The 132,613-nt window shown below is 31.7% G+C and overlaps 5 protein-coding genes and 2 long non-coding RNA genes across 8 annotated transcripts; 4 read left to right on the forward strand and 3 right to left on the reverse strand.

Moving 5' to 3' along the window:
* Positions 1 to 6: 6 nt before the first annotated feature.
* Positions 7 to 3,172, reverse strand: LOC111704137 (very long-chain-fatty-acid--CoA ligase bubblegum). The gene is made up of 6 exons (XM_023476277.1): positions 3,056 to 3,172; positions 2,626 to 2,663; positions 1,374 to 1,450; positions 914 to 1,002; positions 388 to 485; positions 7 to 150 (listed from the first exon to the last, which is right to left on the reverse strand). The coding sequence occupies exons 1-6, from the start codon at positions 3,147 to 3,149 to the stop codon at positions 25 to 27; spliced, it is 522 nt and encodes a 173-aa protein (XP_023332045.1). The 5' UTR covers positions 3,150 to 3,172; the 3' UTR covers positions 7 to 24.
* A 9,255-nt stretch (positions 3,173 to 12,427) lies between these two features.
* Positions 12,428 to 20,773, forward strand: LOC111704130 (rust resistance kinase Lr10). The gene is made up of 9 exons (XM_023476272.1): positions 12,428 to 12,538; positions 12,856 to 12,919; positions 15,469 to 15,533; positions 16,253 to 16,318; positions 16,782 to 16,854; positions 17,655 to 17,719; positions 19,245 to 19,293; positions 19,695 to 19,775; positions 20,644 to 20,773. The coding sequence occupies exons 1-9, from the start codon at positions 12,510 to 12,512 to the stop codon at positions 20,770 to 20,772; spliced, it is 621 nt and encodes a 206-aa protein (XP_023332040.1). The 5' UTR covers positions 12,428 to 12,509; the 3' UTR covers position 20,773.
* An 11,792-nt stretch (positions 20,774 to 32,565) lies between these two features.
* LOC111704125 (uncharacterized) lies at positions 32,566 to 60,415 on the reverse strand. Its single transcript, XM_023476261.1, has 15 exons — positions 60,190 to 60,415; positions 50,405 to 50,660; positions 43,938 to 44,063; positions 43,288 to 43,364; positions 42,941 to 43,162; positions 42,517 to 42,700; positions 42,006 to 42,153; positions 41,143 to 41,186; positions 40,715 to 40,864; positions 38,623 to 38,847; positions 37,827 to 38,333; positions 36,736 to 36,842; positions 36,456 to 36,506; positions 36,007 to 36,189; positions 32,566 to 32,624 (listed from the first exon to the last, which is right to left on the reverse strand). The coding sequence occupies exons 2-14, from the start codon at positions 50,504 to 50,506 to the stop codon at positions 36,033 to 36,035; spliced, it is 2,100 nt and encodes a 699-aa protein (XP_023332029.1). The 5' UTR covers positions 50,507 to 50,660; positions 60,190 to 60,415; the 3' UTR covers positions 32,566 to 32,624; positions 36,007 to 36,032.
* Positions 60,416 to 71,728: 11,313 nt separating this feature from the next.
* Positions 71,729 to 80,303, forward strand: LOC111704140 (uncharacterized). Its single transcript, XM_023476281.1, has 9 exons — positions 71,729 to 71,811; positions 73,734 to 73,829; positions 75,946 to 75,993; positions 77,148 to 77,185; positions 77,545 to 77,612; positions 78,456 to 78,506; positions 79,495 to 79,565; positions 79,909 to 79,980; positions 80,219 to 80,303. Exons 1-9 carry the CDS (start codon positions 71,777 to 71,779, stop codon positions 80,235 to 80,237), a joined length of 498 nt encoding a protein of 165 aa, XP_023332049.1. The 5' UTR covers positions 71,729 to 71,776; the 3' UTR covers positions 80,238 to 80,303.
* Positions 74,937 to 75,359, reverse strand: LOC111704141 (uncharacterized). Its single transcript, XR_002765758.1, has 2 exons — positions 75,285 to 75,359; positions 74,937 to 75,061 (listed from the first exon to the last, which is right to left on the reverse strand). It is a non-coding gene; the product is annotated as an uncharacterized LOC111704141 (long non-coding RNA).
* Positions 80,304 to 94,716: 14,413 nt separating the features above from the next.
* LOC111704132 (uncharacterized) lies at positions 94,717 to 97,386 on the forward strand. 2 transcript variants are annotated; one of them, XR_002765754.1, is made up of 5 exons: positions 94,717 to 94,842; positions 95,144 to 95,194; positions 95,454 to 95,540; positions 96,686 to 96,959; positions 97,219 to 97,386. It is a non-coding gene; the product is annotated as an uncharacterized LOC111704132 (long non-coding RNA). The 2 variants fall into 2 exon arrangements; XR_002765753.1 differs by lacking the exon at positions 97,219 to 97,386 and having other exon boundaries at positions 94,733 to 94,842; positions 96,686 to 97,027.
* Positions 97,387 to 104,073: 6,687 nt separating this feature from the next.
* LOC111704138 (uncharacterized) lies at positions 104,074 to 112,696 on the forward strand. The gene is made up of 11 exons (XM_023476278.1): positions 104,074 to 104,151; positions 104,641 to 104,862; positions 105,220 to 105,299; positions 106,052 to 106,106; positions 107,162 to 107,213; positions 107,428 to 107,462; positions 108,077 to 108,125; positions 109,597 to 109,651; positions 110,738 to 110,776; positions 111,410 to 111,495; positions 112,561 to 112,696. Exons 3-11 carry the CDS (start codon positions 105,225 to 105,227, stop codon positions 112,679 to 112,681), a joined length of 567 nt encoding a protein of 188 aa, XP_023332046.1. The 5' UTR covers positions 104,074 to 104,151; positions 104,641 to 104,862; positions 105,220 to 105,224; the 3' UTR covers positions 112,682 to 112,696.
* Positions 112,697 to 132,613: the final 19,917 nt, after the last annotated feature.

A 132,613-nucleotide genomic window follows, 5' to 3' on the forward strand; every position in this document is an offset into this window, starting at 1 on the left:
TTCCAGCTGAGTACTCCTGGATAGCTAGGAGTTCGAGAATATTGAATAGTTAATTCTAACCTTCCAGCTGAGTACTCCTGGATGGCTAGGAGTTCCAGAATATTGAATTATTTTGTTCAAGCTTGAAATCTCATTCCGAAGTTCCCAAACCTAAATAAGATTAAAAATATTTTTATAGATTCTTTAGGTAGACAATTTTTTAGAAATTTTTTTGAGCTGACCCTTTTTATCTAGATAATGAAAAATGGAGCAACGTCTCTTTGTTTAAATGTTTAAGGCTTCAGATGTTTAAAAGTTTGATAGAAATAAGAATGAAGATATAAAGTCGAAAAATAATTTTTTTTAATGAGGATTAAGCCGCGCAATTAGGAAAAGAAAATCTTCAACCTTATCCAGCTGTTTCTGATCTTCTACAACTAAGATGCTACATTTAGAGTTCTCCAGTATGTACTTGCAGGCCTCTTTCCCATTGGTCGGATACACACCTAAAAAGGCTATAGTTAAGGAACCCTCATATTGAACAAGTAAATAGATCGATTCACAATGATCCCCTTAAGCTTTTATTATAGATTAAAAAATATGTGTTTTAAATGAATAATAAGTTTTTTGCCCAAAATGAAATTTTCTAACCATACATAAACCTTTGCAATCTTTCCAAAGAAATTGGGTTTTTTGCCACAAACTCTGATTAAATTATCTAAGTTTGAAATATTAAAGATGTTCACCATTAGATTAGACAGAGATATGAGAATTGATGTTTTTGGTTTAGACTCAATTTCTTTAGATTATTCAATTTAAAGGAATTCATAGTTTGAAATATCTAAAGTCAACGATCATAAATATAAAATTAGGAAATCAAAGTTTGTTGCAAAGGCTCAATTCCTTTGAATTGATTCAATTTCCTTACGCTTACCTACTGATAATCCTCCTGCATGTATTGCTGCTAAGCTAGCTATTGCCCATTCCGGTGCATTGAACCCAAGAATACAGACAGATTCAAACCTTGAGAGAATATTTGTTTTGATATCTCGTCAAGCTACAATAAATTGGATGTAAGATGAAAATTTTACATGCTTTCAATCATAACTCCTTTTATTTGAGAAAAACAACAATGTTTTGAATATCTCTGCAAAATTTTTAAGAAAAACAAATTTGCCCATTTTCATCTCAAAAGCCAATAAATTGTGTACAACTACTTTCTAGGAAAATTATAAATTGTATCTAACCAGCGTTTCCCTTGACCAAATTTTGTTATTAAACAGAATATTTTAACATTATTTTATATTTTTGCATAACATATCTCATTATCATCATTAACAACCACTTCCAATTGCATGATAAGTAATAGATCCAAAATTTGGCTTGTTACGTACCTATCCAGTCCCAGCTTGATAAACGCTTTAGCAATGTTTTTTACTTCTTCCTGATACTGAAACCAGGTCCAAACTCTCTGGAAAAAAACATCCTTATAGAAAAACTGTTTCTTGAAAATTGAAAAAAATTGAAGTTGCGTACACGGGTGCTTCTTTGCAGGTGCATTGATTACAATATGACACATGTAAGTTTAATTTAAAGAGACCCTTCCAGAAAAGATGGCAATGCCCTATTCCCAACGTGCTTTCAAAGCTTCACTGATCAAGTGCGAATTAGATATCAATGTTTATAATTGAGAAAACTGATTATTTCAAATTGTTGTTTCGCTACAAAGGAACTTGCGCATTGGTTCTGAAGGAAAACATCAGAACAAAAAAACTTTAAAACCTTAAAAAAAAAATGTGTTCCAGAAAAATGATCAGATAAAGGTTTCAATGGTGCTGTTGTGAATCGGGCATTGACATCTTTTCAAGTAGGTATCATTCTAAATAACAAAAACTTGAATAATCGTTTCACGAAATTTTCTCATTTTTTTCGAAATTTCGCATCGTTTTCGCATTTACTTTGCTTTATTCATTTTCGCGAAAAAATGCGAAATTTCGCTAAAAATTTTTCGAAATGCAAGCGAAAATTTTCGCATTTTTTAGCGTAATGTTTCGATCGTCGCAAACCCTAGTTTTAGGTAAAGGACATTTTAAACTTCTTAAAATATAAAGAAAGAAAATGAAAAAATACTTTTGAGATAATTTATTTTTGGAGGTAAAAAACGAGTAATTTATTTAAGATATTTTTGTATTTTGTGTTTCACATTTACATTCTCTTTTATTTCTAAATATGAGTTCTGTGTCGAAAAAAACTTAAAATATTTAAGTTTTAAATTTGCAAAATGTATTTTAAAGTTGTGTTGTTTCAATCTAATCTACAGAAAGAGAAGAGAAGTTCTGAATGTCTAAAAGCATACGTTTATAAAATTTTTGAACATTTTAGAATAGTAAGGCCGAGCCAAATCACCTTAAACCGAGTTTTTTTTGTTAAATCGACTTTTGCATAAGAAGTACTAAGTTCAAGTGATATATAATGTAAAAGCTATAATATTTTGTCTAGCTTGCATATTTATGACCTTTTTCTCCAATGTCCAAGAACATTTTTTTTTCAGCAAAACTTTATAGTTTGACGTCATACGATACAGTCACGGATTTGGTTTATGTTTGCCAATGAAAGGTGAGAACGAAAAAAATATAAAATTCACACCTCATCATTGCTGTGCGGGTCCCGAACTCTCATAGCAGCTGCAAAATATAGAAAATATACAATTTTTTTTTATTTGTTCTGTAGTGATATGAAAGCTAAGAATTAAAATTAAAAATCAAAATCTACGGATATTTCTCCGATAGATTTTAAAATATACAGGGTTACCCAAAGAGGATGAGACTCAAAGACGACTTCCAAAGTTATTTTTTCTTGAATAAAGTCTTTGCTCTCTTCCACTTTGCTAAATTTTGACCCTTAAAGAAACGCAACACGACCCAAAAACGTACTGATGGCACATTATAGCTGTAGGTCCCCCTTTACTAGCTGTAGGTCCCCCTGTACTAGCTGTAGGTCCCCCTGCACTAGCTGTAGGTCCCCCTGTACTAGCTGTAGGTCCCCCTGTACTAGCTGTAGGTCCCCCTGTACTTACAAAGGTTTGCCGCTTCATTAACTGATTTAGTTAGTAATCCAGGAACAGAAATAGGAGTGTACCCAGCCTCAACAGAACTAAAATTCATAATCATTTTATTGTACTGTACTGTACTGTACTGTACTGTACTGTACTGTATTGTATTGTATTGTATTGTATTGTATTGTATTGTATTGTATTGTATTGTATTNAACAGAACTAAAATTCATAATTGTTTTATTGTACTGTACTGTACTGTACTGTACTGTAATGTGTACCCAGCCTCAACCGAACTAAAATTCATAATCATTTTATTGTACTGTATTGTACTGTAGTGTGTACCCAGCCTCAACAGAACTAAAATTTATAATCATTTTATTGTACTGTTCTGTACTGTACTGTGTACCCAGCCTCAACAGAACTAAAATTCATAATTGTTTCATTGTACTGTACTGTACTGTACTGTACTGTAATGTGTACCCAGCCTCAACAGAACTAAAATTCATAATTGTTTTATTGTACTGTACTGTACTGTACTGTACTATAATGTGTACCCAGCCTCAACAGAACTAAAATTCATAATTGTTTTATTGTACTGTACTGTACTGTACTGTGTACCCAGCCTCAACAGAACTAAAATTTATAATTGTTTTATTGTACTGTACTGTACTGTACTGTACTGTAATGTGTACCCGGCCTCAACAGAACTAAAATTCATAATCATTTTATTGTACTGTACTGTGCTGTACTGTACTGTAATGTGTACCCAGCCTCATTAGAACTAAAATTCATAATCATTTTATTGTACTGTACTTTACTGTACTGTACTGTGTACCCAGCCTCAAAAGAACTAAAATTCATAATTGTTTTATTGTACTGAACTGTACTGTACTTTGTACCCTTTCTCAACAGAACTAAAATTCTTAATCATTTTTTAGCACTGTACTGTACTGTACTATGTACTCTTTCTCAACAGAACTAAAATTCTTAATCATTTTATAGCACTGTACTGTACTATACTGTGTACCCATTCTCAACAGAACTAAAATTCTGAATAATTTTATTACACTATACTGTACTGTGTACCCTTTCTCAACAGAACTAAAATTCTGAATCATTTTATTACACTGTACTGTACTGTACTGTGTGCCCTTTCTCAACAGAACTAAATTTCATAATCATTTTATTGTTCTGTACTGTACTGTATATTGTGTGGCCTTTCTCAACAGAACTAAAATTCATAATCATTTTATGTTTATTGAGTAATATAAAATTATTAATTTTATATGACTTGAATCTTTTTTCTTAGTGCTTTCTACTATGAGGGAGGGAACCCCCGGACAACATGAGCCTTCGCTATGCAAACACGAGCCTCCCAGATTTGCTAGGCAGACCGAGCCTCCACTATGCAGACCAAGCATCCGCTAGGCAGTGAACGAACCTCAACCATACAGAACAGATTTTTAAAATCTTGGTTTTAATGTGTAATGAAAAAAAATAGCAGAGAATTGGTCTTCATAGTGGAGGCTCGGTCTGTATAGCAGATCTGGGAGGCTCGTGTCTGCATAGCAGAGGCTCATGGTGTCTAGGGGTTCCCTCCCTACTCCTATATATTTACTTTGCTTGTTTTTTGTTTGTAATAAACGTAAAAACGGCTAAACCCATCGGGCCCAAATGTTGTGTGGAACCTCTTATGACCCTTTTACAACAGAACTAAAATTGATTGTGATTTTAATATAATATCATTTTATGTTAATTATTGAGTTTATCCAAAATGTTATTTTTATATGACTTAAACCTTTTTTTCTGAGTGTTTTCTGGAATATACAGGGTGTCCCAGAAAGCATGATAGTAGTAAGACCACTTGACAGTCGTTTTACTAGTTTTAGTTATTTCAAAGAAACTGAGTCTTTGTCATAAACTCTGATATTATGATTCCTATATCTTTCTAATACGATGACGTGATCTTTGATAATTTAAATTAAGAAGTCAGAGATAAAAAGTCTAAATTTGAAATATCATAGGTTTACATCATTAGGTTATAAAGATTGTAGGGATTGGAAAAGGAAAAACTGAGTTTGTGGCGAAACCCCAGTTGCTTTATGAAGCATTAAACTTAACTATTAAGTTATTTTTATTTTGAATGAACCTGCTGTGAAGAAATATTATATTAGTTTTTGGCCTGGTAGCGAAGTTCACAGTGGCTCGGAGCTTGTTTTACGGGGCTCGGAGGTAAATTACCTGGCTTACTGGCAATTTGTTGAGGCTTAAGACGACGTAATACCCCCCTCCCTTGTCCATGGGTCTTATTTTCAACAGGTTTTGGTATTATAAGATATTTATATTGAAGGTATTATATGCTTCATTTATTTTGCCTACGGTTACCAAACAGGAATAAGACAATGCTCGCAAACCATTTTCATAGAAATATAGTTTTAATATAAATAAGAAATAGGTTTTATGAAATTATGTTTATCGAGTAAATAATTAACCAAACCAACCTCATTAGAAATATCCCTATAAAATAAACTCTGTTCAATTATGGAAACATTTTAATTTATTTAATCTAATTTGGGCGCTTCACACATTATATTACATATATACAAAAAAATCCTTTTTCAACTAAAGTAATGAAATGACTACAAAGAAAAACCTTCCAGTGTTATACAGTTTACAGAAAAGTTCCACCTAAAGATTTGATACTTAGCTTTATTTGTTTGCTAATTCTAGTAAACAACAAAGTAGCCTTTTATGTTGAGAGAGTAATAAAAAATAGTTAAATTTGAAGAAAAAATGGTGCGAAGAAATGTTGTTAATTAGTATTTGGGGGGAAAACACCTCTAGGGAAAGCTGATTATATAACCTTTGTCCAAAAATCCAAGGGGGCAGCCCTCCCCACGAGATTCTTTGGGGGAAAGAGGACTATTGCCCCCCTTCGTGTACGCTTATATCTTATATTTTTCAGAGCTATTGGCATATTTGGCATAGAGACTGATAATTGTGACGCACACAGTTAGAGACGTCATCTGGTCGACCAGTGTAAGGAACGGCCTGCAGTGGTTAACATTATGAAAATCTTTGTAAAATAATTTATGACATTTTTTTCTAAAGGAATGTCCAGTGGGTGTGGACAAGGTGTGCCCCTAGCAAAAAGCAAATCCCTTTACAGGGTCCATTACTATACAGACATTTTCTGTATTTTCTTCCATTTTCCTTAATTGTACAGATAAGAGATCCCAACATTAGTATTTCTTAGAATTCTTTATTATATGTGGTTTGGTTTTGAAACTTAATTAAAGGTTAATTTCTATTTCGTTATGGCTAAAATACAGGGTGTCCCACAAAAAATGAAAATTGGTGAATAGTTTTGAATGTCTTCTTCCACATACTGTATTAGATATTAAAGACTTTTTGCAGTTTTTTTTCTTTATAAAAATGTTTAACTCATATATATTTTACTGTAAAATCAATTTTACGATAATATAACTGTCACATACAAATTTTTATTAGTCTCTTAGTATCAAACAACGTATCAAGTTATGGAAAAAGACATTTTAAACTACTCACCAACTGTCATGTTTAGTGGGACACCCTGTAACTGAAGTTTATACGCGGATATATGTATGTGACGCGGGATGTTATACGATGTTCTGTGTTCACTAATCTACGACCACATCGCAACTAAATACGCAACAAACCAACGAAGCAACTGTATATACCTTCAGGCAGGTGGGGTGGATGTTAAGGCCATTTTGTAGATTTTGTTCCAATAATATATTTTTTAAAGGAATGTATTACAAAAGTTGGTTTCAATTTATAACATGACTAAAAATATTCAAAATATTAAGTTTACAATTTTTATTACGCAAGCAAGATTTTAGAATTATTTACAGGTGAGCTAAGATATTTGGGGGGTTTACAAAAACCTTAGTTGAACCAAAGCCGGTTTTTTATCAGAAAACCAGCACACCAACAGAGGCAGTTTTATTTATTCGAGAGTAATATGTATAATAAGATTGATATTTTCTCTAGTTCTTTTTATAAGGCTGTTGTGAAATGTTTAAACCACATTTTTATCAGTCGTCTATTGTATATGTTTTTTGTATTTTGCCCATTACTCCTTAACAAAAGTTAAAAACATGCAAATGTTTGGTCTAGGGCTACAAAAAAGTAAGAGTGAGTTGGAAAGGTAAACCCGAAGGCCAGGGTGTGTAACACTTTAAAGTCGAGGCTGTATACAAATTGATGAATAACTTGCAATATTGTCTAGATTTGTAGTAAACGCCTACTCCATAAAAATTTCTCGAACCAGTATCTATCCAGGTACAGTTCAGTTTTATTTAGAGCTATCAATGTTTAAACCCGGCCCGGGTACAATCTTGTTAGCTATCGATATCAATCAATGAATAATGGGTTTTACGTAGAAGTTTACAAACATAGATAGTTAATAATGTACAACGTACTGCAGGTTTACAGAATATCATGTTTACCCAATATTTATTACAGATTAAGAAGTTACAATTACAATATCCGCAAAAAATCATATCCATATCACAAACAAAAACTAAAATATATCTATTGGTATTTCTCCCTTTGCCCCTCCCCCTGCACTGTTTTGAATATTGAAAAAAATCCTTTTGTAACAAACCATGAAAGTGAATTTGCATGAATGTTTCTTTTTGCTAAATCATTTGTAAATTTTATTTCAAATATTTAATTTGATAAAATCTAATAAATAGCAAAATAAACACGATAATGATCAAAGCCATTCCTTGGATAGAGGATTACTTTTATTTCCTTTTTTAAACTGCAATTTTTCTTTTAAATGGATAATTTCAAGTTGATAATGTATTATTTTCAATTTTTGGTTTTCTACAAAATGGACTTGCGAATTTTTTTCGCACATGTAATGATACAATTACAAATACTTGAGATTTTATCAATAAGTCCAAACTGTCATAGTGCCATTTTTACACGACAGGTCATTTTTGATAGCTCAATTAGTCTTAACTTTAGAACCTATGTTACCCACAAACGTAAGTTTTCGTATTTACTGCTGTGGTTGTAATTTATATCAATATTGATGGAGACTTTATTTTGATTTCTACCAAGCAATTTCAACCAGCAGAAAAAAATTTAAACAAATAGAAGTTGTCAATTATCAACTTCTCTTTGTAAACTTGTAATTTAAAATTGCTTGTTAGGGATCAAAGCATTATTAATAAAAACTCGTCTTTATTGGATTGATATCGCTGACCAATGTATATTAAATGTTTTTTGATGGGCTATATGTATTTAAAATATATTTAACTAGATACAGAGCGTCCCATATCATATTAGATTATATGCAAGATTCAACTCTGAAATACGCAAATATTACTCAAAAAAGCCTGCATGTTTTCTGCGTGCAACGTGCAAATTTTTATGTTGGACTTATACAATGTTTTAAAATGATTTATTCTTTTTAAATCTTCAATTTGGAGCATTAAACGATCCGAAATCTGTAAACAAGGCTACTTGAGTTATTTTGACGTAAATTGAATTATAGTAGAATGATGTGACGGCCAGCTGATGTACTTTGTCGTAAATATGTTAGTTTTTGGTGAGGGGGATGAAAAAAATAATACAGGGTGACCCAAAAAGGATGATTCGGTAAAGACGTTCTGAAACTTTTTAAATGTGACGATTCCAAGTTTAAGTTAAGTCTTCAGTCTTAAATATAAAATGTGATGGCTTAATAAGGCGAAGAAACAAACAAGTTTACAGTTGCAGGAAGATATAAATATGAGGAAACAGACTGAACAAATTATGTACAGTCGTCTCTGAGCCTGGAGTCTTATCCTTTGTGGGTAACCGTGTAACTATAAATTACATTTTTTTCTAAATAACTGAAAAGAGAAGACGATTTTTATAAATGTGTATAAAAAAGTTTTAATTCTTCAAGAAAAATACTTGTGAATCGTCAATTTGATTTCTAACAGTAGACATCAATTGCAATTGAACGTAACAGTAAGAGGTTGTTATCGTAGATATCATAGACTTTTTTGAATGTGGTCTGTCTGTGTTTTTTTTTGAGGGGGAGGGGGGTTGAATGGATGCTGAAAATATTTAGTTGTTTTTTATTTCATCTATCAATTTATATCTAGGAAATTTTTTAAATTTTCCTATTGTCTTAAAGGCAAAACCAGGCAGAAACCAAATTTTGAAATCTCAACACTTTAAATACAGGATGTCCCACGAAACATAACAGTTGGTGAATAGTGTATAATGTCTTCTTCCATATTTTGTTAAGTTTTTTTTATACCAAAGAGAATAATAAAAAATATCACATATCAAATATTATAGAAAAATTTATTTCAAAGTAAAATATATTTGAGTAAAAGATTCTTTTAATGAATTATACTGCGAAAATTCTTTAGTATCTGATACAGTATATGGAAGAAGATATTCAAATTTATTTACCGATTGCTGCAAAGATGGTATTGTCCGATTCATAACTGTACCGTAGTTCGTTAATATTTAGAATTTTGTAAACAGATTAATTTTAATTGGGCTTTCTCTAAAAAAGTGCACATGCTTGCACATTTCTACTGCAGGAAAACATATTGAATTTATCAGAATTAAAAACTTTTACCACTAGAAAAACTGCAATATCTTCCACATTTTTAATCATTAATCAGATAAAGATTGCTGCGGTGCCGTTGTGAATTGGACATTCCTCTTTGCATGAATGATGGTTACCTTGAAATTACGCTTTCAGTCAGTTGATAACTACTGTAACTGTTTTGATAGAGATCATGATAGAGATCATGATAGGGATCATGAGAGGGGTCATTACAGAAAATATGATAGGGATCATGACAGAGATATTGATACGGATCATTATAGGGATCATTGTAGAGAACATAATATGGATCTCAATAGAGGTCATGATATGGTTAATGATAGATCATGATAGGTATCATGATTGGGATAATGATAGGTATCATGATTGGGATAATGATAAGGATCATGATATGGATCATGATAGAGATCATGATAGACATCAGGATAGAGATCATGATAGGGATCATGATAGAGATCATGATAGGGATCATGATAGAGATCTTGATAGGGATAAAGTTAGGAATTATGATACAGATCATGGTAGGGATCATAATAGGATCATGGTAGGGATCATAATAGGGGGTTATAATGGGGATCATGATTGGGATCATGATAAGGATCATGATAGAGATCATGTTAGGGATCATGATAGGGATCATGATATAGGGATCATGTAAAAGATAATGATAAGGCTCATGAAAAAGATCATGATAGTGTTCATGATGGGGATCATGATAAAGATCATGATAAGGATCATGTTAAGGATCATGATATAGATTCAGATAGGGATCATAATTATATTTCTTGATATTTTTGTTAAGAATAAAATCATAACATTTTGAATATTTAATTCATGTAGTTTTCAGTAGGAAAATTCAGGGGAGAATGCCCGTCCATCCCCCCGCCCCCCCCCCTCCTAGTTGCACCTGTTGATTGAAAACAAATTAAAAGTCATGAGAAATAGATCATAACGATTTAAATTTATTAAATTTAAATTAATTAATTTATATTACAAAATTCTCAGTACAGACACACATCATTTTGGATAAAAAGGACATTTCGGGACTAAACATAAAATTTAAATCATTGAACAAATTTGTACAATGCTATAAATAAAATATGCGTTCAGAAAATGTAAGGTTCTTTGAGTATTCTATGTGTATTTTAGCACTATAGTAACGAGGTATTATAATTTGACGCTCTGTATATCTTATAAGAATATATTGCGTATACCGTATATACCCACATTCATTTGGTTGGATGGGGCCCTTGAAACAACCAGTTCTCCGACACCTGTGAACCATCACAGATATCTAGATACAACATCAACTAACTCAACTATAAAAAAAGTTAACTATATTAAAACTAGGCGTTTGCTACGAATGGGATAAAAAAATACTTTTCCAAGTGCGTATTTCCGTAAACTTAAAAAGGATTATACTTTTATCTAACAAAAGATGACGCCACATCGTTACGGTTTACAAACGTAATAGATTATTCACTTACGCGAAATTACATGCAGTTACGCGAAATAATTTTCATTTTGTGTAATTTCGCAGGATTACGCGTGATTGGCGAAAATTCAATTTCTAGAAAGTAATTTCGCGAAATTTTGTAATAATTACGCATTAGCGAAACTTTATACACGCAAAATTACGGCGCAAATGGGAATTATTAAATTCTGCGTGAAAAAAGTAAAAAATTAACAGAGTGAAAAAATATTTAAATTGGGGGAAGCTTTGGTAAAAACTAAAGTTTTTTCCCTTTCGAAATGTGTTTAGCACTCAAAAAATGTTTTTTTGCATTAAATCGGACAATTTGCAAAAATTTTTATTCTGTAATTTTATATGAATTTGGGAAAACATTTTTTTTACATTTTTATCATTACACCCCATTTCACGGAGCAATGGTTTTTGTAAACATTTTATTTATTTATTTAAAAATTCCAAGTAGAATTCAATTTTGCTTTGGTAAAATGTTTGAAAAAATGTCATAAAATTTCACACCCCTAGTATCGTTTGAATTCACTGAAATGTTACTAAAAACCATGGGGTGTTTCAATGCTGAAATCATGATAAACTTAAAAAAGAAAAGTTTCATAGTTTTAAAGACGACACCTTTATTGTAAAAAAATACTTTACTCTATTGATTTTGATTACATAACTTTCAGTTTTCAGTCCATAGTTCACACCCACGCAATCTGAACCATGCAGAGTTCTATAGATGAGAGCGTTCGTTTTTTTCTTTCGTTTGTTCATCATGAATGACCCATTTCGAGTTTGTTTCTTTTTCAATCGTTCAAAAAAAATTGATTTCGTTCGTTTTGAAATTTAGCGTTCATTTTCCATCTATTCCGTTCGTTTTCTGACTAAACAATTGTTTAATACAATTGTTCAATAAAATAGTTTGCTTATAAACAAAAAAATAGTTTTATTGTAATAGTTTGTTTAAAAAATCGTTTTATCAGTAAAAACTCATGTTCAATTTTGATTAAATAATCTTTTTGTTAAGTAAAAAAAATAAAGTTTTTTTAGAAGTTTGTTAATAAAATCTATTAGAGTTAGTTTTTCAAAATCTTTTGGAAAAATCCGTTTATTTATTAAAAAACTATCGTTTCTTCAAATTGCTTCGTAAATCATTTGCTTTTGTTTTATTTTTTTCGTTTTAAAAAATCAATTTTTCTTCATTTCTCTAAACAATCAAAGTGGTTCAATCGACGTTCGTTTTTTTAACGAGACCATCGTTAACAAACAATTCCGTTCATTCTCAAAAATAATTTTCGTTCACAATTCCGTTCAACTCTGCAGAGTGCGCAGCCCTAAAATATCTTTAATCTCACGAATTCAGAACTAAAGAGTTAAAAAGAACAATGGGGGGCGTACAACATTCAAAGCTAATGTAAGTGTTATTTTGTATTATAAAATAGTGTAATGCAGATCCTTAAAATACAGGTTACTCACAAAAGGATGAGACTGTAAAGACGACTTCTGTCTTGAATATAACCTTTTTTATGGCAAGAAGATAAACAAGTTTACAGTTGCTGAGAGGCATACATATTAGCAACAGTAGAAGTTATAAACTCTGTACAGACGGATCTAAAATCACATCCTTTGTTTGTGGTAAACCCTGTATTAAAATTAGGAATATCAAAAAAAAATTAAATCCAATAATGTGGGCCTCAGTTATTTATTTTGTACAAGCATTTTATTGACCAGGGATTCGAGTGCAGTAAGTGGACTATCATTTCTTGAGGAAGGACAATTCTCTAAGGTTTACAAGGTATAAAGTATACAAATCGTTACATCAAGTTAACAGTACAGTGAGAACCAGAAAACTGAAAATAGGAAGACGACATTAAAGTACATTTAATGTTATTACAATGCAAATAGCTTAGCTAGTTAGCTACGTTTATATTGATAAAAGAAAAAGTTTCTATTATTAACAATTGAAATGGAAAGTTACATATTTATTGATATTTACGACGAAGACTATATTAAATCACTTTGTAAGTGAAATAGGCTTGTTTACACTGCACACTTGGTCTGCATTATGTTCATTGGATTATTTAAGTCATAACTTGAGTCTGAAAGTCTAAGTTTTCTGGTTTTCACTGTACAAAACAAAACATCAAGAGCGTCAATTTTTTTAATTGATCTTTTTGTACCAAACTGTCTTCAAAATACTCGTGCAGTTTTAATTTTGTTCCTTGTTAGTTGTTATGGTGTTATGTTTTATTAAATGCTGAATGATCTAACAAAGGTCGAAAGCAAACAGTAAAATTACCAATGCAGGGAAAATAGTTCCAAAACTAACAGTAGTCTAATTTCTAACACTGAGTATTAGAAATGGGCCAAGTCTGCAAAGAGGTATCTTTTCCAAGAGTATTTATTTTTTAAATCCAAGCCGAGTAGAACAAGACTACCCAATACATTTATAAAAAATCACTAAAACTATATATTGAATCTATAAATATCAACTTTAAACTAATGATAAACTGTGAGAATTAGTTTTTGATAATACTTTATTTTATTTTTGAACATATCCCTACTTTAAAACAATTACCGCAAAATGTCGCGTTTTTGGAATATATTCTGGTTTTGAGACAATTAGTCGAATCCATATTAAAGTCAATTTATAAGCATTTACACACTTACGTAACAAAAAAAAGATTTTATTAATAAATTAAAATAGAAACAAATTTTTTTTAAAAAACACTGCTTTTTATAATTTTTAAATCATAATAACATTGAGAAATCTAAATATTATTATTATTTTGTTCTTACAATATAGATTGAACTAGTAATGCGGGAAGTTGTGTATTTATAATGCGGGAAAATTAAATCAACTTAATTCTATTATTTGACAAATAAAATGAGGAAAATAAGATTTTGGAAATTATATAGCAATTATTTTTACTTTCTGTGATATATTATGTAAATTATGAAAGTGAAAGCGGGGTCTACTTAAAAACGGGAAAGTTGGAGTTTGTCTCGAAAACGCGATGATGATTTCAATTCATGATATGTTCAAAAATGGAAAACCTGCAATTTTCTTGAAAACGGTCAAGGGTTTTAATACATAAAAAGAACTCCTTTTAAAATTTTAATTTCAGAAAATAGTTTAGGAATTGTTGTCCTCGTCATGCTTCATAAAATGTTGTTTATAGTTTTTACTATCGACTTTTACACTAAATACATGTACTGGGATCCTAAAAACCCAGTCTATGGTAGCTGAGCCCCCCATGGATCGGTGAAATCTATGATTTCCAGGGGGGGGTTTGGTTTTGAACCACAACGGTTTTCTAAGCTCCCCCCCCCCCCATCCGCCCCAGCTTAGACTGAACAAATATAAGCCTCCTTGGAAAAAATCATGATTACAACCCTGGTATCAATGTATCAATTTATCAATGTATCAATCTATTAATGTATCAATGTATCAATGTATGGATGTATCAACGTATCAATGCATCAATGCATCAGTATATCAATGCATCAATGCATCAGTATATCAATGCATGGATGTATCGATCCATCAATGTATCAGTGTATCAATGTGTTAATGTATCAATGCCATAATGTATAAATGTATCAATGCATCAATACATCAATGTATCAATGTATCAATGCACCAATGTATCAATGCAATGAACGTATCTGAAGCCTCATTCATTGCAGATCTGTCTGCACCTATTATAAAAGGAACATTTTTTAATCTACACAAATTTTAGTTTCTTTTATTAACATACAGGGTTGCCCACAACGGATAAGACTGTAAAGACGACCCAAAACTTTAAAAATATGACGATTTGAAGGTTGATTATTAAGGTTTCTGCATTCCATTGAGTATTTGATGGTTTACTTATATATTATGCACTGACATAAACCAGTTTTGGTCTACAAGGAACCCTGAATGAAAGAGAACGGACTGAAATAATTCCGTACAATCGTCTCTGAAGTCTCATCCTTTGTGGGTATCCCTGTATCTGAAAATGTTATCATCATAAAGTTATGTAAATAAGAAGACGATTGTTTCAAATGAACATAAACAAAGAAAATACTTCATTATTTAGTTTTTTCATGATCAAATAAACGTTTAAAGGGTAGCATCTTTAATAATTGCGCTACTGATTAACAAATTCAAAAATTTCAACAATGTTTCTCCTTTTTCGCGTATTTTGAACTGAAACTTAATACTCAACTAAGAGAGATTAGGAAGTTTTCATTAATTTAATGATTATTTAACAATTGATTTTGTACGCCCCTTGGATCCCCATATTAGATCTAATGTTGCGGATCCAACGGATCCAGATCCTATAAGCACTGTTTTAGGGATATATGACTACAAGTAAAGTACCTGTATCAATAAAGGTTCCAAAAGTGCCAGATTTTTTAAGGTAAACTATTATTTGTATTGGCCCTTTTTAAATTCACAATCGATATATTCTTCATTTATCTTTTATTCTGTTTTTTGTCTATTTTTCAAAAATCTTGACCCCTTACTTTTTGTTTATTTTTTTCCAGAATCGATTTAATTTTGATTTATATCAAGCTGTTAAGTATGCATATTATTATTCACTGTCCACTAAAACTTACTATTTCTTCGATCCTAGTACTGCAAATTACCGCAGTACAAACACAATAAGCTTAGTCGAGGGTGTATTCACATAAACATAGAATCAAAAGAAGCTGTCAATTAAAAAAGCTTCTCTTTGATTACTTGCAGACTTGTTTTTAGAAAAAAGCTTGTTAACAATCAAAACTTAAATATAAAAGTCGTCTTCATTGTATTGGGATAATCGCTTACCTTTACATACTGTTACTAGCATATATAAGAAGTATAAAAATTCAAACTTTAAAAATCTTTTCTGTAAGATGATGGAATTAGCATAGCTCAAATCTTGTTTAAAAAGCCCGACTTCTCAAATCAGATAGATCTAGTCCGCTTTGAGAAGTTGCGTCAAAGTCGGCTAAGTCGGCTAAGTCGGCCATACATTTTATAACGGTAAACTATTGAATTAGAATTCTTTAATAACTTTCATTAAATTATACTAAATTAAACTAAAAATATTAATAAACGGACAAAACTAATTACAGACATTTTTGTTAAATCTAGGAAAGATAAGAAAGAGGTAAAAAATCACATCGAAGAAGCAAAAAAACTTTTAAATTCTCAAATCAGGTTATATTTTAAATTATATTAATTAATCAATATCTTCCTTGCATTAACTCTCTCACTAGGAGATGGGGGGGGGGGTAATTCATACAACCCCACCCTGTGTTTTGTTCACCTGAAACTCTGTTCTACACTTTTTTCAACTTCAAAGTTACAATCAAATTTAGCATTTTTTTATGCGTAGGCCGTAGGGCTAAGGACAGTAAAACGCATGGTTGGTATTTAAAAAAAGAATAACAAATAGTTAATAACCTGTTTATTATTAAGCTACAGCTAGATCTAAATTTTTATATTTGATAAGCCCTTAGAGTTCTTTTTAATGAGCTGGCTTTGAGAATTTGGACTTTACAGAAACATGAATCACTCTATAACATATTCCAAAATCTTTCTATATAAGACAAAAACAGCCTATTCGGGATAGAGATAGATAGATAGGGCTAGAGTTAACTTTACTAATTCATATGTTCAGGAAAGCACAGGGAGAGAATATAGTTCGATGTCTCAACGTGGCCTATGATGATTTCCGGAAAGAAATTTGGGTGGTAAGTATGGACTGGAAATTTAGTGCTTATAAAAAATGTCATGTTCTTTAAGTTTTTTGTTCAACAAATTCCGGTTATTTTTGCCTTTTCCTAGGATTTTAACAAAATAATTTTTCTAAACGATTTTTCTAATATTTTACAAAAAAACCGTTTTTGTTGATATCTTTTCCTAGAGTAAAAATTGTGTATTAGAAGCAATCTTCTGGAGCATTATATGATTTTAAAATAGCCATAAAATATTCAAACTTACAAAATAATTTATAATACAATAATAATTTCAAAATTAAAACTATAAAAAATATACTAATGTTCTTAGTTCCAACATTTGGAGCATTATGTTTACAGTGAGAATCAGAAAACGGTGGAATAGGAAGACGACATTAAAGCAATAAGGCATATTTTTAAATAGTTTTAATTTGAAAATACGTAGTTTCACTAGGAACTCATCAAATCACTTTTTAAGTGAAATGTGTTTGTTTATACTGCACCATGTGTCTCATGCTCATTGCAATATTTAGTGTCATAACTTGAGTCTGAAAGTCGTCTTGTTATTCCAGAGTTTTCTAGTTGTCACTGTATTCGCCTTTAAAGGGAATGACCGGCTTGATAATAATGTTAGTTGAGCTAAAAATGCGTTAATGAAGAGATGGTTTTCAGGGTTAACTTGAGACCTCATGTAGAGGTGTTTTTACGATGTGTAATAGTTCAGCAAGAGCGCAAATTCAATCTTTAAAATCCCTCTGGATTGTTCTTTCTGAAGGAATAATTTTACCATGTCTACCCAGACTCTCCCTTTAAAGGTTAGAGAGTACGTAGATGGAACTGATCTTGAAACAGTAATGAAGAATCCAAGCCTGTGTCCTAGGTATAATCAGTCATATGCATTCCGTTGGTTTGTTTGTCGACATTCATGGATCGTTTATAGATCGATTTGGATCGTTTTTGATTGTTTTGGATCGTTTTTTGTTTGTTTTTAGATCGTTCATGGATAGTTTTTAGATCGATTTGGATTGATTTTAGATCATTTTTGGATCGCTTTTGGATAGTTTTTGGATGGTTTTTGAATTGTTTTTGGATCGATTTTGGATAGTTTTTGAATTGGTTTTGAATCGTTTTTGGATCGGTTTTGGATCGTTTTTGAACTGTTTTTGAATCGTTTTTGGATTAAATTTGTCCTTTATTTTATTGAAAGCCGATCCAATTATGGTCAGTATAAAATAAGAAATTATGCCTAAGAAATTTAGTCTTTAACACAAATTCTGATTTTTAATCCCTGTCTTTGCAACATAATGATATTTCAATCTAAGACTTTATGATTACTAGAATTTATAGTTTGAAATATCGCAGGTTTAATCTTAAAGAGTCCATTAATGGCGGAGTGTAATTCTTTAACATTTTAAATTCAAATCATGGTTTTTATTATGCTACAGGAATGAAGTCTTTGCCACAACTATAATTAGGCTATAATTCTTTTTAGATCATATATAATGAGAATTACATAAATATAGTAAACAATAAAAAAATAGTTGCAGATTTTTTGCCTGTAACATTATAACTTGTATGTGTATTTTAGCAATAAATTATATCTTATCTTATCTTATATTATCTAATCTAAGTTTGAAATTTCAAAGGTTTAACATGTCAGGTTTCAAAGATAGGGATTAAAAGTTTGAGTTTGTGGTGGAGACTTAATTCCCATGGACCCCGAATTGCTTTCTTACTAAATATTACTACACGACTTACAACACTAAGTACAGACTTCAGAGACGACAATACAGAGTTTATACTGTCTGAATCCTTGTATTTTTGATTGGCTGCAACTGTAAACTGTAAACTTCTATCTTATTCTGCCAAATCATTTAATAAGCACATAAACGACTATATTCAAGAAAGAAGATTTATTTATATCTAGGTATCTTGAAATGAATAATAGGTCGTCTTTACAGCCTCATCCTTGTGGGTAACAGAGTATATGTCACACACTATACGAAGCAAGCTTTCCTATTATTAGTCTGTTGCAACTTTATTATGTATTGTAATTATTTAAAGGGACTGTAAATTTGATTTCCATTGACCCTCCGTGCAAAGCTGGCAATGCCCGATTCACAAGAGAACCCTTAAAAGATTTGTCTGATCAAGTATGAATTATAGATATCAATGTTTATGATTTTCAAAACTGATTATTTCCAATTGTGGTTTCACAACAATAGTTGGAAAAAATGTGTGAATTATCAGAATTAAACACTTTTACACCTTGACAAACGGCAATATTGTCTGCATTATAAAATCAAATACAAATTTTAAGTGTTTCCGTGAATCGGGCATAGCAATCTCCGGGTCACATACAATTACGCTTCTTTTAAAAAATAAATTATCATGCTTGTTTGCAGTCTCCTAAGTCCTGAAGAGAAGATGAGAGTTGCGGTGGGAATTGCAAAGGTAGAGGAAATTATTTTAGGTGTAAGAGTTTACCAAAAAGCTTTTTCCCAAGGGCGACTTCCAAAGTTACATTTTCCCAAGTGGAAATTGACCAAATGTTAAGATTTAGAGCCCTGAGTCGCCACGCCGAAGGCTGCAAAAGGGGGGGGGGTTATCGCTGCGGCTAGGATGGGCTAGTGGGCCAAGTCCTGCGGCTAAAACTGGAGTGGGATCGAGTGCTGTGGCAAGGGCAGACTTGGGAAGATGCCGCTTGGAAAATAGCACAGTTGGGAAGTTGCCACTTAAAAAAATAATCTTGAAAAGTTGCCTCGTGGGAAATATGTTTTGGGAAAGTACCTGTTACCATATTCAGTATTCATCAATACTTGAATAAAATGTTGATTAGAAACTGGAATATTTAGGGGATGAGTTATCTGCATGGTTTACGATATCCTGTTGTCCACGGAGATTTCAAACCAAGTGATATTTTACTTACTGCTAAGGTTTGTTTATTTTGATCTACAGAAAGAGAGATGGAGATAGAGATACAGATAGAGACAGGGATACCGATAGAGATAGAGATAGAGATATGGATAGAAAGATAGAGAAATATAGACAGATAGAGCTAAATAGACAGATAGAAATAAATAGACAGATAGAGAATAGTCAGACAGATAGAGATAGATAGACAGATAGAGATAGATAGACAGATAGAGATAGATAGACAGATAGAGATAGATAGACAGATAGAGATAGATAGACAGATAGAGATAGAACGAACGAAATTTGTTGTAAACGATGTTGTCGTCCATAAAAAAACGAACAAAGGACTAACGATTTTGATTGTTTAAAGAAATAAAAAACTTTCGTTCTTAAAAAACGAACAAAAAAGAACGAAAACGAACAATTTAAAATCGTTTTGAAACTTCAAACAAACATACTTTTTAAAAGTATTTTTAAAAACTGTCGTTTTTAACTAAACAAACAATTTTTTAACAATCTTTAAAAAAACGATAGTTTTTACTGAATTATCGATTTTTGAACAAGCTTTCGAAAATTTTTATTTATTATTCTGAACGAACAATTTAATTGACCGACGAATTAGATGGAAAATGAAGAACAAAGGAATTGAGTCTTTGCCACAAACTCTGATTTTCCAATCACTATATCTTTGGAACCAAATGGTATGGTATATTTCAAACTATCAATTCTGTTAAATCAAATAATAAGAGTTTGAAATATCAAAGGTTTACAACATCGGGTTCTAAAGATATCGGGGTTTAAATATTTGATTTTGTTACAAAGATTCAATTCCTTTTGAAAAATAAAGAAATAAATTTGTTGTACGATTGAAAAAAAACACGTTTTTAGACAAAGGTCCCCCGTCTCACTAACTTTGGACTCTGGGATTTCAAGAAATATTTTGTTGAAGAAACCCTACCGGCAGATGTCGTCTTTCTTAACATTCATCAGGCTCCAGAGGTAATATTTCCCAAATAGATTATAGTACAATAGATGGCAGCGTAGAATTTGTACACTCTCAGTACAGCTGTATTCTGACGTCACAAGTGTCAATTCAGTTTTTGTGTCCAACAAAATTATCAGTAATAGTTTTAATCTTAGAAAAAAAGTGCAATTTTATGTGTTCTTTATTTTCGGTTTTTACACTTTTTATTTAATCTTGGAAAACATGTCAACTAATGTGAGAAAATTTTGTTTTCCTTGTTATAATTGTCGCTTGTTACGTCGTGTATAATTGGCCCATTTCTCTGTTGCCACCTATTGTACTTGGTAATCTATTTGATATTTCCTGATGCTCCGAACTTTAATTTTTATTGACCAGGGTCTCTTTGAAAAGAGTTTGTCAATACGAAAAAAATTAAACAACACTGACATGCAGCACCACAATTACAACTTTATACATACAAGCGGCGAATATGGAAACTAGCAAATTGTATTTGTATGGAACCAAATTGGATTCATGTGTTTAGTTTTCTTTTTGGGAAACCTACCAAGAAAAGTAAATATTGAATCTATAGCTCAAACTAATAAGAAAGTTATGTTTTTAAATTTTTTTTTTGAAACACCAATTATCCGTTTGAACAGGCCCCAAACATGGAGCTTAGGTATAATACCGGAGGACCAATTAACATGGAGCTTAGGTATAATACAGGAGGACCCATAAACATGGAGCTTAGGTATAATACAGGAGGACCCATAAATATGGAGCTTATAAGGTTAAATACAGGGGGACCCATAAACATGGAGCTTAGGTAAAATACAGGGGGACCAATAAATATGGAGCTTAGGTAAAATACAGGGAGACCCATAAATATGGAGCTTAGGTAAAATACAGGAGGACCCATAAACATGGAGCTTAGTTATAATACAGGAGGACCCATAAACATGGAGCCTAGGTATAATACAGAGAGACCCATAAATATGGAGCTTAGGTAGAATACAGGAGGACCCATAAACATGGAGCTTAGGTATAATACAGCAGGACCAATAAACATGAAGCTTAGGTATAATACAGGGGGACCCATAAATATGGAGCTTAGGTAAAATACAGGGGGACCCATAAATATTGGGCTTAGGTAAAATACAGGGGACCCATAAATATGGAGCTTAGGTAAAATACAGGGGGACCCATAAATATGGAGCTTAGGTTAAATACAGGGAGACCCATAAATATGGAGCATAGGTAAAATACAGGGTGACCCATAAAAGATGGAGCTTAGGTAAAATACTGGGAGACCCATAAACATGGAGCATAGGTAAAATACAGGAGACCCATAAACATGGAGCTTAGGTAAATACAGGGGGACCCATAAACATGGAGCATAGGTAAAATACAGGGAGACCCATAAAACATGGAGCTTAGGTAAAATACAGGGAGACCCATAAATATGGAGCTTAGGTTAAATACAGGGTGACCCATAAAACATGGAGCTTAGGTTAAATACAGGGGGACCCATAAACATGGAGCTTAGGTTAAATACAGGGGGACCCATAAACATAGAGCTTAGGTAAAATACACGGAGACCCATAAACATGGAGCTTAGGTAAAATACAGGGAGACCCATAAACATGGAGCATAGGTAAAATACAGAGGGATCCATAAACATAGAGCTTAGGTAAAATACAGGGAGACCCATAAACATGGAGCTTAAGTAAAATGCAGGGAGACCCATAAACATGGAGCACAGGTAAAATACAGAGGGATCCATAAACATAGAGCTTAGGTAAAATACAGGGAGACCCATAAACATGGAGCTTAGGTAAAATACAGCGGGACCCATAAACATGGAGCTTAGGTTAAATACAGGGGAACCCATAAACATTAAAAGCATATATTTACACGTAAAACATAAGGAAACGATACAAATTAGTAAAACTTCTGGTAATTGAGAACACATATTCTATCGTCCGCTAAAACTATAACTACAGATCCGAAAACTATATTTTTGAAAGGTTCTTGAAAAATGGATTTAGAAACATGTGTCACACTTTAATATTTGTTTTAATCAAAATTTTTTTTTTTAATTTTTCCGACCTTTATTTTGGCAATTTTTTAACCCTCCCTAGCACCCAAACTTTAAAAGTTTTCGATCTAATTTTTTATTCAACTAGCCTTTGAAGGCGCTTCGCGCCCATCTTCTAAATTAATTGTGAACATGTTCTCTTTGTGTACATCGTAAAACAAAACAAAAATAATTCGCGGATTTTCACAAAAGATAGATAGATAGATAGATAGATAGATAGATAGATAGATAGATAGATAGATAGATAGATAGATAGATAGATAGATAGATAGATAGATAGATAGACGCGTGCGCAGAACTCTGATTCACTTTCCCTATCTCTCTCAATGCCATAAAGTTCAATTTTTCTCCGCTAGATGTAGATATTTCTCTTTGTAAACTTTGAATTTGAATGTACCGTCTCAACTAGTTCAATTATAATATTAGAAAGATAAGGATATCATTAAGAACTTCTTGTTCTTTAACATAAAGTTTATAAGCCTTTAAATAAATTAGAAATAAAACAGAATTATTTCGGAATTTAAAGTAATTCTCCATTAAAATACATTTCTGTCCTGTAAGCGGGATGTCCATATAAATAGTTTTTCCATTAAATTTTTGTTAAGCCGGGCAATCACAAATGTGAGCTGCTCTGGTTTCAAGAAGTTGACAAATTATTATCCAAGAGTTCTAGTCCACTACGGATAGTGAAATGAATTTATGAAATTTTTATTTCCTCGAGCTGGGAAAGCTCTTTTAAAGAATTATCCTCAATATCTTCACCTTGGTAAATTACATGTGGATTTCATTATATTTAACATATTTAACATCTGTTAAGCTTTTTGTTTCACCATCAAGTTTCACTAACCAGGCTTTTAGGGCGCTTCGCGCCCATGTCTATTTTAATTGTGAACATGTTCTCTTTGTGTACATTTAAAAACCAAAACAAAAAATAAACTTTACGGATTTGATGTTAAAATTTCGTGGACTTTGAAAATTTATTGGAAATCAAATTTTTGTTCTTGAATTTCATAAAAAAATTCACGGATTTACAAAATTTTAAAAAATTTAAAAAAAATAAAAATTCCCTGGGGTTTCAAAAAACGTTGGTCCGATCGGTTTAGCCGTTTTGACGTTTATTGGATACAGACAAACACCATGGCAGACAAGCTAAATTTATTGTGGTAAATTTATATTTTCAAAAGATACAATTTGTAAAAAAAGGTAACACTATATTAAAGGGAGTGACCGGCATATTTGAACATGTATTTGGTTTAATTAAAAATTAATTTTTCATTTCTTATTCTTTAAACTGCAACGAGTCTAAGATGTGTCTCACAAACTCTGAACCACTAGTTCAACCGCTACCGCTGCTGGTTTTTTTCTTCGAACAATATACCATTGGTCTGTTTTCTGTTCCTCAATATTAGTAAAAATTTCAATTTTTAACTTTTAATGTTAACTCTATAAAGGTATAATTCTGATTATAAAATTAACTTAAACTATAAACTTAAAAGTATAATTTGGATAAGTGATGAAATTCGATTTAAAATTTTATTTTTTACCATTTAACAAAATTGTTCTAGGATGTGTTATTCTTCAGTGGATGGTTGAAAGACCACCCTGGGATCTACAGGTAAGCAATTTAACTGTTTTTGCATATTTTTAAATTTTCAAAATTTCGTAATGATTATAAGATAATCTAGCGGTAACAGTATAGCTATCTCTGGGACTTGGGTTCCCTCAAGAAAAGTTTAGCCATTTTTAAAAACAATATTTTTGCAACGTATGGTGTAAACCTTAAATAATTCAAACTTGATTATTTGATCTAACATAATTCATTATCTTAAATATCTAAGGTCTACGCCATTGAGTTGCAAAGATATAGGGAATATATATACATTTGTGGTTTTTAAATGTTGTTTCCCTAACAATTCTAATTTGTTCTAAAAAATGGTATCTTATCACACAAAAGTTTATTTTCATAAATTATCTATAGAACAAATATTCAAACATATAATAAGCATTAAACGTCAAAAGTCTAAAAATTTCTCTCGTTAAAAGTTTAGTTATATTTAGGAACTTTGCACTCGGTACAAATACAGATTGAACAAACAACATGAAGCTCTTCGAGACGCCATGGAAAATAAGGTAACCTAACATTAATATAATTTATCAGTACTAAGGATGTAATGCAAGGAAAGTTATTTCAGAAGTGTACTCATCTTTTGTACTGCAGTGTACTGTCACTGGGCGGTAATGTAAACACAAGACGGATATCAAAGCCTGACAAGGGATCCATCTTTCACATAAAAAAATCAATGAAATATTCTGGTCATAGGAAACTTTTATGTGAATTATCAAAATTATCAAAATTTAATGCTTTTTTAACCGTCTGGGATACTAAACAAACACTAATGCATCTATTCTTGTTTACAAATTCCGCCCAAAGAGAACTGGTTTCAATGTACGCAGAGTATACACGACCGCAATTAACTTTCCTTGCATTACATTCTTGATCAGTATAAACTTTATTACAGGGACAGTATGCGTAATTATAAGTGACCCTTCATCAGGGGCTTATTCAACAATTTGTCCAGGGGAGGCTTAAATTTTTTTCTCTTTCCAGATGGGGGGTTCAGCACCCGTTGGGGCCTAAAAACCCCCTGAAATTAATAGATTTTATTGGTCCAGGGGGGCTTAGCCCCCATATCCCCCCCCCTGAATACGCCTCTACCCTTTATTCACAGTACCCTCAAAATCTTTGTTCGATAAAGAATGAAGTATATCAATGTTTATAATTTTGAAAAATTATTATTTTCAATTGTGATTTTTCCACAAGATAACATACAAACAGAAATTATCGAAATTAAACAGTTTTAAACCTCGTAGAACGACAAAATCTTTCACATTATTTATCAAATAAAGGTTTCAATGGTGCCGTTGTGAATTGAGAAATGCCATCTTTTCATGATGGAGGGTCACTTGGAAAAACGCTTTAATTACAAATAACAAATGAAAAAAGTTCAAGATAAAAAATAATTTAAATTATAATTTTGTATTCAGGACACTCCTTCCATCACTCTGATTGGAGCAGATGAATCATTATTTTTTCTCAACAAATGTTTGAACTACGAGGCAACATCAAGAACTAAAGCAAGGTTGTTTATTAAAATATTATTCTTTGCAAAAAAATAACGGTTTGCCACAAACTCAATTTCGAATCCCTATATCTTTGCAACCGGATGTTGTAAACCTTTGACATTTTAAACTATTTTATCATACCGAAGTTACAATAATTAGGGATTAGAAAATCAAAATATGTGGCAAAGACAGATTGACTTAAAAAGATTATAGAAAATTTGAAAAAAAAAACTTTGACAATTGAAATATCTCAAACATTTTTTATTTAGATTTATTGAAGAAGAGTTATCCCGGCTGAGCCGAACTCCAAGCTGGACCAACATTGCCTATCATAAATACTACAAACCTAGAAACTGAATGAAATAAAAATGTTATAAACTGTACAACAAGGATCCAACAATAAACTCTTCACTTAACAACTGTCCATTAAGCAGTTTTCTATTCCCTAGTGTTGTATAATCAAGAAGCAATAAAACTTAATTAGAATAACACTGTAAACTAGCCAGGAGGAAAAGGTCAAATTCAAACAATATTACTTTTACGGCTTTGTTTAGTCTTGATTTTGAAAACAAGTATTATAAAAACAAAGGAAGAGTCTTTGCCACAAACTCCAATTTTACAATCCCAAAAATAATGTATCATAATAGTGTAAACCTTCTATATTTAAAACTAAGATTATTTAATCTAACAAAGTTCAAAGTTTAAAATATCAAGGGTCTACGAAATTGGGTTGTAAAGATATATGGTTAAGAAAGGCAGAGTTTTTGGCAAAGGCTAAAATGTAAAATAATTGGAAAAGATACATGACGTAATAAGTTAAATGTTAAATATTTCTTTAAAAGGATCTAAACGCAATTGAACAGAAAAATACTTCTTTTTAAATCCTGTCGGGGCGATCAGCCGGGTATGTAAATAGTTTCCAAGTACAAAACCCACTTTATTGTCCGGTAAACTTATTAAAATTGGGTTTAACATTACTTATGTGTCTTATATCGTATTCATAGAAGATGATTTAGTGGGGAAGAAAAATAAAAATAATACGGGTATTAGAGAAACAGTGCACCATAAAACTCTGAAATAGGAAGACGACTTTTTGAATCAAATTATTACTTTGAAAAGTCCGGTAAATAGGAAACACAGCAATTGTGCAGTGTAAACAGACCAATTTTACTCAATAAGTGAATAAATAAGCTACTAGTAAAGCTATATTTGCTTTGTAACAACATCAAATACACTAAAACATTTTCTTGAATGTCGTTTCCATAATCCACAGTTTTCTGGTTATCACCGTATCTTGAAGTAAAAAGTGAAGAATAAAAAAAATAATAAATAAAAAGTACTTCAATAAGAATATAATCTCTTTTGCAATTACTTATCTTCATTTGTGCATGCAGGATTACCCATAAAGGATAAGACTGTAACGACGACCAAAAACTTTAAAAATATGAGGCATCCATGCTTGAGCAGACAACGGCACCGTTGTTAATCAGGCGTTGCCATCTTCGCAAGGAGGTAACTGGAATTTACGCCTACAGTCCCTTTAACCCTATCTCCGCTGGGGTACTTGAAAACCAGGATACGCTGGGGGGGGGGGCAATTATTGCCCCCCCCCCCTCTAAATCCCATGTTTTATGTCCAAATATGACAAATGATACATCATTAGAAAGCTCTTGTGCTCTACTTTTAGAATCTGCAAAAAAATTAGCAAATTTGCGAAAATTGAATTTTTTATCGCAAAATCCAGTTTTATAGTAAAAATGTTTGCAAAAAAAATTTGTCCAAAAAATGACAAATTATACATTTTTGAAAATCCCTTGACCATGCCATTTTAAATATGCAAAAATTTTTGCAAAATTTTAAATAACCTGATTTTTAATCAAGAAAAACTAAAAATGTGCAAATTTCCTTTGACAGGTTGTTTGAAAAAAATTTGCAATTTTTTTTTCGCAAAACTTGTGCAATCCGTTTCCTTATGTCATAGGCTTTCCAAAAAGCTAAATTTTATCAAAATCTGACAAGTGAAAGTGGGTCAAAACAAAGATTTAGTTTGCTACAGGCAAAAGCAGTCATTCAGGCAGTGTGCCTGAGGACTCAGGCAGTTAGTATTAAAGCCCGGTTTTAGGCCTAAAGGGAGGGCTTTGGGTATGTAAGAAAAGTCAGAAAATTTCAACAGCCTCAGACCAATACTTTTTGAGTTATGTAAAAAAAACTACAGGGGGGGGTCAAATTGACCCCCCCCCCCAGCGGGAATAGGGTTAAATGGTAAGTTAAAGATTTTCTGTTCTTTTATCGGACATTTTGTCAATATTAAACCATTGTATATCGTGATCTAATAAACCTTGAGAAAAACAGTAGAAATAAGAAATTGGAAAAAAATCCGATTTTATAGATTTCCTTTTCTCTTAAATTTAGTCTCAGATATTTGCTTGTTTTCGGAATGTTTAATAAAATACGATAAAGTTAATAGTTAATAATGAAGTAAACTGAATTTATAATTTTACCTTCAAGCATTTGACATAACAATTCTTTTCAAACAATGATGCTTAATGCATACAGTGATGCCAGAAAACTCTGAAATATGAAGACGACCTTTAGACTCAAGGAATGACTTGAAATAGTCAAATAATTAAGGACACATCAACTTTTCAGAGTAAACAGACTAATTTCACTTAATCAGTGATTTGATAAGTATCTAGCAAAACTTTATGCTTTGTCTTTGCAGATTAAAATAGCAAATCCAAGTTAAACGTACGCAAATAAGAAACCTCGTAGTAAATGTCTTACTCCTAAAACTCATTTCAGACCCGTATCAATCCAGGTACAACTTAATCAGAAATTCAAGGTTCACCCGAATACCATAGCCAGTATCAATCCGGATACGGCTCATTCAATTTATTCTCCGGTATCTGTCCCACAGGAACGCAAGGTTCACACAAATATCAATAGTAATTTAAAGGATTTTTTGTTAACATTTTTCTAAAATATAATTTATAGGGTTGGGTACAGAGCGAAAAAAAGTCCGGTCTCTGAAACAAAATCTAAAAGATCCCATAACTGTTTTGTGACAAAACCTACAGATCTAAAAACTATATTTTTGCAAAGCCCTTGAAAAATGCATGTAGAAACATGTAGGGTTAATGTAGGGGGGGGGCGCCAAAAGCCCCCCCCCCGGCTATACATAGATGCCGACCCCCCAGCCTTTATAGGGTTATTGAAATTAGCGGCACATATTTTCCTTACTGAAGTTTCTAGAATTTAGAATATTTTATATCAAAATTCGATTGAAAAAGTGATCGTTCGGATACAACAAGTAAGCACTCAAATTTCAGTTGAAAAATAAGTATTATTCCGTCATTACTGGTCAAAAAAGGGGTAAAGCCTAGTACAAAAATATTTTGATAATCCAGCTTATTTAATGTTTTTTGTCGTTCTTTTAATGTTAAAGTAAAAGTAATCAGCTGAAATGTACTTTGTCCCCTTAATGTTATTTTCCCTTCCATAAAATTAATTTCCTTTCTATTTCCCTCCTTTTATAATTTCTTAATTATATTTTTTGTAATTCTTTAACACGGACTGGTCAAGGAGGGGAGGAAGGCCAGCTACAAAAATTTCTAGTCCGAGCCACATTCTCCTCATTTTCTCGTCCAAGCCCCCTTTAAATCCTAGTCCTTCCAATATTATTTCCCAAAAGTGTCTAATCCTCCATGGATAAAACTATTTTTTAAGAATCGAAAAAAAAAATTTCAATTGAATTGAAGTTTTCGAGTTCTATGTTCTTAAAAATGTTCACCTTTTTAAATGCATTTTCAAATATTCCTGGTGTTAATTATAGTGAAAACTTTAGTCTTTCCATTTTGTATGCGCTAACGTGGCAGAGGATGAGATTTGTTAAAATAGTTTTATCTACAAGAATTAGAATTAGAAACACATAATAATCGAAGGACGAGGATTTCGATGTGGTTCGGACGAGAAAATGAAGAGAATGTGGCTCGGACGATAAGTTGTTGTGGCTGGCCTTCCTCCCCTCGGTCAAGGCTATTTCAATCATTTTTATTGTTCAAAGGGGGAACATTCACTTTGCAGTTAAAACTAAAAAGTAGATAAGAAAGCATAAGAGTTTAGAGACGACTGTACGGAATTTATATTGTCTTTTCCGTAAGTTTCTTATTTCCTACAATATTTAGTTAATTAACAAGACATTAAATACGCCAATAAAATACTATATACAAGGCGCGCATGGAAGGTTTAATTTATTTTAAGGATTGTCATATTAACAAGACATTAAACACGTCAATAAAATACTATATTCAAGGCGCGCATGGAAGGTTTAATTTAATTTAAGGATTGTCATATTTTAACTTCTAAGTTGTCACCGCCCATCACTAATTAAATTGAATAATAATAAAAAAATTTTCTTAAAATGTATCCTTCAAAATGAACAATCCCGAAGAATCTCAAAGATCAAGTTTACGCTCTTATTCAGCAATTATGTGCTGTAAAAAATTCTAAAATATATCTTAAAAAATGTCTCTACAATACTGCACTCTCAGCTCAACATACCATGTCTAAGCGGTTACTCCCTTTAACTATCTTTATTGACCCACCACTGTATGTAGTCCCAATTCTAGGATTTTATATTATAATGAATCCCTCTGTATGTTCATTATTTCTCTCTAAAGTCCTTTAACTCTGATGGGGTACTTGAAAACCAGGATACAAGCATTGCGATGGTCAGAGAGTGATATTGACTCTGTGAAATACATCTTGTAAAAAGAATTGAGTTTTTGCCACAAACTCTGATTGTCTGATCCTTTTATCTTTGCAACCCCGTGTTGGAGACCTTATGATATCTCAAAACATGAATCCTATTAAATTAAAAAATCTAAGGATAAAATAGCAAAGGTTTACACTATTAGGTTGCAATGGTATAATAAATAGAAAATTTGAGTTTGTGACAAGGACTCAATTTCTTTCGCTTCAAAACAAAAACAATCTTTCATTTCTTATAAAAAAATGTGCATCCCTAGATTATATAACTTTGTCAACATTCTTGATTTATTTCATTAACATAATTTACATATTATTTTTTTAAATTTTCTCTGAATTCCTTTTGGCCTACATTTAATATCTGAACTAAAACTGTAGATTGTTTAAGTCTTACAACTGGCCAAAAAGGTAGTCTGAGAAGTCAAAAAAATCACAGCACTATCAGATAAATTTATTTTGATTTCCTTCCGTTGTAAAAAAATTGAAAACTGGAAAATAAAAATGGAAATTTCGTGTGAAATGTTTTTGTTCAGTTAGATAAACTTTCAAATGTTTATTAGCACAGGGATCAATAATAATACAAAGTTTAAAGAATGAGACAAAGAAATTAAGACTTTGCCTCAAACTCTGAATTTTTAATCCCTATATTTTTGCAACCCAAAGTCGAAGACCTACAATATTTCAATCTATGAATTCTGTTAAAAAAAAAAGATTTAAATTTAACAGGTTTACACAATCAGGTTGCAAAGATATATGGAGTAGAAATTTGAGTTTGTGGCAAAGATTTAATTCCGTTTAATTGTTACTGTCTCTTGTACTTGTTAAAATGGTTTGATATCAATATGAGAAGTGTAGTGTTTATCATAAGTTAATCATAGAAAAGACGACTTATTGTGATTTTAAAATTGTGTCAGGCTTATCGAGTCTAACTGAATTACTTAAATGAACATTTTAAAGAATTTTCCTAGCCAACAAAAACCATTAAGTAACATTGTTAGTGGAACAGATCTCCCATGCACAGATGGCAATGCCTGATTCACAGCAGTACCCTTGAAACATTTATTCGATCAGCAATGTGGAATAGATGATCGATTTTCGAGATTTAACATTTTCAATTCTGTTTTCTCCTTTATGTTTTCCTGCCGTAGAAGAAATGCGCAAGTCAGTTTTTTAGTGAAACCGCAATTAATTGAAAATAATCAGCTTTCAAAATTATAAACATTTATTTCTTATTCAATCTTGACTAGACAAAACTGTGCAGGGTACCGTTGTGAATTGGGTATTGCCATCTTTGCATGAAGGGTCACTTGAAATTAACCGTACAGTCCCTTTATGATTTAGAATACTAATGTAAAGATTCAGTGCGCAAATCACTGAGTAACTACGTATCTACTGGGAGTCCCAATAAATATGGGCATTGAGCGACGATTTTGATATCGTCTTTGAAGTAATTTTTTTATTTATAGTATGGTGATGCCTACATAGGAAAGCTTTTCTCGTCTGCTAGTGTTAACAATTAGCTTGTTTATGTTAAATCTATTTTGACCATTGAAATTAGGCATTATTCAACGCTAAAGCTTAACAAAGACGATTTAGTATTCGTCTCTGAATTCCCATGTTTATGGGGACACCCTGCAGTAACTTGAGTATAAATTGAGCAGGAGAAATATATAACATATTTCAAATCTCTGTTCCCTCGTCTCCTGCATCTCATCTAAAAAATATAAATTATTTGTACATTGTGTATACAGTATAAAAAGAATTGTTTTGATTAGAGCTTGAGAACCCCAAGCTCCCACTTGGACTAAACTAAACCTTGGGAACCCCAAGCTCCCACTTGGACTAAACTAAACCTTGNGAGCAGGAGAAATATATAACATATTTCAAATCTCTGTTCCCTCGTCTCCTGCATCTCATCTAAAAAATATAATATATTTGTACATTGTATATAATAATATAAATTATTTGTACATTGCATATAATAATATAATATATTTGTACATTGTATATAATAATATAAAAAGAATTGATTTGATTAGAGCTTGGGAACCGGCCCCACTTGGACTAAAAAGCAAAGTTTGCTTTACAAGAGTCGCCCAGGCCACTCAACACTTTTAATCCCAACTAAGAATTTCAAAATCAAAATTTGAGGCAAATCGGTTAAAGGGTTTCTGAGTTGTGATCGGACTAATAATTAAACAAACGAGCAAACAGAGTATACTACTTTCTATTTAACCAATGTATTTCTCATTCCATAGTCCCACGAACAGCAGAGAGAAGTCGAGGGCTACAAAAAAAGTTGGTGCGGTCAAAATCAAAGCCCTATGCGATGCAACACTTTAAAGTCCCGTCTTGATAATTTATATAACTTGTCAGTCTTAATCATATGTCCCGTCCTTGATCCAAGAAAGAACGGTATTATTTTATTAAAGTTTATCCTAAATCAGTGGTCTAGAACTAGGAAGTTACGTTAATATATACTAGGTGCATTGTGTAAAATGTGGTATTAGTGCTTGTTTCGACCAGAAAACAAAGACGACCGAGAACTAAAGCTCAGTGCCACGCTTTACGCGTTGTTTAGTTTCATCACCAGACATGACAAATTATTTTGATATAAATCAAATCATTATGTTAAACTGTCAACACCTAATTATATAATGTACAATGATTTAACATTGAAAATACACAAACTAAAACAAATTAAATCTTTTGTACAATCTTTCCTAATATTAAATAAAATAAAATAAAATCATGCGGTTAGGGAGTCCTACAATCTAGCACCCAACTCGTAATTAATAAATTAAAAGTCAAACTTAATATTGATATTGGTACCGCTTGTCAAAATGCCTTATCCTTTTGAAATATCATCTACAATCTCTTTAACTATATGATTTAACCCTTTCCGGATTGGGCTTTTTTTTTGTCTAATATGGTGGCTTTTTAAATATTTAAGTCTTATTCCTGTAGCTTAGGGTTTCCCGCGAAAATTAAAAATCGTTTTGCGAAAATTTCGCATTTTTTTCGCGACCATTTCGCTTCATTTTCGCATTGTGTTCGCTTGCAAAAAATGCGAAATTTTCGTGAAAAAAGCTAAAATTTCGGAAAAAAATAATGCGAAAACTTCGCGAAAAAATATTGCGAAAATTTCACAATAAAAATAATGCGAAGTCTTCGCGAAAAAAATGATGAGAAAATTTCACGAAAAAATAATGCGAAAAGGGAACATATGTATTGTGTCGATGGGCAGGCAAGAAACTTAATAAGATAGCTAATAAAATCAAATTCTCTTCATCAAACATTTATTAAAGTAAAGGAAGAGAAATTATTTATATTTATAATAAAACTTCAAATATTGAGTTATCAGGGTCGAGAATTCCACAAGTTCTTCTGAGCAATTAATTTTTGTCATGGTTTTTACAAAATTTTCGCATTTCCCGAAAATATTTTCGCATTTGACCGTCCTCCACCCTACCCTATGCACAAAAAAATTAGCAAAATTTGTTTACAACTTTTTGGTTGAAAAAGTGAAGAATTCTAATGTTCCAGTGTAAGCCATTTTTAAGTTATTCAGAAGAAACCACGGGGGGGATGGAAACCCCCATCGTGATAGGGTTAAATATCTATGTAATATAGAAGATGGTATAAGATTTGTTACGCTTTGTTAAGTTTGACCTCTAGATTTAACAAAGATTCTATGTTATTCAGAAAAATATAAATAAATTACCGAAACTAATGTTTTCAAGGTTTTGCACAAAATGTAATTGCCATATATCTAAATTTTTAGATTAAGAAGATATTTCTAACAAGAAAGCGCTTATTCGTTTTTTTATTACGTCTATTATAAAAAAAAATTTGATTTTATCCTGTACATTTAGAAAAACTCCTCAGTAATTTTTTGCCTCTGTTATTTATCTTTTACTTTCTGAGCAAATGTAAATGTAAGATTTCAGCATCTCCCACGGTCAGCTTTAGCTAGAACTTTTAAAACGTTTGTAATTTATCTTAAAGCCATGATAAACAAATTCACCATTTTAATCATCATCTATCTTTATGTGTTTTTTAATGAGTGGCAAAGATAAGAATTATTTTTTCCTATTTTTAGACTGAAAAGGCCATAATATTAACAATTATGGGTTGATTTTGTAGAAAATAGTAAAAACAAAACCAACAGGAGTATTTACCGAACGAATTACCAACTCTGTTTATCAAGATTATAAGATAATTTTTAGATGTTTTGAAAACTCTATCTATCTAAATCTGACCATGGGAGAAACTTAAATGTGCTTTTTTAAATATTTCTTCATGTGCATAGGGCTAAATAGCCTAGAATCCAAGCCAATTTTTTCCTCTTGCATTTATTTTTCTTATCGAAAAGACCTAATATTTGAGTAGTGAGGAGTTATGATTTAAAACGTGCATTCTACATTAGTTTAACGTGTATAAACCCTTCAAAAGTTTTAACCTTGCAATTTTACACATTAAACTCTTCCATCCTTCAAAACCAACAGACCTTAAATAACCACGGAAATGGAGATGGTTTCCCATGATGATTACCGCAAGGAGAATACAAAAGGGATCTTTATATTAACGCTTCGGGGAAATAAAAACATCTCTGAAAATGAATTATCAAAGTAGACAGCCTCGAACTTGAATAACGCAAGTCACAAGGCTAATACTTTTTTGTAGCCCTAAACATACACACTTTATAAAAAAACAACGCATTTGTTTTTTAACTTAAGTTGAAAAGAAGTAATTGGCAAAATACTGTTTGAATTTAGCGTGAAAGTGAGCACAGCTTGGTATGCAGTGGTTTGTATTTAATTTCACTTTGTATTTTATTTCATAATGCGCACACACACATGATCATATAAAATATAAGGGGGGGGGGATTGAACAGATGAACAAGCAAAACTTTATTTTTATAATTCTCTTCAGCTTACTTGGCCATGCAGTGCAGTCAATCATTCAGCTTTGATTTTCTTTGACATTGATTTTTCAGGCATTTATCAGATCGACATAAAAATGATTTAATGAATTTTAAGTGACCCCTCATCCAAAGAGGGGTCACTGATTCACAATGGTATCCTTTAATTCTGATCGATCCTTCGTGTTTTCCCGCAGTTTGAATGCGCAGGTCACTTGTGTAGAGAAACCACAATTGGAATTAATCTGTTCTCAAAATTAAAAACATACATATCTATAAATACTTTATTATTTAAGGGTACCATTGTGAATCGATTGTTTTGATTGCCGTGTTTACTTTAAATTATGTTTACAGTCCCTTTAACGAAAACTTTACCTAGTAAGTACATATAAGCTCTTGTTCTACAAATATAGTGTTGATGTCATACTGCTCCCTCCAATTCTTCTAATCGCTCCAGGAGAGGGCTCTCTACCTCTTCGAACTTTTCCATCTTGCCAACCTTTACTTTCCTGCCGACCCTTATCAGGAACCAGTAAACTTGGTTTACTATTGCTTCTACTAAAATTTGAGCATTTTTTTTATTTATGAGGTTTTTTTATGAATGACAACTATCTGAACCTGAAGTTAACTATTTTATGAAAAGACACTGATTTACTCTTTTATTTCTTGTTAACTTGGATATTTTAAATTCTGAATTATGTAGAACTTGATGGTCAAAGTTTAAAACATGATTTTGAGCCAATAAGTTTAAAAATAAACATCAATATCACCTCGATTTTTGGTAACTTTATTTTCTATTTTGTAAATTTAAAAATAATGCCTCCCTAAGCATAGTATGTTGTACTCTAAAGTCCCAAACTAGATTTGTCAGTGACCTAAGATTATTATCAGTTAGATTACATTAATACGTTAATTGACATGAATGTTAATATTGTGTAATTTGAAGTAAAAACTTTTAGTATTAAAGTCTTTTAGGTATTTTATGGTTAAATTTGGCATAATAAACAAAAAACAATGTCGTTTTAACATTTAACATTGTGCAGTTCTGAAATCTAAGAAATTTGATTAAAATTGAAGAAAAATAAAGGATATTAATAACATTACCTGGGACGGGTAAGTTTCCTGCTCCTTTTCTCCGGGATGTTTCTAGATCCTGCAGAGTCAAATGAAGTTTTTCCTCCAGAGTTGGAGGAGTCCAAAGTATCGTATTCCTGGATAATTTATTTTTAATCCACGATTCAGAATTTTTTTTTTTGAATAAAAAGACTTTCAGAATAATCAACATAAATGTTGTGAAATGCTATTGAAATAAATCTAAATAAAGCGTTAAAAGTTAAAGTTAAAGATAAAGAGTTATATCAAATGATCCTCCATGCAAAGATGGCAATACCGATTCACAACGGTATCCTTAAAAGCTTGGTTTCAATGTTGGGTTTTCTTCAAAGGAGAATTGCGAAAGTCCACTCGAGGAAAACATCAAGGATAATGGGTTTACCGTTAGGAACGGAGCATTGTCATCTTTGAATTGAGGATCACTTGAAATTACGCTTACAGTCCCTTTAAAATACGAATTTTTATTTACATTTTTTGTCAGTGTATGGTCAGACTAGGTTTGTATGTTCTGAAAAAGAATGACATATTTAATTGCATGCCTTAAGGCTTCTATTTGTTCATGTCTCACACTATAATCATTAGATGACCATATGTTTGTGTTTGTCATCCAGTGTGTGCAGTAATTATTTATTAATTCATTCATTCATTGAACAAATTAGTATCAGAGGCGCACTAAGGGGGGGGGGGCTGAGCCACTTCCCCCATGATCAGTGAAATCTATTTTTTTAGTGATAAACCCCCTCCCCACTCACTAAAAAAGAACAAATTTGATGAATTCTTTCGATGTATTGCTTATTTACTGTATCATTTAAATATTTTTTATCGCCCGCGTAAAACAAGTAGTAACTAAGTAAGTAACTATGGTTTATGGGGTACACCCATATGTCAAGTTTTTAATTATAAGACAATGGTGCAACACAAAACTTTGGGGTATACACAAGGAGTATGAAATAGAAGGGAGATACAACTGACGCGGCCCGCCCTACCATATGATTATTCATGCTTTGCAGACGGTACTCCATTTGTACTACACAACGAAAACGAACTGGAGCTTACTGATATATCATTAGCAATTCAAATACCTGTTGGGAAAGATTATTTAGGCTCTTGTACCGGAGGTTGAAAAACGAGGGTTGGAGGTTGGATTTAACCTCTTTAGCCTGAACAGAGGTTCCCATCGGAGGCGGGGGATCTTTGCTCCGAACCTTGAAGAATTTATGTTTCCCGCTGCTCTGCTTGTTCGCAGATTTAATATATCTAGCTGGGGGATAAACAGATTTAGTCTTGTCCTCCTTTAAATTCGAAATATCGGCGGTTTTCGGCCGAACTCTTTTTTTACTTTCCGCCGATTTGATGAATAACCGTGGATCTGTAGATTGGGGGCGTTCTAGGTTCATGATGATTGGAGCGTTGACCGCACCATTTAAGAGTGCGTTTGGACTAGTGACTGGTGAACTCCATGTGGTGCTATTAGGGGTTGGGGGGGTCGGAGTTAGGTCTAGGGCTGCGGATAATCTTCTGGATGGGATAGTTTCAATAGGAGGGGGTTCAGGGGGAGTACTCTCTGTATCTCTAACAGGAACAGTGTTCTACATGGCAAAAAGTTAATATCTCTATGTGAGAAAATGTCTCTTTATTTTTTCGAGATATACGGTGAGAACCAGAGTACTGTGGAATATGAAGACGACTTTATAGCAATACTGAAGTGTTGATGGCGTTAAAAAGCAAACAGACTTAAGTTACTTATTAAATAAAGTTAATTAGGTGGGTTTACACTTCACAATTGCAGTGTCTTATGTTTATTGGACTTCATTTAAAGTCATAACTTGAGTCTAAAAGTCGTAATTCCATTCCTGAGTTTTCTGGTTCTCAGTGTACCTGTAAAAAATCTGAATTTGATATTTTTCTTTCCTTTCGCTCGTCAGATCTTTCCTTTCGGTCCTCCACTGCCTCGCCGATAAAATGCCATCCTTTCGCAGATTTGGGGAGAGGTGCAAATCCGCGAACATAATCGTAAATTTGATCGATTTCATCATAATCATCTGGCCGACCACTATCTGATCTACTTGTCATAATGCCATAAACACTGCTACGTTTGATATCCTAGAAAAAAAATAGAATTATAAAAGCTAAATATTTAAACTTCAAAGCTGGAGTGTTAGTGTAATTTTAGATGACCCTCTGTGCAAAGATGCCAATGCCCGATTCACAATAATTTTTTTTAGTTTTTATTTCATCTTTAAATACATGTTGTATTCATACTTGCACTGTATGTACTTTAATAAATAAATATTAAAAATGTATTCTTCGAAGATTATGTTTTATTAACAAAAATATAAAAATATCTGAAGCCATATGTCCAAATGTCGATGGATTCCCACAACCAACGCGTGAGCTTCATAATAAATCCTTAATTCTTTCAAGCCTGGTCGATGCTTCCGGATACATCCATTGCACATCCGGACAAAGGAGGAGGGGGGGGGGGGCTACACTTCCCGTCCTCAAATGTTAAAGAAGACAAAAAAATTGATTTCTATATGTTTATCTTTTTTTCTTAAGTCACAAAGCATCTAGTTTTTGATATTATGTGTAGAGCAAATCACTAAGATAAGCATGATTTGTCAAACTAAATAAAAATAATAGTCATTAGCACTGAGTTCAGAAGAGTTGGGATAGTAAAGATCCATTGAAAATATTGAGAAAGATTGTTTTTTTAATCTTACATCAAACAATTTTTTATCATCGAAAAATCCAATGGATAGTATACTTAACGGTTCAAATATTAAGCCACACATTTTGTTTAGATTTTTCAAAATGAATTGTCTAATCTATTTTGCTGAATGCTAATGTCAGTATGTATATATTGTATAATGATATATGTATAACTAGGAATATGCAAATTAAACAATTATTCATCAAGACAAAAATGGTTCTTTCAAATCTCTTTGTTAAATGGTTTAAATAAATAAATTTTTACAATTACTTGGACGTCCCCAATAAAATAAAATAACCACCCGTTCTGCGAAATTTTCGTGATAATATTTGCGCATTTTTAGGGAAATTAAAATTTTACATAACCACGGGTTAACCCCCCCCCCCTATGAGTTTGCCCTTTTCAAAATAGTTTTTTTTTACTTTTGACAAATATTAACATATGACAAATGTTATTTTATCCATTTTCAATGACTTTTTAATATGTAAGTTTTAGTCCTGTAGCTAGGGTTTCCAGCGAAAAGGAAAAATTGTTTTGCGAAAATTTTGCATTTTTCGCGAAATTTTTTTTTCGTGACCATTTGCTTCATTTTTTGCATTTCTTTCGCACGCAATAAATGCTCAAATTTTCGTGAAAAAAATAAGAAAATTTTACGAAAAATAATGCGAAAATTAAACGTATGTATTGTATCGACGGATAGGCAGAAACTTAAAAAGATAGCTGAAAACAAATTTTCTTCATCAAACATTTATTAAAGTAAAGGAAGAGAAATTATTTATATGACATAATTAAACTTCAATTATTAAGCTATCAGAGCAGAGAATTCCACAAGTTCTTTTGAGTTATTAATTGTTTCACAAAATTTTCGCATTTTGCGAAAATATTTTAGCATTTTCGCGAAATTTTCGCATTTTTGCGAAATCTTCGCATTTTCGCGAAATTTCACTTTGTTTTCGCTTCTTTTATTTTTGCGAAATTACGCTAAAAATTATAAATAAAATAAAAGTTATAAAATGCGATTGAAAATTTTGGTATTTTTTTCGAAACGTTTCGTTCGCTGAAATTAATAAAAAAGTTATTAACCATTTCTAATTTTTTTTAAACACCGACCCGCCATTTGACCGTCCTCCACCATACGCTATGCATAAAAGAAAATTAACAAAATTTGTTCAAAACTATTGTAATGAAAAAGTAAAGAAGTTTTAGTGTTCTAATGTAACCCGTTTTTAAATTATTCAGAAGAAACCCAACTGAAACCCCCCCCCCTCTTGATAGGTCTAAATATCTATGTAATATAGAAGATGGTATAAGATTATGAGGTAAAGAAGATTTTCTTCCAGGGGTTTTCTGAATATCTTTTGGTAATGGTATATCATACACTACAATGCTGTCCCATTGAGCCTCCAACTAGCAAAGAAAAAACCTTTTTAAAAAATTTTAAAAGTTTAAATTTTAAATTTAGACCATCACGGGTTAAGACGATGAAAAAAGAAACATGAAATCCCTATATCTGTGAAACCCAATGTTGTAGACCTTAGATATTTCAAATTGTAAATTCTGTTAGATCAAAAAATCGATTTAAAATATCTAAGGTTTACACTATCAGAATGATACAGATATTTGAATTGGAAGATTTGAGTTTTGGCAAACACTCAATTTAATAAAAAAAAAAATATTTAGTTTACCTGTGTCCTCACTTTATCCTCCAATCGTTTGACCTCCGACATGCCTGGATCAAAAATCTGTTGCACATATTTTTTCTAAACCCAATTTGCCTATTTTCATGACCCACGACCCCCCCCCCTTCTATGCCTATTGAGCCAGCCAGTCAATTTTGCCCTTAGCTACAAATAGTTAGATGAATGGTTTGTTTGAAATAAATTATATATTTTCTCCATATCTTGATGCAGCGAATCTGTATTCTTGACCTCTATTATACATATTCATGTCTTTATCTCTGCTTTATCTATATACAGGGTTACTCACTATGACGAACCTGAAATTTTTTAAATATGACGTTTCGATTTTGGTTTTGGTAATAGAGATAATTATAAAAAAGATAATCTTGAAAGTAAGTAAAATTGCGTGTAGTTGATACAAAAATCTGTCACTTTCTTAATCAAATTTTAAAAGCAAATCGGTCCAAGGGTTTATAAGTTTTTATCCTTCAGACAAACACACATACAAATTGTTATTCCCCTGACCCTCCCAATCCTAAATTAACTACTAAATATAAACTTTGCTTGTCTGTCTGTTAGTCTGTCCGTTTGTATCCAATTATCGTCGAAACGGCTGAACCGATCGGGCCCAACTTTTGTGTGGGACCTCTCATGACCCAAGGGACAGTTTATGGATGCTCAAAATTACAAAAATGTGTGTCCAGAATTGTTTGATTTTTGTTAAATTTTGAAAATGCGCCAAAAAAATGTTATTGAATCAGTGAACTTTTTTGTTTTTGTTTTATACTGTACAAAGAGAAGAAGCCTATAGCAATATAAAGTATAAGAATATAAAGAAAGGATTTTTAAACTTGGCAAAGATTTGATCCCTGAAATATATTGACTGTTTAAAACTGGTTGAAGCTTGATGATTGAAGGTAAAGGAAGATAGACTATGTTACTGTCTTTACTCAAGGGCAAGGCCATGATGCCCCCATCTTCTACCTTTCCCAAAATCCGCAACTCAGGAAGGAACATCTAAAATATTGTAAACCATTTCAATAATTGAAGAAATAAATAAAGTTTTTTGTTTAATCTAATCCTCCTAAAAGTAAGGATTAAAAAAAAAGATTTTTATTTTTGTGGAAAATAACATTGAAACTGTATCTAATCAATAGAGCCGTTTTTTGTTTAAAAGCGTAAACTTCTGATAATTCAGATAATTCATATAGTAAATGCAGCAGAAATGCGCAATTTACGTTTGTAAAGAAATCACATTTAAAAATGTTAAACATCATGCTTGCATGATCAGATAAAGCTTTAAAGGGCACTGCTATCTTTGCATAGAGGGTCACTTGAAATTACGCTTACAGTCCCTTTAAAATAAACTAAATTAATCACCTGTGGCGATCTGAGACCGACCGGCACTGCGCCGTGTGCTATGCGCACCATCAGCGGAAGTCTTTTTTTCATCAGGTTTTTAATGTTGTGAACTCCGGAGATATTTTCTTCCTTGGCTAGAGCACTAAATCGTCCTTTCATTTCTAAACCCAGGTAAATATTTTCCCCTTCACTGTCTATACATCTAAACAGAAATTTATTTATTAATTTCACGTATTTAACGTAAACCTATTAACAACGAATTGCATCAAGAAACTTTAATATAAAGTTTTCAGCAAATACGAAAAATGTCGTCTTTACAGTCTTACTATTTGTGGGTATCCCTGTAAATATTAACTGAGGTAGTTGATGCTGTAATTTGAAGTATTCTGACCAAAGAAAAAAATTGGGGTTTGTTGGAGAGTGGACAGTGGACACATCTAACCTGAGGTATCTGGTTTGATTTTTCCCCTTGACTCCAAGAACTTCTCCGACTAAAATTAGAACTTCTCCAGCTTGAATAATTCTTGACTTGTCGTGAATTGTCTCAATGTCGTCGTTTCTTGATACAAATGCCTTCATACTATCCCTGACTAGCACACTTTCTGGGAACCTTCTGGCGAGCTCAGCCACCCCCTCGATACATCTTACACTTCGACCATCCTCACTAGTATTATTTTCATCATCATCATCATATTATTATTTTTATCATTATCTAATTTTCATCATATTTAACGTTTTATTTATTTGCTTTAAAATAATTATTGTTGATTATAAAAGATAAATGTTTACCTAAGAATCTCGAAAAATCCCTCATAAGTTTGTGGAATGGCAAGCTTAGGTCCCACACCAACTACTCTTTTTCCATCCTTTACAATCCAAAACTTGAAACTGAACAACTTAGATCATTTAAAAGAACTTTACATTAAGACATAGCACAAAAAAAACTGCTATGAAAAGGTGCATTAAATGTCATGACTGGTTAACCTTTGAAGTGTTGTAACGCCTTGGATTTTAACTTCATTTCACTAACCTTTTCGTAGCCCTTTACTTGCACAGGTTAGAAATATGAAGCACTTTTTAGCGTTAATTTTAAAGAAGTAATTGGAAAAACTCTCATCGATGTTTTCATGTCGAGAGCTGTCTTTGGCTATATATGTGTATTAAAGCACAACTTAAACATATTGATTAATTCTTTTTTTGAGAAAATAATATTCCAGGAAACAATTCAAGAAATATGTTCTAAACAATAATTGTTATACCGTGATCAACATATAATCAACACTTAAAATTATTTACTAAAATGTTAATATATAAAAAGGATGCATATATTTTAGATTCCGGCACAGGGCGGTTTCACCATATCAGTAACAAACACTGTATTGATATATATACTGACCAATATGTATTAAGGAGGGAAGTTTATAAGTTTTTAAATTTTCCTTGAATTTGACTGATTGAGCCACTAGGGCGGAACGTGGAGGGGCGTGGCAGAGGAGAACTGTAGACTGTAGGGAGGGGCTGGATAGGGTAGACACGCCTAGGCTTAAATACTGTCCTTTCACAACCTAAAATATTTATATTTATCAGTTTTATGGAAAGAAAAAAAAACTATTGTAAACTTGACTCCCCACTAAACCATACTATATCTTCGAGATCAGTGTACTGCAGATTTTCTGCAGTATCTATAGCTTTGTTGAGGGTGTGACGGTAATTATAACTGCAAAGAAAGCAATGCCCGATTTACTATGGTACCCGTGAAACGTTATTTTGATCAAAAATGTGGAAGATAACTTGATTTTTTAATTACATTTTAAAAATTCATGTATCGAAATAATTAAGATGATAATTGACTTCATTGTCAACAATAGCTCTTAAAATGTTTGCAACATTCACACGGGTCTTTATTTTACAAAGTAAGTGTAGAGGTGTAATTGCGTAGCATACTTTTAACTTTATACAATCATGTGATGATGCAATACAAGGTATGTATTTTAGTATGTAGTTGCATTTTATAACATCAGAGCAATGGGAACGTACTCTTGTACGGTTGATATTAATGCTTAGTCTAGATCTTTTCTTAATCTTTAAATTAATTTAATTGTATTCAGTCATTTCTATTTTCTCCTCACCTCCCAGGGGGAGGGAGGGGGGATGGGGGGGTATAGGGGGTCGTAACGTTACTTAAGTTTTAAATGAATAAGGAATATTTAAGCATGGTGACAGACACAGTTCTGAGACAAAGAGAGAAATTAAAAGTTCTATTTAAAATTAGAACACTGAACACTGAGTACAAAGACAGGGACAGTGATTTAAGCGCGTATAAACCTGCCTGGAGTGCCTGTGTGCGCACGGTTGCATGAGTGAAAAGCACATTATAGAGGGGTTTACACTCTACAGGCATTTTCTCTGGGGTTAATTTCAGAATAAAGTTTTTGATGTTGACGCCATTTTAAATAATTAAAGGGACTGCACGACTAAATCTGAAGTTACTTTTTAATCCTAGAGTGGCATGTATGTTTATAACGGTACCCTTATCTATGTCTGATGAATTTTTAATTATGGTTTTTCTCAAGATGACTTGCGCATTTCTGCTTTAAATACGGTAGAGTAAATTTTCAGAATAAAACTCAATATCGCAAAACGAGAATATCTTTCACCTTATTGATTAGATGGGACGAGAATTATGGGAATTATGATATCTTATTTCGCTTTATGTAAATCAAGATGAACAAGTAATTAAATGAAAAAAGCTTTCAGTCAGTAAAACTTAAACATGTATATACAACATTAAGTTTTAATAGCTTTTTAGGTATGTATTTAATGCATTAATCATCTTTGATAACGAAGAATGCAAAATGCATAATCTTAAAGCTTGATAAACTACTAAATATTAGATTTAATACATACTAGCTCAACTTTGGGACCTCGTATATGTCCAATTTTCCAATTCCCAACAATAATTAGATAATTTTGGTAGAATATTACCAGTGGAATGGTCGGGGGGTGAAAATTAAACATTCTTTTCAATCATGTTATTTTTTGGTATGTGGCGGGCAAAGCATGCATGACCTACATTTATATTTGAAGGCATATTGAAACCCACAGAATTCAGGTTATAATAAATAGATAGAAAGCTAGACAGAAATAAATTGTATCTTTATAGCTATTTCTACCAACAAACTTTGACTACTTTGTTTCTTACAATTCTTTGTTTAGTGAAAAGTAAAGTTAAAAACTGAAATAATATTTTTCCAAACAAGTAAGTGTATATATATAAAAGCACAAAGAATTTTTAGTTAACCAAAAAATATAAACATTTTCATTATATATATATATATACATATATATGAATGTGTGTGTGTGAATTGTTGCGTATCCAGAATATTGTTACAAACAAAGCCTAAAGACTAATTAAACATTGATTAAAAATCAGATTTCAGATGGAACGAAAAAGATGCAATCGTGAAGTGTACAATCCTACCCACCCTTTCTAGCCCTGGCTGACCTAGAAACGGCTGCACGAATCCATCCCTCCAACATTTTCAATCCATTCTTTGCTCCATTGTAAGTCTGTCAAATCCATTGTCAGTGTGTCAATTCTATTGTTAGATTCGAAACCTCGTCAAACCAGAGTATTTTTAAGTAGACCTGGGCAACCTTCCATTGAAGAGCGACACGTTTTCGAAAAATAACGGAAGATTCTGTTAACGAACGGCAAAAGTCGTTAATTTTTCAGAAAATAAACTAACAATAATTCTTATATAAAATAATCGCTAAAAAAATTTAACAATTTAAGATCGTTATCGAAAGGAACTTTAAGAAATACAGAAAATATTGTTAACAGATCGGTCAGTTTTTACTTTTAGGTAATAAATGGTTAATTAAAAAGTTGGCAACTCTTAGTTTTTTATCTAATCGTTAACGTATGGCTTAAAAAAGAAAGTCTGAACATGTCCATGTCTATATAAAAAGAAAGCATAAACATGTCCAGGTTTATTTAAAAAGAAAGCCTGAACATGTCCAGGTCTATATAAAAAGAAAGTCTGAACGTGTCCAGCTCTACATGAAAAAAAAGCCTGAACATGTCCAGGTCTATTTAAAAAAAAAGCCTAAACATGTCAGATCTATTTAAAAAGAAAGCCTGAACATGTCAGATCTATTTAAAAAGAAAGCCTGAACATGTCAGATCTATATAAAAAGAAAGCCTGANACGTACGGCTTAAAAAAGAAAGTCTGAACATGTCCAGGTCTAAATAAAAAGAAAGCATGAACATGTCCAGGTTTATTTAAAAAGAAAGCCTGAATGTGTCCAGGTCTATAAAAAAAGAAAGCATAAACATGTCCAGGTTTATTTAAAAAGAAAGCCTGAACATGTCCAGGTCTGTATAAAAAGAAAGTCTGAACATGTCCAGCTCTACATGACAAAAAAGCCTGAACATGTCAGATCTATATAAAAAGAAAGCCTGAACATGTCCAGGTCTATTTAAAAAAAGCCTAAACATGTCAGATCTATTTTAAAAAAAGCCTGAACATGTCAGATCTATTTAAAAAGAAAGCCTGAACATGTCAGATCTATATAAAAAGAAAGTCTGAACATGTTCAGGTCTATAAAAAAAGAAAAAAAAATGCCTAAATATGTTCAGGTCTATATTGTTGATCTTTTCCCTATCCTGTGTATTGTTGTTGTAATTGTACAATGCACACTACGGACAAAAGGATATTAGAATTAGATTTATTACACACTACTGAGTCTAAAACTTCTATTGATTACAAAACGCTCTACTAAAGGATATTAGAATTGGATTTATTACACACTACTGAGTCTAAAACTTCTATTGATTACAAAACGCTCTACTAAAGGATATTAGAATTGGATTTATTACACACTGAGTCTAAAAATTCTATTGATTACAAAACGTTCTAATAAGGGATATTAGAATTCGATTTATTACACACTGAGTCTAAACCTTTTATGTGTTGATTACAAAACGCTCTATTAAAGGATACTAGAATTGGATTTTTTACACACTACTGAGTCTAAAACTTCTATTAATTACAAAACGCACTAATTAAGGGATATTAGAATTGGATTTATTACACACTGAGTCTAAAACTTTTAAGTATTGATTACAAAACGCTCTAATAAAGGATACTAGAATTGGATTTATTACACACTACTGAGTCTAAAACTTCTATTAATTACAAATCGCGCTAATAAAGGATATTAGAATTGGATTTATTACACACTGAGTCTAAAACTTTTAAGTATTGATTACAAAACGCTCTAATAAAGGATACTAGAATTAGATTACTGAGTCTAAAACTTCTATTGATTACAAAACGCTCTAATAAAGGATATTTGAATTCGATTTATTACACACTGAGTCTAAAACTTTTAAGTGTTGATTACAAAACGATAAAACTTCTATTGATTACAAAATGCTCTACTAAAGGATATTAGAATTGGATTTATTACACACTACTGAGTCTAAAACTTCTATTGATTACAAAACGCTCTACTAAAGGATACTAGAATTAGATTTATTATACACACTACTGAGTCTAAGACTTCTATTAATTACAAAACGCTCTACTAATGGATATTAGAATTAAATTTATTACACACTGAGTCTAAAACTTCTAAGTATTGATTACAAAACGCTCTACAAATTACTGGCACGACTTTGTGACCAATAAGCACCTTTACGTTTAAATTTACTCACACAAGTATGGGAAACAAATTATTTGATTACACAATTAAAGTTGTCAATATAATTTGAAAGTAATCTTAGTTTTACGACAAACTCAAATTTTCTAACACTTATATTTGTTCAACCTAATGGTTTAGAATTTTTACATTTGAAACTTATAAATTCTATTTGATATTACAGGATCACAATTTAAGATAGCTAAGGTTTATAACAATTTGTTGCAAAAATATAGGGATTAGAAAATCAGAGTTTGTGACAAAGACTGAATTCCTTTGGGACACACGTCGATTCAAATTATACCAGTGAAGGTATACACAAAACATACCAGTTAAGAGACGATTTGATGGTCGTCGTTAATCTTTGAAATAATTTGCGGCATCCATCCATCAATCTACTTTCACTTTTTTGTCCTATAAACAATAATCACAAAATTAGCATTGTTCTCGCATTTACAAAAATGGTCTGCCATTTTTTTTGCCCCCCCCCCCCTGGCCTTAAAAATGCTGTTATTCTATATTAAGTCTACGACATGTCTCCTATGTAGCCCATTGTAGTCCCAAATTCAAGGACTATATATAATAAAACAAGACATTCGTATATATATGTTGTCTATAGCCGGCCAAACGGCTGGACTGATTGGGCTGAAATTTGTTGTGGACACTCATGGGTGGCTGGGGGGTGTTATAGGCTAGTTTTTTCCACGGGCAACGCCGGGCCCTTCAGCTAGTATATTATAAAGTATAACTCTGTAAAGTCCTGAGACATACTCACCCTTTGTAGTTCACTGTAGTCCCGATTCAAGGACTATAACAAATCCCTTTGAATAGTTCTGTATTACTCTCTGAAATCCTGAGTAGTCTCCTAAAGACTATCATTAGTCCTCAGTCATCTTTATTCTCCCTTAATCCTCTCCTGTTGTAATCTCCCCTAGATCTTCACGGGGGTTGCGGGAAGACATGCCAAATAATGCATAATGCACAAAGCTATAATAGTTTATCAAGTAGGGAGGAGGAGGATAATTTAGATAAAAGGGAAATACTAAGGTAAAACTTGAAAATAAGTGGCGCGCAGCGCTAAGAAATTTGTCAACCTTTTTATTGAGGAAAACAACACTTTAAAGATGAGGGCAAGATCTTTTTTAACCCACCGCACCTGATTTTAACCTTTGGCAATAAATCCCATGGTGGCGCAGGGCCCCCCTGGGATACCCAGGGGGTGTAAGAGGACTACTGCCCCATCCTGTGCAAGCTCCCGATACAAAAGTGAGGCCACATCTAGTAAATGCGTAGACTAAGTTGGTGATTATTAATTCAAGAATTTTACTTCTAACAAACAGGCAAATTCAAACATACATTTAATTCAAAGGTAAAAGACGACCTTTAAATCCTCTTTAAAGTGTAATGTTTCGTGGTTCACCCTGTTTTTATAAGTAAAGTGGGTTCACCCTGTATTTATAAGTAAAGTGGGTTCGATAGTTTCCTACTTCAAACCAAACAACATTATACAAAAAAGAGGATTTGGATGAAAGCTTTTTTGTTACAGACACGAAACCTGGCCAAATAACAAGTCAAATTATCATAAAATTCTATTTTGCCAATCCCAGTCTAAACATTAAATCGGGGTTTAACACTTCAGTTTTTAACTTTATTTTATTCTCTTTTTCTTCAATTTCGCCATTTACAATAAAACAATACGATAACATTTTATCTAAGCAATAGTGTGGTTGTTATTTGTTGTTTTTTCTAAGATTAAAAACATTTAATTATGACAATTTAAATATGGTTTTCTGCGCCAATCCTTTTTGTAAAGAAACCACAATTGAAAAGAATTAAATTTTAGAATTATAAAAACTGACATAAAGTCAAACTTGATTCGACAAAGCTGTTAAGGGTATCTTTGTGAATCAGGCATTGTCATCTCTGCCTGGAGGGGAACTTAAACATTACGTTTATCACATATTTCACATTATTGAGGTTAGGTTAGACCTTCTGAATTGTCGTTGGGGTAGAGCTCCGGGACTTTTTCTCTTCCTCGTATTTAATTAACCGAATGTAGGTAAAACTGAGAAAAATAACACAGTCTAGTGGGGGTTTAATTCATTCGGTACTATCCCTATTTATCTTATATAATCTGTATGAATACTGTCCAGCTTGCTTTAGCTGCTTAAAAGTTGAAATGAACCATTAATAATTTACCTTTGCCAATTGTGGAAGTTTGAACTTGTGAACAAACTCCTTGAGATAATAGGAATCCTCGGCCCATCGTGCTGACGATAAAACCGCGTTGATGTCACTCATGTTTCTAATCTTCACGCCTTATCATATTTTCACTTTTCAAATTCATTGTATTTTCAGAAAAGTACTGTACTCTAGAACAGGATCGATATTTCCAACTGCAAAACTCATTTCCGCAGTGAAAACTGCAGTCCGTCAAACAAACACAGCTGTCTACCTGAACATAAAAAAAGTGCATTAAATATTTGAAAAATAATTATTGATTTTAAGAATTTAGTTTCAGATTTTTTAAGATGTAGGAAGTTTTTATCTATATTAGTTCAAGTGATTCAGCTTTGTAATTTGATATCAATTCAAAACAAGCTGGACAAGGAGAAAATCAAATAAATTTAAATAATGTTAACAAGAGACTTCATTTTGTCTGATCAAGGATGAATGATATATCATTGTTTTTTTAAATTTTAATTATTTTAATCAGTGGTTATCTACAAAAGAGACTTGCGCTCAGTGCATTGAAAAATAGATTTATAATAGATTCTCATCGATGATGGAGTCTAATATTTAATTTATGCCTTGAAATTCATTTACTACATTGATAACCAGAAACTCTGGAATATGAAAACTTATGTTTTTTAGATATTGGTGTTACAAGCAAATAGTTTTACTAGTAGCTTATTAAATAGCTAATTAAGAGAAATTGGTCTGGTTACGCTGCACAATGGTTGTGTAAAATGCTCATAGGACGATTTAAAGTAATAACTTAGGTATAAGCGTCGTCTTCCTATTCCACAGTTTTCTGTTTATCACTGTACTGAGATGGAAAGATGAATTTAATTAATTGATTAATGAATAGAGGAAGGTATAAAAACAAGTATAGATACATATTTATTAGATATATCTCAGTAACTCTTCACAATGTTGCCAAAATCAGGATCATTTAAGTGTGAAATGACTGTCCCACTATTATATATATAAATATATAGCTGAACAGAGCTAAAACAATACGTACACCCTCATCTATATATACGGTTAGAGACAAATACCATGTTTGAGTTATTAAAATACTAAATAAAATATATTCTAAGATGTCCTACCGCCTAGGTCAAATTTTATAGACTAATAGGAAAAAGCTCAAATTCAGCTAATTATAAATTCTTTAATATTATGAGTTAATTGGCTGTCAAATTACTGCAAACTAAAAGGTCAAATGTATTGTATGTATAAAATGCATTCGAAACCTCTTTGCTTCTCCAATTGCACTAGATATGANCAATAGAAATTGCATAGCGGTAACATCTATCTTTCTATCTATCTCATTATCCAATTAGAGTTATGAATCCTTGAATCGGCGCTAAAAAAGTAAATGGAAATATTTACTTCTACTGAAACTATATTGATTTGAAGAGGTAAAACTTATCCATATATAACATTCAAAACGGTTTTGTTTTCTCAAAAGCTGTTCAATAAGAAAAGTTTTAATTTAAAACAAATAAGATTTAAATCCTAGCAATTTACTTTTATACAATAAGTACCATCTTTACAATCTTCATTCATCATTCCATTTTTTACAGGTCTATACAGACATACAGGATCAGAAGCCGAAGCCATAGATCAGTCAAAGTTTGCTGATCAAGTTCACATAGATCTAGACTGCTATGGAAAGTGCATCAATTTTAGGGACCAGGGCGACTTTCAAGCGACGTTTCGCCTTGACTTTTAATTTACCTCACTAGTGCTCTTTAACTTTTTTGTAGCCCTAGACCTCTACATTACAGAGCTTCTGGTTGAGAGCTTGCAACCATTGGATCGCTGTAAGTTGGTTTTCAGAAATGTGCAGTTTTCCGTGTACATTGGTTTAGATAAATAATAGGGTGAGTCTACATAAATATTTGGATAAGAATCAGTGTTTATCATTGTTACGCCTCCAAAGGTAATTGAATAAACAAACATCAAGGCACGGGCAGCCGTAGTACATTTGAATTTCCGAGCCTGGTCAACCTTTCCAGCCCCAGTTTGTACTGTACCTAGCTCTGTGGACAGGACTAGCCGGTGCAACAAGGTTGACGCGGTCAGACTTTAAGCTTCATATAGGTTCAATTTACTTTTACTAAAGGGGCAGAGGTGCGTGAAGGGACATTACTGGTACGACTTTGTGACCTCGTCGCTCCTCTAGTTTTGATTTAAGACGTTTACTTTAATGAGAAAAGAATTTTAATCCAGTATTCCATATTAGAAATTCAAAACATTTTTTAATAGCTATTCAATAATATAAGGAGTTATAAGATGTGGAATTATGTGGATGTGGAATTATGTGGATGTGGATGTGGAGTTATGATTGAAAACATATGAGATGTGGAATTTACATTAGTTTGCCGTGATATCTTTTGAAATCTGGAAAATACTTTATGTCAGGCTATTTTGTCAGGTACAGAATGTTTGTCCGGCGCATGTTTTAATTCAATTTTACCCTTCGTTCAACGTTTGCTTTAATGCATGAATAATCATGGAAATCAAGGCCAAAATTATGTTGAATATCTACTGGCAATTGTTAAAGCATATGGCCTTAAAATTTTACAAATTCAAATGCCATTCGGTCCAATATCTCATGCACTAGTTACCCCCCGCCCCCTCTTCCCTTCCCTCTCACTTTCCAAAAACCATCGTTTTAAGAAGAAAAAAATGAAACGAAAAACAATAGTTTTTTCAAACGTTTTTAAAACGATTAACAGCCCTAACTGTATATTGTACAGTCTGTAAAATTGAGTAAATATAATTCGTATGTACGTACGTACGTACCACATAGATTCAGCTCTACTCATAAAAAGTCTTGTCAATTTCTTAGACAGGGTCAACTTTAAAGTGTCTCAACGCCTTGGGCTTTGAATTTACCGATCTAACTCACTTATGCTTTTCTGCAGCCCTTTAAATGTACATTTAGCGCTATATATAGCATTTGTTGTTAACTTTGGGTTTTAGGAAGTAATTGGCAAAACTCTCAACCATTTTTGCTTGAGAGCTTGAGACCTTTAAATCACAGTATAGTGGTGGCTCCTTCAGTTAAGAAAACCAATTCTTTCCCACAAACACAAAGAAATTGAGTCTTTGCCACAAACTCAAAGGAATTGAGTCTTTGCCAAAAACTCCAAGGAATTGAGTCTTTGCCACAAACTCCAAGGAATTGAGTCTTTGCCACAAACTTCAAGGAATTGAGTCTTTGCCAAAAACTCCAAGGAATTGAGTCTTTGCCACAAACTCCAAGGAATTGAGTCTTTGCCACAAACTCAAAGGAATTGAGTCTTTGCCACAAACTCAAAGGAATTGAGTCTTTGCCACAAACTCAAAGGAATTGAGTCTTTGCTACAAACTCGGATTTTCTAATCCTTATATCTTTGCAACCCATTGACATAGACCTTAGATATTTCAAACTATGAATCCTGTCAGAGCGAATTATCTAAGTTTGAAATATGTAAGGTTTACACCATAAGGTTTCAAATATATAGAGATTAGAAAATTTGAGCTTGTGGTAAAGACTCAATTCCTTTGCTAGTCCCTATATCTGATTGTGTAAACAGCTGTGATATTTTAAACTTATATTATTTGATAAACAGAATTCATAATTTGAAATGTCTAAGGTCTATGTCAATGGTCTACAACATTGTGTTGTAAATATATAGGGATTAGAAAATCAGATTTTGTGGTAAAGATTCTATTCCTTTATCTGCTATTTATTTAGTCTTTTCAATAGCTATTCGATAAGAGGAGTTATGCTTTTAAATCATAAAACATTTCAATCTTAAGTGCAATTTAATTTATTTTGACTGTGTTGTACAGTGTATTCCCTGTATAGCCTGTATACTATACAGTGTATAGATTTGAGTAAATAAAGGTTTGAACCAAGTTTGAACCTGAGGTTACAAGAAACTGAGATCTATAGATTAGGATTTAGGTTCAGGTTCAAACTCAAAGTTTCTCTTAGACAACGCTCATATTCACGCATATTAGACTCCAGGCAGAGATGAATGAAAGGGAGAGCCTGTTTAAAGGGACTGTGAGAGTAACTTCAAATGGCCCTCATTACAATGCCAGATTTACAATTCCCTTAAAACCTTTTTCTGATCAATAATATGTAAAATATTGTTGTTGTAAAAGCATTTTAATCTAATAATTCCTTTATGTTTTTCTTCAGTAGAAATGCGCACGTCACTTTTATAGAGTAAGCACTATTGAAATATTCAATTTTAAAATCTATAAACTTTGATATAGAATTAATACTTGAATCAATGATCATGGACGGCATTCATCTTTGCGTACAGAATCACTTGAGTCTCTGTCTTAAACTTAAATTGTCTAATTCCTATATCTTAGCAACTTGATAGTGCAAACCATTAATATTTCAAAATTTGTTTCAATCGTTTCTCTGAATAATTCCATTTTAATCATATAAATCGATTTGTTTGGGTTCACAGTGATACTTTGTAAAACTTACACCTGTGCAGTAAATCAATCTTTTCAGGTGTATTCAAAATGTACTCCAATGCAGTTTTCCCAAATACTAATGGATTTTTCTATTCAAATCGGCAAAATCAAAAAAATACTTTCCACATTTGTTACGGGCAAAATCGTTCGACTGAGTTACCACACAGAACGTGGGCCCGATTGGCTCAGTTTAAATGTACAAAGCTCTCAAGGAAAAATCGTAAGAATTTTGCCTATTATACTTCTTAAAAACTAAAGCTAACAAAAAATGCTTTAATGTGCTAAAAGGCTACAAAAAAGTTAGAGCGGTAAAATCAAAGCCTAAGGTGTTACGACACTTCAAAGTCGACTCTGTCTTAAAATGTTATAAGCAGGCTGAATCTATGTAAGAACGTTTATTGGATACAAACAAACAAACAGACACGCAAAATATGTAGCTAGTTAGGTAAACTAAAGCTCAATGCAAAATTGCGGAGGAGTTTCGACTTTTGAAGATAAATATATCTTCAAGGAATGTTAATTATATAACGGTGATGCAACTTTTGGATGTATACTTAGTATGTGTAAAATAACATGTGGTATTTCAACATGTAGGCCCAAAGTTTGAAAATTAGGAAATGACCATTTTACGGGGAGAAAATTTCTCTCTGGATTAAAGTTAGGTCCTACAGGAATTATAATTATCACCACGGCACAAGACAAATTGGGCGGTAGTTAGAGGAAATGGGGGGGAGGGTGCTATATAGGACAATAACATGTATTTGCAGTGAAGTGAAATGAATATGCAACTTTTTGGGCTTTTCAAAATGGAATTTAAAGTATCATATTTTGTACAATTTTCTTTATTTACACATTTTTGCTACATAACTGGATTTTACAATAAATATTGGACTTGCAAATTTTCTATTTTTAGCAAGGGTTTTCCAAAAATGTATAAAATGACATGTATTACAATTACAAACAGGAGATAAATGCCACCCCCCCACCGGGGTATTTTTGGCCGTGGAGATATCAGGGACAGGGTACAAAGTTTAAAATATCAGATTTTATTTAAAAGGTATAATGTAATCATTGTGTATTATAAGAGCCTATTCCTCTAGCCTAAAGGGTTACCCATAAAGGATGATATTTCAGAGACGACTGTACGGAATTGGTTATGTCCGTTTTTTTTGCAGTCAGGGTTCCTTGGAAGGCAAAACTGGTTTATTTATGTGCTTGATCATTAAGTAAACCCTCAAAATACTCAATCATGAATACAGAAACCAAATATCAAGCTTCAAATCATCATATTTTAGATTACTGGGTCGTCTTTACAATCTCATCCTTTGTGGGTAACCCTGTAAAAAAGGCCAGACTTTAGGTGTTAAGGTTTCTATGTTTCCTCCCATATTCTCGGAAAGGAAGGGGTTGCATTTAGAGAAGTTTAGGAGTTGAAACTGCAGTTCTTCCAAGAAATAGAATTCCTTCCAAGGATTTGTTGAAGTCGGCAAATTATTGAAGGTATATATGCGACATATGCGACATGTATATAATATATGCAACATATATATATATATATATATATAGTGGACTACAGTGATAACCAGAAAAGTATGGAATAGGATGAGGACATTAAAGCAATGTTGTTATAAAACTAATAGTTTTACAATTAAGTTATTTAATCATTTGTTAAGTAAAATGGGTCTATTTACACTGCACAATTGCTATGCCTTATGTTCTTTGGACTATAAAAAGTCATAACTTTAGTCTAACAGTCGAAGTAATATTCCAGAGTTTTCTGATTATCACTGTATGTATGCACATATCTATACATATACTGAGATATAAGGATAAACAAGCAAAGGAAATAGAGATTTAAAGCTGAAACTGCAGAAAATATTGGTTCCGTGAGAACCTGAAAACTCTGAATAGAATGTCGACTTTTAGACTAAAATGTTAGATAGTCCAATACACCTGATACAAGAACAGATCCATCTCTCATTAGTAAAACTCTTTGCGTTGTATCAACATCAATTACACTTAATTATTGCTATAATGTTGTCTTAATATTCCATAGCTTTAATTCTGGTTCTCACTGTAGTTAAACAATTTTAAACCTTTGAAACTTTAAAGGTTTAAAAAGTTGTTAAGTCATCATCAATATTTACTCTCATGATGGAAATCTAGGATTGCAGTGATTATGCAGAAGAGACATATCAACGGACTGAGGGGGGGGGATGAGAGGGGGAGGGGGGCACCCTGGTCTAATAGATGTGTTCGGTATTTACAATTTGAAGGCAATCTATAATTCAACAATCTTTAGATTTAAAGATTTTTTTAAAAACGCTTTCGCTGATAAAAAATGTATATAAGAGAAAAAACTCACATTTGTAAATCTGCATATGGGATGGATATGGCCTTTTTAAGCTTGATTAAACAATTATTGACAACTTTAGTAACAAGTGAAAATATATTAAAATAATTGATAAATATCTGCTGGTTTAAAACATTGAATATTCATGGCATTTTACTTAATATTAGACTTCTTATTTAAAAAAAAAATGTCGGTAATTGTTTGACAAATATCAAAAGCGACATATTTTTGTAAAATCATCTATTTTTTTCCAGGCCTTTTAAGTGGGTAAAATGTAAATGCATAAGCTTAAATAATAAAAAGTTATTTTGTGTAATCATAGTCGTATTACCGTTTTCTATTCTATCCTATGCGTAAATACAGTTTTTTTTGGAAAATATGTGTTCAATCACGACAGCAATGAAACTGATATTAAGAGTTATCTTGAAAAAAAGATTAGTTTTTCTGAAATATCCATCTTTGTAAAAGTTCTCTGAGTTTTGAGAATATAATTTAGAATTCAAGAATCAACGTTTATTTTTGATCAAAATTATCTACAACTGCGAAAATGGGAGTGGTGCTGAATGTTGGTTTGAAAGAATAAAAAAGATGTGAACGGCATTTTCCAGATTCTTATCAGTTTGACAGAAATTGTAACCTAAACCAACAGCTATCTATATATACAGTTCATTTTAGGTGACTGCGCCCTTTTCTCTTCTGAAAATTATTTTTTCGAATTTTCAATACTAATTACATGCATTCATAAGCTGTCTAAAAGGGTGTATAGTCAAGGTTATTATGCAAGGAAAGTTATTTCATGGAAGTGTACGCATTTTTTTTGTACTGCAGTGAACGGTCTCTGGGTATAATGTAAACACAAGATGGATGTCACAGCCTGACATGGGATCCATCTTTCACATAAAATCATTAAAATATTCTGGTCATAAACTTTTATATGAATTATCAAAATTTTCCAAATTTAATGCTTTTATCCGTCTTGTTTTTTGTACTGCAGTGTACGGTCTCTGGGCAATAATGTAAACACAAGACGGATGTCACAGCCTGACATGCGATCCATTGTTCACATAAAATCAATAAAATATTCTGGTACCATAGGAAACTTTTATGTGAATTATCAAAATTTTACAAATATAAAACGAACACTGATGCATCTATTCTTGTTTACAAATTCCGCCCAAGGAGAACTGGTTTCAATATGTACTCAGAGTATTAGCAAAAGCAATTAACTTTCCTTGCATTATAACTTTGGGTAATATAGTAGTATTCGTTGTTGGTTCTTTTTTTTTGCCTATATGTTTTTAAAGGGTCAAAAGTTGGCATATTGTATATATAGAGAAATTACTTGTTGTGTACTATATAGCACCTCTGCCGACCCTGACAGAAAAGATATACAAAAATTAAATTAGAAACAAACCTGTCACAATTAGATCCTTTTTGAAAAGTTTACATTTTTTAGGATAAAAAAATGTGCGCCTATTTATAAATTAAACTTTAAAAGAATTCAGCTTTGAAATCTGTAGTTAAAAAAAACGAACAATATCTCTAGGGAGCTTTAGGGTTCAAAATATAACGAGACATTTTGAAAGTGTTATTTTGCAAATATGTTAAATATGGTTAAAGAATTTAGTCAGGGGTGTATTCAGGGTGGGGGGCTTGGCGCCCATTTGGGCCCCAAAAGTCCCTCTGAAACCATAGCTTTTAAAGATTTCCATGATCAATGAGGGGTGGGGACTGAGCCCGTATAGACCCTTCTCTCCTGTTAAAGAATGTAGAGTTGGTTTACAGGGGTTTGTGGTTTCTAAAGTTGCTTAAGGCTGCCTGGCTATCTCAAGTGATATAGGAGAGGCAGGATCTAAATCGTGTTAGTTAACATTCTCAGGAATTCAATTCTTAGCTTTTCAATCCTTTCCAAATATAACCAAAAGATATATTGATTCTTACCCCTTCCCCCCTTTCTTTAACCCTCCCTACCTTTTTACTAAGGTATTCTACGAGACTAATACCAAAACCAGCTTGAAACCTTATGAACCACCCTCTATACATAAGTTTTATATATAAAAGCAAATGACAAACAATCAGAGGTCTGTGGAGAAATATGAAATTTCAGTTCTATTTGATTAATTCTTATTTTTGATTTTACTTCACATTGATATATTTTAATTGAGATAAGGTAATCAAATGTTTAAATAAACACATTTAGAGGAATTTTAAGTTCAATTTTAGGCAACTCTCATGCAAAATCAATACAATTCACAACGGTACCCTTGAAACCTTCATCTGATAAACATTGTGGAAGATAAATTGTAGTTTTCCTAAGTTTTAAAGTGTTTTATTTTGATCATTCTAATACGTTGCTTTCCTGCAGTAGAAATGCGCAAGCCCCTTTTCTTTAGAAAAAAATCACTTGTAAAATGATAAACATAAATATTTAAATTATATTTCATCAGACATAGATATTAAGGGTGCTGTTGTGAATCAGACTATGCAGGGAATAACACTTACAGTCCCTTTAGATTAAACATCTGTGTTTGATGAATTAGTTAGTTACTAAAGCAATGAAAGTTTTTGGATTAAAGACTGCGGCAAAATATTTTAGATAATAATTGCCCCGCCCCCGGGAAAACTTTCTTATATTTAACGTGTGTCAACTGTGCTGAAGGAATGCATTGATTTTAAAACAAAACATTTTTAAAGTATTTACATAGACAAAATTAGAAGAGAGAAAAAAATGAAAATCTTTTTTAAACCTGCAACTAATGCGTATAATTGTAAAAAAGAATCACATATAAAAAATATGAATAAAAGCAAATTTATGTATGTAAACCATCAAAGCTGGCCGACGTCGATCTGCGAATCATAAATATCAAAATTTTCAATTAAAATAAAATTCCGTCTAAAAATGGTTTTATTAAATTACCTTGCCTTACATTTCTCTGACTGAAGTTAAGGTCATCCTTAAAAATAAATCACGTTTTACACAATTCACTTGTAATCTCACTTCTCTCCAATCCTCCTGCGCGCTGTTACACCGTGGAGAGTATAACTAAACCGGCGTGTGTACTTAATACTGTATTTTAGAAGACGGGACGGATACCCTGTATACTGTTCACTACCCGGAGTATGGACGGATACTAAACTAAACCTGGAATCGGAGCTCTCCTCTCTCCTTCAACCAGTGGTTTCTCATTCAATTCATCTAACGCTAGGTTTATACACAGGTAACTGAGCGCTAACAAGCACCTAGGCTCGCTTTATTACAAAAAGCATCATTTGGAATTAATACAAAAAAATATATTTTATATTATAGAATATAGATATTTCTAATGGAAGGTACTCAATTTCATCCAATATTTGAATTTTACCTTGTTCAAAGAATTTAGGTTATTTTCATTATTCTTTAAATAATGCAAATTTGATTTGCACAGAAAGACATGGAAAATGTGGAAAAATAGAAATTGTTTTTAGTACAGCGGTGGTGGTAGGAGATATATGTTGCCTATAGCCGGTAAAACGGCTGAACCGAATAGGCTGAATTTTTTGTGGACACTTATGGGTGCCCGGGGAATTTTATAAGCTAAAAACAATCAACAATTTTTTTCAAAACAGTTTTTTTATTTATTTTTTTCCCACGGGCAACAGCGGGCCATTCAGCATAGTATCAAATAAGGAGACTTTCGATTTCAATTTTGATTTACATAAACCTTTTAAACAGCTTAGATAAGAAGAGTCTCTTTTCTTACATGCAAACTTGAAGTTAAAAAAAGACGTGTAACAATTAATACTTTATATATATAAAAATGTCACTTAGCTCACAATAACATTTTATTAAAACATAATAGAGTTATAAAGTAACAGATATATCTGTAGATACATTGATTAAGTAATATTTATTAGTTGATATAATAATTGATTTATTATTATTTATTAGTTGATATAATAATTGATTTATTAACATTGAATTTCCTGAAGTCTGAAGGTTACGGTTACCTTGTAAATAGAAGCATATATTCCCTCTACATCGTTCTGCATCAACAGTTTTATGCTCTACCATGTTTATTCACAAATTTACATTTGTAAAGAAAGGGAATGTAAGCGAGGGGTAATAAATATTGGAATTGAGCCAACCGCCCACCGGAGTTCGCTGCGTTTTCACTTTAAAAATTCTCATTACCAGTTCTGAAGAATTTCTTGTAACCCATTCAGAGGAATTTCTCATAACCCTATCCAAGGAATTTCTTGTTACCAATTCCAGGGAATTTTTCGTTACCAATTTTGGAGAATAACCGGAAAAAATATTGACAAAAAATGTGGAAATTTTTGGCAATTTCCAGAGAAAAGTTCTTCCTAACCAATTCCTGGGAACTATTCCCAAGATTTTCTCAAGAGTTTCTCAGTATATTCCTGAGTAAATTCACTAACCAAGACTTAGACCCAATAGTACTGAATATCTTAACAATTATCTATATTGACCCTCCAACCATCTTCCTATTTCAGAACGTTATAGTCGCTGTTGATCTCACTGAAGTTGTCATGTATTTTTTTCAGTAAACTGAAAAATCAAGAAAAAATGAAAAAAAATTTACAATTTTTCCAAAATATTTTTCTTAAAAGATGGTTCTAAAGTAAATTATCTGTATAATAGAAGGGAACCTCAGAGACACCTATTGGAGAAAAGTAGAGCTTGGAAATTCTGTAAAATTGGTGATAAAATCCAAAAAATTTCTCAGGAATTTTCGAAGAAATATTTTGAGGAATTTCTAGAGAAAAATTCCTAAAAATTTTCATGAATTTCTTGAGACTAATGTCTCTGGTTCAGTTCTTCAAAAAATCTGTAAAATTGGTGACTAAGTCCTGTGAAGTTCTCATATTCCGGAAATATTCTTTAAAAAATTCGCAGGAATTTCTGGAGAAATATTCCAGAAAATTCCCCAGAATTTCATCAAAGCAAGTCACCAAAACCGGAAAACTTGGAGAAATTCCTCACTTTTGTTACCTGGGTGGTAGCTAGATTGATAAACTACGAATGTGTGGCTGTGTGGCATTTAGAGGCAGGTGGGGGAGGAACTTTTAAGAGTACGGCATTTGCTACATTCGTTCTTTTATATTTTCATCTTTCACATTTTAAATTTTTATTCTTTAAACTTGATAAATTCTTATTGAAGAATTTATGTTTAAAACTATAAAGCAATAATCAGAGCAGTCTCAGTTTTTCATAGTTATTTATACAATTAAGTTATTTAATCATTTGTTGAGTAAAATGGGTCTATTTACACTGCACAATTGCTATGCCTTATGTTCTTTGGACTATAAAAAGTCATAAAACAGCAAAGCTAAATTTGCTGACATTTTTTGGGAGAACCCATATTGGTACCCCAAGGGGAGAATAGCTCATTAGGCTAAAAAATATAAACCTGGTCAACGCCGGGTTGTCCATCTAGTTTTTAATATTATATTTAAATACATAATTCATTGTTTACTAAAAAGCCAAAAATATTTCTAATATTGCAATTCTGCGGGGAAATTATTTAGGATAAAATGCATAACAAAATAAAAAAAATTGCTGATTCTAAAAGTCACAAAAATAACAAAAAGGAATCTTTTATTATAATGTGACTGTTTATAGAGGGAAGGAAGGCCTTCCCACAACATTTTTTAGTCCGAGTCACCACATTCTCCTCATTTTCTTGTCCTAGCCACCTCGGAATCCTCGTCGCATATTCAAAAGTTTCCAATTCTCGAGAATGAAATTTTTCATAAAAATCTGGCCACATTAGAGCTTAAAATATGGATGATTGCAATGATTGCAATCATCTTGGAAACTTCAAACCCATGAGAATGATGACAAACTTTATTCAGGTAAAACTTAAATCTCTTCTGCCTCCGTAATGGCTAACCTTCGCGATATAAATTAAATAGCAAAATATTCGGCATACCTCTGCCTATCATTTTTTCCAATGGAACCACCCGGAAAATTTTATGGTTTTCACTTTTATTAACAAAAAAATATATAAGTTCTAAAAACTCGGAATTATTTGCGGCAAATTCCACAATAGGAATATCTGAAAATGGACGTAAAAAAGGTGAACATTTTTAATTCAATTAAAATTTTCTTAAACAATAGTTTTATCTGGTAGGATTAGACACTTGGAAAAACAATATTGAAAGACGAGGATTTCGAGGTGGCTCGGACGAGAAAATGAGAAGAATGTGGCTCGGACGATAAATTGTTATGGTTGGTCTTTCTCCCGTTGTTCATATTACACTAACATCTTCCTAATAATAGAAGCAAAGCTGTTTAACTCTTAACCCTTAACAGGCTGGGGGGGGGAGACAAGGGGGGGGGGCGTTTGCCGCCCCCTCTAGTTTTTTGCCCTAGCACTATCATCTTTGACATTATCCCCGAAATTTTTTTGACTTTTAATAAATAGAAATTTTACGGATTTCGAATTTTTTTAAATGCATAGGGTAGGGTACAGGCTGGTAAAAAGTCCGGTCTGTGAAAAAAAATCTAAAATAGCACATAACTTTTTTATGACTAAAGCTGAAGATCTAAAAACTATATTTTTGAAAAGCCCCTGAAAAATGGATGTAGAAACATGAGTTACATTTTTTTTTAAATTATTTTAAATAATTTTTTTTCACCTTTTGGAATTTTTTTCAACCCAAACTATAAAAGTTATCGACCAATTTTTTTTTATTCAGGGAGCTGGCCTTAAAAATTTGGGCTATGAACATGCATTTCAACCATAAACCTATCCCCCCCTCCCCCCGTCTATACATAGACACACCAGTCTTTATAAGGTTAAGGAGTAAGCGTAATTGACCCTCCAATCTCCTTGCAAATATGGCAATGTCAGATTCACATGGTATAGTTGAAACCTTTATCTGATCAGTAATGTAAGAGATATTGTCGTTTTTCTCTTAAAAAGTATTTAATGTGATGATTCCAATATGCTGCTTTTCATGCGGTTGACATTTATAGAGAAACTACAGTTGAAAATAATCAATTTAAAAAATGGTAAACATTCAAACTTGATTATACAAAGCATGGTAAGGGTATCTTTATAAGACGGGCTTTGCCATCCTTGTAGTTACACTCCCTTTAAGCATTTATTTTCACAAGATTGTAAATTTCTTCAAAATGTTACTTTCGCCGATATTTTCAAGTTTACTTTTTGACACATTTAGTTTATTTATTATCTTGAGATAAGGTTTATCACACTTGACTCATGTATGAGCTAAAAAGGCAAATAAAATGTTTTCATAAAAATGTCAAGGTCAAAAAAAGCTTTTCAATAATTATTATTTTAGTTTTTGGGTCATTAAGTTCTTGATTAAGTAGAATTCAAAATCATATTATTTTCTTTTATCTAGTTTTTATTAGGGTTTTCAACGCATAAAGACTTTACTTGCACGCAACGCGATCCATATAATTTAGCGCGATTCCACGCAATTTTGCGCAATTTTGAACAATTCCGCGCAACGAAATCTTATAGGCAATCCTAGTTTTCATTCAATACTATTTCTACATATACTTCTTATCACACACGTCAAATTATTCAAATAATTTACACTGTTCATAACAAAATCAGCTGTGCCTTATATTTGCCTCAAATTATATGCATCTTTTACCAACCTTTAATTTCGACTTGTACGCAATAGGTCATATCTTTGTCAAAAGGGATTGAGGTTTTGCCACCTAGGCCTAAATTTGCTAATCCCTGATTGTGTAAACCTTTCATATTTCAAACTTAAACTATCAACTACAACTAAACTACAAGAACAATCATAGTTTGAAATATTAAAGGTCTACGAAATCAGCTGCTGCATAGATATAGAGATTTAAAAATCAGAGTTTGTGGCAAAAACTCAATTTCTTTAGACTTACTTGGCCAGTGGCCATTGCACAATTTTTTTTTAAATTAAGAGTCAAAAATTATGTTTTTCTTATAATTTTGTACTTTCAACTTTTTACGACTTACAGTTTTTGTAAGTAACAGGCTTTAGATATTGAGTTCTATAGATTTATTGGAAATGCAGAGTCTCCTCCAATTTCCTGAATATATTGGTCATTTTACAACTTTTAGTAACCATTCGGTTTTTTTTGTTGGTTTTTTTCGTTTGTATATCGTTCGTGAAATCGCATAAACCATATAATCGAATGTGCAGTAAAAAACATGTCGTTAATTTAAAAATTCTACTAAATAATCATTCAATAAGAAAACGAATTATGGTATTTTTAAAATTTTGTTCGAAAAAATTGTTCTTTCAGTAAAAAAAAAAACGGCCGTTTATTCAAATTATTCGGAAAATTTGTTCGTTCAATGATAATAATGATCGTTATATAAAAAACCTATTTATCTGAACTATCCTTAAGACGTTCGGATCCATCAATCATTTTTTTCTGAACGATACCAGAAAAAGAAAAACTGCGTCCGTTTATTTCAATTTATGAATTCTGTTAGATCAAATAATTTGGCCAGGATATTGCCAACCACTCCTTTTTTAGCTTTAGGCATGGAAAGAAGCATCTCCTTGTGATTCCAAATGGCAATGCTCTGGCATTTGCGGATTAAAATTAGTAAATAAGATCAATCGTTTTATCAAAGAAAATGATCACTCATCATAAATTCTAATGTTTTACTCTTTGTAATCTAATGTGGTTGTTCATAAATATTTAAAATTATGAATTCAGTTAAATAGCCAAAATTTGAATTATTACAGTTTAAACTGTTAAGTTGCTAAGATTATGATATAGCAAACTATAGAGTTTTCTTTCTAAAAATACTGGCTAAAATGATGGCTATTAAAAACGTCAGCGCTAGTTTCTAAAGCTAATATCCAGCAAAATAAAACGGGACAATTTTTTAATATATCATACATCTAGTATAGTTTAACTTGCAAATTAATATGCAGATAAAACTAATCCAATATATATTGGGAAAAGGGGTAAACCTTGAGGGCGGACCCAGGACTGCAAGAGAGGTAAAATTATCCATTGATCTAGTAAACGTGATACCATAATAAGAACAGGGGTCATTCTTTTCACAAAAACTTTATAATTTTTTTATTTACAGGTCAAAAACATTAAAAATTTGAGAAATAGTCGGATTTAATTTGTAATTTTGTTGTTTGTCTCAGAATACAGGTTTACCCCTGTTATCGTTATGTTGCATCATAACTATGGCCAAGGTCTTTATATTGAAGTGTCATGTACCATGGTATACTTCCACCCTTAGATTTTAAATCTTTACACCTCTACAAACTCAGGAAACAAGATGGATTTGTAATTTATAATATATAATTACAACAACAAATGTAAATAAAAATATTTAGAACTTTATGACTTTTTACGGATTATCTCAGTATTTCCATTTTTTCCAAATAAAACAGACAGGCACGTTTTAATAGGATATTTAAAGAATTAAGAACACATAATTTATAGACAAAAATTTAAAAAAAAACCTACTTATAACAAAATTTTTTTTGTAAATATATTTTTATATATATGTAAATATATATACTAGCTTTGGAACCCACCTTTTGCAATTAGCTAAAAAAATCATCCCAATCAACTAAGAGCTTTAAAACCAAGTGTTTTAACGAGGTTCCCAATCAAAATTCGAGGCAAATCGGACAAGGGTCTCATGTTTTATGACCAGAAATCCACAAAAATAAACAGACACCCACAGACAAAAAGATTCCACCTTATTTAAATAGATGTATTAAATGAGAACAAATACAGGGTGTCCCAAGAAACATGACACTTGGTAAATAGCTTAGAATGTCTTCTTCCATAATTAGATAAGTTGTTTGATACCAAATACAATAATAAAAATATTTTATGGGAGTCATGTTACAGTAACATTGATTTCAAAGTAAAATATATTTAAACAAAAGATTTTTCGTAACGAAATAAACTGCAAAAAGCCTTTAATATCTTATACAGTATAGGGAAGACGACGTTCATAACTATTTACCAGCTGTCATGTTTCGTGGGACACCCTGTATATAAGTAGATAAGTACACATAAAATTAGAAAAGAACATAAAGTTCTGAACTTAAAAGATAATGTGTAATTTTGACAATAATGAAAAAGAATCTAATTTATTATGATAAATATTTTCTCTTTGGTATCAAGGTCATTGAGGGTTATTGTTTAAATTACAACCAATCGAAATATTAATGATGCTCCATTTGTATTATAATTTCTCCGGGGGGAAGGTTATTAAAAACCATTTTAATTTTAAAGAAAAAAATCTAAGTTATGTTGTTGTCTGGTCGTGGAACAGCCCGAATCAAGGTTATTAAAACCATGATTTTGTATCTTGTCATGACTGGGATTTTGCTCGGTGTTTATGTTCTATACAAGACTAAACCAAAAACAAACTGATAATTACAAATTATATAAGTTCACTATCATAATTTTTCTTTAAATCTTTCCAATCCAATTAATTTTTATATATTTATACTCGACTTCTTATCAGCTGGAATTGTTTCATTTGATGAAATAACAATTATTCTAAGTAAATGCGCTGAGCTCTGATATACATTCCTCATATTTACAAAACCTACAGGTTTACACTGTAAATACGATTTTAAACTCTTACTCTATATATGACGCATTGGCCAGGAGTTGATAAAGTCTTCTGCTATAAATGTGGCTTATTTAATGGCTTATTTATTGACTGTCAAAGAATGTAACAAGTTTACCATAGCAGTGAATCATAAATATCAGGTAACAAACAGTATAAATTCCGCACAGTCGTCTCTGAAGTCTAATTCATTGTGGGTAGCCCTGTATCATCAAACATTAGGGAAAAAAAGGTGGTTTTCAATAAAATTAAAGAGGCATCAAATTTGCGTCATTTACCATTTACTGACCAGTGACCAATGCAAAACCCTCAAGCTAACATTCATCAGCTACATAATAAGGAATTGGTAAATATATTCAAAACTATAATTATCAACGCTATTGTTTAAAATATCAATAGAGTCATAATGAATAGAGAATGTAGGTGTACTTGAGTACATGCGGAATCAGGTAGATGTAGATTTTAAAAACATTTCTCATACAAGAGGTGCTAGCATCTCCTTGTTTACATCTAGTTTGAGTTGTTCAAGCTTGAACCCTGTAAAAGAGAGCTAGCAGAATCCTGTTTTCTTTCAGCTTTCTACAGACTCAGTGACCTATACTGTGGAATATTAATTAAAAACAAATAGATTATCAAGTACAATAGCTAGGTGGCAACAGAGAATAGAACCATTTATATACGACGTCACAAGTGTCAAATATAACAAGGAAAACAATATTTTCTCACATTAGGTGACATGTTTTCAAAGATTAAGTAAAAAAGAGAAAAAACAGAAAATAAAGAGCACATGAATTAAACTTATTTTTCTGTAAGATAAACTCTTATATCTAAAATTATCACTAATATTAAGTTGATACAGCTGTACTGAGAGTGTACAAATTTTACGTTGCCATCTATTGTACTTGACAATCTATTTGATTAAAACTTACACGTAGCAGTATTGTTATTCGCCAAGAGGAGTGGGTTCCAGCTAGCCCAGACAGGAAATGAACTCTATATATCTCTATTAAAATATCTAAAGAAAAGGAATACATAGATAACTCTAGTCATGGTTTTTATAATTCATCTCTGTTAGATTTGGTGAATATATAGATCAATAATATGATCTTCTATTTTTATTAATCCCAAGATTAAATTAATCTTTAGCTTGTACCCTGAAAAGTGTATAAAATTTAATCTATTGAGAAGTATATGCAGATACCCGAACAGCTAATCAGAAGCCGGGAAATTTGAAACTTTACGCACCATTTAAATAGAGAACTCTTATTAGTCCGAATCTTATAATGATCCAAAAAGAGCGAAAACTACTGGATTAAGCAGGATATAAAAAAGATAATCAGAGCAATCGGGATTAAGGGCTATATCCAATTAATTATACAGTTCCCAGCTCAGAAAAAAATACAGTTATTTGACTAAGTCAAATGAAATGTTTTAAATATCATATTGCAATTGGTATTTTTATTGTTTCAATAATGTTTATCCAACAATTTTTTTGTTCATACCATGCAGGCATAACTTGATTGGGGGATTAACCAATAATCCTCATATTTAAAATATTGGATATCAAGATCAAGCCTTCATTATGTAAGATTCTTTACACAAAAGTTTCAACCTCTGGTACCAAATATATTTATAGCGAATTCTTAAGATTTAGGCTCTGTAATCATTAAACTATTGAATCAATATTGATATCTTATTTCTTATTTCTCTATGTCTGTGCAAAGCAAATAAATTCCTGCAGATCTCCTTTTTCTATCTATTTGTCTGTGCAATAAACTGAATTTATGCAGATCTATGTCTCTGTAAAGCAACTACCTTTCTGCAAATCTCTTTTTTCCATCTCTATGTCTCTGTAAAGCAACCAAATTCCTGCAGATCTCTTTTTCCATCTCTATGTCTGTGCAAAGCAACTAAATTCCTGCTGATCTCTTTTTCCATCTCCATGTCTCTGTAAAGCAACTACCTTACTGCAGATCTCTTTTTTCCATCTCTATGTCTCTGTAAAGCAAAAAAATTCCTGCAAATCTATTTTTCCATCTCTATGTCTGTGCAAAGCAATTAAATTCCAATATTGCTCTATTTAGGAGTTAAGAACAATCGAAATTTTTGTGGTTTTGGACAATCTTAGATAAATAGATAGAGTTTGATATTAGTTTACACACAGCTATTCAATGTATAGATAGATAGATAGAATTGTTTAAAGATAGATAGAGGTTTAGATTTATTTGGTCAAATTTTCTCACAATTCAAGGTAAAGTAAATTCAATGATGTAGGGTACAATGTACTGTCGTTTTATCATTAAGTTTATCGCTTTATAAACATAGTGATTGTAAGCGTATACTTTACGCAGATTTAGCACACGTCAAAATATATAAGTAAATGCAATAAACTTTATAATTTTATGTTTGGTTCAAACCACAAAAAGTAGACGTATTCAGAAAAGCCGTTAGTTCTCTTTAATTTTTTCTTTGTCCACGATTTGGTGAATTAAGTAAAATGTATTATAATCATGAACGGATATAATTTATCTAAGATAATGATGGCTTACATATGTTAATATGGACTTTGCTGAAGAGATTGTGAGCATAACTCTGAAGTACCTTTCATACAGAGATATCAATGCCCGATTTTAAAGGGTTCTCTTGAAACTTTTATTCAAAGTTTAAAAGCGTTTTATTAAAAAAATCCTGTGTGTTTTCTGCAGTAGAAAATGCGTAAAATCATCATTATTAATATTAAAGTCATTCAATGGATCAGAAAAAACTTTTAACGTGTTTGTATCAGTAAGACGTGTGTTATAAATATGTCTGAAGTTTGCACCGGTTTGACGTTTGCACTGATCCGTCGTCGACTGAACTGGTTCATCGTCTGAACTGGTTCGACGTTTGTACTGTACTACTCTGGCATTTGCACTGATTTGACAATTGTACTGATCCGACATAAGTATAGGTCTGACGTGGTTTACTTCTGACGTTTGTGCAGGTCTTACATTTGTACTGCTGACGTTTGCATTAGTCCGACGTGTTGAACATCAGACGTTTGCACTGGTCCGATGATTGAAGTGGTCTGATGTTTGTACTTGTCTAATGTTGTAAGATCGATTTGTGTTATGTCTAATGTTTTTATTGTCCGACATTTTTGGGATCGACGTTTGTTAAATTGACCTTTGTAGGAACGACGTTTGTGGGAACGATGTTTGCAAGAATTAAAGTTTGTGGGATCGGAGTTTTTTAAATCGACCTTTGTAGTAAAGTTGTTTGTGGGATCGACGTTTGTGGGAATCGATGTTTCTGGACGTTTGAGGGAATCGACGTTTGTGGGATCGACTTTTATGGAATCGACGTTTGTTGGATCGACGTTTGTGGGATCGACGTTTGTGGGATAGACATGTGTAGCTTTTTACCATGAGCCGGTCAACTTTCAAACATTCTGGAATGTTTATCTATCTATCTTTGTTTACATCTGCTTTTTATAAACTTCCCTTTATATCTATCTATCTTTCCAGCTTTCTGTTTACAACTTCATCTTAAATCTATTTCAACATCTGCAAATTTACTTTCCTTTGTTTAACTTCAGTTTGAGTAAAAATTTCAAAGTGAAAATATCAAAATATTCATTTCTCTTAAACTATATAATAAAGCTTTTTCACTCATATATATATATTTAGCTTAGCATACATAGCTGGCCAAAGGGCTTATATTTAAAGCCGGGGGATGTTTAACAAAGGCTAGAAAATTATATTTTTTTCAGATGTAAATGTTTTTTCAATATTTTTTCTTCATTTTTTTTGAAAATTCCACGGGCAACACCGGGCACTTCAGCTAGTTAATCATGAAAAATAAATAATTTGATCTTTTGACCTAGCAGTTTATTTATTTTTCTGTTTCAGAATCACTTAAGTTAATAAAATGTCTGCAAATAAATCTATTGCTAGTGGAATAAGGAATATTATGAACTGAATTTGTTTATTCTTCTACTCGCTACACCCTATATAATACTCGCTATAACTACATTCTTCTCCGAAACCAAAATATTGGGGGGGAGGGTATTTTTGTAAAATAGTAATGCTTACAAACGACGTTACATAAAGTTTTGAAAAACTCTAAACTCTGTTTTTTTTGTTGCGAAATTCAAAACTAAAAAACTCAGTTACATATTTTGCTATACTTATTTAACATATTTAGCAATAAATTGCGCAATATATGATAATTTTACAAAGAATTGGTGAATTTAAAAATTATGTTACTTGAATTATGAAAATTTGAAGCTGTCATTTGAAGATAGAAAGAGATTGTTTCCCTAAAATTCTTATAATATTAAAGTATAATAATATATAATATATATATTAATAGCTAAATATTTGGAATGAAACCAAAAAAGATGTTCCTGAGGCCCGTAAACTGTTAGTGATTATATCTGGTGGGGTTTTTGCTAAAACTGATTGTAATTGTAACTTCGTATGCCCAATTCTCAATGGTACCCTTTAAAGCTTTGTAATTTCAAGAATGAAAATAACTTTGTAAACTACAGGAACATGTAAGAAATTATTAAAAAAACGACAATATCATCTACATTTTCAGGCAGATACATGTTTCAATATTACCATTGTGAATCGGACGTGTGGGTGTAGGGTCACTTGATATTAAAGTCCTTTCAATAAAGCTAACGACTATACAATAACGGCTATACAGGGTGTCCCACGAGGCATGACAGTTGGTAAATAGTTTTGAATATCGTCTTCCATATACTGTATTAGATATTAAAGGCTGTTTGCAGTTTATTTTGTTTAAAAATCGTTTGCTCAAATATATTTTACTTTGAGGTTAATTTTACTATAATATGACTCCTATATATTATATTTATTACTATCTTTGGTATTAAACAGCTTAAAAAATTATGGAAGACGACATTCGTAACTATTTACAAACTGTCATGTTTCGTGGGACACCCTGTATGTTGTTAATATTTTTCGTTCTTATTCTGATCTTAAATGCAAAAGGTATTGTATCGTGTGTAAATATTCAAATAGATGAACCAGACTATCGATAAATTGTGTAAGAATGTTTTGATTAGAAACTTAATTAATAATTTTCATAATTTTACAAATTATTCATTTTAAAAGTTTGTCAGATTAAATAATTTTCAATTTTATTGGCTTAAAGGGGACTGTGCATACCTTTAAGAGACCGTTCATTGACAGATGTCATTTCCTGATTCACAACGGTATCCTTAAACATTAACTGGTCAATATTGTGGAAGGTATTGTCGTCGTTCTTGGTTTAAAGATATGTTTAATTCTGATAAGGTCTCTGCTTTTTCCAGCAGTTAACAACAATCGCAAACAATCACTGAATCATTCATTGCCATGCTTGTGCATTGAGGCCGGAGGGTTACTTAACATTACGCTTACAGTCCCTTTAACCCTATTCAGGCTGATGTCTAACTTATCGAAAATAATCTGGGGGACCCCCCCCCCACGATATCCTTTTTGTGATACAAATCTAAAATATTTGATACATGTTTGGCAAGCCCTTGAGCTTTACTTCAATAATCTTCAAAAATAATTTACAAATTTGCAAATTTGCAAATATTTGTTGCAAAATTAGGTTATTTAGCAAAAAATGATGGAAAGTGCGCGAACTATGATAAATTATACATCTTCGAAAAGCCCCTGATCCAGCAAATTTAAATATGCAGAAATATTGTCAACATTTTGAAAAACTGTACTCAAGGAAAACTAAAAATACGCCAATTCCCTTTATAGCCGTTTGTGCAAAAATCTATGCAATATCTTTTCACAAGCTGTCCCTTTAAATCCAGTTAAAACAAAATTTTTGAAAACTATTCAAATATTTCGGATTGAAGTTGTATGGCGCAACTAGGTGCAACAATGGCCGGAGAAGTAGCGGGGGTTGAAATAGAATTGGACAAACACACAAACCAGCAGACAGACAGTGAGAGGTCAGACATAATTAATTTCAATTAATTCTCCATGTAAAGATGACAATGACTGATTCACAACGATACATTTAAAAACTTTATCTGATTACTTATGTGGAAGAAATGAAAGATCACTTTCTCTATCAGTTATATATTCTTTAATCAGCTGCACCTTTCATGGCATTGCACAGAAAAGTATATGGAATTGGAAAACGACTTTCAGACTCAAATTTTTATTTAAAAAGTATAATAATGAGACTCAGAACAGATGTGAACAGACCCGTTTCACTTACTAAGTGATTTAATAAACTAGTAAAACTTTTTGCTTCGCATTCACATCCACCACAATTAATCGTCATTAATTATTGCTGTAATGTCGTCTTCCTATTCTACAGTTTGCTGGTTCTGATTGTAAGTGCCCCTTTATTGTGTAAGAAATTGTCTAATAAAATGTTTAAAAAAATAAAATGAATTTTTAAGAATAAAATTTAAAAATTTTAAAAACTAAAAATCTGGACAATTAAAATCTGAAATTATGATTATAAAATGAAACATAGTTTTGTGAACCAAACAAAAGGATATAGGCTCGAAATGGAGATAAATAGGAGCTAAAGCAATGCAACTCGAAGCAGGAGGTAGGAGAATAATAGTAAGAACGGGATATATATTCTCCAAGGTAAAGGCGCTTCTCAAGAATTAACCTTTTTTTAATGAAAATATCAGAAAATCTGCAGAAAATATTTGTGAATAATCAGAGATTATAGAAACTAATAATGGAAAAAGATTACTTATTTTTGAGATTAATTTTTATTTTCTCAATCTGAACAACTAATTAGTTTACAGTAGAATTTTGTTTACATTTTTTGTCTTCGTTATTTATAATTTAAAGAAAACAATTCTGAAAAGGTATCCAACCAAAAGTACGATTTTGAACGTCGACTTTGCGCTCAAACTCAGGATTTACTGCAGATCTTTATATGTCTCAAATGAATCTTAAAGAATTTGTCCACAACACTGTATACTCAGTTCAACTATCTTTGTGAACCAAACAAAAGGATATAGGCTCGAAATGGAGATAAATAGGAGCTAAAGCAATGCAACTCGAAGCAGGAGGTAGGAGAATAATAGTAAGAACGGGATATATATTCTCCAAGGTAAAGGCGCTTCTCAAGAATTACAAACTCTAGGCGGAGTCCCACACATATACGTAGACGATAACTTCTGGTGAAAATATATTTCAGTAACGAGGTTTCCTACAAAATACAAATTGTTATTGACGAATAAATGTGAACAATAATTGTTAATAAAGTAACAATTTGATTACAACTAATTAAATGTTTATTGAAACTGATAAATAGGAATTTTAAAAGGAAAGGTGCTGTTGTGAATCGACCAAGAAATATTTTAAGGTACTGATGGGAATTAATAAATGAAATGTTTTAAATGGGTACTGTTGTGAATCAAACATAAACTTACGATCTATTGTCGTATAGTGCGGGAATAGTAGTTGGAACCGGAGTATAAACAATTTAACTTCTGAAAAAAAATATTCATTTGGTAGAAAATTAATTCACTATTAGTTTGCAAATGATTCACTGAATTTTAAGCTTAAATTGTTTCTATTTCGACGAATTTAAATCTTATTGTTGCACGAGGATTTTGTTTACGTTTATGCAGAAACCTTGAACAGTATTTGGTTTGGAGAAGAAAGTGGACGGAGGTCTGACGGAGATGTAGTTTGTCAAAGACGACTTTTACAACAGGGTAGTTTATGGGATATGGTTCACAAGTTTGTGTTAAATTGTCTTCCTAAATTATTTTATAGTTTGGCGCGTGCGGTTCAATTAAAAAACAAAAATTAACTAAGTTAGAGTTTTGGCATCGTTATTTTGGCATCTTATTGTGAATGTAATTTCAAGTGACCCTCCATGCAAAAATGTCAATGCCCCAGCCCAATTCACAATGGTACCCTTGAAATATTAATCTGATCAATATTGCGGTAAAAAACGTTGTTTTTCTCATAAAAAAGTGTTTATTTTTGATCATTTCTTTATTGGTTCTTATAAGAAAAAAATGTGCAAGTCCTTTTTGAAGAGAAACCACAAAAAACATGGATAATATATTATTTTTCTTTCAGTTTTGAATGGAATGATTCAGAAGAGGAGCGTTATAGAGACTGGATTAGGCATATATGATATTAAAATATACATTTTATGAAATCCAGGAACCTATTGTAAAAAATGTACAAGTTCAAATTTTTTTCAGGCAGTATTAATCTTCAAAATATTTCTGCAAGGCCTGACACGCCAAGGTGTGAGATCCTGAAACCTATTGACTATTAACTATTTAGATATCTGCACGGGGTGTTTTTTGATAAAGTGCCTTTTACATTTCGTTAAAAGATATTTGAATAATTCAACAACAAAAAGATTGATATTCGTCCAGCATTTATTTAAATCTTCTTCACTATAGATGTGTACTTTTTATCAATCACTTGAAGTTAGTTCAAATCAAATAACATTTTGAAATGCTTTTAATTTTTGAGTGGCAATCAAGTAAAATATGGCAAATTGTTAACTGTTAAAGTGTGAACTGGTAAACTGTAAAACTGTCAACCGGCAAATTGACAACTGAAAAATTGTCAACTGACAAATTGTCAACTGGCAAATTGTTAACTGGCAAAATTGTCAACGGGAAATTTCTTCAACTGGCAAATTGTCAACTGGCAAAAAAAATGAACTGGCAAATTGGATAACTGGCAAATTGGTCACCTGGTTGTCTCATGTCGATACGATAGTATTTTACGTATTAATAAAATACAATTATGATTTAATCTAAAAAATATATTGCAATTTAAACATTTAAAACCCAGTTACCAAGTAAGCACTATGTGAAGAATTTAAAACTTGTTTTTGTCAATAAACTTAAAATTCATTTAATGGCATTTTGTGTTTTTACAACTTTGCAAAATGAAGTTTATATTTTGTATTTGCTGAAACTTTAAGAGTTTATTGCAAAAACACGCAAAAACTTATTTTTAGCTTAAGTCAGCGAAGATAATAATGCTTGCTAAGAATCCATATTTTGTTGCCTTTTTACTAGGATATCTCCAAAAGACGGGGTGTTAAGAATAATTCACTGAAAAAAAAATCAGTTAAATATAAGCTTTTACAGTAAAATGAAGTATAAATGCATTCCACTGTGTGAAGTTTTCGTGAAAAAAAATTAGCGCATTTTCATTAAATATGTAATAGAAGATTTTAATGACAACTATATTACCCTAAATTGCGGTCTCTAAAATCTGTAATTTAACGTTTAAAAATTTATTATCATTGAAAGGGAACAGGTCCAGGAAAAAGCTCCTGCCGAATTTGAAGGTTAGTTTCATTTCATGTGCATACAAGAGATGTTTTCATTCTAAACCGACTATTTCATTGAAAGTTGAGATAGTTTTTATTCGGTTCAATTTGGTCTCGATGGACTTTTGGAATCTTTCCTGAAACCTCAATAACAATTTGAGTCTAACTTATTTTTAAGATGAATTCTTGCTTATTCCTATCACGAATTGAGGGGGTGTGAATGACCAATTAGATATTTTCAAATGCGAATTAGATCAAATAATCTAAGTTTGAAATATCAAGTTGCAAAGATTTAGGAATTAGAATATTTGAATTTGTAACAAAGACTCAAATTCCTTTAATAAAACTGATTTTCATGACATTTTCTCCATTCGTAGAATTTATGGGAGAACAGCTGGTCAGACAAAGGTTTCGAGAACAAACTGAACAAAATGCCGATAATCAGGTCATTTTTTTAAATTCATATATTCGTTGCGCTTGCTTCTATCCAGTGATCATCGAAATAAAGTGAATTGAAATCACGTCTTTGTTTAACTGTATAAGTACATCGCGCACCGGATTTCGAAATTTGTATTTGTTTTAGAGCACATGAATATATTCTGATATATCTTTATCATAATTTAAATTAGATTATGGAGGTCGTAGCGTCGGTCTCCAAATAACACAAGGAGTCTAACTTCAGAATATATTTGATTCTAAGAAATAACAAGTCTATTCGTATCGGTATCAAATCACATGAATCAACTAGAGTCTATGCAGCGTAGAATTCTTCCAGCTCTTTCCTTTGTTCCTGGCTCTGTTGTAAGGAGGCCGCTGGGACTCGTCTTCCACAAGATATCAATATGTTTTAATTTATGAAAACTGATTATTATCTTCTGTGGTTTCTCTACAAAGTAATTAGAATCAGAATTTGCAGATTGAATTAATATCTAATACTTTTTAAGATAAAAAAATGTAAAGTTTACTATCGTAATTCGACTATACTCGTTTTTCAAGTGAATAAGTTAATAATAGCCAAAAATATCAGTTACTTAAACAGTTTCCGTTTTCTATTGTATCTACCTTTTTCAACTTAATATTAATTTGATGATATTTTAACAGAAATGTTTTACCCTTCTGTTTTCTTAAAATTTTACTGATTTCTTAATAGTATAAGATAATTTGGCTTTAGGGCCGCCCCCTTTCCTATTAGAAATATGACCTATGAACTCTAAAATCGTCATTATATTTTCGCGGATTTTTCTGTTTTACTTATCGAATTTTCATAAATAATAAATTATATTTGAAGATAAACTGGGAAGACGAGAGGGAGCAAGCATATAGAGCAAAGTATATTCAGGAAAATTAATGCATATATTTAGAACAAAGAATTATGTAAAAACAGGTTGAGTCAAAACAACTTTTGCTTTTGAGAAGAACACATTTTTGAACAAGAAGACACTAATCGCTTTTTTTAACTAACCCTGTATGTTATTATTCAATGCATTATTCAATGCATATTATTTTTCAACATTTGTAAAGCTTTAATATCTTTATATTTATTTTCAATATATATTTACAATTTATTCATGAATGTATTTATCTATAATTTAGACATGATTAAATTTTTCAAAATTTTGGGCATTTTTAAAATCTATTTTACATTTTACACATCCGATTGATTGATATGAAATAGAGTTAAGTTGTACACAAATTAAGAAAGACAAAACAGTTAAAAGTTTTACATTTTGGCTTGTTTGAATTTATACTTGTGAATTTTACCGTATTATTGAATTTGACTAGGGTCTGAAAAAATGCAAATATTCTAAACAACTCTGAAAAATGCGCAGCTATTTTCTAAATAAACGTTTTTTCTATTTTTTAAATGGTGTTTGTGCGCAAATTTCAATATTATCAAGTCAATAATCAAATTTTGTCTATCATCTAGGGTCATATCTTTTATTTTAAATAATCTATGCTTATTCTAATCTAATTGAAATTCAATTTGTATGCAATAACAAGTTTTCTTTTCCTTACCACAATGTCAATGTCAATTTTAAACTGTTCTTCATTTTTTGTGCTACACACAATTTGAATCAACATAAGTGGTACGCAAATATTGTTTTGTTTTTCTTGGGACACACTTTTTAAATTTTTATCAGGGGCGTACAAAGTATTTTGTTCACGGTGGCTTGATTTTTTTCTTTTCCAAAGAGGAGGGATGCTTAGCACTGAAACCCCCCTGGAAACCATATATCACTGATCCAACCCCCCCCCCCTCTGAATCTGTATATATACACATATTCGAATATGAATATATAAATATATATGAAATATAAATATTAAAGATTAGAGGTAGTAGAGATGAGATAAATTGGAATACAGATACAGGAGAAAGGAAGGCGCAGGAGAGAAGCAGGTTAATAGTTTTTCTATTCTATTTTAGGTTAAATATTTGATTACATTTTTAAAAGCAAATGCGATTTTTTTTATTACTGAACATTTTAGTGCACAATTTTGTACGTAAAAACATAAAAAAAAATCTCTCCTTTTGTAGACACCTTTTTAGAATTTTGAAATTATTTTATTTTTTTCCTTTAAAATTCAACAGCATTAATTTCAATTTGAAATACACAAAGAAAATACTTACATTTTTAAACTTGCAAGAAACCACAAATAAACACACTTACCTAAAATTATGCTTACATTCTATTTAAATTATTTTTTTCTCGTGTTTTCCATTAAACAATATTCCAACTAAGGATGCTGACTGCGGCAAGAAGTAAGCAGAAGCTAGAATGGGATGACCAGGACGAAAAAGCTTGTATGGAAAGGTTAAGTACAAGAATAAGAAGAATTGAGTTTTTTTCCACAAACTCTGATTGTCATATAACAACCCAATGTCGTATTTCAAATTTTGGATTTGTTTTTGATCAAATAATCAAAGTTTAAAATATAAAAGGTTTACAACTTTCCTGTTGCAATTATACAGAGATTAGAAAATTTGAGCTTGTGACAAAGACGCAATTCCTTTAGACTGAATTGATTTAAAATGTGTATTCTTTTTTTCAGATACAGAAAGAAGTACTGAGAATTCCGATAAAGTATTATATTAATTTGTTCAATAGAATACATCGAAATACAAATATAAAAGAAATTAATCTTAAAAAGAGAAAGAATTATTTAGAGATTAAACTTGTTTTAAAATATTTGGAAAAAAGAGTCAACCTACATTTAATACATAGAAGTTAGAACGTTCAATGACCTTTTTCACTTGTTCTAATGAGAGGCTCTATGATATAAGACGACATTTTGAAAGGACTTCTAAATCTCCGGGAATTTTTTTTACTTCAAGGATATAAAAAATTAACACAAAGAATATTGATAACTATACACATAATATAATTTTGCAGTTACACAAAAAAAGCATTGATTTGCTTAACTTATAAAGTGAGACCAATTTTAAACTGTGGAATAGTAAGACGACATTTAAACAAACCTATGTGTGATTTATGTTGTTATAAAGCAAATACAGGGTGTCCCACAAAATATGACAATAGCGAAACGACATAGATGGTCGTCTTAGATCAATGAAACTATTTGCGGCATTTGTTCATCAAGCTACATTTACATATATGATTCTAATAATCCCAATTCACATTACCCTATAGTCCTGGCATTTCCCAAATGTTATTTACCTTTTTTTTGTGCTGTCAATATTACCGGAAATGTCAAGATTATTATCCAGATTTTAGATTATTAAACGAAATCAAACTTGTCGAAATTATATAGTCTAAAAGATTTTAAAAATTGAAACATAAACGATAGTTATATAAAGGTATTTTGAATAAATTTTTACAAAATCGAAAATTCCTGCTTTTTATCTTATGATAGTATTTATAAAAGGCGTTGCACTAAATTGGTTTCTAATTTTCAAAATTTTCAAGATTAAGATAGCCCCCTACTGTACGCCCACTATGCAACAAGGTTCTAATAACATACAGTGAAACCCTTAATAACGGAGACATCGAAAGAGTTCATCAAATGTCGTATTCTTCACTTTCTGATAATGGAATGTTGCAGATATTTAGTTTTTTAATCAAATGATTAAATGGAACTCTTTAAAACTGTTCCCGTATATTCATGGCTATTTATTTATTTTCGCAAATACTGAAATTTACGTAATATAGTATAAAACTCATTGAAAAATTGTCAAGACGACATTTGATAAATTCTTCCGATGTATTCGTTATTAAGTGTTTCACTGTATATAAACACTTATTAGGTGAAATCTGTGTCTTCACACTGCACAATTGCTATATGTCAAGTTCATTGGGCTAATTAAGTCTAAATTTTCTTACTCTAGAGAAAGTTTATATTTCCAGACGAAGCTGGGTTCCAGGCTAGTATAAATAATATAACGTATTGTAAGTTCTAACTGTATAATGAACTGAGAATATTCTAAGGAAATAAAAGAATTAAGAATGAGAAGGTTGGAGAATGAAAAAATGGGGGGGGGAATCTACATATGTTTATCATGATTAGGAATATTACAAGGAAATAGAAGAACGAGGAGGATGGATAATGGAATTAGTTTAGGAATTAGGAAAAACAATTTGTGCATTATGTGAGAAAGAAAGACGAGAATTTGAAAAACACAAATATAAACAATTGTAATAAATAGTTTAACATAAAAATTTATAGGGTTTATTATTAATTTTAATAATGTAATATAATTGTAATAATGTTTAAAAGAAATGAAATTGTTTATAATGTTTAATGAAATAAAACAATTCTGCAGTACGTTAATAGACCCATTTCACTTCATATTTTCATATTTAAGCTGGTGGTAAAACTATTTGCTTTTTAACAACATTGAATACAAATTATAGAATACACATGATTGCTTAAATATTGTCTTCCTATTATACAGGAATATTAGGAATCCTAATCCACAATTTTTTGAGTCCCACTGTGTAATAATGTAACATAGGGATGATTTGTGTCAAGATAAGTCTAATCAAGTATGGACAAGGAAAATGAGTGTTTTATATTCAGGCAGTCTGCTTTAAGAAAGCCTGAATATGTCCATGCCTACATAGAAAATGCCTAAACATGTCCAGGTCTATATAAAAAGAAATTCTGAACATGTCCATGCCTATATAAAAAGAAACCCTGAACATGTCCATGCCTATATAAAAGGAAAGTCTGAACATATCCAGGTCTAAATGAAAGAAAGGGTGAACATATGTCCAGGTCTATATAAAAAGAAAGTCTGAACATGTCCAGGTCTATATAAAAAGAAACCCTGACCATGTCCAGGTCTATATAAAAAGAAAGTCTGAACATGTCTTGGTCTATATAAAAGAACAGGTGAACTTATGTCCAGGTCTATATAAAAAAAAATTCTGAACATGTCCATAGGTCTATATAAAAATTGTAAATTTGATTTTGTGGCAAAGACTTGATTCCTTTGCTTTTATAATACTTGTGCTTAAAATCAAGACTATAGAGAAGCTGCGAGATCATTGCAACAATGAAAATGTCGGAGACCTTAATGGTTAAGGCTAATGATTTTTTAATACTGTTAAAACGTTAAAAAGTTAACAGTTAAAATTGAATTGTATTGTTTTTTTTTAGATATTAATTATACTTTTTTAGAGTATAGTTAAAATTTAAAATTTAAAGTTAAAATTGAAATTTCTTCTTATTTAGAGTAACATTCAAATTCGTAGCAAAAGCTATTAAATTAATCATTTTTTATTTCAGTAGTTAGCCTTTTATTTGTTAAAAAAAGATAAATCATTTTGAATTATTGGAATAGTCAAATTTTTATTTATAAAAAAGAACATATTTTTTCTTTTTCCTTGGAAACATAATGACTCAAAAAAGAGAGTATTTTCCTTGAAATGAAATAAAAGTCCAATTAGTTAAACTTTATGAAGAAACAAAAATCTTAACGAATGTAAATATTTTTAATACAATGAAATCCATATGTAACTTACCAATATAATTTTTAAAAATGATAGTTCAATATTATTCAATCGAAAATGAGGATGTTTTGTGATGTAATTTTTGAACAACATTTTTTCTGAATCTGATAAAAGGTGAAGATATAGAGGAAGATTCTCCCAACTAGAGGGGATAGAAATTTCCAGAATTTCATTTCACTAGGCGAAGTGATACACAAAATCTTGGTTAATAATATGTCAACTTCTTTTAAACCAGAGCAGTGCACACTTGCGATTGCCCTGCTAAATAAATAACTAATAAGTTACTAACCCGAAATTCATAATGGACATCAACCCTAATGAAATGAAAAAGGAAAAAGTTTTTAATTAAGTTTCCTTTAAAAGGGGAAATTGAAACGAGAAATTCACAGATTAGCAAAGCCTTATAAACTTTCTTTTAAAGCACTAGAAATTCTTAAAGATATCCTTAACTTTCTGATATTTTTTGGACTAGCTGAGATGGTGGATTCAAATTCTAAGTTTACAAAGAGAAATATCTACATCTAGCGAAGAAAAATTGAACTCTGTGGCATTGAGAGAGAAAGGAAAAGTGAATCAGAGTTCTGCGCATGCGTCTGTAATCCTGATTTTGACCTGGCTTAGAATCTGTTAGCAACAGTCAACACTCACAGGCAATTGAGATGTGTTAAACATACACGCAATATTCTATACAATAATGTCACCCCTCCCCTCCGTCAAATAATACTCAAATATATTTTAATTTAAAATGATTTTTACAATAATATGACGTTGTCATATAATTGTTTTGTTATACTCTTTGGTATCAAACAGTTTTACAAATTATGGAAGAAGACATTTTAAACTATTCACCAACTGTCATGTTTTGAGGGACACCCTATATCTGCTGGGAATGAAAGAAGGGGGGGGGGAGTGTGATACTTTCAGTCAGTCGGCCACACAGACCCTCTTAATGTTATAAGTTTTCACCGCTAGATGTAGCAGCAATCTTTCTTTCAAACATAATTTCCCTCTAATGTTGGTTAAATTAACTTTCTGCACTAAATATTTTACCCAGTGTTAATTTCATATTGTTATAATATTTATCAAATTAAAGGTTTTTAACATAATTTTTGCTTTTAACCACTTCAGTTCTTTAAAATATTCTATATCATCAAGGTGTCACTGATTGTAAAAACGGATCTAATAGTACGTTTGCCTTTAGCATTGTGGTACTTTTTGAAAGGATTAATAATAAAAATATTTTATCCTATTCATTTAACTAAATCCAGGTGATACTATTATTAGTAAAATTATTTACTACTATTTTCGTCGACTATGTAATGAAGGATATTAAACATCTCTCATACAATTCTTGAAATTTGTGAAAAAAGGACTTGTTATCCCTATATCCCTGGTTGGGCTATTTTGATCTAACATATGTTCACATATGTTTTCATGCCTCCTTCCTCTTCCCTTATTCATATTTTTAGCATTAATACTTAAAAAAAGCATTTTTAGACCACTGCACACAAAGCATTAATACGTAAATGATTAATATGTAGGAATTTAGTCCCTGCAGCATACAATACTGGGGGTGCATTTATATTTGAGGGAGGTGGGTGGTTGCATTCAAGGTTGTCCAAATAAACACAGATCTCATGCATACTAAATCAAACAAAGTTTTGAGTAATAATTGTGAATTTAACATTTCAGTCAACAAATGCAAATTTGCATGATCTTCAATTTTAAAAAATGACGCGAGCGTAGAGGTGTTTTCTTTTTTCATTGCACTATACAATACATACAAAATTTGAATAATATTCCGGACAATTTTATGTCGTCAGGTTTTAAATGCAAGAACAGAAAGTTGTAAAAACTAATAAAAAAAGTTTTTTTTTTAAATCATGAAATTATCGTATTACATATCAATTTTCTTCGTTATTTATAAATTCCTTAGATATAATAAGACACCCTTTATAATAGTGTAGTATAAATTCTGCACAGTCGTCTCTGCAGTCTCATCCTTTGTGGGTAACCCTGTCTGTTATGGGAAACATATTCCTTGCATGCCAAACATTAAATTTCTTACTTAGAAGATTAGAAATTATGATCATAAATAATTTTGAAAAAATAAGTTTATAGTATTATTTTATAAAATGTTTCTTTACTACAATGATAACCAAAAACCTCTGGAATAGGAAGTCGACCTCAAGGCTAATATTATGACTTTAATTTAAATAGTCAATTGAGCATGACACACAGTAATTGTGAAGCGTGAGTGGAATAATTTCACTTAATAATTGACTTAATAACATACGAGAAAAAATGTCACAACATCAAATGAACTTCAGTATTGCTTCGATGACGTCTTTCTATTCTACAGTGTTATATGGTTATCTCTGTATAGAAAAAATAATTATGATGGAATTTGAAGAATTTGGTTGTAATTGAAATAAAGATGTAAATGTAATGAACGAAAAGATAAAATGATATTGCTGGGTTGCAAACATAAAATGAAACTTCAAAGGGACCGTTCACTTAGTTGAGTAATTACATGATAAACTAATTAGCCTATTAGCTATTTTTTGGCATTAGTCTTACATTTCTAAGATATCTATGGCCGGAGAAAAAGCCTATTTATCGTTTGCGAATTCCAGCGGAAAAGAATGATACCTTTGGCTTTGCAAAGAAAATATTTAAACAACAGCCCAATAAAATCTAAAATCATCATATTTCCATGACACCATGTATTAATGATAAAATATAAAAAATCTTTTGATTTTAGAATTAGCAAGAAATTAACGTTTTTCGTATTTAACACTTTAAAACAAAGACGACTTCCTCTCTCAGACAAACCGGTTCCTAGATTTCAGCGCATTTTTAGAAATCACAGGGATTTCTGGGGAAAAGGTGAGAACTGCAAACCGTCAAATATTTAAATAAAGGTATATTTTGAAAATCGACAATTTTTACAAAAATTATTAATACTTACATTTAACTATTATACACATCAATTTTACACTTTACAGTTTACTCTTCTTGAACTTTAAGAAAAATTTAATTGAAAATTTTTTTTTTGAAAAAATTATGTTTTTTGCTTTGGGTCACAGGGTACAAAATTGTTAAATCGATCTTAGTTGATTTTGGAGCGCGCTAAATCTAGATACATGGTTAATTTTTAGGGGTCAAAAAGGGGGGGGGTATGGAACTCAGGGGAAGCTTAAGTACCTTCAGAAAATTTTGTTATTTCTCTGTTTTGTTTTTCTTTCCAGTTGAAGCAAGTATCTGGAGCTTGGGAAGAAGGAATAAATCAAGTTTTTGTTCCAGAAACTTCCAGGTTATACAAGGTAACAGGGTATACAGGGAAGAGTATACAAGGTATACAGGGTATACAGGGTATACAGGGTATACTTGGTATANTCCCAGCTGCAAGGTATACTGGATATACAAGGTATACAGGGTATACAAGGTATACAGGGTATACTGGGTTTTCAGGGTATACAAGGTTTGGAGAGTATGCAGGGTATACAGCGTATACAGGGTATACAAGATATACAGGGTATACAGGATATACAGAAGACCTTATTTAATAAGGTTACAGCCGGGTCTACAGTAGAACATAATAAATAATATTTATAATGTCGATTTTCGTTATTGGCATTATATTTATCTTCTATTTTTCTTTGAAACTCTGTTTTTTGATTCATCTTGCTTGTACATTTCTGTTTATTCTGTTTCTTTTCATTCCCTGTTAATCAAACATACGATCTATAAAATATATCCATTGAATAAATTTAAACTCTACTTTTCTAATTCTTGATGATTTTATTTTCTCTAGTTTGATTTCTCTCTTTTGTTATTTCAATAAATGGATTCAGGAAGAAATCTTATTATCAAATACAAGAGTGACAGAACTCAACTTTTTCCCATTGAATCCAAATGAAAAACAAGTAAAAACTGGGATTTAAAGTTCCTTTAAACCAAATATATTTAAACTAGAAGCTACTCCTTGAGCTGAAAATGAGAGATATAAACCACCAAGTTTTATGAAAACGTATCCACCCCCAAAGTAGAAGTTTTGAACGTCGAATTTGCGCTCAAACTCAGGATTTACAGATCTTTACAAACTTTAATATGTCTCAAATGAATTCGCAAGAAGTTTTCCACAACACTGCATACTCAGTTCAACTACCTTACATAGCCGGTCACTCCCTTTAAAAAAAAACCTTAACCTTGTCATGATGGGGGTGTTGGATGGTTTATTCCACTCCCCTCTGTTTTTTTTTCTTTATAACTTAAAAACGGCTTACACTAGAACCTTGTAAACAAATTTTGCAAAAGATTGGTTTTTGATGCATTCGGTAGAGTATCGAGGGCGGTCGACTGGTGTTCCAAAAAAACACAAAAATAGTGAATGATTTTTCAATAAAAAAGCTACAGATCTTAAATATATTTGAAAAACCCATAAAAATGGAATTAATAACATGTGTCATATTCGTCAAAAGTAGAAATCAATTTGTTTCCTACTTAATTTTTGAATATTTTTTAAAACCATGGTCACTTGAAATTAAGCTTACAGTCCCTTTAAACCAGAAATGTAAATAAAAATATATATTTTATTATCTTGAGATTAATCTTGAAGCTGGGAACTGGGTGAAAAATGATCTGATAAAGCTTGAGCATATTTCACCAAATTGATTATCTCAGGGAGGAAAAAGTTCGAAGAAGAATTATCAATTCCTTTCAGTTGAAAATAAATACAGTGATCACCAAAAAACGTTATCAGCTTTCACCATTTTGAAATTAGACATCCAGCTTCTGATTTTATAATTGATATCTGACAAAATAAAATTATATGGCTTTCTGAGACCCCATCTCTAAATCTTTATTATTAAAGCTATGTATGATAAAAATATTTATTTAAAGGGAGTGTTCGCGAAAAATGAAAGGGGGTATAGGCTTAATGCAATAAAAAAGCGCTTTTGATCACTTCTAATCTTACTTCTATCTGTTGCGTCTATAAGGAGAAAATTGTTAAAAACGACTAATACCGAAGAACGCAGTATCCATACAAATTCAGAAAGATGCAACATACGACTTAGACCGAAAAAAAATCTATTTAATTTAAAACAAATCATTCAGATATTACACCCTATGGTCATCGATTATCTTTCGCCACATTTGTATATAGTTGATACCCCCTTTCATTTTTCACGAACACTCCCTTTAAAGCAGTAACCTTTGTTTGTTTGTTATGGTGATTGGGTGTTTGTTTGTTTGTCTGAGCATAGGGTTCGTGTGATCATGGGTTCCCAAGCTACAGGGTGTCCCACCAAACATGACATTTGGTAAATAGTTTAGAATGTCATCTTCCAGAATTTGTTTAAGATATTTAATACCAAAGACAATAATAAAAATATTATATAGGAGTCATATTATAGTAAAATTAACTTTAAAGTAAAATATATTTGAGCAAAAGATTTTTAAATAAAATAAACTGCAAACAGCCTTTAACATCTAATACAGTGTATGGAAGACGACAATCAAAACTATTTACCAACTGCCATGTTTCGTGGGAAGCAAAATAGTAAAAAAATGACTTTTTTACTTTCCTTATGACCATAAAAGTAATCAGAAATATCAGATTTAAAAAAAGAAATATTTTTTCTATCAATTTTTGCAAATAAAAGAAAATAATCCAACAAATTTTGCCTGTTGGAATTTAGCTTTCTAGCTAAAAAAAAAAAAAACATTATATTCTAGAATACAAAAACTGAAAGCCTCCCATCAATGACCAAGCGACGTTATATCTCACATTATTGTTTATATGAAGGTTCAAGGGTACTATTGTGAATTGTACATGCCCATATTCAAATGGAGGCCGAAGGGTCAATTAAAACTACGACGATAGTTCCTTTAATACTGTTTCTTTTCAGGCTCTTTCACCATATTTTGTTCTAAATTGAGCGTCAATCCATCCTTTACAGAGTTCCAGGGACATTTTTTCATTTCGTCAGTTCGTTTTGTTTTTTCTCAAAAGCATCGTTCATTTTTTATTTATTTAGTTCGTTTTCTTACTGAAAGATTGTTCAGTAAATTCGTTTTCGTAAAAATGTTCATTCAAAAAAATCATTCAGTAAAAATGTATAGAGATTTTTTAAAATCGTTGGTTTTTTCGTTCATTTTTGAAATTTATCATTTTTTCAATTCTCTGAACAAGTCAAGTAATACGTGTATCGTTTTTTCTAAACGAAACCATCGTTCACGATAAAATGTTGTTCGTTCACAAAATGGATGTCCAATCTAGCTCTGTCCAATAAGTTTGTTGGCTAATTTTCCACTAAAATCAGTTAAATTTAACTATTTATCAATTTTTATAATAATTTCAAATATGGTATTTTTTTAAATAAGATAAAGAACCCTACAAAAGAAATCTAAGCTGGATCTCTTAAAGCTTATTTTTGAAGTGACGGATGACAATGCCTCATTCACAACAGCACCCTGCACAGAGTTGTCTTTTCAAGTACTGATTACAATCCTGATACTCATTATTTTCAATTATGGTTTATCCAAAAAAGTGCATTTCTACTGCAGGAAATTATTTGAAATTTAACCCTTTTAAACCTTGAAAAACGACAATATCTTCAACATTATTTTTCAGATAACAGTATAACGGTTTTAGGAGTGCCGAAGTGAAATTTTGCATGTAGGTCCATTTCTTGATTTTATTAATTATCTGTGTATATTGGTAAATGTATAAGCTAGAAATATGAGGCCTTTATTTATATATGTATATAAATATTTACATCTATATACATATATACGTATATGTATTAGACATCAATTTATCAATACATGTGTTATCTACTTTTAATAATTAACCGAGTTATTTATATATTTTCCAGGAATGGAAGAGTACGGCAGTACAATTCCTTAACATACAAGTTTCAGTAGAAGTAAATATTTCCATTTATTGTTATAGCGCTGATTCAAGGATTCATAACTCTTATTGGATAATGAGATAGATAGAAAGATAGATGTTACCGCCATACTGTTTCTATTGGTTCAGAATAAACAACAAACACATGACTGAACACTGATTGGATCAGGCGCTAATGGACTCGGCATACAGGAGTGAAGATTTGTTTTTTATCTTTATAGACAACTGATTTTTTTAGACATATACGAGCATTTAAAATGAACTATCAAAGCATTAATATTGTCTGTTTTAATTATGATAAGCTATTTCATATCTAATTAGAAAATATGATTTAGAATTTTACAAATAAAGTAGTTTAATTAAAAACTGTGTTAGATTATAGTGGATTTTAAGGTGGGGAGCCTTTTGAGGTTTAGGATGTAAGAATATTTAATAGGGGTTCGTGGGAGCTAATTTTCCGGATTAAAGTAAATCCTTTAATTCAAGTTTGTGTAATTTCCCAGAAAGGGGGAGAAATACAGACATTATGCAGAAAACAATTTAAAATTTAAATTTTGTTTTCAAACTTTTCTCAATTTATGTCAGTTTAAGTTCAGCAATTTCAGCAAGATATCTTTTTCTTCTTCAATGTGTGTTCTACAATTACATTTCTCATATAAAACTCCTAAACTTACGATTTGTGACCAGGAAGGCATTAGCTCACTTAGATTCAGCTTGTTTATAAGAAGTTTCATCGATTTTTAAATACAGGGTCACTTTGAAGTGTCGCAACGCCTTGGGCTTTGATTTTACCGTTCTAACTCACTTTTGCTTTTCTGTAGCCCTTTACATGTAAATTTTAGCACTCTAAGGCAATTGGTTGTTGTTAGCCTTGTGTTTAAAAAGTAATTGGCAAAATTCTCATCGATTTTTTCGGTAAAGCTTTCAACCTTTAAGTCACGGCTGTTTGGGATTCTGCAAACTCGATCAACTCTGATTGGTTAAACTTTAGAAACTTTCTCCAATACAAACTAAAGATTAAAATAATCTGAAGATTAAGAGAAAGAGGAGATCAAGCATTCATCTTGATATCTAAAGTGTTTAGCTCTAAAAAAAAAATTGAGCAGTCGCTCTCTGATGAATATTCAGCATTATTCACGGTGGACTAGGGTAAATTTGAATTTGAACCAGCCCGAACCGTTGTACATGCCTTTTAGAAACACTCGCGGCATGTACAAGCTTAACCCTAACGTACGTCAGCTCGGTTTCAACTTTGATGGCACCGTCAGACTTTTTACAGAACTAAGCCAATCATAGGCCTATTTGACCTACCCCACTAGCTTAGTTTAATGCTATTCGTTTTCTTATGATTGTATCCAGACAGTGTGGATTTGTTTAGAAGAGACAAGGAGATAATATAAATGTCAACATTAATCTGTATAGGATTCTAGGATACAATCAACATAAGGGCTGAGCCTTGGCTTTGTATACATCAACCCAATAGGAAATCATAACAAAGCCTTACATATTCTCGGGGGGAATGTTCACATATTTCAGAAACAAATAAAAAAAACATTCTTGCGAATGATGATGCTAGATACAGGTTTTACCCATAAAAGACTAGACTTCAGAATTGACTCTATACTGTTTCCTAATATTCACGATTCTCTGCATTTGTAATTACATCTCACTTTCATTGCCAAATTAGTAAATAAGCAATTTTAAGATTACATTTAAGGCAGATAACTTGGGCTCGTCCCATTTCACTCATCTTTTTGGGGTAGCCTTACCCAAATTCCAAATTCTGCAAATTAAGAGGCTACTTCGTAAATGTGAACTTTCAAGGTTACTTTAACGAGGACATGTATATCTAGGAGGTCAATCAGGTAGACAGTCAATAGCTAGGTGGTCAATCAGTTAGTTTATAGCTAAGTGGTCAATCAGGTAAAAAGTTGATGGCCAGCAGGTTTATAGCTGGCTGAGGGTCATTCAGGTAGCAGTTCATAGCTAAGGGTTAAATCAGGTAGATAGATCTGAGATAGATAATCTATTATTAGGAGGTCAATCAGGTAGGAGTTTAAAGCTGTGGGGTCAATTAGGTAAATTGTTTATAGCTAGGAGGTCAATCAGGTAGGAGTTTAAAGCTGTGGGGTCAATTAGGTAGATTGTTTATAGCTAGGAGGTCAATCAGGTAGCAGTTCATAATAATAATTCAATATTGTAAAGATAGTTAGACTGTGCATGGCTAGACCTTTTAGGGTTGGGAGACTCTGTACCGTATATCTCTCGGGTTATATTGTCCAATTGTCAAATGTTAGCATTGAATAACTTCGAGTTCTGTTTATATAAAGAAAGAAAATCTAAAAAAGGGAACCTAGGAGAATGGGAAAAACCTACCCACTTAAAAAGTTATGTTTTTGAGACACCCTAATGCACAATGAGAACTCACAATAAAAGGACGCACATTGAGAACTCTCAATAAAAGGACGCATATTGAGAACTCACAATAACAAGGACGCTCATTGAGGACTTACTACACCAAGGACGCACATTGAGGACTCACAATAACAAGGACGCACATTGAGGACTCACTATAACAAGAACTTACATTGAGGACTGACTTTATGAGGCAATATTAATGTTAAACGCACCACAGCTAGACCTACAGGGTTACCCACAATGGATGAGACTGTAAAAACGATTTGAAATTATTCAAAGCTGACGATTCCAAGTTTAAATTAAGTCTTCTGTTTGAAATAGACTTTGAAATTTATTTCAAAGATTTGAAAGACAGTCTTTTTGTTGTTGCACGGAATCATAAATACATAGAAAGAAATATTATATTCTGTACAGTCGTCTCTGAATTCTTATTCTTTGTGGGTAACCCTGTACAGTGTACAGTGTACAGTGTACACCTCCTCAATCACATACTTTATAATCATTAAAATTATAAAGTTTCTCTTATAGCATTATTTTTCTTCGGAGTAAAGATAAGGTATTATTTGGCATTATTTGATTATAAAGTTTGACAGTAAACAGTGTGAATGCATTATGTTTACATATACCTTGTCCAGAAAAGTGTAAATTACAGTCCATAAGGGCCAGAGGGAGTATTGAGATTTAGAATTTATTTTTATCTTGTAGTAAAAAAATGTTTGAGTTAGTAATAAATGCCCTCTGAATATATGGACTGTGACATGATGATCAGATTCCATGCCTTAGAATGATGGACATCGGGGGAGGGGGGATTTTATATAACTAAGATATTAAATTGTCAATTTGCAACTGTTTAGACAATTTTGAATTATTTTTTTATCGCAATTTTGTTTAAGTGAAAATGCAGCGACCTCTGCTGGGTTGGTTAGCTCAGTTCCAATATTGATCATACATGCTGTATACGCCACCGGGTACACGTACTGTGAACTATAAAATAGTCACATTTTTATGTGAAGTTCTTTTACCAATACCTTTCAACATAGAAACTAGAAACAGACTGGCAATGCTGCAATATATATCCTGAGATGGGCACTTTTTTGCGAGTGAACAAAACAAACTAAAACTTTTTTTAACTAACATTTTTTAAAGAACAAACAATGTTAAGGATAAACTTTTGAACACATTTTTTACTGAACGAACGTTTTTAGTGAACAAACGATTTAACTGGAGGAATGACCAAGTTAAACAAATAATTTCACTGAATGGAAAACTAACGTTGATTCTAAAAAAGGTCGTTAACAATCAATAATTGAATAAAATTGTAAAAGAAGTCTTTAACAATCAATAATTGAATAAAATTGTAAAAGAGGTCTTTAACAATCAATAATTGAATAAAATTGTAAAAGAAGTATTTAACAATCAAAATTGAACATTAAAAATATGAAGTATTTTCTGCGAGGTTAATCAAGGGTAAAAGTAATTCATTACTGTCTAAATAGCTAGAGGAAAAATATATACAATTTTAAATACACAGTATTGTAGAAAACCATTATAATATTTTAGTACCACTGCAGATACCCATCTATACTGTGTATTTAAACCCAGGGATTTAGAATATGTCTGTTTTAAATGCATGCCAATAAATATTTTCTTTGTCCCCCCCTGCCCCCTCCCTCCCATTGAATTGCCCGACTCACCTCCTATAGTTCAAAGAGGGGAGGAAGGCCAACCACATCATCATCATTTTCTAATCCGAACCACATCAAAATCCTCGTCCTTTCAATATTATTTTTTTTAAGTGTCCCGATCCTTGAAAATAAATACATTTTTTAAAAATATGGCGACGTTAGGGCATAAAACATGAATAGAATAAAGTTTTCCAAGGATTTTGAGATGTTGGAATCTTCAAATCCACGAGAATGATGTCAAACATTATTTATAATTTTGTACATATTATTTTTATAAGTATTAGCATTTATATTTTGAACTATTTCAGGGTTCCAAAAATCCTATACTAGGAAATTACCGAAAATGTCCAGCATGCGTACGCCCGTGAACCCAACCTAACTTGTCCTCTGCTTACTTAATTTTTTTTTTCTGTGTGTACAAAAGTAAAAGCTGGACATACACAGGAACTTTTCCAATGAGGGGGGGGGGGGCTTAAGTTTCTTTTTCTTTCTCGGGGCCTGAAAACCCCCTGGAACCCATAGATTTTATTGATTTAGGGGGGAGGGCTTATCCCCAAACTCTGTGTACGCCTCTGAAAAGTAATTAAAAACCATTAATCATTCTAAACAAATTTTGTTTAGAACACAGAGAAGAGATTTGCGGTACTTGGCCAAAAACTTGATCAACAGACAGCAATAGAGGTTTAAGTCGTTTTTATGATTCATTTTTTTAACGCAAGTATTATGAATTAATACTTTTTGAATTTACAAAGTTTAATTATCTTTATATAAGTATTAAAATTTATTTTGGGAATAAAAATCTTTAACGTGCAATTCTTTGACTTAAATTCTTTGATAAAAGTATAAGTAATAAAACAAAAAAAACATAAAATACCAACCAGATAAATAATTTCTCCTTCACTTAATTTTGTATGTTTGTAATATATTTCATAAATAAAGAATTACTTACCTACTTACTTAATTTATAAACTTCTTCTTTAAGGGAGCTGCTTGCAGCGGTGTTCCCATTAGGAAGCTTGTCAGTAACCTACAGGTATAACTGGGTATATATTTTTTTAACATCTCCCCCCTCTCTCTATATATTACCGGCAGTTCCTTTAATATGTTTCAGAAGATTACACCAGGAGTTCCTTTAACATGTTTCAGGAGATTACGTCGGCAGTTCCTTTAATATTTTTTTAGGAGATTACGCCGGCAGTTCCTTTAACAGGTTTCAGGAGATTACGCCGGCAGCTCCTTTAACATGTTTCAGGAGATTACACCGGCCGTTCCTGTAATATTTTTATTTTCAGGAAATAAAGCGCGAGTACGCCGAGGTTTCAAGTGAACTCGAGAAAATAAAAGAAGAACAGAAACTAGCAATGGAGATTTTTTTTAAGGTGATTCATTTTATTTTATTATCTGTTTTATTTACTTATTTTCAACTATTTCAAGCGAGAACCATTATACTCTGGAATAGGCAGACGACTTTTAACTCAAGTTATGGTTTTAAACTATTTGCTCGGAATAGCATAAAAATACACTTACTTATCAAGCTTTAATGTCATCCTACACTATTCTACAGTTTACTGGTTCTCACTGTCAAGTAGGCAAATAATAAATAAATAAATCTTTAGGGAAGTTTCTAATCAAAATAATTTCCGCTTTATTCCGGAAATCACTGTAAATATAAAGATTAGCAAATCAAAAATCTAGATAAATGAAGATGACTTTAATAAGAATTTATGAACTTGCGGATACTTTTTTACCATTTCCGCTTTAAATTTTCGTGTCTTTAAATTAAAAAAAAATAATTATTGAGAGAGATGGGGTTTAAATCCTAAAACCGTCGTAATTTTTAAACTATAGCGTGATCGTATTTTATATTGCGATTAAAGGGTTTATTTTTGTTTCTTATGATTTATATTTTCCCTCGCTTCCTCTCTCAGAAGTATTTATTTCTTAAAGTGATTTTTTTAATTTATGCATTTTGTACTTTTAAATTCATGCGTACCGTGATTTCTTCATAAAAATACAGTAGTAGGTGATTATATCAATACAATGAAGACAACTTTCGATTTCAATTTTGATTTATATCCAGGTTTTAAACAGCCTGGATACACAATACAAATAAACATATAAATCAAAAGAAGCTGTCAATTAAATAAGCTTCTTTTTGATTACTTAAGTAAACATGTAATTCGAAAAAACTTGTTAATATTCAAAACTTAAATAAAAAAGCCGTCTTCATTATATTGATATAATCGCCTACCGCTGTACATATGGGATTTCTTTTTTGTTAAAATGTTGCACAAATGCCTTAACGCCGCCATTTGTAAAGAAAAAAATTTTCCAGGACAAAATTTAATGAATAGCGGAAAAACAGTTTAACAGCGTCGACTAAGTTGAGCCACTTATTTGGAATCAGCGCACAAAAGAAGTGGTTCAAATAATTCTGTGTAGTTCATTTTCCATATTTCTATTATATTTGGTCCCTGAATTCTCTTTTTTATTATATTTGGTCCCTGAACTCTCTTTTTTTTAGGAATTTGACTCTGTTGCTACAGCCTTAGAATCTCTTCAGAGTCGGAAATGAAATTTGTGTACAAAACATATGTGTACAAAACATATGTGTACAAAGCATGTAATATTGAAAAAAATTCAGCTTTTTTGTTGTCCAGTTTTAAGAAGTTTATTAAACTACAATTTTGTAACCGAAGAAATAATTTTTTATTGAAAAGCATTTCTGATATTATTCGGAAATAGTAAAGGTTGAGATAACAAAGAAAATAAAACGAAATTACAGAAATATGCTTTTGGTAAAGTATTTTAAAATGTCTTATTTAGAATTAAAATTTGAAAGTGAAATACATGTAGAATCAATGCATTTTTTATTTTAAATATTTTGATCTCATTTTCAAAAACATAATATTTCCCCACATTTANAATTTTTTTTTTCTTTCCTATGACGTTGATTATTTGCCCTTGTGGAATATTTTTAAAGGTTTTATTTTCTGAAAATGCATTTAGCTAGTTTAGAGGGAAATCTTTAAATTTCATGAAATAATACATTTTAAGGGTTAAAACATCTTGCCTCTTCATGTTCAGTTTTCATCTAGTTCCCTCAGATCATTGATAATCCTAAAAGTATATATATGCTACTTGAATCCATAGGATTATGATTTATGACCTCGCACTTTAAATTGCTAATAAGACTTTTTTTTATGAATAAACGTGAAATACTAGTTTTTGGTTAATTGTATTATTTAAACTATAGGACGAGAGTGTAAAGACGACCTGAGATCTTTCAGGATGACGATCCCAAGGTTATATTAAGTTTTTAACAAGATTAATGACTTTTTATGGTTTATTTGATTTGAGAAAGAAATAAACAAGTTTGCAATTACAAGGAATCCTATAAGGAATCAGACGGCTTTAATTCTGTACAGTCGTCCATGAAGTCTTCTACTTTGTGGGTAACCCTAAAAAATCTTGACGGAAGGTGCTCTTGTTGAGGAGAAGCTGTTTTCGGCGCAGGGGGAGGGATAAATATAAGCATAGGTAAAATGTTAAAAATAAAACCAGCTGAATAAGCTATAAAATTTACGTTTTGTGCAGAAAATTATACGAAACCTTAAAAAAACGTTGGAATAGTTTGCATCTGAAGCCCATTGTTGTGCTTCCAAAGTTGTTTTTTCTGCATCTTATAGAAGTTCTGTATTGGTTGCAGAAAACATACAGTTAGGTTAAAATATAAAGAGACATCGGAAGATTTTATAAAATGTAGTATTCGTAACTTTCTGAAAATGGAATGATTTTATGGAGCTCTTTAAAACTGTTCCCGCACATTCATGACTACTATTATTAATTTTTTTTTATTTTGCAATTACTGAGATAACATAATATAGTTAAAAACCCATTGAAGACGACGACGACATTTCATAAACTCTTTCGATGGCTTAACATCTCTGGGGTAAACTGTTGGAATTAAAGAATCTTCTTTCATTTTCAATAAATGCTATGGACAAAGAGTCATTAAGCCTATTTAACCTGACGTCTGGTTTACTAAGTTTTTATTATTAATAAGCTTTTTTGGTATTACAAGTTTACACGTAGTCAAAGAGAAGCTTTTTAAATTGACAACTTCTCTTGAATTCTATGTTTATATATGTCCAGTTATCAAACAGCTTTATATAAATCAAAATTTAACTCAAAAGTTGTCGTCATTGTATTGATATTACCGCCTACCACTGTACAAAATATAAAGAAGTTGTCAGTTAACTCCCATGTTTTTTGAGACACACTGTACAGGAGAATATTTTATATCGGTTGTTTCTAGATTTTAATGAAAAATCAATAAATCGTGATCGGTGCATGGACAAAGTTCAAAGTTTCAGAATTTCTGAAATATTTGATGAATAATACTTAGTTTCATATAAACAGACAACATGTGAGGAAGCGCTAGAAACTTCTAAAAATTTCGTACTTTAAGCTTATAAGAGATTGTTCAGATATTTGGTTAAGGTCGGAGGAACCAATTATTACATAGAGGATTCTAATTCGCAAGTTTTTTTCCCGAGGCACAGTGTTATCCACTGTCCAGGGCCGGTATAAATAAAAATTTTGACCCCTCAGAAAAAGAAAAAAAAAATTGTTTCCTAACAGTAAGCAGTTGAGAAGCAGTGCTAAAGGAGATTTTAATTTTTTTAACTCTTTCAGGTTTGAGTCTTGAGAGCAGTTTAATTAAAGTTGATTCTTGAGTTAATAATTTGTTTAGATGTTCTGCTGAGAATTCACAATTTTTAATACTTTCTTCCATTGTCTAAAATCAAGTGTGCGTGTGCGAAGCTTAATTTTTTACTTAGAACAATGTTTGAGCACTTTTTGAAATTTCCTGGTTATTTTGTTATGTATTAAAAAAAAATTAATATTTTTTCAACATTTCTTTCCAAGAATCAGCAATACTAAAAAGTGAATTTTTTACAGTTATTTTTTTTTTCTTTTTACTAAATTTTAAAAAAGCGAGAAAAAAANTTTTTAAGGTCACTGTTTAACCTATAAAAAAGTGCCTTTCAGAAATGTCCGGATTTTTAATAAATATATAAATCATGTTTTAAAAAATATCTTTTGACAATTTTTAAAAAGGGGGATATTGAAAACGGGCTAGCGCGTCAATCATAGTTCAGTAAGGCTAATTTTAAATAAAAATCATAAATTGGCGCTTAATAATGGGTTTAGGTACCGACTTTTATGAAAATATACGTACAAAAAATCTTATTTCTTTTTACCAAAAATCGGCATTTTGGACACACTGTGCGAAGAACAATTTAAATTTTCAGATTATGGTATTTTTTTTAACATACTTAATCTATACACAATTTTGAACATACAAATCTGTACACTATTCTGAACATACAACACAATTCTGAACATACAAATCTATACACAATTTTAAACATACAAATCTATACACAATTTTGAACATACAAATCTATACATAATTTTGAACATACAAATCGATACACAATTTTGAACATACAAATTTATCCACAATTCTGAACATACAAATCTATACACAATTTTGAACATACAAATCTATACACAATTTTGAACATACAAATCTATACACAATTCTGAACATACAAATCGATACACAATTTTTAACATACAAATCTATACGCAATTTTAAACATACAAATCTACACACAATTCTGAACATACACATCTATACACAATTCTGAACATACAAATCTATACACAATTTCAAACATACAAATCTATACACAATTCTGAACATACAAATCTGTACACAATTTTGAACAAACAAATCTATACACAATTTTGAACATACAAATCAATACACAATTTTAAACATACAAATCTTCACACAATTTTGAACATACAAATCTATACACAATTCTGAACATACAAATCTGTACACAATTTTGAACATACAAATCTATGCACAATTTTGAACATACAAATCTATACACAATTTTAAACATACAAATCTATACACAATTCTGAACATACATATCTATACACAATTTTGAACATACAAATCTATACACAATTTTAAACATACTAATTTATACACAATTCTGAACATACAAATCTATACACAATTCTGAACATATAAATCTATACACAATTCTGAACATACAAATCTGTACACAATTTGAACATACAAATCTATACACAATTTTGAACATACAAATCTGTGCACAATTTTGAACATACAAATCTATACACAATTTTGAACATACAAATCTATACACAATTTTGAACACACAAATCTATACACAATTTTGAACATACAAATCTACATAAAATTTTTAACATAGAAATTTATACACAATTTTGAAAATTATGCATTTAAGTGCCCTGGTTTGAACTATAACTAATCACAATTTTGTTGCTCCTGGAGTTGAATTTTGCAAATTTCTTGATAAAAAGCATTTATTTATTTGAATTTGAGAATTGTTTTTTGGGTTTCAGGAACATGATGAAATGTGTCTTTTTACTCAGGAAAAGTTTTATTTCACAATTGTTCTATAAAAGATATCTTTTTTCTATTTTGAAAAGTTATTATTTCTGATAATTCCCTTTAATGTCTCTACATCATAAATCTGCAAATCTTCAACAACAAAAAAAGAATCAGGAATTGTTTAGAACATTTCACAATTTAAAAAATTTTAACTTAACCAAAAACAGCATTTTAGAGTTTAAAGGAACTGAGCTGAAAACTTTTAAATAATCCTTAATCTCTTAATCCCGACTACTTAATCTAAGTATCCAATGGAAATTGGTAACAGTTTTGATTTTCTTCTTAAACCGCTCTTTCTTGGATATAGTAGGGAAAAATAAAAATTGTTTTTTTTTAATTTGAGCGTCTCTCCCGTTACTGTATATAATCTTAAATGGCGCCAAAAATTATAAATTTATTGGCTTCTTTTACGCGATTCTGATTGGTTGAATTTTATACACTTTTCAGGCTAAAAGTACAAGATTAGATTAGACTCGATATTAAGTATAGTGTATAATTTCAAGTGACCATTTATATTACCCAATTCACAACAGTACCCTTGAAACCTTTTCCTTATAAACAATTTGGAGAATATTGTCATTCTTTCAGGTTTACAATTGTTAATTTCTGATATATACATCTATATTTTCACACAGTAGAAATGCGAAGTCCATACGAAGAGAAATGACAACTGAAATAATAGGTTCCAAAATTTAAAATATTGACATATTTTATACTTGTTCAGACAAAGCTTCAAGGATATCGTTAAGAATTGGGCATTGTGGTCTTAGCATGAAGGGTCACTTAAAATTACGCTAACAGTCCCTTCAACAGTATTTTTTCAGACATCCTTGTAAGCATCAATTTAACTTTAAGAATTAAACAAAAAATAAAACTTTTCACAGTGCTTTAGGAAAGAATAAAGCATTTTGAGTTTTTTTTTCTATTTTTAAATATTTTAGAAACCAAATTTAAACCATGATAAGCTAATATTATAATTCCAGAATAATGCAGAAACATCTGAATAATTTAGATGGGATTCTAGTTATAGAAACTAAAAATATTTTAGACCGATTATTATATGAATTATATATCAATCTGCATTGTAAAAAGACAGAATACATTTCAGTTCTATCAGTTAAAAAGTTGTTTTTCAAGAAACTAGCAAATCTATTTGCTTTATAACAAAATATAATTTCAAAATATTTCATAAATGATGTCTAACTATTCCACTGCAGTTTAGTTGATCTTTTGCATGCTTCAATAATTATTATAAATTTTTAATAATAGATATTTTGTTATGACTGATGACTGATAAAAGAGTTTCTTTCTTACACCATACGACCATCGAACAACGACAAAGATTTTTGATATTTGTAAACATTTATGCACAAAAATGTATTTGAAAAAAAGGTTTCCAAAACAGTATTTATAGCCTGGGAACCCAGCTTTTTCAAACTAAGCTTACAAGACCAAAACAGTGGTTTTGAGTTTTTTAACAAAATTTGAGGCAAATCAGTCAAAGGGTTAATGAGTTATGATCGGAAAGACAAACAACAAACTTAAACAAAGATTATTACTTTAAACAGGGTGTCCCACGAAACATGACAGTTGATAAATAGCAATGAATGTCGTCTTCTATATACTGTATAAGATATTAAAGGTTTTTTGCAGTTTATTTCGTTATAAAATTTGTTTGCTTAAATATATTTAATTTGAAATAAATTTTACTATAACATGACTCCCATATTATATTTTTAGTTTTGTCTTTGGTATCAAACAACTTGACAAATTATGTAAGAAAACCTTCTGAACTATTCACCAACTGTCATGCTTCGTAATATTGCAGATTATTAATAATTGATGAACATTAGACATTATGATTTATGACAATTTTAGACTTCTTTAATAAATCTAAATCTGAACGGAATCCGAATGTTAAGTCCACCCAATTTTGCCTCCCATCTATTTTATTCCTATCTTCAGCAACATTTCATATATTTTTTCTAAATATTAAAAATAAAAATTTTTTTCTTCTCGAAATGCATTACTCCTGATGTTGATCTGCAGTTTGGCCTGGCCTAGCGTTCTACGTCCCATGGGTAAATACAGTGATAACCAGAAAACAATGGAATAGGAAGACGACATTAAACCCATTGATGTTGTTACAATACAAATAGGGTTACTTATTAAATCACTAATTTAGAGACGTGGGTCTGTTTAAACTGCAAAATTAATGAGTCTCATCATCTCATCCACATTGGATATTTTAAAGTTGTAACTTGAGTCTAAAAGTCGTCTTCCTTTTCAGAGTTTTCTGTTTCTCACTGTAGTTCAGATAAAATATAATGATAAACATATCTGTTTGTATATATATATATATTCAAAAACTCTTGAAAAGGAAGACCACTTATTGACTTATGGTCTTAAAATAGCCAAATGAACATTCAACTTGAACCCATTTAACTTGATAAGATATATATATAATAACTTACAAGTGACACTATTTGCGCTTTGTAACAAAAGTATTTGTATAATGTCGTCTTCCTATTTCAGAGTTTTCTGGTTCTCAGTGTACAATATTATTTGACACATAGTCTAGATATCTGTGATTTTGTTTGTCTTAGAGGGAGTGTTCGCGAAAAATGAATAAAATTCGATATCGGCTACTTATTTTATTTTCATCTGTTGCGTCTATAAGGAGAAAATGGATAAAAACGTCTTATAAACAAGAGCATAGAACCCGATGTTGCATTATTCCGCTCAGATCGTAAAAAGTTCAATTTAATTTAAAATTAATTATTCGGATATTTCAATCTACAAATAGCAAATTCGATTCATTTGCATAATATAGTTAGAATTTCGTAATATTTTTTTATGCGATGAACTTTAAACTATTTTTTTATCAATTCTATATCAGTCTATAGTTATACCCCCCTTTCGTTTTTCGCTAACACTCCCTTTAACTTATTATTCTGGGATCGCTGCAGCGGTAAACTAAATTTAATTTTTTTTGTTTCTTCATTTAATGCTACCGATTTTTTCGACAATTCAGGGTTCCATATTATAGATGATTCTATGTTTGTTTAGGGGCCCCTAGATATTATTTTGTTTAGGGTCCCCTTGATGATTCTATGTTCTGGGGTTCCAATTATAATCCCGGAGGGCCTATGGTTGAATTAGCCTATAATGATGATATATCTAACATGTAAGTTTTCAAATATTCAAGAATATTTGTCACACTCAGTTTAATAAAATTATCTTTTAGACAAGACACAACTGTGAAATCTTTCAGTGCAGAAAGTAAATCTACGACATCTGGATTTGAAGAAAGTACATCAGCTTCAATTGAAGAAAGTACATCAGCTTTAATTGAAGAAAGTACACCAGCTTTAATTGAAGAAAGTACACCAGTACAATACTCTTTACTACAGAAAGTACAGCATCTTTCATTGATGAGACTACAATACCTACAATTTCAGAAAGTATAAAACCTGAAATTAAGGGGATAGTAAATATTAATTCTAAACAGTAAACACATATTAATACTAAATAGTTGATTTAGGATTGAATAAATTTAATAGCACTTAAAGTTGAATTCAATAATTTGGATTAATTTTGTTTCTGTTAGAAAAAATTTAATTTTGCCATGATAGTAAAAAAAATGTTAGCAAAAGTACACAATTCTGGTTCTTTACACTCAGTATCGATGTTAATGTCATGCTTGATAATTCATGCATGTTTTAAGCTTTTTAATTTTTAAAGGAATTGAGTCTTTGCCACAAACTCAATTTTCTAATCCATATATCTTTGAGACCTGATGGTGTGATTGTGAACCTTTAATATTTTAAACTGAGACAATTAATGTAACAGAATTCAAAGTTTCAAATATCGATGGTTTTCGACATTTTGTTGCAAAGATTTAGTGATTAAAAATTCAAAGTTTGTTTCAAAGACTTATTTCCGCTTTTTAGAAGAGGAGAGAGGTTGGAGATATTGGTTGCCTAGTTCAGGTTCCTGGAGACCATACTTTGGTTCAGATTCTGCAGTTCAACCTCAACTAAACAAAACAGCTGGAGAATCAGCTGCTCTTGAAAAATCAACTGACCTGGGAGAATCAGCTGATTTGATTGAACAGGCAGCAGAATCTGAATACTCGTGGTTCTACTCATATAACGCAATAAAAAAATCCGTTGGTACATTAATTTTAAAATCTGTTTAACGTTTAGTTTATTAAATACTTAGATGTCCTACGCATTAGTTTATAGAATACTTAGATGTCCTAAACAAGGGTGAAGTATGGATTTTGAGGCAAAATTTTATGCATTCATAAGCTTTAAAATTAGGGCTCAAGTCTATAACTTTTAAATTAACGTCCTAGTTAAAAACAAGGCTTTGCATCAAAAAGGTGATAAAAATAACTCCTCCAGATTAGAAAATTATATGATGGGTGTTACATTTTAGGCTCATGCATGCATAAAAAGACTCCAAAAACCATGCAATTACCTTTTTCTTGGGACACCCTGTACAATTTAATTAAATTGTGTGTTCAGACCGGATGTATGATGCAGGAACTCCAAAATGCTCTGAGAAGAAAACCTTCTGGTGTCCTGATCTTGTGAACAAGTTTAAGGTTCGAAGCTTTCAGGGCGCTTCGCGCTCATCTTCTATTTCAATTGTGAACACTTTCTCTTTGTATTGCAACACAATAAAAAAAAGTTCGCGGATTTCATAAAAAACAATTCGTGGATTTTCAAAATTTAATGAAAAGCAAATTTCGTTGGAGGCTAATTTTTAAACTTTTGATAATCCATAAACCTTCCCTGTAGTCATGTGAGGTCCGACACAAAATTTGGGCCCGATCGGTTCAGCCGTTTGGACGTTTATTGGACACAAACAAACAGACCAGACGCCATGACAGACAAGTAAAGTATATATAGATGCACATTAATGTACATTGTACACAGTACATACACTGTACACTGTACTTACACTGTACACTTTACTTACACTGTACATACAATGTTCACTGTACATACACTGTACACTGTACATACACTACACACTTTACATACACTGTACAGTGGCACCCAAAAACTGTAAAATACGAAGAGGATATTATTGCAATCTTTATGTGTATTTGATGTTGGTTAAAAAATTAGTTTTACTATTTAAAATGAACCTTTTAAAATATAATGGACCTGTGTACACTGCACAATTGCCGTGTTTCATGTTTATTAGACTATTTTGAATCATAAATTGAGCCTATACAAGGCTACAGTCGGTTTCCTATTTATATAGTTTTATATAATTTTTGTGGAAACTATTTTATAAAACCCCAACTTCACTTTTGTTTGTTTTATAACAATACTTTATTTACTTTAGACCAGTGTCTGCTGTGACAGCCATTGGTTGGCTAAAGGAGCAAATTTAGATACAGGTTTCAATTCCATTTACTAATAAATAATGAATATATGTAGATTTTAATATTCAGTAGTTTTGCTTTATTAAATGTGCATATATTTACAATATGTATTACAATGCATAGTAGACTGTACAATGCTCTATCTCTGTATTTTCTATGGAAATAAATGAATATTTCAGATTCAAAAATCATAAAAAATTTGATTTATAAATATGGATAAAAAGGGTTCACAAATTACTTTTTGGTGAGTTTTTGTGATTGTAAAAAGTTCAGTCTGAATTTAGAATAAAATTTAAGTGTGGCTTAACAAATTATAAACAAATTTTTTTCTGTCGATTGCAATTTCGATTGCAGATTTCAAAATTATAAAACTGGGTATTACATGTTATGACATCTTTAAATCCATTTTATTCTTACATATTTATTTAGAAATTAATTATAAATCAGAAAAAATCTGGTAAAAGGAACCCGAAATATAAAATACTACCCTTTTAGGACACTTTGCGCCCATTTTCTATGTCAATTATGATCATGTTCTCTATGTGTATACATCGTAAAACAAAACAAAAAAAGTTCGCGGATTTAAACAAAAATTTCGTGCATTTTCAAAATTTTCACAAATTTAATGAAATTCGCATTTTGATGGAGACAAATATTTGAAATTTCATAAACCTACCCTGGGGCCTCGTAAGGTCCCACACAAAATTTGGGCCTGATCGGTTCAGCCGTTTTGACGTTTATTGGATACAAACAAACATACACCCAGACAAGCTAAATTTATATAAAACTAGGCTTTTAGGGCGCTTCTCGCCCATCTTCTATTTAAATTGTGAACATGTTCTTTTTGTTTACATTTTANATGGAGACAAATATTTAAAATTTCAATCATTCATAAACCTTCCCTGGAGTCCCTAGATGTCCCACAAAAAATTTGGGCCCGATCGGTTCAGCCGTTTTGACGTTTATTGGATATAAACAAACAGACACCCAGACAAGCCAAATTTATATATAGATATGCAATATTCAATTTTTATTGTACCCCACTGTATCATCTGATCCATGTATTTAAGGAGATGAATGCAGAATTGATTTGGTTGAAATGGAACAACAGTGTGAAATCAGGAAAATTAATTTTTGTTAAAAATAAAAATTGGAATTTTAAGAAAGTGACAGACGACAGTTATAGCTGTTAAATTGATTAAATAGATTGATTCCAGTAAAATGAATTGAGTTGTACTTTTTTTAGGGTCAGTGAGCTTTTGTTTTTATCCATGAGATGTAAAAGTTTTAGTTTAATTTTTTTTCTAAACAATAATAAACATTAATCATTATTTAGAACCTGTTATAAAAGCTCAGAATCAACAATTCCAGGTAAGAATTAAAGCTTAAAAACTGAAATATATATTTCTATATTCTATTATGAGATTATATTTTTCCAGATATTTAATTTACTAGGCTTTTTAATCTTATTATATTTTAATTTAATTATTATAACATAACAAAATAAAACATAACTCATTACGTGAACCTTTCTTTTTCTTTTCCTCTTTATTCTCCAATACCTTTTCTTCTATCTAGTCATTTTTCTCCACCTCTCTTTGCTTTCCTTTAGTTCTAAATTATTTTGGTTTTAATTGGTTTTATTTTAATTTAACATGTTATTTATCGCTGCAAAAGGGCCTCTCATTCAAAACAACCAGCAATGGTTAGAGAGGCCCTGGCTAAATTAAAATGTAAAAGTTGTGCACTACATGTAATTTTTATTTGTTAAAATATTTAGTCAAATGTATATATATTTCTATCTATCTATCTATCTATCTATCTATCTATCTATCTATCTATCTATCTATCTATCTATCTTACTATCTAACTATCTATCTATCTATCTATCTATCTATCTATCGGTTCACCCGTTTTCATCGTCTATTTCATACAAACAAACAGACAAGCGAAGTATAAATAAAGTTTTATCCATCAATATTTAGGTCAATGGAACACTGATGGGTGTACTTACTCACCAGATTATTTACTTAGGTAAGAAGGCATCAGGGGCGTATGCAACGACATTCTAAATATATTGCAGGATCACAGGATTCATTCAAGGATAAATATATGAACGGGAAAAGTAATTGTAAATTGAAATGATTATAAATCAATGCAAATTACAATTTATATTATGTTTGTTAATGGAAAGATTATCAGAATATATTCATTTTTGTCCATTCTCGCCATGAAACACAAAGACAAATGCATTTAAAGAGTAGTATTGTGAAAAAAAACAGTCACATCCCCCCCCCTGACCCCCTAAAATACCCCACAGTTGGGAGGGGGGATAGTTAAGCCCCAATAGGAAGATGTCTCCCGATAAATTTTAAAAATCGTCAAACAATTGGTGAAAATGACCTTCTTCATGTGATGACGGACATGCAATTTTGGATTTTGCAGAATAGTTGAAGAAAAACAAGAGAAAAGTTCTTTAAATCTTAAACAAGGGAATATATAATGTATCAGAAAACTTATGTCTAATTTGATTTTTAAAAATACAACCTAGTTTCATTAATTATCTGATAAGTAAATAATTAGTAGTGTTGTTTACCGTCTTCGTTCGTTTTTTTAAACTTTAATAATTTCAAGATCTTGTTAATTTATGAAACTTTGCAATGTTTTTATACTAAAAAATGGAAAAAATGATTGTTATGACACGGTTGTTTTTGGTTCGATTTTTTTCACATTTTTTCTCTTAGGGTCAACATTTGGCATTATGTAAGAAATCCAAATGTTTTTTACTTGGTTTTAGCTTTATTGTAAATGAAGTTTTTTTTACAAATGTTTTAGTATTAATGTTTTTATAATTTTCATAAAATAAAATGGTACGAGGCATAATTGATTATTTCAAATGTTCATCTTTTTTCTCCTTTCTCCGTCTGCACGTCTGCAGGTTCTCTTTGTCTTGCTTCCCTTTGCCAGTCCATTTATGGCGCTGCTTTTGAAAGAATCTTTACGAGTCGATGTCTTTGCACCCTTATAAGACAGTGCACGATCACCCTTTCATTACATAGATGTCCCCCTCTCTGTTTTTTGTTTGTTTTACTTAATTCTAATTGCAGCCTCAGTGCTGCACATTCTGACTGCTATGGAGCAGGGCCCTTCCAGAAAGGTCTCCAATCGCTAAGTGGAGTGGGTAGGAAACCGGATTAGTTTTAGACATATTAGCTCTTTGTATTCCTATTTCTTGACTTATTTCCACGGCCATGGGTACTGTAGTTAAGAAAGGAGGCAAGCATATTGAGAACAGGGTTGAGAGCCGGTTGGCCTTCCCTCCCTCCTATGTCTAGACACCTTTCTCAGCGTCCACTGCTAATAGTGCAGAGAGCTTTCTGAGCAGAGCTCTGCTCTCTTAGGCTGCAGAAGTGCAACTTAAAACCAAATGTTTAAAATAAACAATTTTAAAATTATTTGCTTTTGCAAAAACCGATCAAAATATAAACCAACTTAACTTAATTAGTTATGAGTCCTGTGTAATGCATGATCTGTGCTATGTAACCCCAGGAACCACGAAGGTAACTAAAAACCCCTTTTTAACATTTTTTCTAATAATTAATTATAATATTTATTTATGTGTTATTATATATTCCAAGACAAGTAATAATTATCATTTCTAATATTAATGTGTTATTATATATTCCAAGACAAGTAATAATTATTATTTCTAATATTTATGTGTTAATATATATTCCAAGACAAGTAATAATAATTATTTCTAATATTTATGTGTTATTATATATTCCAAGACAAGTAATAATTATTATTTCTAATATTAATGTGTTATTATATATTCCAAGACAAGTAATAATTATTATTTCTAATATTAATGTGTTATTATATATTCCAAGACAAGTAATAATAATTATTTCTAATATTAATGTGTTATTATATATTCCAAGACAAGTAATAATAATTATTTCTAATATTAATGTGTTATTATATATTCCAAGACAAGTAATTATTATTTCTAATACTAATGTGTTATTATATATTCCAAGACAAGTAATAATTATTATTTCTAATATTAATGTGTTATTATATATTCCAAGACAAGTAATGATTATTATTTTCTTCTGTAAATAAGCAAATCTTAAAATTCAAAAGTTGAGGCAAATTGGTCGTGGTTCGTGAGTTATGATCGGAATTACAAATAAACAAAGAGACACAAAGATTTCTTCTTTTTTTTAAAGATATCAAAGTTGTATAAGATTATATTAAACTTGTATAAGATTATATTAAAGTTGTATAAGATTATATCAAAGTTGTATAAGATTATATTAAAGTTGTATAAGATTATATTAAAGTTGTATAAGATTATATTAAAGTTGTGTAAGATTATATTAAAGTTGTGTAAGATTATATTAAAGTTTTGTAAGATTATATCAAAGAATAGGGATTTTTTAATGTCATGATATTAAAAAAATGAAATGAGATTTTAGCCAAGTTTATGAGTTTTTGTCAAATCGATATTTCTTTAAGATTATATCAAATTGTTTAATAGATCTAACTGCCTCGGGTATAATAAATAGATTTCTTCATAATTGAAACTCTTAGCAAACATGTTTCTTGTAAAAACATATTTTTGAATGAATTTGTTTAAGAAACGATGTGATGAGGTTATGGAAGAAAACATAAATAAGGTAATACATGATTTGCAAGTTTTTATAACATCTGTTTTCTAAAAAAATATTTTAAATATTTTATCCATAAATTATGTTTTAAAAGTTGACAACATCAAAATTGATACTATTTTTATATCTATCCTGCATATTTTTTAAGATAGAAATTAATTCAAAGGAATTGAGTTATTGCCACAACCTCAAATTTTTGAATCCCTATTTCTTTGTAACCTGATTGTGTAAAATTTTGATATTTCAAACTTAGATTAATTGATATAATACAATTCATAGCTTGAAATATCTAAGGTCTACAACATCGGATTGCAAAGATATAAAAATAGAAAATCAGAGTTTGTGACAATAACTCAGTTTCTTTCTTTTACCAAATTTTGCAAGAGTAATTTCAACTTAAAAGTGAAATTATATTTTATAATTAATGAACAAATTTTATAGTTTTGGAAATAATGATTTCACATTCTAAATCATGTTCTACACTCCAAGAATCCAAAATCCACCCTAGTGAACACTCCTAAACAACTTTTTTTTCAACAGTAATTATTCAGATAGAATTGAAATTGGAAGAGTATTGAGTAAAGAGATGATCTAAACAAAATAATAAAAATATTGTATTTTTTTATTTATATTTGTATCAAGATATACTGTGAGAATGTAAACTACAAGGACAGCTATGCCTGCAGTGTTAGATCAAGGGTCGGGGAGTTTGCCCATAAAATAATGAGGTAAACATTGGTATAACATTTTTTTAAACTTTCAGTTTGTCCCCTGTATAGCTTCAGTTGCTCGAAACATGATAGATAGTTACTAAAAACTGAATTTTGTAAATGATTTTATCAGGGATTTTAAAAAAAGGAGGCAGGGCTTTAAATTTTTCAAAAGTGTTTTTTCTACCTTAGGCAATTTTGAAAGCAATAGAAATTATGATGGTTTTAATTTTAAGAATCATATAATCATACAATTTGGTTTTTGCATGAATGAAAGCTGCAGTATATCTCAAGAGGACGACCTAGCATTCACATGTATTATGTCATGTTTAGAGGGACACACAGTTCTTTTTTTACTTTTCTTGCGCTTGATAAAAACGTTTTCCTAATTTTTTCACGGGAAAAGGAATACATGTATGAATAACTTCGTTCAAAAATACCCCTTCATATTTGAATGAAAAAATAGGAATGAAACATTATTCTTGCGTTAATCGAAATGGAATAATGGATTATAAAGTATTTAAGACTGAAACGAAGGAATAAAAAAGATAATTGATATAACCCGGATTTGTATGGAGCATATACATTTCAGCGACTTAGAGAAGAAAAAACAATTTCTGGAAAATCAATTTTAGTTGGACATATTCGACTTTTAAGAAAATGATATTTAAAAAACCACTAGTAAAAAAAAAACATCATAGCATGCTTTTATGTGTATCCAAAAGCAGATAAATTCGGTAATTTTTTTAGTTTTTCGATATTTTAAAAATTGATCCAGTTAAGACAAATAAGTGACTTATATTGGGAAATTTTCCCTTTTAAAAACGTTTTTTTTGTACAATGACAACCTTTTTGAATTCTGTGTCCAAGAAAGATATTTTAAGCACCCAAAAAGTCACATTTTGACCTAACATTTTTTCCCTTGCTGATTAAATTTATTCGTCTAAAAACTGGTTTTCGTCTGTGCAGTATGGACTTGAGAGAAAAACATTTTTCTTAAAGACGTTTTAGGATCCAATATAAATATTCTGAATATGAATTATATTCTGGGTGAAGCAATTTTTGATTTTTGATATTTTGTAGTTTCACGGATTACTACTATGTTGCTTCAGAACCATTTAGAAACTCCTGCAAATCTGAGGTAAAAAAAACACTGCTTTTCAACCCGACTAAAATTGTCTTTTATTTTGATTTTTGTAATTAAATTTCTCTGAACAACCTGAATGGAATTAAGTCTTAGCCACAAACACAAATGTTATAATTCTCTAATCTTATGCAACCTGACGGTATTTGATATTTCAAACTCAGATTATGGGATCCACCAGAATTCAGAGTTTAAAATAACTAAGCTCTACGACATTTGTTGCAAAGATTTAGGGATTAGAAAATCTGAGTTTGTGACAAAGACTTAATTCCTTTAAACTAATGAGTTTAAAACCGTAAATATATAATTTATCTTTTTTTAGAATTTTATTTTTTGTATATTTTCTCTTAATCAGCAATGTTTTCCAGCATAAAACATAATTTAAGTTTTTAAAGTGACTTTTGTAGACATAATTTCAAGCAAACCTTTATTTAAAGATTTGCATGCTCGATTCACAATGGTACCCTTTCAGCCTTAATCTGAGCAACATTTAGAAAAATATATCGTTTTCTATCTTTACAACAGTTTTACACTTTCTCTCTGCTGTATTAATTCACAACCTATTTTTTAAATAAACAACAAAAAGAAATTATCAATTTTCAGATGAAAGAAGAAGATTTATAGCGTATCGTTGTGAATCGGGTACAGGGGCGGATACAGGATTTAAATGAGGGGGTTGCTAGATTTATTTGGAAACAAAAAAAATCCAGATCTAGGAAGAAAAAGACCTGCCGCACGCGAAAATTTTTTTTAAGATAGATATTTTTCCTGTTTCGCACTAGGTTTTAAAAAAACAGCTCTGGTCCAGATAACATTTCTACAACCCTTTTAAAATCGTTAATGCCATGTATCCTTTACTAAGAATACATTTAGAACTCTTTACTAAGAATACATTTAGAATTATTATAGTAAACCTATAAAAACTAATAATATACATGTATAACAGAAAACTTTTACTCTAAAATCATCTTAAAAACCCACGAAACCTCTACTAAGAATTTCTCCCGAATTATTATAGCACAATCACGAAACCTCAACCAACAATAAACCTTAAGCAATCTGGTACCGTTTTTTATCCTTAAACATTTTAGAGCCAAAAATTTAAGATGATTCACATAAGATTAGTTTGATATATCTGACTGCTTTGAAGGTGTATCAATTTTTAAATACTGGGTCGATTTTAAAATGTCGCAACGCCTTGGCCATTGAGAAACCGTACTTACTCAATCTTATACTTTTTTGCAACTGTAGACATTTAATAGCAATCAAGCGCTAATTTTTGGCTTTATTTTTTAAACAAGTTTTTGAGGCAATCTTTTGATCACTGTGAATTGTAATTGTCCACTTATTTTCGTAGTGGCAGAAGACTAAATTACATTATATTATAAAACCAACTTTTAGACTTTGCACTTCTTATAAAAAAATGAGTTTTTATAAATCCCCATGTAGGAAAGTAAAAAGTGTACAAGTTTAAAGGCTGATGATCCATTGCAAACTAGACAGGGTGATCTTGCAAATCTGCATTTGTTGCATAAAACGCATGATGCTGGGTCAACTCTAAACTGGGTAGACAGACTGGACGGTACGACAGGGTGCATATACAGTACGTGGTGTACACCAGCACGGATCATGCAATTGTGTAAATATTAGTGCAATTGTTGTTTCGACTTTGTGACCTCGTAGCTTTTAGTTTTAATTTTACGCACAAGTATGAGAAGAGGAATTTTATCCTGTTCCATGATTGCTTGATTATACATGATTACATTAATACATGATTACATGATGACATAATTACGTGCATATTAGAAATTCAATATTTCCTTATTAAACAATGTAATTTGTATTTTTTTGTACTTTCGTACCTTTTTTCCAAGGTCGAATCTTTCCATTTTTGCTGATATAATTTAGATTACAATAGAAACACACAAAAAAGTAATGTTCAAATGTTGATACAGAGCTCTCTACCCCCCCCTGTCCCCCTGTCCCCAGGCCCTAGCCCCCTTCCCGCTAGTTATTCCTGAATGCTTGGTAGTGATTACATTATGTTTTAATAAAGTGTAGTTTGTGTATAGGGTGTAGAGCTGGTTCAGGGGCGTATCAAGAATTTTTCCAAGGGGGGGCTCAGAAGTAGCACCCGTTGGGACCTGAAAACCCCCTAAAAACCATAGATTTTGCTGGTCCAGGGGGGATGAGCCCCAATAGTTCCCCCCCCCCCTGAATACGCCTCTGAACTGGCTGTACTCAACCTAGCCTCATGTCTATATTACACACAATCATGATAATAATGAGATAAACCTCACAATCACGAGATATTTCATACAACCATTAGCGCCGACCAATCACAGCAGAGCATTAACTGTTTCGACCAATCACAGCCCGGGATTAACTTTTAATGGCGCGCACTAGAGATTTCGACCAATGAGAGGGGAGGAGGCTCAGTGCGACGAATCTATTTAATATCCTGATAAATCGACAAATAGGGGATCTTGAATTAAGTGGTGAGGAGGGTGTATTGCCGCGGGCACAAATGTAATATAAACTTATTTTAAACTTTTATGGAGTTTAATCGTCGACTAGCCTGTAGAATTTGAAAACTGCAGTGTATACCATCCCAGCTAGCTTTGAATAATAAACAATGAATTTAAGAAATTATGGAGCTTCGCACCTTGTGTTGTAATCATTGAACATTTTTAAAGGTTATTGAAATTGAAAACAACATATTTTGATTTTTTGTCTTTTTATTTGACGTAAATTGAAATGACTTCAATAAGGAGAGTCATGTCTAATTCACAGTGGTATACACTTTAAACCTACGTGTGAAAGAGGATCCTCGTTTTTTTACATTGGGACTGTGGTTTCTCACAAAAATTGATAATGAGGAATTATACAGTAAAGACAAAGAAGGACATTTTCCGAATTTAACACCTTTCCAGATAAACAGACGATATCCTCCTCATCGTTTACATCTAATATGTAAATGTCTAAACAGTACCGCGATGTAAATTTAGCAAATATGCAGCTCTTTATCGTCAGTTTCTTTAAAAACAGGAAACTAAAAACACCTCCTCCCTATTCACATATATACCTCAAACCTCCTCTATAAATTACGACCCCCGCCGCCCAGTCAAAGCTCCTTTACCCCTCGTAAAAAAAAGTATATACGTTCCTGCATACTGCAGACTCATCTAGTGCACAGCTCTGCTCTTAACATTAAAATCATATTTCTTCGTAGAAAAAGAAAATGGCCGCATACATATATAGTGATTCACGAAAACTTTGATTTAGCCCGCTAGTTTCCAAATCTGTATACGTTGAATCTGATGAGTAAAATCTCGGTCTTTTCAAACTGTTGACCAATCATAATTTTCATCTTGACTTCATCTGTAAGCTCTGTATCCCTGTATCCCAGTATCCTTGTATCCCTGTATCCCTGTATCCCTGTATCCCAATATCCTTGTATTCCCTGTATCCCAGTATCTCTGTATTCCCTGTATCCCTGTATCCCCATATCCATGTATCCATTTATCCTTGTATCCCTGTATCCCTGTATCCCTGTATCCCTGTATCCCTGTATCCCTTTAGTACTGTATCCCTGTATCTCTGTACTCCTGTATCCTTTTACTCCTGTACCTCTGTATCCCTGTATCCCTGTATCCCTGTATCCTTGTATCCCTGTATCTCTGTATCCCTGTATCCCTTTACTCCTGTATCCCTGTATCTCTATACTCCTGTATCCCTTTACTCCTGAACCTCTGTATCCCTGTATCCCTGTATCCCTGTATCCCTGTATCCCTGTATCCCTGTATCCATGTATCCCTGTATCCCTGTATCCCTGTATCCCTGTATCCCTGTATCCCTTTACTCCTGTATCCCTGTATCTCTGCATGATATTATATAAACTGTTATTAACCTATTATCCTGTCATCTTGTTAATTTTACCCAATTTTGCCTCCGCTATCATTATAATAAAGATATTCAACACTAATCTCTGTTCAAAGTGAATTCTTACAGATAATACCTCATGAAAGGTCGAAACACCAACAAATTGAATCGAGGAAGAAAAGATGTCGAGCCACACCAATCATATGTCCGAGCCACACCAATCCTATGTCCGAGCCGGCCGCATCTTACAGGTGCAAATAAGAAGATGTTGTTAACAGTTAATCTGTAAAATCTTCTAAATTAGATATTAAAATGTTGAAATCTAACATGATTTGCTCTATGTTTTTTTTTATAGCAATAAAAGTGTAACTGAAAGATTTCAGTTTGGTTTGCAATCTTGAGCATTGAGATTTAGATTGCTGAAACTTATTCTGCATGTAACTGAAATGATAAAAAGTTTCAATGTAAAATAAAAATATTATTCTGGGATTCGTTGTCAAAGATGGCCTCTCTTTGGTTCAACGACGTGAGTGAAAAAGTCCAAATATAAGTTTAATTCACATCCGTAGGCCTAAACTTGTTCACATCCGTAGGCCTAAACTTATTTGACATTTCAGGACGAAATACAGCGGAGCTTGCAAGAGAAAAATTTGAGAACGTGGCTAGTACGAGGAAACTTTGAGTAAGTGGCTCGGACCAGGAAACTTATATAATGTGTTAGTATGTGTATAAGGTGTGTTGATGTATAAGTGAGGTTGAGTTATTGATAATTTAGGGCGGCTCTGTTACAACCTCTGGTTTTTGTGGCTTGGTAGAAATCTCTGGATCGGTTCAAAATTATCAAAAGTTTATTTTTCTACCTAAACCTATCTAAATTTGAAACATGTTTAACGAAAAGGTCAGAAAGTTGTAAATTTTCCAAAAAATACGTTTGAAAATGTTGATCTTGAGGAGATTAAAAAGAATAATTGCTAAGATATTTTTGAACGGATCCTGTGCAGTAGCGAGGTGTGATTTGGTTATTTGAGGTTAAACTGCTCTGTTTCTAGGGTTAACCAGTGTCAATCATACAGACAGATAGATAGATAGATCTGTGCATAGATAGATAGATATAGCAAATAGATAGATAGATAGATAGATAGAGCACAGTTTCTATAGAGCAATTACTATAGGCGGTATCCTATACTACCACGCAACTGAAAATGGTTTGATATATATTCAAGAATAAAATTGATCAAACTTTCAAATCTGAATTGAGGGTGGGATGGCAAAATCTACACTGTTGAGGGTGGGATGGCAAATCTGTCGATTAAACCACTGCAAATTTTTCGTTGATTTAACAATTTCTTTTAAAGTACCACTAAAAAACTACGAAATACGTGTTGATCACAGATGATTTGAAAGTCGACACACTTTTCCCATGTTTTCTAGGACGCCCTGTAGTCGTAGTTTCACTTTTAGGGGGGACATTTTCAGACTTATCTTTTCATTATATTCTGTTCTGCAGAGATATACAGTGATAACCACAAAACTCTGAAATGGGAAGATGACTTTCACTATAGTTTCAGCAGAAGTAAATATTTCCATTAACTGATATAGCGCCGATATAAGGATTTATCACTTATTGGATAAAGAACTAGATAGAAAGATATATGTTACCGCTATGCAATTTCTATTGGTTCAGAATAGACACCAAACACATGACTGAACCCTTATTGGGTCAGGTGCTAATGAACTCAGCATACAGCAGTGTTTTAGAACAAAGTAATAACTTTAAATGCTCCATGAAGCAGGAGACACAACAATTGTACAATTGAAAGTTAAAACTGACCCATTTCAATAAATATCTAGTGTCTAGTAAGACTATTGCTATGTTACAACATCAAAAACAATTAAGTATTGCTATAATGTCGTCTTTCTATTCCATTGTTTTCTGGTTATCAGCGTACTTATTTCTAGTGCGATAATAAATATCCATGTTAATTACAGTAATTCACCCTCATATCAAAAACCAGCTTAGACTCAATCAAGGTTGAATAATACGGTTGCTTACTCTCGATGCGCTCCAAAGTACGAGAAATGTTGGCTCCTTAGCATATATAGATAAAATCCTCATATGACGTCACTGATTATAGAGGTGAGAGTGACGTCATATACGGATTTATCTATTTATGATAAGGAGATGACATTTCCAGTATATGAGAGCACATCGAGAGTAAGCTACCATATTATACAACCTTGGACAGAATTGTACCATAATACATTGCATTTAAATGAATAAAGTCTTTGCCGCAAACTCAAATTTATTATTCCCTATATCTTTTCAACCTCCGGTGTTAATCTTTGGTATCGGTTTTCAAAGATATAGGGATTAGAAAATCAGAGTTTGTGGCAAAGTCTCAACTTCTTTGTCTCAGTAAAAATTATGTGGGTAAATTCTAGAAAAATTCAGCTTACTGAGAGAAATTAGGGCTTCGTTACTAGTTAAAAGTTAGATTTGTTGTTTAAATAAAGAATGTGCGTGCCCAGCCATGAACAGAGCTTAAATGTTAAAGAGTATAACTCTTGGAATTTGATTGTAACGTTTGTGTAGTTAACTAGAGAATGATTTATGGATTATCTACATCTTAATCCAACCTAATGATATTAAGGTATTTATTTTAATTTATTCCATAAATCAAGGTTTAAGATGAAACTTAAATAGTAATAATTTCCAACCCATCTCTTAAACATGATTTATATTATATACACCAGAGCAACAGTCTAATCGTTTATACAGACATTTTAGAAAAAGGGTGTTCGTGGGTTTGCAGGGGCAGGTTAGTTCAGAGAAAAGGGGGTTAGGGGGTTTACAGGGGCAGGGTAGTTAAGAGAAAAGGGGGTTGAAAGGGGCAGTTTAGTTAACAGAAAAGGGGGTTCGCGTTCTAGCCGAAGCACTATCCTGCCCCCGCCCCCTCATTTACTAGTTTGTTCTAGCCGCAACGCAAAACCAACCCCCTTTTACTAGTTNCTGTAAAGCTAGTGAATGATAAACTAGTTAGTTGACTGTAAAGCTAGTAAATGTTAAACTAGTTAGTTGGCTGTAAAGCTAGTGAATAGTAAACTAGTTAGTTGACTGTAAAGCTAGTGAATAGTAAACTAGTTAGTTGACTGTAAAGTTTGTGAATGATAAACTAGATAGTTGACTGTAAAGCTAGTGAATGTTAAACTAGTTAGTTGGCTGTAAAGCTAGTGAATGTTAAACTAGTAAGTTGACTGTAAAGCCAGTGAATGATAAACTAGTTAGTTGACTGTAAAGCTAGTGAATGATAAACTAGTTTGTTGAATGTAAAGCTAGTGAATGATAAACTAGTTAGTTGGCTGTAAAGCTAGTGAATGATAAACTAGTTAGTTGACTGTAAAGCTAGTGAATGGTAAACTAGTTATTTGACTGTAAAGCCAGTGAATGATAAACTAGCTAGTTGACTGTAAAGCTAGTGAATGATAAACTAGTTAGTTGATTGTAAAGCTAGTGAATGTTAAACTAGTTAGTTGGCTGTAAAGCTACTGAATAGTAAACTTGTTAGTTGACTGTAAAGCTAGTGAATAGTAAACTAGTTAGTTGACTATAAAAATAGTGAATGATAAACTAGTTAGTTGACTGTAAAGCTTGTGAATAGTAAACTAGTTAGTTGGCTGTAAAGCTAGTGAATGTTAAACTAATTAGTTGACTGTAAAGCCAGTGAATGATAAACTAGTTAGTTGACTGTAAAGCTAGTGAATAGTAAACTAGTTAGTTGACTGTAAAGCTAGTGAATGATAAACTAGTTAGTTGACTGTAAAGCCAGTGAATGATAAATTAGTTAGTTGACTTTAAAGCTAGTGAATGATAAACTAGTTAGTTTACTGTAAAGCTAGTGAATGATAAACTAGTTAGTTGACTGTAAAGCTAGTGAATGATAAACTTGTTAGTTGACTGTAAAGCCAGTGAATGATAAACTAGTTAGTTGACTGTAAAGCCAGAAAATGATAAACTAGTTAGTTGACTGTAAAGCAAGTGAATGATAAATTAGTTAGTTGACTATAAAGCTAGTGAATAGTAAACTAGTTAGTTGACTGTAAAGCTAGTGAATAGTAAACTAGTTAGTTGACTGTAAAGCTAGTGAATAGTAAACTAGTCAGTTGACTGTAAAGCTAGTGAATAGTAAACTAGTCAGTTGACTGTAAAGCTAGTGAATAGTAAACTAGTTAGTTGACTGTAAAGCTAGTGAATAGTAAACTAGTTAGTTGGCTGTAAAGCTAGTGAATGATAAACTAGTTAGTTGACTGTAAAGCTAGTGAATAGTAAAGTGAAGGCTAAACCACCCAGCTAGTTCCAACTAGTTGTATCTAACTAACATCTAGCGCCCGTTAATTGTTCTAATGTTTCCCATTAGTGTTGAACCGAAACAAAAAAATGATGAATTTTCGAAAAAATCAAAACTAAATTTACATTCATCTATTTCAAATATTTGATAGTTTTTAAACTTTTTATCGACGAAAAATGTTGTTGTATCGATGCAAGCCTATAGATCTATATCCATCTGCCATCTAAACACCCCCCTGTAGATACAGTAAATATAGTCAGGAAAACAAATAAAAAAGTTTTGTTTAAGATTTAAGATCTACACTCTATACACTCTATACAGTAATTTGTAAATTCCAAATAGGAATAAATGCGAGGGTTTAAACAAACCAGGAACAGAGAAAACAGACTGAGAACAGGAGGCAGGATAAGAAGAAAAGGAAGAGCAGGAAGAAGACGAAGTGTAGGAAAACAGGAAGAACAGGAAGAACAAGGAGAATAGGGAGAACAGGAAAAACAGGAAGAACAGGGATAACAGGGAGAACAGGGAGAACAGGGAGAACAGGGAGAACTCCCTATTCCCCGTGTTCTCCCTGTTCTCCCTGCTCTGCCTATTCTCCCTGTTTTCCCTGTTCTTCATGTTCTTCATGTTCTCCCTGTTCTCCATGTTTTCTCTGTTCTCCATGTTCTTCCTGTTCTTCCTGTTCTTCCTGTTATTCCTGTTCTTCCTGCTCTTCCTGTTTTCCCAGTTCTCCCAGTTCACCCTGTTCTCCCTGTTCTCCCTGCTCTCCCCGCTCTGCCTGTCCTCCCTGTTCTCCCTGTTATCTCTGTTCTTCCTGTTCTCCCTGTTCTTCATGTTCATCCTGTTCTCCCTGTTCGCTCTGTTCTCCCTGTTCTTCCTGTTCTTCCTGTTATCCTTGTCTCCCTGTTCTTCCTGTTCTTCCTGTTCTCCTTTTCTTCTTGTCTCCTTGTCTCCCTGTTCTCTCTATTCTCTCTGTTCTCCCTGTTCTCCCTGCTCTTCCTGTTCTCCCAGTTTCCTCTGTTCTTCCTGTTCTCCCTGCTCTGCCTGTTCTCCCTGTTCTGCCTGCTCTCCCTGTTCTCCCTGTTCTTCATGTTCTTCATGTTTTCCCTGTTCTCCCTGTTTTCTCTGTTCTCCCTGTTCTTCTTGTTCTCCCTATTCTCCCTGTTCTCCCTGTTCTCCAAGAACAGAGAGAACAGGGAGAACAGGGAGAACAGGGAGAACTTGGGAAAAAGAAGGACAAGAAGAAAAAACAAAACAGAAAGAACAAGGAGAACAAGAAGATCAAGAAGAACAAGAAGAACAAGAAGAACATGAAGAAGAAGAAGAACAGAATGAAGAACCAGAAATGTAAAATATTAAAGAATAAAAAAGCTGTAAAAATATACAGATGTTGTAAGGCATGTATTTGTATTTGTACAAAATGTATAACCCTACAAATTCCTTTGAGAAATGTATGACAAAGGCGGATAATAGTGTATAATGGTGTAGAATGGTGCACGAGCTTGTAACTCTATTAATTCTAGAGTTAGAGTGCCCGGACAATATACTCACTGACCATTTACAAATGAAAATATGTGACTCTCAAAGAGGACTCTATTAATACAAAATTTAACTCAGGGGCGGCTGCGGGCCTTTAAGAAAGGGGGGGGGGGGGNCAGTTAATAGGAAAGAATCCGTTAATACAAGAGAGAATCAGTTTATAAATGAATACAGTTGTATATTTTTCCTTTTGTGAAGATAACATTTCTAGCCTTAATGTATAATTTGCTGTAGTGTTTGTTCAAATAAAGATTTTAATCTGATTTTATATATTTGATTCACTGCAGTGTCTCCATCTGCCTTTAATCTCGAGCTCTGATTGGTCAATACAAGAAGTATTCTGTCCTCTGATTGGCTGGTAAAGTGATGAATTAATTAGCCGGCAGGTGTCTCTTTTTACACTTTCTGTCATAAAATCAATTAAATAAAATATAAATTGAATTAATTTTTGATTAACTGAATAAAAAACATTGAATTTCTATTATTTACTTTATTGATATAATGCTGTGAAGAAACACAAACATCTAATTGTAAATTGGTCTTAAAGCTTCCAGAAGTTATGAACTATTAGCTAGGTATAAAATATAATGTGAATAGTGAATAGACATTTTTCTCTTCTAAAATCAGATATATTTTAATCTCATTTATATTTATTTATTCTTAAAACATCAGTGATTTAACCAAAACTTCCTTATTTTGACTCGAACTCTTGTTACTTAAGATCTAACTTAAAGGGACTGTAAGCGTGATTTTAGGGGACTCTGTATGTAAAGATGACAATGCCTCATTCACAACAGTACCTTTGAAACCTTTCTCTGATCAAAAAAGTGGAAGAAATCGTCGTTTTTCCGACTCAAAATATTTTATTTCTGTTAGTTTCTCCACTGCGCAAGTCACTTTCGCAGAGAAACCGCAAATGAAAAAATACAATGTAAAGAAACAAAAACATTGATATCTAATTCTTACTTGATCAGACAAAGCTTTCAAGGTTGCCGTTGTGAGTCGGGCATTGGCATAGAGGACCACTTGAAGTTACGTTTACAGTCCCTTTAACTGATAAAAATATCTATTTTATTAAAATGTTATGTCAAGCAAAAATATTATTAAAGGTAAAAATACAGACAGGTTAAGGGGCGTATAAGGCCCCCCCCCCTTTATATATGTGAAACGTTGATTTACTGGGAGGGTTTAATTCCCCAAAGGGGGGGGGGCTGGGTTCCCCTCCTAGACATATTCCTTAATACGCCCCTGGGCTGGTCCCAGATTGAAATCAATTTGAATCCAACATTACTATTCTATCCTAGGAGCACTGATAGAGGTAATCTTAATCATATTCAGACAGACATATATGGAACTGTTATAAATCAACATTCATATATTCATCAATGATTTTATTAAAGTAGCTTTCAACATATTCCTCGTACATTTTTGTTACTTTATAACATATTTCCTCAAAGTGATTTAAAGTGACCCTCCATGTAGAGACGACAATGTCTGATTCACAGTGATACCCTCACAACTTTGTCTGACAAATTATGAATTACATATCGATGTTTATATATTGAAAAATAATTATCTTCTATTATGACTTTTCTAAGGGTCATTAAAAATTACGCTTACAGTCTTTTTAACAATCAAAAAAATTATAAATCAACAATTTAAATGTTTTTAGCAACTGAAGACAGTCCACCCAGACCGAAAACTGTTCAAAAATAAATCTGAAAGTATCATCTGCTCTATTTACTTTATTATATTTTCGACTATCAAATTTGAAATTTGTTGTAATATTTGCTGTTCTGGAGATGAAGAATTCAAAGCTTAAAAGCGCTTTTTTACACTCCAATGTCAAAGAAGTATTTGGGAAAATTCTAATTTAAAATTATTATCATTTGCTTTAGCTCTTCTTTTCCCCTTTCTTATAAACTTCCATTCAACCCTTTCAAAGATTCGGTTACCCCCATATCAATATTATAATCATCATCAAAGTCATTTTCGAAATTATAATATTGAGCAAAAGTATTATTATGATATCCATGTAAACCCAAATATTTTTGAATTCACATAATCTTTCAATTTCAAATTTAATCCGAACTATTTTCTCCCGGTGTAAGAGGTACTTGGGCCGCAATTCTGCATTAGGCAAAATTTATGCAAAAAGCCTGGAAAAAATTGCTCGCTTATTCCTGCTATTTGATTTTTAGTTTGATTTGAAAATTATGAGTCGGTTAGTTCTAATAGTAGTCTTCAATACAAGGGTTAAATTCAGCCCGCCTTTCCACTCTTCCTTCCAGCCTTCCAGCCTTCCACCCCTCTTTCCCATGCTTATCAACCTTCCAACCTTCCCCCTTTCCACCCTTCCTTCCTTCCTTCCCCCCTTCTACCCCTCTTTCCCATACTTATCAACCTTCCAACCTTCCTCCTTTTCAATCTTCCTTCCCACCCTTCCTTCCATCTTTCCCTTTCTTCCAATCCTTCCTCATTCAAGCATTTTATCCTCCCCTTCCTTCTCATTCTTTCAATTTTCTTCCTTTTCACCCTTCCTTCCATTCTTCCCATTAATATCCTGAACAAGAAAAATAAAGGTTTGAGAACAGTGAGAATGAAATAAGCTGGAGAAATACAGTAAATTTTTTTTTATTATTAATAATATCTTGATTCTGATTTTGTAGTCGGTTATTTGTAATATCATTAAAGACAAATTTTACTCTATCTCTCTAAACATAGAACAATAAAGATATTATTTGCAAACATTAGTTCCGTTGCCCTATAATTAGTCTGGTTAAACAGACAGACAGTTTATATACAGACAGTTAAACAATAATTATCTGTCTGTAAAGCACTGATTATAATTCAATAAATCGCCATCTATAATTTTCATTTCTCAGTCAACTTCTGGGATCATATTATTATCATTATCATTATATTAGACTATCTATAGGGAACCCAGCTTTGTTTGGAGTTTTCACTATAAAAGTTAAATCTCTAAAATTTTTAAAAACCAATGTTAAAGTAATGAGTTACTATTTTCCTTATATGTGATGTATTTGAATAGCAGGTTACTAAAGGTTACTAAAGCTTGCTAAAGGTTACTAAAGATTACAAAAGGTTACTAAAGGTTACTAAAGGTTACTAAAGGTTACTTAATGTTACTAAAGGTTACTAAAGCTTGCTAAAGGTTACTAAAGGTTACTGAAGGTTACTAAAGGTTACTAAAGGTTACTAAAGGTTACTAAACGTTACTAAAGGTTACTAAAGGTTACTAAAGATTACTAAAGGTTACTAAAGGTTACTAAAGGTTACTAAAGGTTACTAAAGGTTACTTAAGGTTACTAAAGGTTACTAAAGGTTTCTAAAGGTTATTAAATGTTACTAAAGGTTACTAAAGGTTACTAAAGGTTACTAAAGGTTACTAAAGGTTACTAAATGTTACGAAAGATTACAAAAGGTTACTAAAGGTTACTAAAGGTTAATAAAGGTTACTAAAGGTTACTAAATGTTACTAAAGGTTTACTGAAAGGGTGGGTGTAGGTGATACAACAATAGTTTTTTTGATTTTCCAAAAATTAAGTCTTATGTGAGGCAAAATTTTAGGAAAATTATTTTTATAAAGTTCCGTACAGTCGTCACTGAAGTCTCTTCCTTTGAGGGTAACCCTGTATTCTCTAATCATTTTCCTAATGTGATGAAATTTAATTAATTTTAGAAAATTCTCAGAAAAATCATCTTTTACAAAATATGTGACAAGATAAACGTCGGCGATTATCCGGCTCCCCCTGCACCCAAAAAACTGACGCGAAAACTAGGTAAAATTTTAAATTAAAAGAGGTTTCGTGCCAGTTTTTAGGACGACACATTTTAGGGCAATATATTCAATCCCGTTTTGTACAGCTAAATAAATCAGTACATGTGCATAAAATGATAACAACAAAAGAACAAAAATATAATTTTTTTTTGACAAAAAAGAACAATCATATTTGTGTTCTTTTGTTATATTCTATTCACAAAAAGAGTGTATTATTTGTAAATCCGTACTGCAGATTTCGTTGTTAGCAAGGAAAAATATATATAATCGTACGGCAAAAAAATTAACAATGAACAAACTTTTAGATCGGAACTAATTTTAAGCTGTGTATCACTAATGCTACATTCAAAAATCACTATTCTGTTGTAGTTGTTATTTCTTGGATATATATTAAGATCAGACAAAAAGTGAAAATAAGAATTAGCTGTTTTTTCGCTGAACAAGTACAGGGTGTCCCACGAAACATGACAGCTGGTGAATAGTTTTGAATATCTTCTTCCATATTAGATGTTAAAGACATTTTGCAGTTTATTTAGTTGAAAAAAACTTTTACTCAAGTTTATTTTATTTAAAATCTATTTTACTATAATATGATTGCTATAACATATTTTTTATTATTCTCCTTGGTATCAAACAACTTGCCAAACTATATAAGAAGACATTTTGAACTATCCACCAACTTTCATGTTTCGTGGGACACCCTGTAGATAATCACTTGAAACTGTTGCTATCTTTACATTACAATATATGCATTGTACAAAGTTTTGACCTCTAATGTTTAAAATGTTCCACGTGAATTAAAATCCGATAAAGTCCCCGAATTCTTGTTTAAGTATATCTGTGTAACAGCGTTGACTAGTGTTGAAGTTCTGAATTATATACCTAACTACGCTGGGTCGCAATTTGAATTCCGAAAAGTCCTAAATTCGTGTAAAATTACCCACTGTCTCCTGCTGCAGGATATGCCATGTCATTTCAAACATTTTTAGAAATCTTTCGTGGATTTTCCTAAACGATATCAGCCAAATTTCATGTCTAATTTCTCCATTTTTGTAAACGTCTGGTCAAAGTGAGCTCAAATTAGATAATTTTTACTTTTCAACTCCCATCAAATGTTTGAAATGTGATTTGTTCAGGAAACTTGGGAATTTAACTTTTATAAACTCGTCTAAATTCATAAAGAGGTGCAGCATGTCATATTCACAACGTTTAGAGGGTACGGTTGAAGATCGGACATACGATCTCTAAAAATGGAGACCAGCTTGAAATTACGTTTATAGTCCCTTTACCCCATGNAGCCCCCCAAAAACACAAAATATAAATTGGTAACAGAATAATATCAGCAAATAGTAAAAAATAAACAGTGATGCTGTTTAAAATGGAAGCCGGATAAAAAATAAGATTTACATTTTATATTTTCGAACTTTTTTTCTCATCAGTTTTGTGAGGATTTAAATTGAATGAAAAAAAAAAAATTATAAAAATACTTTTAAACCTTTTCAGAACAAACTATGGGGACAGCCTTGTATTTCATCTTTATACAGATCATTTTCATTTCAATGTTCTCTGTAATAGAAATTTTATGCAGGAGTGCCAAGATAGAAAATTGACAAAATTCTATAGTTTCACAAAAATAAACACGCTATTTTCATAATCGTTACTGAGATAAAGTTTTACAGGGTACCTTAAAGGGAGTGACCGGCAATGTATTATAGTTGAACTGAGAATGTTTAAGGACCCTCAAAAATTCGTCGATAGTCTCTTTAATCACAGTTTTTTATCCTAATTACTCGGATACAGTCCCACTAATCACAGTTTTTTATCCTAATTACTCGGATACAGTCCCTTTAATCACAGTTTTTATCATAACTAATCGGAAACAGTTCCTTCAATTACAGTTTTTATCATAACTAATCGGATACAGTCCCTTTAATCACAGTTTTTATCATAATTACTCGGATACAGTTCTTCAATCACAGTTTTTATCATAACTACTCGGATACAGTTCCTTCAATCACAGTTTTTATCATAATTACTCGGATACAGTTTTTCAATCACAGTTTTTATCATAACTACTCGGATACAGTCCCTTTAATCACAGTTTTTATCATAACTACTCGGATAATTACTCGGATACAGTCCCTTTAATCACAGTTTTTATCATAATTAATTGGATACAGTTCCTTCAATCACAGTTTTTATCATAATTAATCGGATACAGTCCCTTCAATCACAGTTTTTATCATAACTACTCGGATACAGTCCCTTTAATCACAGTTTTTATCATAACTACTCGAATACAGTCCCTTTAATCACTGTTTTTATCATAACTACTCGGATACAGTCCCTTTAATCACAGTTTTTATCATAACTACTCGGATACAGTCCCTTTAATCACAGTGTTTTTATCATAATTAATCGGATACAGTCCCTTCAATCACAGTTTTTATCATAACTACTCGGATACAGTCCCTTCAATCACAGTTTTTATCATAATTACTCGGATACAGTCCCTTCAATCACAGTTTTTATCATAACTACCGGATACAGTCCCTTTAATCACAGTTTTTATCATAATTACTCGGATACAGTCCCACTAATCACAGTTTTTATCATAATTAATCGGATACAGTCCCTTTAATAACAGTTTTTATCATAATTACTCGGATACAGTCCCACTAATCACAGTTTTTAACATACCTACTCGGATACAGTCCCTTTAATCAACAGTTTACTAAGGTTTATCTATCTTGTGGTAACCAGGAACTGTATTGTGTGTATATAGTTAAACTGCTCCCTATTAGAAGAACATCAAACCTACTACAGTTTACCAAGGTTTATCTATCTTGTGGTAACCAGGTACTATATTGTGTGTATATAGTTAAACTACCCCCTATTAGAAGAACATCCAACCTACAACAGTTTACCAAGGTTTATCTATCTTGTGGTAACCAGGTACTGTATTGTGTATATATAGTTAAACTGCCCCCTATTAGAAGAACATCAAACCTACTACAGTTTACCAAGGTTTATCTATCTTGTGGTAACCAGGAACTGTATTGTGTGTATATAGTTAAACTGACCCCTATTAGAAGAACATCAAACCTACAACAGTTTTGTTTAAAGAAAAGAATTTCCTTTAGTTGAGTGTAATCGACCAGTAATTTGAAAACTATTTAGATTGAATTCAGCCCAAACCCTATTCCAATACCGACAAAGTTAAGGTGGCTAACTAGTCATCTGCAACCCCCACACCCCTCCCACCCTCACCCTAGGGTTAATAAGGGGTTAGGTACCAATATTTGAATTAGAATAAGGCTAGAGATTGGGGGAGGGGGGTACAAACTTTAAAAACGTCGGTTTGAATTTTACAAAAACAAACGAAGACGCTGTTTCATCCGCTTTACACTAACATACTTACATTTTAGGCCTTTGAAATTTCCTTGTTTTTTAACCGTCGATTTTTTATCATTTTAGGCCGCCGACATATTTATCATTTTAGGCCGCCGACATATTTTGTTTTCGTTCCCCGAATTTTCTAACTCTAGCAATTAATTGATCTGATGTTCCAACACTGTTATTATTTCAATTACTGACTTTTTGTCCGCATAGTTCAAGGAAGAACTTTAAAAACAAATTAAAAACATTAAAGTAGGTATACTTAAGTCATTTATTCGCCTTAAAAAATAAATCACGTAAAAATTGTTCAACAAAGAAATGCAAAAATACTTGATATTATACTTTATTCTGTGTGAATTTTTACTTATCTTTGATCCATTCTTTTTCATTTTATTTTACTTTAAAAGTTTATTTTCTAAATATGAAATAGCGTAAATTCCTTGTTCTAGAAAATAAAAAAATANGATAGATAGATAGATAGATAGATAGATAGATAGATAGATAGATAGATAGATAGATAGATAGATAGATAGATAGATAGATAGATAGATAGATAGATAGATAGATATATAGATAGATAGACAAATACTTATAAAGATAGCTTGGATAGATAGAGGATAGAAAGATAAAATCTGGTTTCTTTGTGAAAAATAAAATATAAAATCACTAAACCTTCAGAATTTGCAAGTTTCGAGGTTAGCTAACATCTGTACTAAAGTCGGGACGTCATGTGTAAAAACTTGTTGCAAAATTTGCCAAATTAACGGTGAAAAAGTGAATTTTTTGCTAAATTGAGACGAGACGCTGTGCAAAGATGCTCTTAAGTTGTCAGGTTGTATTTTTAGTTAGGTTTTTAGAAATTATACAGACTACAGGGTAACATGGATTGATGGGTAGTGGGTAGGTATTTTACAAAGTAAGTAGGTAAGTAGGTAGATAGGTAGGTAGGTATTTTACAAAGTAAGTAGGTAGGTAGGTAGATAGGTAGGTAGGTATTTTACAAAGTAAGTAGGTAGGTAGGTAGATAGGTAGAATTATATATAGGGTATGGCAGGTAGATAGGTATGTAACTAAATAGGTAAGAAGGGAGGCAGAGGTAGGTAGGTTTAGGTGGGTATTATGTAATAAATATCGGGTAACATGAAATTCTGCAAAGCTGCAGTACGTTGTACACTATTGATTATCTATGTTTATAAACTTCTATGTAAAACCCATTATCCATTTGAACTGCGCTCCTAATGAATACGTAGCATGATTATGAATGATCATGTGATATATAAAGACGTACATCTTAATTGTGCTTATTTTATCTGTGTTGTAAATGTGTAATACAATGGTCTTAATCATGTGATATAGATAACGACGAAGGAATTGTAATTAGGTCTATTAACTTTAACTTGTAACATATAAACCTCAAATGCATTAGTTGATATAGAGACTCCGTACTGTTAACTGAGAGATTGTAATCGTTCTCTGTGTTGATAAACAGGTTAAGGATCCTGTCCTAGTTGAGACATTTGTAGTGGCGTTGATAGTTCACGGGATTGTAGCTGTATGTTGACATTGATAGTCAAGAGAATCTGAGTTGTACCTAGATAGATACGAGTTTGAAAAAACCATTCTGGAGTAGGGTATTCTCTACAGGTAGATAAGCATGTAGCACATACCTACTCCATAACAATATTACTCAATACGTACCTATCCAGGTCTACTCGTTACCAAGACAGGACTAATTCTCTGATTCTAAATGCCACATAGGCAATATTTAAACCAGACTTAAAACTCTGGTTTTAAAGGACACAAAGTCCAAATCTCAACTCAATATAAATAATAAATATAATAAATATAATGCAGTTAATCTACCTTCTTCCTATATTCTAACAAATCTCAACTCAATATAAATAATAAATATAATAAATATAATGCAGTTAATCTACCTCCGCCCATATTTTATAGCGGAATTTAAGTATGTCGCATGATTTAAGCTAATTATGTTGAAAAGCAGTTTCAATGAANCCCCCTCCACCTTCTCATCCACATACCCTTTCATTCTCCTCATCCAGCTACAGGATTTGAGGACTTTATAATTATGTGCGTCATTCTTAACCCCCCTCCCCCTCCTCCATGCCTTCTCAACCACATACCCTTATAACCTTCTCATCCAGCTACAGGGTTACCCACAAAGAATAATACCGTAAAGACGACCAGAAACAATTAAAATATGACGATACCAAGATTAAATTAAGTCATCTGCGTGAAATAAAGTATTTTAATGGTTTATTTAATAATATACATCAAAGAAAGAAACAAATTTACATTTGCTAGGAATCTTAAATATAAAGAAACATATTGTATAGGATTAATTCACTACAGTTGTCTCTGAAGTCTCATTCTTTTGTGGGTAACCCTGTATCTGCTTTACCTCAAATCCTACCATCCATTCGTTTCCATTCATATAGCTACTCTCATTTCCCTTAAATTTTTCCATCTAGTATTCCGCAATCCACTCTACTTTCTTTTTAACTGTAATGTTTTTTTTTTAAACTTATATTTCCTCATTCATTCCTCCATCCTTCCTCATCAATAAATGTTTCCATCCCATCAGCAAAATGCATTAATCCCTCCCTCCTTCCTTCCCTGCCTTGAAACTCTCATATCTATCTATCCCTGTTGTCCCCTGGTTAACCAGTGAATAGTGTCTAAATTACGCGCTCATACAAATATTGAGAATTGTGAAGAATTCGCGCTTAATGAACTAGTCATACTAGGCACACAGTTCACAACCTTTCCTTTTCATTATTTACAGCAGGGGGGGGGGGCAAAGGGGAATGAGAGGGAGGCGGAAGAAGGGGGCGAAGTGGAAAAGGAAGGTGAACGATGGGGAAAGGAAGTGAAGACCGATTTTTGCATATTTTAAGAGGTCGAAAATTGTCTATATGCCCACAACCACATGTAAATGGTCAACTTACTCCACTCCCCTCCTATCCCACCTAAGTCTTTTTAATACCCCTCCCCCCCCCCCCC

Source organism: Eurytemora carolleeae, unplaced genomic scaffold, assembly GCF_000591075.1.
Source record: "Eurytemora carolleeae unplaced genomic scaffold, Eaff_2.0 scaffold308, whole genome shotgun sequence".
NCBI classification, from domain to species: Eukaryota; Metazoa; Arthropoda; class Copepoda; order Calanoida; family Temoridae; genus Eurytemora; species Eurytemora carolleeae.

Bases quoted from the DNA above. Each gene is read 5' to 3' on its own strand.
- LOC111704137 (XM_023476277.1), bottom strand. From the start codon at position 3,149: ATGATTATGAATTTTAGTTCTGTTGAGGCTGGGTACACTCCTATTTCT. The intron at 2,664-3,055 runs GTAAGTACAGGG...TATATTTTGCAG, and splicing joins TAATGAAGCGGCAAACCTTT to CTGCTATGAGAGTTCGGGAC. The intron at 486-913 runs GTAAGCGTAAGG...TAGCCTTTTTAG, and splicing joins TGCAGGAGGATTATCAGTAG to GTGTGTATCCGACCAATGGG.
- LOC111704130 (XM_023476272.1), top strand. From the start codon at position 12,510: ATGGGGGGCGTACAACATTCAAAGCTAAT. The intron at 12,539-12,855 runs GTAAGTGTTATT...TTTATTGACCAG, and splicing joins GTACAACATTCAAAGCTAAT to GGATTCGAGTGCAGTAAGTG. The intron at 16,855-17,654 runs GTAAGTATGGAC...CTCCCTTTAAAG, and splicing joins TCCGGAAAGAAATTTGGGTG to GTTAGAGAGTACGTAGATGG.
- LOC111704125 (XM_023476261.1), bottom strand. From the start codon at position 50,506: ATGAGTGACATCAACGCGGTTTTATCGTCAGCACGATGGGCCGAGGAT. The intron at 44,064-50,404 runs GTAAATTATTAA...TAAATATTTTAG, and splicing joins AACTTCCACAATTGGCAAAG to GTTGTGAAAGGACAGTATTT. The intron at 42,154-42,516 runs GTGATTAATTTA...ACAATATTTTAG, and splicing joins TCGGTCTCAGATCGCCACAG to ATGTTCCTTCCTGAGTTGCG.
- LOC111704140 (XM_023476281.1), top strand. From the start codon at position 71,777: ATGTCTGCAAATAAATCTATTGCTAGTGGAATAAG. The intron at 73,830-75,945 runs GTCAGACATAAT...TTTTTCTTTCAG, and splicing joins CAGCAGACAGACAGTGAGAG to TTTTGAATGGAATGATTCAG. The intron at 78,507-79,494 runs GAAAATTAATGC...TAAATATTAAAG, and splicing joins ATAGAGCAAAGTATATTCAG to ATTAGAGGTAGTAGAGATGA.
- LOC111704138 (XM_023476278.1), top strand. From the start codon at position 105,225: ATGTATGATGCAGGAACTCCAAAATGCTCTGAGAAGAAAACCTTCTGG. The intron at 105,300-106,051 runs GTTCGAAGCTTT...TATTTACTTTAG, and splicing joins ATCTTGTGAACAAGTTTAAG to ACCAGTGTCTGCTGTGACAG. The intron at 108,126-109,596 runs GTAAGAAGGCAT...TAACTTAATTAG, and splicing joins TCACCAGATTATTTACTTAG to TTATGAGTCCTGTGTAATGC.